The sequence below is a fragment of the Neovison vison genome, chromosome 3, assembly GCF_020171115.1.
Source record: "Neovison vison isolate M4711 chromosome 3, ASM_NN_V1, whole genome shotgun sequence".
NCBI classification, from domain to species: domain Eukaryota; kingdom Metazoa; phylum Chordata; class Mammalia; order Carnivora; family Mustelidae; genus Neogale; species Neogale vison.
Genome location: NC_058093.1, coordinates 71,136,666 through 71,280,844, shown reverse-complemented (window position 1 = coordinate 71,280,844; position 144,179 = coordinate 71,136,666). Strand labels below are relative to the sequence as shown.

The 144,179-nt window shown below is 37.7% G+C and overlaps 3 protein-coding genes, 1 long non-coding RNA gene and 1 pseudogene across 8 annotated transcripts; 4 read left to right on the top strand and 1 right to left on the bottom strand.

Moving 5' to 3' along the window:
- Nucleotides 1-13,310: 13,310 nt before the first annotated feature.
- On the bottom strand, nt 13,311-20,516 carry LOC122902616. Its single transcript, XR_006383834.1, has 3 exons — nt 19,943-20,516; nt 15,784-15,833; nt 13,311-13,749 (listed from the first exon to the last, which is right to left on the bottom strand). It is a non-coding gene; the product is annotated as an uncharacterized LOC122902616 (long non-coding RNA).
- Nucleotides 20,517-20,566: 50 nt separating this feature from the next.
- Nucleotides 20,567-23,814, top strand: ATP5MC3 (ATP synthase membrane subunit c locus 3). Its single transcript, XM_044242384.1, has 5 exons — nt 20,567-20,630; nt 20,817-20,928; nt 22,131-22,208; nt 22,701-22,894; nt 23,557-23,814. Exons 2-5 carry the CDS (start codon nt 20,890-20,892, stop codon nt 23,669-23,671), a joined length of 426 nt encoding a protein of 141 aa, XP_044098319.1. The 5' UTR covers nt 20,567-20,630; nt 20,817-20,889; the 3' UTR covers nt 23,672-23,814.
- A 10,741-nt stretch (nt 23,815-34,555) lies between these two features.
- ATF2 (activating transcription factor 2) lies at nt 34,556-119,388 on the top strand. 5 transcript variants are annotated; one of them, XM_044242380.1, is made up of 15 exons: nt 34,556-34,708; nt 49,554-49,671; nt 50,658-50,756; nt 65,123-65,197; nt 67,512-67,581; nt 73,860-73,956; nt 76,929-77,047; nt 77,187-77,315; nt 80,443-80,621; nt 81,556-81,670; nt 83,596-83,682; nt 98,381-98,530; nt 102,127-102,333; nt 111,940-112,045; nt 116,833-119,388. In XM_044242380.1, the coding sequence occupies exons 4-15, from the start codon at nt 65,166-65,168 to the stop codon at nt 117,057-117,059; spliced, it is 1,518 nt and encodes a 505-aa protein (XP_044098315.1). In that variant the 5' UTR covers nt 34,556-34,708; nt 49,554-49,671; nt 50,658-50,756; nt 65,123-65,165; the 3' UTR covers nt 117,060-119,388. The 5 variants fall into 5 exon arrangements, with proteins under 5 accessions (XP_044098315.1, XP_044098313.1, XP_044098314.1 ...); XM_044242378.1 differs by having other exon boundaries at nt 49,554-49,696; XM_044242379.1 differs by lacking the exon at nt 49,554-49,671.
- A 4,744-nt stretch (nt 119,389-124,132) lies between these two features.
- Nucleotides 124,133-124,981, top strand: LOC122901841 (annotated as a pseudogene).
- A 13,622-nt stretch (nt 124,982-138,603) lies between these two features.
- On the top strand, nt 138,604-142,012 carry LOC122903520. Its single transcript, XM_044244368.1, has 4 exons — nt 138,604-138,718; nt 139,718-139,790; nt 140,996-141,252; nt 141,651-142,012. The coding sequence occupies exons 1-4, from the start codon at nt 138,604-138,606 to the stop codon at nt 141,947-141,949; spliced, it is 744 nt and encodes a 247-aa protein (XP_044100303.1). The 3' UTR covers nt 141,950-142,012.
- The last annotated feature ends 2,167 nt before the right edge of the window (nt 142,013-144,179 follow it).

Sequence of the window (144,179 nt, the reverse complement as noted above, 5' to 3'; positions counted from 1 at the left end):
TTCCTAATTTTGGCATAGCAATAATCCAAAAACTTTTTAGACAAATATTTTTTTAAAAATTATAAAAACAAATAAGCTTTTTTTAAAAACTTTTTCAGACAAAAAATTTTTTTAAAGATTTTATTTGGGGCGCCTGGGTGGCTCAGTGGGTTAAAGCCTCTGCCTTCGGCTCAGGTCATGATTCCAGGTCCAGGGAGCCTGCTTCCTCCTTTCTGCCTGCCTCTCTGCCTACTTGTAATCTCTGTCAAATAAATAAATAAAATCTTAAAAAAAAAAAAAGATTCTATTTATTTGACAGACAGAGATCACAAGTAGCCAGAGAGGCAGACTAAGTGGGGCGGGGCAAGGTGGGGGGTAGTAGGCTCTCTGCTGAGCAGAGAGCCCAATGCAGGGCTCAATTCCAGGACACTGAGATCATGACCTGAGCCCAAGACAGAGGCTAACCCGCTGAGCCACCCAGGTGCCCCAAATATATCATTTTCAATCAGCAAATTATTTTTAGTTCTTGGTTATTAAATCTTCTTATAACCTATCTGGCACATTTGGCCTATAGCAAGTGCCCTAATTATTAATGTTTTCAATAGCACATAATCGTTTACTGTGCAGGCAACATGGTAAGTAAGATATCTCCAAACTTGGAGATAAAGAAGGCTATTTCTTGAGACATCAGATCTGGCTGGCTGAGTCCTGGAGAGCAGACAAAATTCATCAGCTGGCTCAACTCCAAGCTCTGCAGGGCTTGAAGCTTCTGGGCAGGAAAACAGGCAGAAACGCTGCATTGTGGGTGCCCCCAAGTGGGTACACTTTGATGTGCACGCTGAGGATTTTCTGGTCAGCTCCTTCCACATTAGTTTGTGACTGTGAAATATTTTTAAAGGTGAAGAAAGCTACTATTGTAGGTATGGTTTTCAGCATCCATCTCTTATTACATATTTCAACTGCAGCAATACTTAATGATTCAGATTATCACAAATCGTTTATTTTTGAGCAAATATCTTATAGAAAAGTTTTCAAGTTATGCTGCCATTTAAAAGTGTGGAACAGAAAAAGGGTGGACTTTAGTGTCAGACAAAACTTCACTTCAAACTCTTAGCCCCTAATGAATTGTGTATCATGGGCAACCCACTTAACATTTATAATCCACAATTGTCTCATTATTAAAATGGGAATTAGGAGTATTTGAGAGAGTACTTTCCTAATAAAGCTGTGTTTTGGATAAGACAATACATGTAATGTGATAAGGACAGTGTTTGACACATTAAGTCCTTAATAAAGTATCATTTATCATTTTTTTCTTATAAACAATATTGTTTGATTTACATATGAAAAGTAAAATATTTTTATTGAGATTATTTGAAATTCTAGGAGCTCCCCAATACCTTTTTGATTAAATTTATCTCTTGCTTAAAACAGTAATTTGTGACTTACGGTTGAGAACTGAACAATGTGTATGATTATGGCAGTGAAAAAGGGTGAGGTTTACCTGTATTTCTCAAAACTGTCAATGTTGTAACAGACAAAAAAGGGCTAAGGAGATGTTCTAGATTATAACAGGCTATGAGACACAACAACTAAATTCAATGTGCAATTTTGGACTGGATCCTGTATTAGAGGGAGAAAATTCTATAAAGATCTTACTAGGACAACTGATGAAATTGATTTGAGACTGTAGATTGAATAGAAACACTTTATAAGAGTTAAATTTCCTGAAATTGGTAAATAAACTCTGATTATATAAGAGAATCTATTTTCATGGTTGTATAATTGACATATAACATTATATTAGCTTCAGGTGTATACCATTATTCAGTATTTGTATATAGAGCATCCATCATCTTGCTCTTAAGAAATACACATAGAAAAATTAAGGGGCATGATGAATGTAACGTGTAACCTACTCTCAAATGGTTTAGAAAAAATGTGTAATACGTCTGTGTGTATGTGTGTAAGATGATAGATGTCCATGAATATAGGTAGCTCTATACATAACACTCTGTGTGTGTATGTGTATCTACAGACAGAATAAGAAAGAGAATATTAAAAAGTATAGAAAATGGTAAAAATCAATGAATCAGGACAAAAAGTCAAGAGTAGTTCCCTGCACTCTAAATTTAGCTTAAAATTTTCTATATAAAATTTTGAGAAGAAGGGCATGTTGGTTAAGCATCTGCTTTTGGTTCAGGTCATGATCCCAGGGTCCTGGGATCGAGCCCCGCATCAGGTTTTCTGCTCAGTGGGGAGTCTGCTTCTCCTCCTCCCCTTATCCCCGCAACCCTCTGCTCATGTTCTCTCTCCCTCTCTCTCTCAAATAAATAAATAAAATCTTTTTTAAAATATTGAGAAGATAGTGAAGTAGTCCTCTCAAAAAATAACTGGTAGGGGCACCTGGGTGGTTCAGTTAAGCATCTGACTCTTGATTTCACCTCAGGTCATGGTCTCAGGGTCATGATCTCAGGGTCATGACATTGAGCCCCAGTCAGGCTTGGTGCTGAGCATGGAGCTTGCTTAAGATTCTCTCTTTCTCCCTCTCCCCCTTCTGTCCCTCCTCTCACCCCTCTCTCTCTCTCCCTCTTGGAAAAAAAAAAATCTGGTAACTATCTAGTACTGTGATACAAATCCACAAAATTATTGCAAATTATTTGGCAAATTATGCTACATGTTAAAGGAATATCTACTCTCTAAAGATCACTGGACTATATGTTCTTTTTGAAATTGAGAATTAAGGTATAAATGTTTTACATGAGGAAGAAAAACTATGGGCTATAAGAGTTCAAAAGGACCTTAAAAATCACCTAGTCCAGACTTCTTTCAAAGACAGAAAATCATTCAGATTTCCTTAAAGACACATCACTCACTCTTAATTTACAGGATAAATCACTTGGTATTCATTTCCTGATCGTTTAAATTATATATAATTCATTATTCTGAAACGTGTAAATAAAGAGAATCAACTATTTATTCTGTCTTTTCTGTCCTAACCATGATATAAGGTGACAAAAATAGATATGGGAAAGTTCTTCTTTGTAGAATAATTCCAGCTACTAAATGAATAAGAAATGATAGAAAAAGATTATTGCTGTACTTCAACCCTAATGAATAACAGAGCTCATAAATCATCATCAATGACTGCTAAAATCATCAAGTAAAAAGCTGAGGGGGGGCGCCTGGGTGGCTCAGTGGGTTAAAGCCTCTGCCTTTGGCTCAGGTCATGATCCCAGGGTCCTGGGATCAAGCTCTGCATTGGGCTCCCTGCCCAGTGGGGAGCCTGCTTCCTCCTCTCTCTCTCTCTCTCTCTCTCTCTGTTTCTATCTCCCTCTCTGCCTCCTTGTGATCTCTGTCAAATAAATAAATAAAATCTTTAAAAAAAAAAAAGCTGATGAGGAACTTTATAATAGATAAATCAAGCTGACCTCACTGATCAATTTTAATATCAGAAAAAAGACAGCCAATGTTTATTCTTCTGATCCAAGAGCATGGAATGTTTTTTCCATCTTTTTGTGTCTTCTTTGATTTTTTTTTTAAAGATTTTATTTATTTATTTGTCAGAGAGAGAGGGAGAAAGAGTGAGCACAGGCAGACAGAGAGGCAGGCAGAGGCAGAGGGAGAAGCAGGCTCCCTGCCGAGCAAGGAGCTCGATGTGGGACTCGATCCCAGGACGCTGGAATCATGACCTGAGCCGAAGGCAGCTGCTTAACCAACTGAGCCACCCAGGCGTCCCTTCTTTGATTTTTTTGATGAGTGCTTTGTAGTTCCTAGAGTATAGATCCTTTACCTCTTTGGGTAGGTTTATTCCAAGTTATCTTGTGGTTTTTTGGTGCTATTATAAATGGAATTGATTCTCTAATTTCTCTTTCTACAGTTTCATTGTTAGTGTATAAGCAAGCAACTGATTTCTGTGCATTGATTTTGTATCCTGCCACATTACTGAATTGCTGTATGGGTTCTAATAATTGCACTACTGGGTGTTTACCCCAAAGATACAGATGCAGTGAAAAGAAGGGCCATATGCACCGCAATGTTTATAGCAGCAATGTCCACAAATAGCCAAACTGTGGAAAGAGCTGAGATGCCCTTCAACACAAGAATGAGTAAAGAAGATGTGGTCTATATATACAATGGAATATTTCTCAGCCATCAGAAAGGATGAATACCCAACTTTTGCATCAACCTGGACAGGACTGGAGGAGATTATACTAAGTGAAATAAGCCAAGCAGAGAAAGTCAATTATCATAGAGTTTCACTTATTTGTGGAACATAAAGAATAGCACAGAGGACATTGGAGAATGAAGGGGAAAATGAAGCGGGGGAAACAAAAGAGGAGATGAACCATGAGAGACTATGGAGTCTGGGAAACAGACTGAGGGTTTTGGGGGTGGATATGGGTTAGCCTAGTGATGGGTATTAAGGAGGGCATGCGTTGCATGGAGCACTAGGTGTTATATGCAAACAATGAATCATGAAGCACTACATCAAAAACTAATGATGTAATGTAGGGTGACTAAAATAACATAATAAAAAAATAATTAATTAATTAAAAAAGAAAAAAGACAGCCAGACCTTATGTATCTCCTAAATGGTGCACATAGGAAGTACCTGACACCACCTGTAAAGGCTATTTTAAGAAGAAAAAGAGCTGACCAAGCCTCTAGATACATCTACCAATTTACAAGAAACATGCTAAATGACACTATGAGGATAAAATTAGCAAAATCCATAATGTGGAAAATTCCATGTAATAAACAACCAAGTTTCTTCAACTAATAAATTTAAAAGAAGAGTGAAGGAGAATCCACAAGTTAAAATAGACTTAGAAGACATAGTATAACTAATTACAATGCATACAACTTGTATAGATTCTTCATTTAAGCCAACCAAATGTTAATATTATGAGACAATCAGGGATATCTGAACACTGCGTATTTGGTGATATTAAGATATTATTGTTCAATACTTTAGGTATGATAATGGCATTGTGCCTCTATTTTTCAGGAAAGAATCCTTATAGAAACTCATCCTTAAACATTCATAATTTAAATGTTATGACTTCTGAAATTTGTTTCAAAATAACATGGAGCAGATGGGGAAAGAAGTGGTTGAGAGGAAGAACAGAAGAAATGAAACTGACCATGTGCTGATAACTGCTGAAGCTGGGTGATGGGTAGGAATCAACATACCATTTTCTTTACTTAAGAATGTGTTTAAAATTTCTATTACAAAACTTTAAACATGACTTTTAAGATTGAAGTAGCTATGTGTTTACTGAAATCAAAATACTACTGATACATACATTCACTGAAAAATCAAAGTACAACCTGTTTGTTTTTTATTATGGAAAGATATAAATGTAATTTACCATTTTAATCATTTTATAAGGATTTTATTTATTTATTTGAGAGAGAGAAAGAGCACGAGTGGGGGGAGGAGGGATAGAAGAAGAGGGAGGAGCAGGCTCCCTGCTCTATCCCAGGATCCCAGGATCATGACCTGTGCCAAAGGCAGATACTTAACCGACTGAGCCACCCCTGTGCTCCTATTTTAATCATTTTTAAGTAGCTGTAAGTAGATTCACATGTGCAGCCATCATCACTATCCATTTCCAGAACTTTTTCAGCATCCCAAACAGAAACTCTGTACCCATTAAATGATAATTCCCCATTTCCCCTCCCCTCAGCTTCTGGTAGTCTCTATTCTATTTTCTATTTCTACAAATATGCCTATACTAAAGACAGCATATGGTTGCCTGGGTGGCTCAGTTGGCTAAACATCTGCCTTCAGTGCAGGTCATGATCCCAGGCTCCTGGGATTGAGCCCTGAGTCAGGCTCTCGCTCAGCAGAGAGTCTGCTTCTCCCTCTCCCTCTGTGATCTCTCTCATTCTTGCTCTCTCTCAAATAAACAGATAAAATGTTTAAAAAAAATAAGCATATAAGTAGAATCATATAATATTTATCCTTTTGCATTATTTCACTTAGCATGTTTCCAAGATTCATCCATGTTATAGCATGTATCAGAATTCCATTCGGTCTTAAGGCTGAAAAATATTCCATTGAGTGTATGTACTGCATTTTGCTTAACCACTCATTTATTGGTGGACATTTGCACTGTTTCCTCCTTTGGCTATAGTGAGTGATGCTGCTGTGAACACTAGTGTACAAGTCTCTGCCTGTGTCTGTACAAGTGTCTGCTGTGAACACTAGTGTACAGGTGTCTGCCTAAGTACCTTCTTTCAATTCTTTCAAGCATATACCTAGAAGTGGAATTGCTGATCATATGGTAATTCTATGTTTAACTTTTTGAGGATCCATTACACTGTCTTCAATAGTAGCTACACCAGGTCACTTTCCTACCAACAATGCACAAGGAGTCTGGTTTTTCTACATCTTCACCAACAGTTGTTATTTTCCCTTTTTAAAATAATAGCTGTTCTAATGGGTATAAAATAGTATCTCATTTGTTTGCATTTCCCTCATGACTGGTGATGTTGCGTGTCTTTTCATGTGCTTATTGCCCATTTGTATATCTTGTTTGGAGAAATGTCAATTTCTTTGTCCATTTTTTAATTGGGTTGTTTGGGTTTTTCATTGTGTAGTTGTAGGAGTTCTTTACATATTCTGGATATTAATTCCTCACCGAATGCGTGATTTGTAAATATTTTCTTCCATTCTGTGGGATATCTTTTCACTCTCTTGACATTGTCCTTTAACACACAAAATTTTTAATTTTGATGAAGTCCAATTTATCTATTTTTTCTTTTATTGCCTGTGCTTTTGGTGTCATATCCAAGAAATCGTTGCCAAATCCAGTGTCATAAAGATTTACCCTTATGTTTTCTCCTAAAAGTTTCTCCTAAAAGTTTAGGTCTTCAATCCACTTTGAGTTAATTTTTATATATGATATAAGGTTTAAGAGTCCAGCTATTTTGCATGTAGTTATTCAATTTTCCTAGCACTATTTGTTAAAAAAGAAGATACAAGTTTTTATTAAAGAAGATTTTAAACTATATTCATACACTTCCATGTAGAAACTTAGTGAAAGATCTGGCAAGACATACACTATACTCCTTTTTTTTTTTTTCTTGAAGTAGGCTCCACACCCAATGTGGGGCTCAAACTCATGACTCTCAGATCAAGAATCACATGTTCTACCAGCTGAGCCAGCCAGGCACCCCTATACTATATTGTTAGTTATGATTCCTTCTGGGAAAGAAAATAATGGGGGGGGGGAGACAATATACAAGAGCTACAGTTTTTGCTCTATATAATTTTATATTATTTAGATTATTTATAAGCCTATGTTCATATATTACTTATATAACTTTTAAAATGTAGTTCTAGTATGGTATTTTTCCTGTGTGTCTTTAAGAGAAAGTTGATTGGGGGCTCCTGAGTGGCTCAGTGGGTTAAGCCTCTGCCTTCGGCTCAGGTCATGATCTCGGGGTCCTGGGATCGAGTCCCGCATCGGGCTCTCTGCTCAGCAGGGAGCCTGTTACCCTTCCTCTCTCTCTGCCTGCCTCTCTGCCTACTTGTGATCTCCCTCTCTCTGTCAAATAAATTTAAAAAATTAAAAATAGGGACGCCTGGGTGGCGCAGTTGGTTGGACGACTGCCTTCGGCTCAGGGCGTGATCCTGGAGTCCCAGGATCGAGTCCCACATCGGGCTCCCAGCTCCATGGGGAGTCTGCTTCGCTCTCTGACCTTCTCCTCGCTCATGCTCTCTCTCACTGTCTCTCTCTCTCAAATAAATAAATAAAATCTTTAAAAAAAAAATTAAAAATAAAAAATAAAATAAAGATTAAAAAATTAATTAAAAAAAAGAGAAAGTTGATTGGATGTTGAAGCATGGGATGAGTAGGCCAAGGGTTGGTATTCTGGCAAGCTAAAGGTCCAAATTAAATAAAAGAACGCTGAAGCAGAATTGCATCATGGGAAGGAATTAGCATATCTCAAGAGGAATGCTGTTTTGTCTGGATAATCTGGCAGTAGCAATAGCATACAGAGACAGTTAAGAAGGCTTGGTCTTAATCTTAACCTTCCACATATCCCACAACCTCTCACCTGGATTTATTTTGTTTTTAAGCTCCAGCTGTATTTGGATAGCATATATTTTGCTGATATACATAGGATGTAACTGAAGACTTCAGAGGTCTCTGTGAGCTTTGCCAGAGCAAAGCAACCAGAGGTACAAAGAGGATTTTATGTGACGGTTTTTGAAGGCTGGGAAGTAGACAATTTGAGCCAGACCAAAGGGTTTTAGTAGCGGACTGGCAAGAAGACCGGGGGATGGGGGGTGGCGGTGGGAGACAGGTTTTTAATTTTACATTAATTAGTAAGTATTTTATTCTAGGGTTTTCACCAAAGAAATATCGCTGGAAAACAGTCTCACAATTGTGTTTAATGAATGAATAAAATATTTGTTGAATGAATAACACATGAATCTGAAGAAGAGATGAAGACAAGTAGACTTGATAAGAGTAGACTCATACTAGCAAGACAGTGGGGGAAGGAAAGAGAGGACTACACATAGACTTGCTGCTCATTAAGTCCCTGGACAAGACCCCTAAATGGTGAAGAGGTGTAAATACAGAAGTTTGTGACTTTTTCCCTCTAGTAAGCTATCAGTGAAACTAACATACAATTGGACTGACACTGCCTCCTCACATTTCCTGGCCCTCCTTCTTTTCCCGTTCTGGCCAACACCCTATCATTGATGACTCTCTTCTATCTGTCCTCTTCCTACAGGGTTTTATATACCCTAAGAGCAACGTGGAAGCCAATCTAGAGAGAAATTCCTGGCTCTTCTAAAAGTCAGTGTGGTTTCAAAAGTGTTCTGTTTCTTTATGCTCCATAGCATCTCAGCAACATTATGTACCAACTTCCTTGCCTGCCTAGAGATACCAGTCTTCCATCTGATACACTTCTGTCCATTTCTTGGGTACCTGGCTCTTTTCTTATCCTCCCAAATTTTGGGTGCTCAGGATGGGCCTGGTCCTATGACCTAGCCAGCTAGCTGGTATACCTTCTGTGCTCTCAGAGATCATGCCATCATCTGTCAGAGCACCCCCCTTATGCTCATCTCCCTGGCCTTGTTCTAAACTAAGATCTATAATGAATGATCCTTCCCATACAATCCCAGGCAGTTCAGCTGCCTGAATTCCAAAATTAAGTCCCCACCCCATCTTTGATTTGTCTCTCCAGAATTGATAACCTGTGCCTGGAATCAGACAAGAATCTGACTATATTAGTTTCCTATGGTTGCTGTAACAAACTACCTCTAACACAAATTAATTATCTTATCTTTTGGAGGACAGAACTCTGAAGTGGGTCTTACCATACTCCACAGAGTCATGATAATCCAAAAGTAAAAAGAAAATAAAGTATTACTTAGCATGGTGCACTTCTACCATGTAAGACACTGTATATATCACATGGCACTAAGGCTGGGAATATGGCCCTTAAAGACCTCACTAGGTCTAGAATAGCAGAAAAGTTTGATAAGCAAGAGTCCTCCCATTTTGTTAGTGTTGTGAAACTTCTTATCTCTTACCCATAAGCTGAATATCTAGGTCTGTTGAATATAGATGGATTTAACTTCTTGAAGGACATATAATTATAATTGATTGTCTTTAAAAATAGGGGCACCTAGGTGGCTAAGTGGGTTAAAGCCTCTGCCTTCGGCTCAGGTCATGATCCCAGGGTTCTGGGATCAAGCCCCGCATCAGGCTCTCTGCTCAGCAGGGAGCCTGCTTCCCCCTCTCTCTCTGCCTGCCTCTCTGCCTACTTGTGATCTCTGTCAAATAAATAAAATATTTTTTAAAATGCCTGAAAGTGACAAAATGCCTTACAATCACATATAATAGACTCCACCCAAGATATAAATAAGGTATACATACATGCACACACACACAGTGCTTTAAAGCAAGGATAGCTTGGGGCATCTGGGCACCTCAGTTGGTTAGCGCCCAACTGGTGATTTTGGCTCTGATCATGATCTCATGGGTTGGGATATTGAGCCCCGGGCTCAGCAGAAAGTCTGCTTGAGATTCTCTTCCTCTACTCCTCCCCCCACTCACACTTGCACTCTCTCTCTAAAATATATAAGTAAATTCTTTTTAAAAATAAAAAATAAAACATGGATAGCTTTCCACAGACAGATTAAAGTTCAAGTATAATTTTAAAAAGCATTGTGTAAGGCTACATCCAAGCCCATCACTGAGAACTGAAATTCAGCATTTAATAATGCTTCCTTGGGGCACCTGGCTGGCTCAGTCAGTAGAGCATACAACTCTTGATCTTTGGACTGTAAGTTCATTCCATGTTAAGTGTAGAGAACATAAAAATAAAATCTTTTAAAAATAGTAATTATGTTGGGACACCTGGATGGCTCCATTGGTTGAGCATCCGCCTTTGGTTCAGGACATAATCCCAAGGTACTGGGATCCAGTACCACATCGGGCTCCTTGCTCGGCAAGGAACCTGCTTCTGCCTCTGCCTGCTGCTTCCCCTGCTGGTGTGCTCTCTCTCTCTCTCTAACAAATGAATAAATAAAATCTTTAAAAAATATTAATAATAATGCTTCCCTTCAGTTTAATTAATTCAAGTACCACAGAGGGGATAATGTATAAATTTTATCAATGATTGTGAATTATTAAAACTTTCCTAATGTACTGGTTTTAAAATATTAAAGTAATTCACACTAATGGTAACCTATCAAATAATACAGTGGTATATGTTAACAGTCTCTCCCTTCTCCAACCACTCTGCTCAAAATTTACTGAGTGCCTATTAATGGGCCAAGCATATTCTAGACTCTGTGTGTGCAGCAATAAACAAAACAAAGTCCTTGCCACCATGAACTTACAGTCTAATGAGAGAGTCTAATTATTTACCAAACAAATAATGGCAGATACCTATAAGTGTTAGGGAGATATAAAAAGATATGTAAGGGATTCAGGAAGGTCTCTTTTTTTTTTAAGATTTTATTTTATTTGACAAACAGAGATCACAAGTAGGCAGAGAGGCAGGCAGAGAGAGAGGAAGGGAAGCAGGCTCCCTGCTGAGAGCCTGATACAGGGCTTGATCCCAGGACCCTGAGATCATGACCTGAGCCAAAGGCAGAGGCTTTAACCCACTGAGCCACCCAGGCACCCCAGGAAGGCCTCTCTTAAGAAGAGACTTGAGCAAAGATTTGAACAAAGTGGAGTTGTAACCCAAGTGACTACCCAGCAGAAAGGTGGTCCAAGCTGAAGGAACAAATGTGCAGCTCTGTGAGGTGCAATATGGTTGGCATGTTGGAGGAATAACAAAGAGACCAGTGCACATGAAGCAGGGTGATGAAGGAGATATCTTTTTCTCCACCTATAGAAACTCTCTGAATCTACTCAGTGTAGTTATGATACCAGTAGATGCAGTTAAAATCATTTGTTTCATTTACTTTCCCTTTTTAGGGATTTTTAAAAAAATTTTTTTAAAAATTGCTTTCATAAACGGTTTCATAAGTGAAGTATATTCAAAGAAGTCTAGCTTCTATTTTTATTCCCTCCAACCTGTTTTTTTTTCCCATGGGTAACCATCTATGAACCCTCTAGTTTTTAAATACAGGAAATACATTTGTAATTCCTTCCATTTCTTTTTTTTTTAAGATTTTATTTATTTATTTGACAGAGATCACAAGTAGGCAGAGAGGCAGGCAGAGAGAGAGCGGGCGGGGGGGAGCAGGATCCACTGCTGAACAGAAAGCTCAACACAGGGCTCAATTCCAGGACCCTGAGATCATGACCTGAGCTGAAAGCAGAGGCTTAACCCACTGAGACACTCAGGTGCCCCATCATTTCTTTTCTTTTCTTTTTTTAAGATTTTATTTATTTATTTACTTGAGAGAGAGAGAGCTCAAGCAGGGGGAGGGGCAGACAGTGGGAGAAGCAGGTTCCCACTGAGAAAGGAGCCTGATGTGGGACTCGATTCCAAGACCCTGGGATCATGACCTGAGCCAAAGGCAGAGGCTTTAACCTGCTGAGCCACCCAGGCGCCCCCCTCCTTCCATTTCTTAGATACATTAACATCCACCACCCCCACCCACCTTTGGAGGTAAATGGTAGCATAGTATAAAACTACCGAATGTCTGAGTCTGTGTGTTGTCCTTGCACAGGGACCATGTTAGTCTTCTCTGTTATTATAATGCTGTTATAGAGATGTGCTGTGGAAGCAACACTAAGAGATGAATATCTTACATGGGTAAGAGTTCAGAAGCTGGACTCTGCTGGGAGAGAGATGGCTTCAGTAGGTGCACCATGGGGAAACGTGCAGGGTCAGTAGTCACCATGAAGATACCAGGTACCTACAGAAAGAGCAAGTGGCTCAGGATGGACCAAAGGCCTTGAAAAAAGAAGTGAAAGGAGAACGGCAGACATTGCCCCCTCACAGCTCCAACTTGGGGCTGCTCCAGTTGATGAACCATTCCTGCAATTACATTGTCTCAGAGAAGGGATCAAAAGAGGGATCTAATGTTTTGGTTTTTCAATGAATTCGTTAAGCACATGAGGGTATAAACCCAGGATCCTTCATAAGCACACAAATGTGTTTGAACAAACTCATGTCAAAACCAAAAAATGTTCCTCATTTTCTCTTAGTTTGAATTGTGCAATACTCGAAAGAAAATGGCATTCTCGATGTCATTCTAATTTGTCCAAAGAGCCAAAGAGATTATATCTTAGTCAAAAGAAGAGAACAAAAAAATTATTGCAAATTATTTGGTATATACTGAGCCCCTCATATATTATTGAGCAAAAATGTATTGAATGACTACTATGTTTAACACTGTTAGGTGCTGCAGAAGACCTAAATGTGAATTAGACCTAATCCTTGCCCTTGAGAATCTTACCATCTGCGCCATTTATTAACTTATGACTTCTCAGCTATAAATCTATCCTTTTGCTTTGTTATTTCTAGAGCTAGACTCTGCAAGCATTTCTGCTTTGACAACTGGCAAAATGTTAGGCTTTGCCAGAAGAGGGCGATGGAAAGACCCTGTGAGGTCAGAGCTGGAGGAAATGACTTTTCTTTCTTCCTGTGTGGAGCCCATGGACTGGTTCCCAAGAGGGGCCTGGTTTTGTGGACCTCAGCAGTTTTCCTGGTTCACTTGTGGCTGGTGCCTCCAGCAAGTTCCTTTACCACAGAGGGACTATACATTCCTGTGACAGCCATGCCCTCTTCTTTAAATTTCTAAGTTCTTCCTTTCTGTTCACTCATCCTTAGCCAAGGGTAGGTAGTAGCTCTTCTGACAGTTGCTACTTCTGCACCTCTTAGAAACCACTCTATTCTTCTTAGTAGATACCTTTTATTGGTTAACAATCTTTACATTACATTTTCTTTGTTCAAATTGCTAAAATGGCTCTATCTCCTTGTTGGTCCCATGGAACATGGAAAAAAACATCTAAATTAACATAAATTCTGTGAGAAGAGGGTTATTTCTGCTGTAATCACAGACTAAAGATCAAAAAGGGTCAAAGATGTAGACCCTCAGTTTGTGTTGTGTTCAGCTGCATCTAAAAGAAGGTTGACCTCAGTGGCTTCAGCAAATAGAAGTTTCTTTCTTGTATAACCTGAAGTCCATAAATAGATAATAGCAGCTCTAGCTACTTAAAAAAAAAAATAAAAAGTTAAGAACTCAATCTCCTTTTCACTTCCAACTTCTCCATCCTTAATGTTCAGTTTCTGTACTCAGTGGTTGCGAGATTGTTGCTTCACCTCCAGACACTGGATCCATATTCCAAGCAGGGAAAAAAAAACAAAAACAAAAAATGGTGGGGGAAAGGAAAAAAGAGAAATAAGATGGTTGAATCTATATCCTTTGTATGCATTCTTAGAGCCAATACCAAGTAACTAACTCACATATCACTGACCATTCTTAACTATAAGGAAACCTGGGAAGTTCAGTATCTTTTAACTCTGAACAGAGTTCTATAACCGAGAAAGAAAGGGAAAACATATGTTGGATAGATAACCAACCATATACAAATTAAGTGAAATTAAGTGAAAAATGGGTAACTTATTTACTTTTTTATCTATTATTGAAGTATGGTTGACAATGTTATATTAGCTTCAGATGTACAACATAGTGATTCAACAAGTCCATACATTCCTCAGGGTTCACCATGATAAGTATATGTCATGATATGTTATTAAGATATTATTGACTATATTCCCTATGCTGTGCCTGACGGATAAGAGGCAAAAGATAGACCTGATCTCATATCCACATACTTTCTCATTTTCCTCCAATGTAACTAGTCTTTCTATATTAATTATTAACTGTGCATAAAATTGTTTTCTTCCTCAATAACTAGCATATCTTACCAGGAAAAAAGGATGGAATAATATTTATTACATTAGTATATAGTTTTCATGTAACTTTTCAATATAAATTTTAGCCTGGACCATCTGGACCTCTGAAAGGCCATAAAATGATACATTTATTTTTAATTCCTTACTAAATCTTTGGAGTTATTTATTTATTATTCATTTTTTAAAAGATTATTTATTTATTTGACAGAGAAAGAAATCACAAGGAGGCAGAAGTAGGCAGACAGAGAGGGAGAAGCAGGGTCCCTACTGAGCAGTGAGCCCAATGTGGGGCTCGATCTCAGGACCCTGGGATCATGACCCGAGCCGAAGGCAGAGGCTTAACCCTCTGAGCCACCCAGACGCCCCTATTATTCATTTATTTTATTCCACTATACTAGATGGCATGAATAATAGCTAAATAATTTGTAAAGGATTCAAAAATGGAGATTAATGCCAAAAATTTCTGCACTAGAAAGTGATTCGTATCCTAGACAGACAGTGTTAGGTTTTATATAAAGGATACCAAGAGGGGCACCTGGGTGGCTCAGTGGGTTAAAGCCTCTGCCTTTGGCTCGGGTCATGATCTCGGGGTCCTGGGATCGAGCCCCGCATTGGGCTCTCTGATCAGTAGGGAGCCTGCTTCCCTCTCTCTCTCTGCCTGCCTCTCTGCCTGCTTGTGACCTCTGTCTGTCAAATAAATAAAATCTAAAAAAGAAAAAAAAAGGATACCAAGAAATGCTTTCTTCCTTTTTTTTTAATTAAAAGAAGTTATTTATTTGAGAAAGAGAGCGATAGAGCATGAGTGCAGAGGGTTGAGGGGGGTATAGAGGAAGAGGGTGAGGGAGAAGCAGGCTCCTCCATGTTGGGCTCAATCCCAGGAGCCTGGGATTATGACCTGAGGCGAAGGCAGATGCTCAACCAACTGAACCACCCAGGTGCCCCGCAAGAAACATTTTCTAAATGAATCAGCCCATCTCTCTCATCTGAGCTCAAGTCTGTCTCAATGAGGCACTTTTTAAACAAGCTAGTCTCAGGACACCTGGGTGGCTCAGTGGGTTAAGCCTCTCCCTTCAGTTCAAGTCATGATATCAGGGTCCCGGGATTGAGCCCCACATAGAGCTCTCTGCTCAGCGGGAAGCCTGCTTCCCCCTCTCTCTCTCTGCCTGATGCTCTACCTACTTGTGATATCACTCTCTGTGTATCAAATAAATAAATAAAAATCTTTTAAATAAATAAAAAATAAACAAGCCAGTCTCTTTTCTGAAGGTATTTCCCTTACCACACACCATAAAACATAGTTCTAAAATTGTTACTAATTTGTGTTTTTCTCCAATTTTTTATATATCAGTTTAATTTTTCATATACCCCAATTATAATGTAAACTCTTACATTTTCCTGTATACTCACTATGTCAAAGAGGGCACACAGTATGTATTTGGAGCTCACCTTGATAGAATGATCCTATAGCATTAGCATAGGTTTAGATGTTCATTTTCCTAAAAAAAGATAAATTGGTAACAAATAAAGCCCAATAATATGAAACAAAAATTTTCATAAGAAAAGCAAAATAGTTTTATAACAAAGCCCAGAATATTTTTAACTTATATTTCTGGTTTTCATTTCCACAAATAATACATATATTTTTTAAATCACACTAATGTGAGAAGGCTGGTGAAAACTTTACAGACTATCAAAATGAAAACTTTCTGGGGTACCTGAGTGGCTCAGTCGTTGAATGTCTGCCTTCAGCTCAGGTCATGAGCCCAGCATACTGGGATTGAACCCCATGTCAGGCTCCCTGCTCAGTGAGAAGCCTGCTTCTTCCTCTCCCACTCCCCCTGCTTGTATTCCCTTTCTCACTGTCTGTCCCTCTCTGTCAAATAAACAAATAAAATCTTTTTTTTTTTAAATGAAAACTTCCAAAAACAGATAATTTAATCATCTTTCCATGTGTCCAGGTGAGGACTACCTTACATAGTTTTGTTTTGTTTTTACCTTGTTTTGTTTTTACATAGTTTTAACAATAACAACCCTACTTCATCCCAGAATTTCAAGGAAAGGGGAGTCAGTGTACCAGACATGCGGTTCTGTCTGATTTGCTCTGAGTTATGCATGGAATTCTGAACTTAAATTGCCCACAGTAAGATGCTGCTTCCTGGGGAACCTGGGTGGTTCAGTGGGTTAAGCCTCTAACTTCAGCTCAGGTCATGATCTCAGGGTCCTGGGATCAAGCCCCACATCGGGCTGTCTGCTCAGCGGGGAGCCTGCTTCCTCTCTCTCTCTGCCTGCCTGCCTACTTGATCTCTCTCTCTCTCTCTCTCTCTGTGTCAAATAAATACATAACATCTTTTAAAAAAAAAAAAAAGATGCTGCTTCCTCATGATTACTTAAAAAAAAAAAAATCCTTTTTTTTTTTTTTTTAATTTAAAAAGGGATACCTGGCTGGCATAGTGGGTATGTAGTTCTGAATCTCAGGGTCCTGGGTTCGAGCCCCAGTTGGGTGTAGAGATTACTTTAAAAAAAAGAAAAGAAAAGAAAAGAAAAAGATGCTGCTGCCCCCACATGGATTTCAAAGGAGTGCATATTTTGAAAACAGTATCTTCTGTTTCAGTTATCTCTTGCAATGTAACAAACCACCCTAAAACTTCATAGCTTCTAACCATAACCTTTTCACTGCTCTTGATTCTGTGGATCAGGAATTTAGGCAAGGCTCATTTCTCTTCCATGTGGCTGGGAAGGCTTGATTAAAGCTAGAGAACCCAACATAGCCTCAGTCACATGTCTGGGGCACCTCAGCTCTCTTTTATGAGACTTTTTTTCTGTCAAGAAGGTTTCTTATCACTCAGTAGTCTAACCCATGTTTTCTGGATGGATGGTTGGCTTCCAGAGAAAATGAAAGCTATGAGACCTCTTTCTAATCCAGGAGTCACACAGTGTTACTCTCTGGGTCAAAGCAAGTCATAAGATTAGCCCAGATTTAAGGAGAAGGAAAACAGACTCTTGTTTGATGAGTGGCAAAGTCACATTGCAAAGGGGCACGAAGTAAAGGAGGGATTATCGCACTTACATTGGGAAAGGGTTTTCTCTACTTCTCTTTACCACCCCATTCCTTTCTTTCCCATGCTGTCTTCACTCAGGCATTCACATAATACCAAACTGTGATTCATTACTTAATACGATCATCTCTAGGGTGCCTGGGTGGCTGAGTTGGTTGAGCACCCAACTCCTGATTTTTGGCTCAGGTTCTGACCTCAGCTCAACTTGTGATCTCAGGGTGGTGAGATCCAGCCCCATAGTAGGCTCCCAGCTCAGTGCAGAGTCTGCTTTCCCCTCTCCTTCTGCCCTTCCCCTCACTCACCCTCCTGCTGGCATGTGCGCACATCCACTCTCTCTTTCTTTCTCGCTCTCAAATAAATTAATAAATAAAATCTTGGAAAAACAAAGAACAAAAGACGATCGTCTCCACTATTTAAGAAAAAAATACAGAGAAACTTGAATACTTCAAAGGAAGTCCCCCATGCATCTTTACAGTCTCACTTTACTCCTCTCAGAAGGCACCATTTTTCTTCAAACTTTCTCAGTGCAAATATTCATCCTCTGTCAACATGGGCTGGTATCATGCAAGACCCACTTTGTTAGACACACACACAAACACAGATAGCACTATCTGTTCTTTGAACACCTAATATTCTTCATAAATATTTAAACTCTAACTGGTTGAACCCACCAAGGACATACTGTCTCCTCTTCTAGGCCAGTTCATCTGCTTATTGACATATTGACAGTCAGAGCCTAGACTTAGACTGAACCTCTCCCTGTCATGGGCACCTAGCCCATGTGCACCCTGGAAGTGATCCCATTAGGGATCCCAGCTTCTCTCCTGCCTCCTCCTCCTCTCCAACAGTTACTGCTACTGATTTATGGCTGAAGAGACAGAACTTCCCTTAAACCATCTCTGTACACAATTCCATTTACAATAGCTATTCCTTTATAAAGATCTACTATTAAAGTATAGGATATGTGATGATTAATTTTGGGTCAACTTGATGGCCATGGGGTGCCTAAATTAAGTATTATCTCTGGGTGTGTCTGCGAAGGTTTTCTGGATAAGATTAGCCTTTGAATTAGCGGGCTGGTTAAAGTAGACTGTCCCCCCCAATGTGGGTGGGCATCGTCCAAACCAGTGAGAGTCTGAATAGAACAAAAAGCAAAGGAAGAAAGAATTTGCCCTTTTCTCCCCATCTCACTATTGAGCTGGGACATCCCATCTCATTCAGACTGCAAATTACACTTTGGTCTCCCTGGTTCTCAGCCCTTCAGAATCAAATTGAATTAATCCACTGGCTTTCCTGGGTCTCCAGCTTGGAGACGGCAGATCATGGGACTTCTGAGCTTCCATAACCACATGCACTAATTCTTCATAATAAATAAATAGATAACTCAATAATTAATTTCCTACTGGTTCTGGTTCTCTGGAGAACTCTGATGAATGAAGAGCACTGTTTATTCTACTTTACACATCACAGGATACTACATACTTCAGGTAAGAACTGAGTACTTGAGAAAATAAATAAGCTCTCTTTGAACTGCACGTGTGAATTCAAATGAATTGTCTCTATTTTATGGGCTAAAGATTGAGCCTAAACTGACTAGCTTCACATGATTTTGAACTATTTGCATTTGAAGTTGGATCAGTGACAAATTCTTCTTTTTTTTTTTAAGATTTTATTTATTTGCAAGAGAGAGAATGAGAGAGAGCAAGCGAGTGCGTTCACGCAAGAGTTGGGGAGGGTCAGAGAGAGAAGCAGACTTCCTACTGAACAGGGAGCCTGATGCAAAACTCAATCCTAGGACTCCAGGATCAACCTGAACTGAAAGCCATTGTTTAACCAACTGAGCCACCCAGGTGCCCCGGATCCCTGACAGATTCTTATTCATTCTTCATGTTTCAATTCTGAGGCCTTCTCCCTAGGGTTGCCCCTAGATGATACCACACACCTTGTGCTAACTAGAAAAAGGGTGATCTTCTAGGTGGACATCATCCCATGCCAAGACTCTAGGCTAAGTGGGTGAGGTTTCAGCACCACCCCCCATCCCATCAACTGGGCATACTCGATGTTTAATCTTTTATGTTGACTTGTGTCACTTTCACTACCATGAACTACTAAGTAAAATTTACAGAGTTTGAGGATCTATCAAAAGTTAAGTAAAACTTAACTTTTTCTGAGACATTTCTATATCCATCAAAGAAAATGATTTGTCCAAAGTTACCAAAAGCAGGTGTTAAAAGTTGGGTCGGGGGGCACCTGGGTGGCTCAGTGGGTTAAGCCGCTGCCTTAGGCTCAGGTCATGGTCTCAGGGTCCTGGGATGGAGTCCTGCATCCAGCTCTCTGCTCAGCGGGGAGCCTGCTTCCCTCTCTCTCTCTGCCTGCCTCTCTGTCTGCTGTGATCTTTCTCTGTCAAATAAATAAATAAAATCTTTAAAAAAAATAAAATAAAATAAATAAAAGTCGGGTCGGTTTTTAAAATACTCAGACTTTCTTTAGTCCCATGAATTAATTACATCCTTTAATCTTTACAAGTGTAGAGCTGGAAGAAAAATTACCTTCCTCACTTCATTACCAAGACGCAACTTTGTGCCCAAAGTCACAAAACTCTTTGATCTCTTCATATGCTCTTTCCTTTGTCCCTGTACTTCAGATCAGGTCCTCAGCCAGTCGAAGGATTAGCCATACTTCTGGAATACTTTTCCAGAGTGAATACTTTACCAGATTCCATTAAAGAAATGTGTTCCCTTTGCTGGGGACCCTCATTTCTTCTGTCAAGCAGTGCATGAACTCCTTCCCCACGCGCACACACAGTTCTATTTCACGGAGGAGGAGAATGAACAGGAAGGGGAGTCCCTCTAGGAAGGAGACAGTAACAACGGGTTAAAAGGCCAAATCTCACAAGATATCGATTGGAAGAAAAAGTCGCACTATCCTCTGACCAGCTCAGATCAAGAGAGAAGCAATCTGTTCCGCTCTCTCTGCCAGAGAGAATTTCTTCTTCTTGCATCTCCCTTACCAGCCGCTGCCCGCCCGCCCACCTCGGTGTGGTTGTCGTTGTCCTTCCTAACTAGTTGCCAATAAAGTTGTTACAAAGTGACCTTGAGCGTCTTCCCTACTGCCCCCTTTTCCCCGCCTTCTCCATCCGGGTGCCGCCGCGCGAATAAGAGGCGGAACGCGCCTGCGCGTCCAGCGCCACTCCTTCGACCTCTGCCGCCGTCGTTGCCGCCGCCACCTCCCGGGAAGGTAAGCGGACGGCGCGAGAGCCGGGCCTGGCCGAGGCGGAGCGGCGTCCCGCCAGGACCCATTCATTCTGCTGGCGCCTAGTTGGACGAGGGCCCAGGCCGACGGCGTGCACGGGAGCCCGAGGGACCTGGGTGGGAAGGATAGGCCCGGGAGGGCACTTGACCTTAAGCCCCTTTACCTCCGCAGAAGGGAAGCGGGAGAGGAGCCCACGTCGGCCGTCACCCAGGTCCTCCAGCCGCGCCGCCCCGAAGAGTGTAAGATGTTCACCTGCGCCAAGCTCGCCTGCACCCCTGCTCTGGTGCGTAGCCCAGGCTAGGCCGGGACGCTGAGGGCGGACCTCTGGGCCTGGAGCGTCCACGTTGTTGAATGGGGCACCTCTGGGCGGGGCACACCAACCTGTGGGGACCGCTCATCCCTCACCCTCTGTGTCCTCTTCTTCCATTTCTACTAATCCTGGGACACCTCACTCGGCCCCTCCTGTCCACGAGTGCCGTGGAGAGCAGCCGAGGCCTAGTTGTCAGGCCCCACTCGCTGTAGGTCAAACCCTCCTTCCTGCTAGTGCCGGAGCGGCCCCCTTCCCCACCTCCTCGCGTACTGTGGGGTTGGGGTCGGCGCGAAGTTTGGGGTACTCTTAAGGATGTAGGGGGCCTCTGAGGCCTAGTTCGCCGCCGCAGCGTTCTCCCTTGCCTATCTGTAGGTCAAACTCGCTGCTGCAAAAGGAGGGACTTTGCCTCACCCTGTGTGGGCGGAGGAAGGTGGTGGAGTCGTGGAAAGTCTTTCATCCAGCCTCTGGCTGTTATTTCCATAACCATTTCGGAAGCTTTAGGTGAAGTCAGGATGTGGGGGATTTGTCTTAAAGAATCAGGTCTTGGTTCTGAAGGGATTTTCTGTGACCTTAGTGTAGTGGACACTCCAAGGGCAGAGACGCTGGACTGCAATATGTCCGTAGGGTCGAATATTTCACCGGTTATCCTGACACTGATACAGAAATGTTTAAACTGCTTTTTTTATTTTATAATTAATAGACATACAGGAATATTTTGGAAGTTGTGGGCCTCATATTAACTTATGGGCTAATTTAAATGACAAGCGTTATATAGTAACTCTTCATTAACTTGTTGGTCCACTTCAACTTAGCAAAGAATGTGGGATGTTTATTGGTGTTGTTTTTTTTTTAATCTAAATCGTGGCACTACAGTAATTGAAATTTTAAAAATAAGTGCTTTTTTTTCCAAGCATGTAGAAGTTTTATTCAGATTATTACAAATAGATTATGTAGCACACTTCATACTTCACACTTTAAAGTTAGCAACTTTAAAATAAAATTCCTTCATGGATTAAAAATAACCAAACAGCAAGATAAGAGACAACACAGAACAGTCATATGCTTTCTGATAAATTTTTGCTGATGGCTTTTTTTAAACTTAGGGTACAAGAAGGGTCATTGAAGTCTTAACCTACTCTTAACTTAATATTTGGAATGTTTTTTTTCCTTAATAGATCCGAGCTGGATCCAGAGTTGCATACAGACCAATTTCTGCATCAGTGTTATCTCGACCAGAGGCTAGGACTGGAGAGGTAATAGCAGTAATAATAGAAATTAAGTAACCCCACCAAGTAAGTCTTACGGTTTTAATTAAAGGGGGGTTAAAAAAAACCTCATTAGCAAATGGTTTGAGGGCAGTCTTTTTCCACCCTTGTATCCAAAAAATAGTGCTGAGGATAAGCCAATGAAAGAAACTTGGCTGAGTTGGCTAAGAAATAGTATGTATGTGTGTGTCTTGAGTTACCTGTATTTAAGATTATACTAGCCAGTTCCTGAAAAGCCTACTCTATTAAAAAGCATATTCAAATACACTGTTTCATAATTTTCAACAATCTTACGAAGTATACTGTTATCCCTATCCCACAGCATTGGAATTACTCTAAGCTCTTGATTTTCCACTGTGCCACACACAATCTCCTATTCAAAAAATCACGAAGAAGTAGTTATCATTTGACAGTGTAGTAATGAAAATAGCTAACTGTGATTACTGATTTAACCCTTGCTTTTTATTTCCTTTTCTCTAGGGCTCTACGGTATTTAATGGAGCCCAGAATGGTGTGTCTCAACTAATCCAGAGGGAGTTTCAGACCAGTGCAATAAGCAGAGACATTGATACTGCTGCCAAATTTATTGGTGCAGGTGCTGCAACAGTGGGAGTGGCTGGTTCTGGTGCTGGTATTGGAACAGTCTTTGGCAGCCTTATCATTGGTTATGCCAGGTAATTTCTATCACCAAATGAGCTACTTTAAGAGCAGGCTTGACATAGTTGGAAACTTAGAAAAATAGTGAAATAGTAACAGGTACTTTGTATTAAGTGCCAACTCTGTGTTTGCCTTATATTTTGAGGGCTTTGCATGCATGATCTCACTTAACCCTCATAGTACTGCTTGGAGATACTCCAGCTTACTTAACGAAGGATGAGCATTGCAGAAATACACTGATTGCCCAAGTAGCTAGTGTCAGAAATAAATTCTCATTCTGACTTCAGAGTCTGCACTCTTGATTGTTAAGCTATATTGGGACTACAGTTAAAGCACAGTCTCTTTTATATAATAAAAGTATCAATTTCCATTTTAAGATTTTGTTTCTAAACTATCAGATCTTAAGACATAGAATATACTTTCATGGGAGTAGCAAGTATGTCTGAACCCCTCAAAATGGATGAAGACAAACCATTTATAGTAACATAGAGATCACTTCCTACTTTTTCTGTAAATGATTGGGATTGAGAAGAAAGAATATTGAACAAAGGCAGGGGCAAAAGAGATCTAGGCAAATACTTTTCTAGGACTTGCCAGTTTGATTCTTTGAGTTTACCAGACATACTGGAATTCAGAAAATATTTCAAAGTAACAATTATATGTGTTGTGTCTCTTTTAGAAACCCTTCGCTGAAGCAGCAGCTGTTCTCATATGCTATCCTGGGATTTGCCTTGTCTGAAGCTATGGGTCTCTTTTGTTTGATGGTTGCTTTCTTGATTTTGTTTGCCATGTAACAAATTACTGCTTGAAATGTTGGCATTCATATTAATTACGGATATAATTCTGTGTATCTTACTGTGACTCCGAAAACTGTAGTATTGGTGTCATGGAAATGTACGTTATTTCCAAGGTCATTTCATTAAAGATGAAAACTTTAGTTTTTGCCGTGATTTGTACTGAACCTAAATTTTAATAATCACAAAGAAGAATATACATTCAAGTAGATGCTATGCAAGTCAGGGGAAACTAAGCAGTTGCACCTTGATGAAAACGAGTCAATTTTATGGGAATTCTTTTATATGGTATTCTGCACATTGTAATTTGTAGGGCTTTTGGTTACTTGTATAAAGGAGAAATATGTGAGTGTTTTCAGCTTCTATGAGATACAATTAATTAAGCTAAGATAGTAACAGGAATTACAATGCCTGGGAGCAGAATTACCTTCCAAGACTAACTTGGCTAGTCTTACACAGCTGGATCTAAAAATCAATCATGTAGGCTTTTTAGGAATTGAAGCCTTGTTAGACTAGGGTTGGGGGTGGGTTTTGCTTTTCAGTAAGTCTCATGTTAAGCAAATAAGTGTCCATAACAAAGTAGAATTTCTAAGAAGAAAATCTCGTTAGGAGCTGGTTTCTTGCTTGAATGAGGCTCTCTCTAGGAACCAAGTATCAAGTGGAAAAATTTTAAAGGTGGGGCACTTGGGTGGCTTGGTTGGTTGAGTGTCTGCATTCTGCTCAGGTTATGATCCCAGAGTCCTGGGATTGAACTCTGCATTGGGCTCCCCACTCACCTGAGAGCCTGCTTCTCCCTTTCCCTCTGCCATTCCCCTCGTTTATGCTCTATGGCTCTCTGTCAAATAAATAAAAATACTTTCAAAAAATTTAAAAAGGTAATGAAAACCAAACATCAAAAAGTAAGCTTAATTGGCTTTTTTTTTTTTTTTTTTAAGATTTTATTTGTTTGACAGCACAAGTAAGCAGAGTGACAGGCAGAGGGAGAGCAAGAAGTAGGCTCTGCTGAGCAGGGACCCCGATGCGGGGCTTGATCCCAGGACTCTGGAATCAAGCATGGTCTTTGGAATCAAGGAAGGTCTGAATCTGGATCCCATGCCACTTAATGGTTATCTGATTTTGGGAATTAACCCATCTTAAGTCCATTTTTCTGTCCATCTTTTCTTCCCAATTATGCAGGGTCGTCATGAGGACTAAATTACATAAAGCACATAAAATTCCCAGGAAAGGAAGTGGCACTTGTGTGATGCACATACCCTGTCCTTCCCCAACTGTTTCCCAGGATCTAGACATCAAAGCCTATGGATGTAATTTTTACATCTTTTAACATATTCATGTAGTATTAAGCTGCTGTTGAACCAACTAGCATCCCAAGATACTAGTGATGAGCAATGCTTTGGCAGTTTTTGGCTTTATTAAGTATAGCCAATTCAGGGGTGCCTGGGTGGCTCAATTGGTTAAGCAGCTGGGTCTTTAGGCTAGGACATTCAAAAACAACTGTATATACAGGGAAAATCAGAAAGTAACCACTCATGCCCAAGAAAACGCACAGGCTCAGAAAAAAACAGACAAAACATTGTTTACACATTAAGCTAATGCTTGGCACAGAGACCGTATACAACAATCAAAAATAATACTAATTAAAAAAAAAAAACAAAAAACAAAGAACCGGGCGCCTGGGTGGCTCAGTGGGTTAAGCCACTGCCTTCGGTTCAGGTCATGATCTCAGGGTCCTGGGATCGAGTCCCACATCGGGCGCTCTGCTCAGCAGGGAGCCTGCTTCCTCCTCTCTCTCTGCCCACCTCTCCGCCTGTTTGTGATCTCTGTCTGTCAAATAAATAAATAATAATAATAATAAAATAGCAACAATAAATCCTAGGGAAGGAGAATAATCTGATTGCCAGAGATACCACATTATTCAGATGTCCAGTTTGCAACAACAAGAACAAAAAAATCAAGGCATTCAAAAAACAGGAAAGTATGGCCCATTCAAAGGGAAAAAAAAAAATCTTGGAGCAAAAGACCTGATGGCAGATCTAGACAAAGACTAAACCATATTAAAGATGATCAAAGAACTAAGGAGGAGGAGAAAGTTTAAAAAATGATGTATGCATGAACTTACTCCAAAATTACTACCAAGCTGCAGTAATCAAAACAGTGTTAATGGTATAAAGACAGAATAGACTAATGGAATAGAAAGCCCAGAAATCCTTGGATTTATAGTCCAATTATTTTTGACAGGAGTGTCGACCATCCAATGTAATCTCTATACCCAACGTGAAGCCATTTCAACAAATGGTGCCTGGAAAACTGGATATTCACATGCAAAAGAATGAAGTTGGAACCTTACCTAACAACATATACAGAAATTAACTCAAAGTAGATCAAAGACTTAAACATAAGACCAAAAATTACAAAGGTCTTAGAAGAAAACTGCAAAAACTTCAGGACACCGGGTTTGGCAATGATTTCTTAGACAAGACACCAAAGACACAGGCAACAAAAGAAAAAAATTAGATAAACTGAGTATCATGAAAGTTTAAACATTTTGTGCAATAAAAGACATGCTCAAAAAGATAACACACAAAATGGGAGAAAATATTTGCAAATCCTCTTATCAGATAAGGGATTAATATCCACAATATGGAGAGATGTCCTAAAATTCAACAACAAAAACACAATACAATTTAAAAATGGTCAAAGGACTTAACAGACGGGCACCTGGGTGGCTCAGTGGGTTAAGCCTCTGCCTTCAGCTCAGGTCATGATCTCAGGGTCCTGGGATTGAGCCCCACGTCGGACTCCGCTCAGCGGGGAGCCTGCTTCCCTTCCTCTCTCTCTGCCTACGTGTGATCTCTATCTGTCAAATAAATAAATAAAAATCTTATTTAAAAAAAAAAAAGGACTTAATAGACCTTTCTCTGTAGGTACTCAAATGGCTGACTGAGATGAAAAGATGCTCACCATTACTAATCATTAGGGAAATGCAAATCAAAGCTACAATGAGATACCACCACTTCACAGCATGGTATGACAACTATAAAAACAACAAAACAAAAATGTTGTTAAGGATATGGGGGAATTGGAACACTTCTGCACTGCTGGTAGGAATGTAAAATGGCACAGTCGCTATGGAAAATAGTATAGTCGTTCCTCAAAAAGTTAAAAATAGAAGTGCCATATGATCCAACAATTCTACTTATGGGTATATTCCCCCAAAGAACTGAAAGCAAGGTTTTGGAGAGATACTTGCATTATTCACTATTATAACTAAACTATGGAAGCAACTCAAGTGTCCATCGATGGATAAATGGTATAAGCAAAATGTGGTATATACATGCAATGGAATGTTGTTTAGCCTTAAAAAGGAAAGAAGTTCTAATAGATGCTACAATTGGATGAACCCTGAGGACATTATGCTAAGTGAAACAAACCTGTCACGAAAAGACAAACTGCTGTTCAATTCACTTAGGTAGTTAGAGTAATCAAAATCATAGAGACAAAAAAGAATTGTTATTGCTAGGGGCTGGGGTGGGAACAATGCAGGCGTCTAGTTTAAGAGGCATGGAGTTTCAGTTTTACAAAATAGACATGGATGGTAATGATGGTTGCAAAACATTATGAATACATTAAGTTTTTATTTTTAAGTAATCTCTATACCCAACGTGAAGCTCAAACTCACAACCCTGTGATCAAGGTTTGCATGCTCTTCCAACTGAGCCAACCAGGCGCTCCTCATTATAGATGTATTTAATATCACTGAAATATATACTTAAAATGGTTAAGATGGTAGATGTTGTTATGTGTATTTTATGAAAATAGAACAATCAAGGGCCCAGGGAGCACAGTATGGTTCAGATCCATTTCAGTAAGAGCCAGTAAATAGATGAGAACTGTAAAGAACTTGAGAGTTCAAGCTCTAAGAGGTAAGGTACTTCCAAGGAATGATAAAAATTTGCTCAGCAGCTGAAGTTAGGTAGAAATGAATGTCACTAAAGTTAAGTTTAAAGAAGGATTATAGATAAATGGGAAATATCCTTTGAGAACCAAAAAATAAATACTCATTATTTGATAATTTTAGCCAAGTGGTTTGGTTTGGGTGTTAAGTGTTTGAAAGGAGAAAACATCAGGACTATCCTCTGCAAAGCCTTCTAAGTACATGATTTCTATACCTGAAGTTATGAGTTGTTGAAGTCTCTACATGCTAAGCATATACTAATTTGGTAATTTCACAGTATTACTCTATTGAAAATATTATGGACTTTAGACCTAAATACATAGTCCATCAATTACTTGCCAAATTCTTTACATTATTAGGACCAAAAAAATTCTTTTTCAGATCTAATACTATCATCCTCTGCCTCAACAAACATGGCAGTTGGACTTTGTCTCTGCCAAAACCATTATGCCTTAGCTTGTTTTGATGTACAGATAGTTAATAAGTAGTACTCAAAATTTATGATAGTATAGGATTTATAAGTGGTATCACAATTTTTATAGATTTTTTGAAGGTAGGTAGCATGAGTTTATATATACTCTTCTTTTCCCTCCACCCACCCAAATCCTACCCTCTTCTACTACACAAGCTCACCTGTGCATTCTTTCTGGTGATGTGTATATTAAAATATAATACATCATTGCTACTCAAAGTGAGGTCCAGGGATCAGCAATGTTGGCATCACTCTGGACCTTCTCAGAGATAGAGGTTCTAGAGCTTCACACCACACCTTCTGAATCAGAATCTGAATCTTAACAAGGATTCCAAGTGATGTGTATACACATTAAGCTTTCAGAACACTGTACTAGAATACAACAATTCTCCACATGCCTTGACTAGACTCCTTATCTTTCAAAAAGCTATCAACTCATTAATTGGGCAGGTCCCCCCCCCTTTTGGAATGTACTGCTAATCCAGTGATTCTCAAAGTGTGGTCTGAAAATTCTGAGGGCCCTTAGAAACTTTCAGGGGGTTCACAAGTTCTTCCCTTTTCCACTGACATAGCCATGTGAGGCTAGATTGTCATCAGAACTTCAACCAAAACAATTTGATGCAGCAGATCGAATACGGAGATACAAAAATGCAGCTACTATTAAGTGTGATGTAGTTATTTACAAAAGTGAATACAATGCCTTTCTATTTTTGTGTTGGAATATATAGTTATTTTTTTAAATGTTATTTATGTTAACATGTTGTTATGGAGTGCGGGTTCCCAAAATCAAAAATTAGAACCACTGGTATAATCTGTCAGTGAGAGAATAGGCTCCAGTATGACATTTCACTTACAACTTTATAGAAACAGTTTTGTAAATTGAGGGTAACCTTCTATCTCTAGGTCACATCTTTTTAGCTATCTGTTTATAATCTCTAAAAATTGGCCCACATTCCTTGTAAGAATCTGCGTTTCCTTCTCCTGAATGATGCAAGTAATCTATCTCCTCTTAGATGTTTAGTAACTTAAAGTTTCTTTTCCAAGGGAGCTTAAATATTGAAGAGAAGAATGACTTAAGATCAATGGAGACTCATAAATCCAAGGGCTTTTGATTGTTCTACCTATTAGCATGACTAGCATCCTACAACTGATCTTGGCAGAGACTCCTAGGAGGGCCCATGGTTGCTGGCAGTGGCTATTTTTCAACAAATAGCATTTAGTTAGCATTTCCCAGCCATAGAGATTCAGGATCTGCTCATTTTACAGGAGAGTCCCAGGGTTTGCTTTCTCAAATGGTTATATAGTTCGGTTGAGTCTCTCAAATGCTGGACAGCTTGGTATTATTCCTGGGGGAATAATCTATCTAATTCTATCTAAAGCACAGCTCAAAATATTTATCTACCTCTCTAGAGATATTTAAAACATCTTTAGCTCTCAAGACCCCTAAAATTGTAGCAAGGGAGTAAGCTTAGAATACTGTGTGTTATCACATTCCTGCTTTTTCTCCACAGTACTTACTACTGTTTAAAATATCATATTGTTTATAAATGTGTTGTGACTCACCTCCTCTCCCATGAAAGTCTCCTTAAGGGGTTGTGTCTTTTTGATAGTTGTAGCTGCAGGGCCAGGAACAGTGCCTGGCATTTCATGCTCAACAAATACTGATACTCTATTAATAGTAAACTCTATAGAAACAGAGTATTAGGTTGACATTTAACCCAAGAGGCTATGTCCAAGGTGAGAATGTAACTGGAAAGAGCAAGGTATTATTCTGTGGCCTGGGAAGGTCCATATGACCAGGACTTACTTGGTTTCTGGCTTAAGGAATTCATAGCTTTGCTATTATGTGGGCCTCGGGTTGACAGTTATGGGGAGTCATAAAGGGTAGACACTGGAATGCCAGACAAAATTCTTTACCCTAGAAGTGGTTCTATCTACCTGCATTGGTAACTTAATAGTGTGTGGAAAGCTAAGAGTAATGATGATAAGCCCTCTTTTAAGCGAGTGGGATGAGAAAGTGGAAGGAGGAGGCACTGATACGAAAGATGGAAAGAAAGTAGGCTCTTAAATTCCATTCTTTCTTTGGACTGGTCTCACTGAGTCTGGCATAAACTAAAGTATGATTTGAAGATAAATGCAGCCCTCTAATTTCCCCCCCACAATGCCACACACAATTAATTACAGACTCTTTTGAGACCCAAAGACTGGGGGTGGGAAGTGGACAAGGACCCTCCTTGTACTTGAAATGTTCTGAATGAAAATTCACATAGTGAGAAAGAGATTTTTAGAAGGTTAACTATAACGTAGGCCATTTCAGGGATGTGCAAGAAAACCCTGGCTTGCCAGAGGGAAAGAAAAAAGATCTGCCATGAGGTAGAAGCTACAAAAAAATCAACTAAAATGTCTAGGGTCATGCTGTCCTCATTTCATCATTCTGCACTGGGCTGCATCTTTAGGACACCTGTGAAAATGCAGAGGCTTTCTGTGAGTCCAAGGCAGACATAAAGGATATCCTGGATATCCTGTGTTTTGTTTAGCTACAAACAGAAACTTACAAATTAAATCTTCCTTTTCACTCTAATTGTCATATATACCTATCTGTGTATTTATATTTTAGTATATTTAAATACTATATACTTGAGCAGGGTTTTAGTTGAATTCTTAAGAACCATAGCAGATTAATGGATTAACAACCACATAATAACTCTTCTGAACAAGGTAGAAATACCACGCTCTGTGGCATTTAGAAATCTTCGAGAGCAATTGGAGGCCTCCATTGCTTCTTGCAGTATGTAATAATGGGCATTTCTGTGATAGAAATAGTTTTCTTCAGGGGTGCCTGGGTGGCTCAGTGGTTAAGCCACCGCCTTCGGCTCAGGTCATGATCTCAGGGTCCTGGGATCGAGCCCCACATCGGGCTCTCTGTTCAGCAGGGAGCCTGCTTCCTCCTCTCTCTCTGCCTGCCTCTGCCTACTTGTGATCTCTGTCAAATAAATAAATAAAATCTTTAAGAAAAAAAAAAAAGAAATAGTTTTCTTCAAATCGCCTCTTGTATCTAAGGGATACCAATTTTATTCAGAAGTCATGCCGGGTTCTTAGAGGAGGTTCACCAGACCTCACTAATTTTCTTAGGAGTAAATGGGGGTAGATGAATGTTTGGGATGATAAGATAGGCAAAAAGAGGGTCCAGAACAAATTTCCTGCATTTGCAAAAGAGAAGACTATAGAGACTTTTAGAGCTGTTAGGGGATATTGAGGCGTGACAAAGAGAAAAAAATTGAAGAGCAAAGTGTTTTAAGAAGATATGGATACTGAGGCAAGTTCATGAGATCAGAACTGAAAATAATTAACTACATTCATTTGTCTAAGCTGAATGTTTTCTCCATCCGTAGAAAAGTTACAGTAAAGGAACTGTTGTGGAATTACAAATATATAAAGTAACACTTTCTAACTACTAGGTTGCCAACATGGTATGGAACAGATTTGCATCCTTTCCACCTTTTTTTCCTCTGTGATCTCCTTTATTTTTTCTTATTTTAAGTTTACTTTTTAAAAAAGAAAAGTAGTTAAAACTGCAATCTCACAACAGAGTACTATTTATATTACTATAATTCTTCTCTCTTCTATGAGGACTCTTGAAAGAATTTCCTTAAAATAACATGTTCCTCTAGTGCGTTATGTAGATATTTAACTACTTGACAAAAGACTAGAGAGAAGTAGGATGAGGAGGAGAAATTTAAAACCAAACCTACTGCCAATTGAAAATGAATCAAAACTGGAGAAAAGAATTTCTAATTTTTTATATAAGTGAGTGGAAAATAATTGCTTCAAGAAAATCTAATTGATGCAAATTTCTTTTGCAATGCCATAACATTTATAGTTCTTTTTCTCACATTAGACATTTTGAAAGTTGGAGAGAAGCAGCACCATTTTAGTGAATACATACTTGTCCTAACAACTTGTGATTGTCAGTTGCACATCTTGTCCATCATCCTATTCAGTATCAATAATTTGAGCTGCTGAGGTTTAACTGATAATTAGTGCTACATGACACAAACACTGCTACAGTGTCACTGATAATAGATAGGGATAGTACTTTTATTTTAACTAAACACTGTTAATATTCTGGTTTCTTTCTGGTCTCTTGAATAATGAAATTAGTTTTAAAAGTGTGAGTTGGGGGGCGCCTGGGTGGCTCAGTGGGTTGGGCCGCTGCCTTCGGCTCAGGTCATGATCGCAGGGTCCTGGGATCGGCCCCGCGACCGGCTCTCTGCTCCGCCGGGAGCCTGCTTCCTTCTCTCTCTCTCTGCCTGCCTCTCTGCCTGCTTGTGATCTCTCTCTGTCAAATAAATAAATAAAATCTTAAAAAAAAAAAAAAGTGTGAGTTGGCTCACATCTATGTACACAGGCCATAAACCTGCTAAAAGGTTCAGTGCCATCAGAATTTCACTTTTATGCCAGATACCATTATTGAACTGCACATTTATTTTTTTTTTAAAGACTTTATTTATTTGTCAGAGAGAGAGGGAGAGAGAGCGAGCATAGGCAGACAGAATGGCTGGCAGAGGCAGAGGGAGAAGCAGGCTCCCTGCCAAGCAAGAAGCCCGATGTGGGACTCGATCCCAGGATGCTGGGATCATGACCTGAGCCAAAGGCAGCTGCTTAACCAACTGAGCCACCCAGGCTTCCCTGACTGCACATTTATTAATTTTCAAACACAACACCCTACAATCTTCCAATAATTTCAGTTTCACTTTGATTTGGATGTTTGAGAGTGCATTTTATATTAATACACAAACTTTATTCACAATTTATAGTTATGTAATAGGTGAAAAAAATAATGCATGTAAATAACTGCCTTTTAAAAAAAAAAAGTTAAATTTTTGCAGGAGCCCCTGATCATGCTTTTCATTGTGCATATTTATTGAACAATCAATATCCCCCACACTTAACACTGAAATATTGAAGTTATACAGAAAATCATAGAGCAACTTTAAAAAGAAGTATTTTTCAGGGCACCTGGGTGGCTCAGTGGGTTAAGCCTCTGCCTTTGGCTCAGGTCATGATCTCAGGGTCCTGGGCTCGAGTCTCACATTGGGCTTTCTGCTTGGCGGGGAGCCTGCTTCCTCCTCTCTCTCTCTCTCTCTGCCTGCCTCTCTGCCTACTTATGATCTCTGTCAAATAAATAAATAAAATCTTTAAAAAAGTAAATAAAAAACATTTTCAGCACTATTCTTCTGTGTTTTCAGGAGTATATCTGTGTCTATTGCAGAAGAGTATATATGGTCTCTCTTGTCCCTCGTGTTAATCAAATGGTCTTGCTCCGTCCTTCCATCCTTTTTTAAACAGCTACTTTCAAAGCTTGACAGACATTTGTCATTGTAGCAATCTAGAGCAGTAGAGTAGTAGTATGGGAAGAGAGCCATCTCTATTCCATATTCTAATTTGGTGTCCTTTGGTCCTTTGTAAATGTTAATAAGGAGTTGCTGATGCTTTAAAAGTTTGAAATTGTCTCTATTAAAGTTAATACATTTAAAATCTGTAACTACTAAGTAAAAGAAAATTGATAAAATAGAAAACACCTTATCATGGAAGATTTTCTTTTATAAATTCGCACTGTTTTAACTTACGGTTACATAGTGGAGGGCACTGCATTTCTTTTGGTAAGTTACTTAGAACATAATTACATGCTAATATCCTACACTGTACAAGGCGTTCAGGAGACGAAAGAATCAGTTTCAGTTATAGCTTAGTTAAATTCGAACAAATGTCATCCAAATCAAAGGCTTTTCCTTTTCCTTTCAAAGTTGACTAATCTTGCTTTCCTGCTTTAAGCGCGTAGAGGCCTTGTGGGTACTTGGCTACAAATTCCACCTCTTCCAAACCTCAGCTTAACGAAAACCCCCGATCTCAGGGTTCAGAGTACCAGTAAAGTGGGTTTAGGCGCGCGCCGGTCTAACGTTTTGTTCTCTTTCCTACCCTGGTCCAGGAAGTGACAGCAACAAGGTCGGAAGACTCATTGCGCTCCTCCTCCCGCCACTTGCAGGCTTTTCCAGAGTTCACTTAACACCGCGTCAAACGCTTCCCGCAACCCCAACATCCACCTGTTACGGCGTCCCACACCCCCGCCAGTCTCCAGGCCTTGCCAATCACAGGCTTCCGCAGGGGTTACGGCGACGCCTCTCTCCTGGCTTTGCGGTCCCGCCCCCTTCCAGAACTATTTCCCGCCCTCCGGGCCCTTTGTCCAATCGTCAGCTACTTAGTGTTCTTTGGTTCCCGCCCCCTCCTTCCCCGCCCTCCTGAGGTACCGCCCCCTCCCCGTTAAGGCTGACGGAATCACCTGACCCGGAGGAGCTCCGTCGGAAAGAAGGCAAGAAGGGGCGTGTGTGGAGGGGAGGGGCGCGAGAAGAAAGGGGGGATGCCGGGAGTGGGGCGGGGAGAAGGGGTGGGGGGGTTGTCAGTCCGATCTCGCGAGAGAGGACGGAAGCCTGTGGGAGCCCGTGGCCTTTAAAGTGCGGTTCAGCCCTTTCCTCCCGGGGTAGTTTGTAAACACGGCTGAGCTCGGGCTTCCTTGGCGACCGAGAGAAGCGTGAACTAGTGTCCTGGAAAGGTGAGTAGTGTTGGGGAGGAAGCCGTAAGACTGGAGACTGTAGGGATATAGAGAAAGAAGGCACTAACATGGCGACGTCGCTCACCGTAGTCCCCACCCCCAGCTTCCCATCACCTCGGGCGCTCCTGCCTCAGTGCCTAGCCCTCGGGGCGACTGAAGCTGTACTGCCACCTCAGCGGCTCGAGCGGCGTCGGCTTCGGGAGCTCGACGGGCCGGGCGGGACCGTTAGGTAACTGGCATTCGTTGTTCCGGCCCCTCCCCGATCGCGCGCTTTCCTAACGAAGAGGAAAAAGGAATAACGGCTCCTCTTAGACCCCTCCCCCCGATTTATCTTCCCCTTCTCTGGTTAGTTCAGAGGTCTCTGGGCCCCACCTCGGATCCGGGAAGGGCGCTGGGAGACCCCCTTCAGTCCTTGGATTAGCAGGAAGAGGGCCGGCTCTGGTCTCCCCACCCAAGACTCAGTGGTTGGGGACTGTATAGGTGATGGTGGACGGGAGGAGGATCGGGAGGCGCAGCAGAAAATAGGGTCAGGGTCTCTGCCTGTGATGGAACATGATGGAACAAATGGTGTGGAGAACCTGTGAGCTGAAAGTCTTGGCCTTTTCTGTCCTTTCTGCCCCCTCACACTCCCGCCACCCCCCACTTTTTTCCCGGTGGGGCGGGGCTGAGGTGTGGGTGCAGATTGATTCTGGTATTTTCCCCCATTTTTTTTTTTTAACCTCCCTGAACGGACTGCAGAGCGTCTGTAGGGAAATAACCTATGCTTTTTATTGATGCCCTGGGGACTAGGGCCGAGAGATAGTGTGTATGTGTGTGTTGTGTGTATTTTCTGTGTTAGCTCGCAGGAAGAGGGAGAAGGCGGAGGAGCTGGGGACTATTTTTGTGTCCTTAGGTAGTGTAAAATTGCCTTTGCTCAATGGGGAGTTTAAAACTGGTTGAAGCCAAGAGCAAAACTCCTGTGAATATAATGGAATAAAAGGGATTACACCTCGTGGACCTTCACCTTATTCACTGATACCTATATTATATGAAAGTCATAATTTCTTAGGCATTTTAAATTATGGAGACTAACAATAATGTGCATACTTGGAAACCAAAACAAAAACTATTCCTCTGAGTAATTTTGGTCGTTTGTGAAGAAACCACTGCCTTACTATGTGTAATTTTTAAATAGCCATGTAACCTTGGTCTGTTGTACCAAAACTATGAAGGTGATAAGCTTGTTTAAAAGTCAGCCCTGCAGAGTTAAGTGACCTGAAAGACAAATACAGTAGCAGTTACATCTTGTAATTAAATTTGTTACACTGACTTGAGGAATCCACTGTTGTCACTTTTCAGAACTGCAGGAACATCTTTATAAAGTGTGTTTTAAAAAACAGATGCCCTTCTGCAGATAAAGAAGAGTTAAGGATGTTCTTGAATCTTTGGTCATCAATAATTGAATAACAAAAATCCTAGTCTTTGTAATTTATAAGAATCTTAAAATTTTATGGTAGTTCGTGTGCTGCTTTCCTAAAACCTGTTTTATCTTGTTTTGAGAGGATTACTGCTGTTAAATTTTTAATTATTTGAAATATATGGCAATTTAGAATATAGGTGTTTGTATTTGTTGAGAATGAGCTTTCAAGAACTCTGTGTTTAAGGTTCACATGCCTTCTGTAGATCTCATTGCATTTCCTGGAAATTTTTAAAACATAACCTTATTTCATCTTTGGGTACTTTACCATAATCTGTTAAACATGTAATACAGGAATTCCTGTATTTACTTTACTTGGAGTATTTGTTTCATATATTTAAACTAAATTAACTGTAAATATTAAGGTTACTGTGTTAGCTCTGTAACAAATAATTTGGAGGAATGCGTTTTCTTGGTATTCAGGATATGAAAGCTTCCAATATCATTTTTAAAGATGTTATGCTATACATCAGATGTCTGCGATAACTAGCATTAAGTCTCAAGAAGTAATCTGCATTTTTCCTACTTAAATATTTGTGTTTTGAAAAAGTTGAGTTTTAGTGATTTAGATGTTCCCTGCTGGTAAATGCTTAGATCATGTTAGATCAAATGTGTAGATCGTATCTGTGTCATCTTGAGCAGATAATACAATCTCTTTTCAAAAACCCATTGAATAGGGGCACCTGGGTGGCTCAGTGGGTTAAAGCTTCTGCCTTCGGCTTGGGTCATGATCCCAGGGTCCTGGGATGGAGCCCCACATCAGGCTCTCTGCTCAGCAGGAAGCCTGCTTCCTCCTCTCTCTTTCTGCTTGCCTCTGCCTACTTGTGATCTCTATCCGTTAAATAAATAAATTTAAAAAACAAACATTGAATAACAAGAATTGGATAGTAAACTGATCTTTATAAAAAATAAATACATTAGTACTTGTTATACTACTCACAGTAATTAAAATGTACTATAGGAAAATAATAAATTTGCATTGTTATAGTCAGTAATTTAACTTAGTATTTCTGTGTTTATCCTTTAACTCCCATCTGTTCTTGAGACTAAGGGTCTTACCTAAAATACTGCATGTTTTCTTAATGAAATTCTTAATGAAGAGGTATTAATGTTAGTATTCACTATTTATGTCCAGGGAAAAACCCACAAAACATTTTACGTTTTTCCTGTTTCTTGAGCTCAAGATTAAAAGGAAAGAGTGAAATATAATTTCATAAAAATTTAAAGAAGTTTGTGGAACTCTCTGGCCAACAATAATTGGAATTATTTTACATATATTACTATAAACTTGTCATGTATTATATTATTATAGATACCCGTATATTCTATATACTATTTTCATTTTAACAATCGTGAAATGTATATTCATTTACATTTTTAAGTATGTTTTAAGTGATGCTTTTATTTTTTTCCCTTCTTGGCATTTTGGCAGTGGTAGTAGAGTGTTAACAAACTTTTTTTGTAACAAGAAGGAATTTAAATAGAGTGCTTTTGGGGCAAGGCTATTCACCCATGTCTGCATTGTCTATCTTAACAAAGATAGTGATTCTCATTTTTTTTCTGTCTTAATACCCAAGGAATAGAAACACCCCCAACAGTAGTAGTAGCTTATTACCACAGAGATTCTCAACAAGATAAGTAGGGAAAACAGGGTGGCAATGATTACAATTGGCAAAAAGCCAGTTGGCAAAATACCAAGTGTGTTTTGGTTCTTTGGCTAGTAGTGCATATCTTTATCTATACTACTACCTTAATTTACAGATTCCCTAGATGTTCTTTAGTTTGCTTACCTGAACCTAAACTTTTGTCATTCCAGCTTCATAGTTTTTCCAATTTTATAGCTTTGTTTTTTTCTAATTCTTGTGCGGGGGTGGGGGGGGAGTGGGGGCGGGCTAGTGTGTTTCTATTTATTTGAATGCTTAAAATAGTGTTACTAGAAATCAACCACAAGTTTGCCCTACTGATAAATAACTTTTCGTTATTTTTGTTGCTTTCTAATTTCTGTATATATATTATAGCTTTGACAGAATTTTATCATTAGTTAGCATTATATTTTATTTTTAGAGCTTTAGCATTTCCCCATATTGCCTAACCTTCGTGATATGTAATGGTTACATGATAGTTTACCAGTTGACCATTAAAATTTCCTCTATTTTAAATGCCCAATGGAAGAATGATTGTTTTCAGTTTCTCTGAAACTGCTCAGTCTGCTCTTGAATTGAGCATCCCTATGCGTCTTTTTACTTACTTTGAATTGTTTCTGTAGGATACTAATCTCAAGTGAAATAACTAGGTCAAAGGATATATATTTAAAAAAAATTTTTTTAAAGATTTTATTTATTTATTTGAGACAGAACGAGAGTGACAGAGTACAAGCAGGGGGAGCAGAAGGCAGGAGAAGCAGGCTCTCACCCGAGGAAGGAGCCCAATGAGGGGTTTGATCCCAGGACTCCAGGATAATGACCTTAACTGACTGAGCCACTCAGGCGCTCCAGGTCAAAGGATATAAATGTTTCTATACTGCCAGATTTTTGCCTCTCCAAAGAGTAGATAGAGCAAGTCTACACTGTCAGGAGAATCTGAGTACACCAACTTTATCATAATTTTACCAACTTCGGAATTGTGCTGATTAATAAAGTAGGATTGCATAATTAGGAATTATTGGTGAGAATAAGTTGCAATATTTAGCAGTTTTGTTTAGTAGACCATATCAGTCTCAAGTTACTTGCTTACCAGTGATCTGTGTGCTGGGACAGATAATGTATATTTTATATTTTCTTCATTTCACTATTTCTCATATAGATTACTTGACATAATGAACTTGACAGTGTAGTAACAATAATCCTTAAATTTGATGTAGTTTTACATGGTTTACATGTTGGGTGTTTTATGCTAGTTTACTTTGATATAAGAGCTACTTTTTCATCTATAGGTTTATGAGTTATTGAAATTCATAATGGCATTTATTTCCAAATAGGTAATCCTTGAAATAAAGAATGTGTATGTTATAGCCTGATTGAGTTGTTTCCTTAGTGTTGTCTTCTGGTGCATAATATGCATATAATCAATGTTTTAGGGTACTTATTAGGAGCCAGACTGTCATGGGTCTACCACTTATTATCTGTATCATCTTACTATCTGTATCATCTTCTCTGTGCTTCAATTTCCTTAATTTTAAAGGTAATACTTAATTCATAGCTTTGTTCAAAGAATTAGTGTGTATAAATGCTTAAAGCAGTGTTAATGAATACTTAGTATTCAATTAACTAATGAATACTTAGTATATGGTGTGGTAATTATTGTTGAAGTACATTCAGAAGTAATAATAATCTACCAAAGCCCTACCAGGTATATGTGATGTAGCTTGAAGGCAGGACATTAATCATCTCTTTAGTAGCTTTGGCCAGAAAGTTGAGTTTTCTGTAGGAACTTATACTTTGTGGTGCAACTTACTATGTTAGAATTTTCATAAATGCATGTGAGAGAGTGTCTCCTATTTTTTGTTCCCTTTGTCCCCAAGTCAGACTTTTCTTATATTAAACTTATATTAAACTTCTGTAGTATAGCATGCTCATATTTTGAGATGATAACATTGTGACAGTATGATTTCCATAAAATCTATCATTTTTTTTCTATTCCACTAGAAACATTTCGGTGAAACCTTTCATTCCTCCCTCTTCATAGTGGAAGAGATGATTAAATAAAATACATTTCTAATATTTGTTCTTTTTTTTAATTCTAAGTTTTTATTTTAATTCTAGTTAGTTAACCTAGTATTAGTTTCAGGTGCACAATATACACTATTTAGAACTTCCATCTAGAACCCTGCACTCATCACTACAAGTGCATTCCTTAATCCCCATCACCTGTTTAGTCCATCCCCTCCACTCCTCGCCTGTTCTCTGGTAACTGTCATTTTTCTGTAATTAAGAGTCTGTTTCTTGGTTTGTCTCTCTCATTTTTTCCCCCCTTGTTTTGTTTCTTAAATTCCACACACAGGTAAATCATAGGGTATTCATCTTTCTCTGACTTATTTCACTTAGCATAATACTCTGTAGTTCCATCCATGTCATTGCAAATGGCAGGATTTCATTGTTTTTTATGGCTGAGTAATATTCCTGTGTGTGTGTGTGTGTGTGTGTGTGTGTGTGTGTGTGTGTATCACATAATCTTTATCCATTTATTTGCCAGTGGACACTTAGGATGCTTCTGCTTTAAATAATGCCACTATAAACATAAGGATGCACGCATCTCTTTGAATTAGTGTTCTTGTATTCTTTAGGTAAATACCCAGTAGTGCAATTGCTGGATCGCAAGGTAGTTCTGTTAGCTTTTTGAGGAACCTGCATACTGGTTTCCACAGTGGCTGAACCAGTTTGCATTCCCACGAGCAATGCACAGGTGTTCTTTTTCTCCACATTCTTGCCAACACCCGTTATTTCTTGTGTTGTTTATTTTAGCCCTTCTAAAATGGGTGTGAGGTGGTACCTTGTTGTAGTTTTGATTAGCATTTGCCTGGTAAGTGATGATGAGCATCTTTTCACATGTCTGTTGGCCGTCTGTATGTCTTCTTCTAATGTTTTTTTTTAATTCTTTACTGATTATTTAACTAATGTAACTCTTCTCAATCACAGTGTTGAGAGTAACGTGTCTTTTTATCATTTGTAAGGAAGGTTTTAGTCATCGACACGATGTTGGATTGAGGGTTATTCCTTTAGTAATATCTCACTTAATTTTGATATTCTTTGAGAGGAAGAGTGAGAGATGAGCTTACTGGTGTTGCAGTAGGAATTATACATAATCTATACCCTATCTTATTTGTGCTCTCTTCATAATGAGAAATTAGTGTCAATACACTTTTTTAGTATATGTGCTGCTGAAGCAAGCACTTAATATCCTCTTAATAGTGATAACTAGGACTTACTGTAATTCTTGGTGAGCTGTGATTTCTATTTTCTTTTTACCTTTACAAAAGTTTTTAGTAAGCATACAATAACAATAAAAGATACAAGAATATAATTATAATAAAAATAATAATAGGTAAGTACATTTTATTTTTACATATACCTTTAGAAAAATAATACTGTGGGCAATATTTTGTATAACAGATGTGATTATCAAATCTAAAAGGATGTTATTAGTAAAAACTTGGATCAGCACTGTTCATATTCATAACCATTAATCTGTAAGGTCTTTTTATTTGTGTGGGGATTTTTTTAGATTATTTCCTTTTTTTAAGATTTTATTTGTCAGAGAGAGAGGGAGCGTGTGCACAAGCAGGGGGAGTGATAGGCAGAGGGAGAAGCAGTTTCACTACTGAGCAAGACCCTGATGCAGGACTCCATCCCAGAACCCTCCTGGGATTGTGACCTGAGCTTAATGCAGACTTAACCGACTGAGCCATTCAGGTATCCCTAGATTTATTTATTTTTAGAGAGGGAGAGAGTGTATGTTTGGTAGGGGAGGCCAGAGGGAGTGGGGAAGAGAGAATCCTCAAGCAGACTCCCTGCTGAGCGCGGAACCTGACACAGTGCTGGATCCCACTACCCATGAAATCATGACCTGAGCCGAAACCAAGAATCGGACACCTAACCAACTGAGCCACCCATGTGCCCTTGTACTTGTGTATTTCTAATGTTTTGTTGTGATTTTAGGCTATAAGACTAGAACTTGCTTACCTTATATCACCTAGGGATTAGAGGTCTGGGAATAATTAAGACTCACTTTAAAAATGAAGTTTAACTTAAAGACTGGTATTTTTATTAACGGATTTTTGATATATTGGGTTGGCCTCAATATTTATACTTTCATGAATACAATATTGGGAAAAGTCTGAGGTGTTCCTTATGTGTGCCATCAAAATTCCTTTGAGGAATTTCGTCAAAACGCTTATATACTCTTGGGAATTAGGGATATGTGTGAAGAACATCTGTCATGTCTGCTGCAAGTGGGACAAAATTAAAAGCTGCTTTTCTCATTAAAGCTGGGCTTCTTCTGTTTTTCACACTTCTGAGGTGTTTGATTTCCTTACATAGAACTAAACCTTATATATCAAATAACCTTATGGGATAACATCAGATTCATGGGTTAAAGACTTAAAGCCTTTTGTTCAAAAGTTAAACTAAACATGTAGTTCTCAGTTTGGGGCTTTTAAGAAGGTAGTAATTAGGATTGATTAAGCATTAGGAAAATGTACATTTAATGTCAAAGTAAAATACAGAACGTGTAATAAACTTAATAGATACCATGTAAGCACAATGCGTTATACTATGTATTTTGCATATATTGTTATCTTTTTTTTTTTTTTTTTTTAAGATATTTGACAGAGACAGACAGACCGAGAGAGGGAACACAACAAGCAGGGGGAGTGGAGAGGGAGAAGCAGGCTGCCTGCTGAGCGGGTAGCCTGATGTGGGGCTCAGTCCCAGGATGCTGGGATCATGACCTGACCTGAAGGCAGACACTTAACGACTTCACCACCCAGTTGCCCCATCCTTTATTCTTTTCGACAACACTGAAAGTGGTGTATTATTTCTTACTGTTGAGGATCATAGTGAACTCATACCATTTAAAATTTTTCTAATATAGAAAGTCAGAGTTACCTTAACCTTGAAAGGGAGTAAAGTCCTACTAGCTCATAGTTAACAGGTTTTCAAACTCTTAGGTTCCAAGTTTTGTTATTATGACCATAGTGATGTTCCCAGGACCCCAGGATTGCTCTAGGATCGCTTTTTGCATTTTGTGGCTCTTGACCAAGATACAGGAAGAAAATTAAAGTGCAGAGTTACGTGTGTATATAAGGTATTGCTGCCCCTGAAGCCTTGTGACACAAGCCTACCCTCCTGGGTGCCTTACTTATTAACATTTTTACTCACTCTTAATTTCCTCTTCCTGCATCACAAATTACCACATATTTTGCATCTTAAAACAACACAGATTTATCGCACAGTTTTTGTAGGTCAGAAGTCCAGGTGGGCTCAGCTGGGTCTTCTGCTTAGGGTCTTACAAATCCAGAATTAATTAGTTGGCTGAGCTGTATTCCATGCTAAGAGTGTCTGGGGGGAAAATCCACTTCCAGGCTCATTCAGATTCTTGGCTAAATGCAAACTCCTTGTGGACTGAAAACCAGAGTTGGTATTTGCTCTTAGAAGCTGAAAAACTGGGAGTCCTGGGTGGCTCAGTGGGTTAAGCATCAGTGTTGGGCTCAGGTGGCTCAGTTACTGATCCCAGGCTCCTGGGACTGAGTCCCTCATCAGGCTCCCTGCTCAGTGGGGAGCCTGCTTCTCCCTCTGCCTGCTGCTCTGCCTACTGGTGCTCCCCATCTTTCTTTCAAATAAATAGAATCTTAAAAAAAAAAAAGCTGAAAGGCTTTCAGTCCTGTCCCCTCCAGTAATGGCAAGACAAGTCTCCTTTATACTTCTAGTTTTTGTGACTTATGCTACTACTAAATCTCTCAGAATTCAGAGAAAGTTTTCTGTTCTTAAGGGCTCCTGGATTGGGCCACCTGAATAACCCAGAATAATCTTCCTGTTTTAGGAGTTGTTATCTTTTTGTGTCTTCAGAGTCCATTTTGTAATGTAATATAACTATTCATAGTTTCCTGGGATTTGGGTGTGGACTACTTTGTGGGACCATTCTACCTATTAGACTCATATGCTCCTGAAAAGAAATTTGATAAACTTTGTGCCCTTGCACATTTCTAAGTTAAATCTTAAAAGTTTTCATCTTAGGTTTAAAAAGTTGAAAGAGGGGTGCCTGGGTGGCTCAGTGGGTTAAGCCACTGCCTTCGGCTCAGGTCATGATCTCAGGGTCCTGGGATCGAGCCCCACGTCAGGCTGCCCAGCAGGGAGTCTGCGTCCCCCCCTCTCTCTGCCTGCCTCTCTGCCTGCTTGTCATTTCTCTCTCTCTCTCTGTCAAATAAATAAATAAAACCTTTAAAAAAAAATAGAAAGTTGAAAGAAAGTACAATTTCTGGCTTTTCTAGATACTGACACTATTTTTTGTAAATACCTAATGTCAGTAGCGATTTGATGTTGTCATTTTAAAAAACAGTAGAATTAATCTTTAAAAGTTGGAAATTTTCATGATTCCTCTTATTGGCCATCTATTTAACTTCACTTCTCCAACATAATTTTATTTGAATCCAGTGGATTTTAATGTTTTAAAGTATTGATACCTTTTCATACCTCTCTGCAATAAATATAATAAATTGAACTTAGATTTTAAGTTTATTAATTTCATGGAGCTCTCTTGGGACAGTGTATTTTTGAACAATATTTTGAGAATGGAAGAAGCAGTCATTAAATGAAAAGTTTTTATTTTCCTGCCATCACACTAAACAATATATATGAATTCAGAACATTCCTAAACACAGGGCAAAATGCCATTCTTAAGAACAGTGCTTTAGCAGAAATATAAGACAGGCAAAGACACAAACCTGAGGTTTAATGGTGCCTGAATTAAGGTAGGCTTTAAGACACTTTTTAAATAATACCCTGTGGGGATTTTTCTGTGGAGGTTTTACAACCTGGGGCAATGCATGGTAATGAAATTTGGTATGGATGGGAAGTAGGAGTTTCTTTTGAACTGTGGAAGGATGAGGATTTAGGGAAAGTAGATTATTTTTAGGAAAGAAAACATAGGGAAATACAGATAGGAAATTTTCTTACAATTTATCCTTCTCGGGTGTCCCTTGGAATGCATTAGTGTACCTTCAGTATTACATAAACCTGTTTGAATACTACCTTGAAAAGACTATCCTCTTCCTGCTTAGACCTTATCCTCCCACAAGGCCAGAAGCCCATAGAGTCTTCTGAGTCCATGTCAAGAGAGATTTCATTCCTTTCTCACATGAATATCTACTTTCTGAGCCTTGTTTTTTGACACAAGATCTGCTTCCCAGAATATTTACCATTAGCAGTGTTTGCCTCCTTCAGCAGAGCCCATTCCCCTTAACCATAGGTTAATTATATCCAAATATAGGCATACCTGAGATATGGTGGGTTAGGTTCCAGACGACCACAGTAAAGCAAGTCAGATTTTTTGGTTTCCTAGTGCATATAAAATTTTTGTTTTCACTATGCTGTAGTCTATTAAGTGTGTGCTATTATTATTATTTTTTTTTAATTTACATGCCTTAATTTAAAAATACTTTTTTGCTAAAAGAAAAGCCAGAGATCATCTGAGCTTTCAGCCAGTTGTAATCTTTTAGCTGGTGTAGGGTTTTGCCCATGGTGGCTGTTCACTGATGAGGTGGTGGTTGCTGAAAGTGGGGTGGCTATGGCCATTTCTTTCTTTTTTTTTTTTTTTAAGGTTTTATTTATTTATTTGACAGAAATCACAAGTAGGCAGAGAGGCAGGCAGAGAGAGAGGGGGAGGCAGGCTCCCCGCTAAGCAGAGAGCCCGATGAGGGGCTCGATCCCAGGACCCTGAGATCATGACCCGAACCGAAGGCAGCGGCTTTAACCCACTGAGCCACCCAGGCACCCCTATGGCCATTTCTTTAAGTAAAACATCAATGAAGTTTACCCACGGAGGAACTTTCAAAGTTGGAGTCAGTCCTCTCAAACCCAGTCACTGCTTTTTCAACTAATTTTATGTAATATTCCAAATTCTTTGTGATCATTTCAATAATCTTCATAACGTCTTTACTAGGAGTAGATTCCAGCTCAAGAAAATCACTTTCTTTGCTCATGCATAAAGAGCAGCTCCTCATTTGTTCAAGTTTTATCATGAGATTAAAACAGTTCAGTCACATCTTTAGGCTCACTTGTAGTTCTCTTGCTGTTTCCACCACATGTGTAGTTAATTCCTTCCCTGAAGTCTTGAACCCCTCAAAATCATCATGAGAGTTGGAGTCAGCTTCTTCCAAACTCCTCTGTTAATGTTGATATTTTGACTGCTTCCCATGAATCACAAATGCTGTTAATGGAATCTAGAATGTCGGTCTTTTCTAGAAGGTTTTCAATTTTCTTTGTCTAGATCCATCAGAAGAATCACTATCTCTAGTAGCTACATTTTTATAAAAAATGTATTTCTTAAATAAGACTCGAAAGAATTACTCCTTGATTCATGTGCAGCAGAACAGATGTGTTTAGCAGGCAAGAAAACATTAATCTTGTTACACATCTCTTAAGCGTTTTGCGTGTCAGGTGCATTGTCAACTAACAGTAACATTTTGAAAGGAATTTTTTTTTCGGAGCAGCAGTTCTCAACAGAGGGCTTAAAATATTCAGTAAACTATGTTGAAAACATGTGCTGTCATCCAGAATTTGTTCCATTTATAGAGCACAGGCAGAGTAGATTGAGTGTAATTGTTAAGGGCCCTAAGATTTTCAGAATGATCAGGAGCATTGGCTGCAGCTTAAAGTTACCAGCTGTATTAGCCCCCAACAAGAGAGCCTGTTCTTTGAAGCTTTGAAACCAGACGTGAACTTTTTACTAGCTCTAAAAGCCCTGGATGGCATTTTCTTCCAATCTAAGGCTGTTTCATCTACATTAAAAATCTTTTGTTTAGTGTAGTCACCTTCACTGATGATCTTAGCTAGATATTCTACATAACTTGTTGCAGTTTCTGTATTTTTTTTAAAGATTTTTTTTTTAATTATTATTTATTCAACAGAGAGATAAAGAGCACAGGTAGGTAGAGCCGCAGGGAGAGGGAGAAGCAGACTCCCTGCTGAGCAGGGAGCCTGATGTGAGGTTTGATCCCAGGACCCTGGGATCATGACCCGAGCCAAAGGCAGCCGCTTAACTGACTGAGCCACCCAGGTGCCCCTGCAGTTTCTGTATTAGCACTTGCTCCTTCACCTTCTACTTTTTAAAGATTTTATTTATTTGTTTGTCAGAGAGAGAGAGAGAGACAGAGAGAACAAGCAGCAGGAGCAGCAGGCAGAGGGAGAAACAGGCTCTCTGCTGAGCAAGGAACCTGATGCAGGACTCTATCCCAGGACCCTGGGATCAGGACCTGAGCCAAGGCAGACACTTTAACCAGCTGAGCTACCCAGGCATCCCCACCTTCTACTTTTTATTTATTTTATTTTATTTTTTTTTAAGATTTTATTTATTTGGCAGAGATCACAGAGATCACAAGTAGATGGAGAGGCAGGCAGAGAGAGAGAGGGGGAAGCAGGCTCCCAGCTGAGCAGAGAACCTGATGTGGGGCTCACAACCTGAGCTGAAGGCAGAGGCTTTAACCTACTGAGTCACCCAGGCATCCCCACCTTCTACTTTTTTTTAAAATTTTTTTAAATATTTTATTTATTTATTTGAGAGAGAGACAGTGAGAGAGAGCATGAGTGAGGAGAAGGTCAGAGAGAGAAGCAGACTCCCCGTGGAGCTGGGAGCCCGATGTGGGACTCGATCTCGGGACCCTGGGATCATGACCTGAGCCGAAGGCAGTTGTCCAACCAACTGAGCCGCCCAAGCATCCCCCCACCTTCTACTTTTTAAAAAAAATTTTTTTAAGTAATCTCTACACCTAGTGTGGGGCTCGAGCTCAAGACCCCAAGATCAAGAGTTGCATGCTCTACTGATGGAGCTAGCCAGGTGCCCCCTTATCTTACTTACACTTTTATGTTATGTAGGTGGCTTCTTTACTTATACCTCATGAACCAACTCTGCCAGCTTCCAACTTTTCTTCTGCAGCTTCCTCCTTCTCTCAGCCTTCTTAAAATTAAGGAGAGTTAGGGCCTTAGTCTGGATTAGGTTTTAGTTCAGAGGAATGTTGTAGCTAGTTTGATCTATTCAGACCACTAAAAGTTTCAGTTGTAAGGCAGTTTCATTTATCTTTTGCATGTTCGCTAAAATAGCACTTTTGATTTCCATCAAGAAGTTTACCTTTTGCATTCATAGCTTGGCTACCTGTTTGGTCCAAGAGGCCTAGATTTTGGCCTGTCTCGGCTTTCAACATGCCTTCCTCACTAAACATAATCATTTTCAGTTTTTGGTTTAATGTGAGAGATGTGCCCCTCTTCCTTTCCCTTGAACATTTAGAGGCCATTATAGGGTCATTAATTGGTCTAGTTTCAATACTGTTGTGTCTCAAGACAACACAGGGAAGCAGAAAGAGGGAGAGAGATGGAGGAACTGATAAGTGGAACAGTTAGAATTTACAGAACACTTAGCAGTTAAGTTTGCTGTCTTATGTGGGTGTAGTCCCTGGCACCCTGAAGCAATTGTAATAGTAACATCAAAGATCATTGATCACAAGTCACCATAACAAATATAGTAAGAGTGAAGAAGCTTGAAATGTGCAAGAATTACCAAAAGGAGAGACAAAGGCATGAAGTGAGCAAATGCTGCTGGAAAAAAATGGCACCAATAGAATTGTTCCATGCAGTGAAGATTGCCAAAAACCTTCAGTTTATAAAAAATGAACTGTCTGTGAGGCATAGTAAAGTGAAGCTCAGTAAAATAAGATACACCTGTATAAGAAATACATATACAGTAACTAGGATAGGGTTGCAGTGGTAAAAGAGAGAGGTCTTTACATCTGTGTGTTTCAAGTTACCAAAAAAAAGTACTGTTTAATGTGTTTCAGAGTCATTAATCTTAACACTGCATGCATATAAGCTGTATAGGCCAGGCCACTTATAGCTTGCTAGCTTAATCTTCTTGCCTTTCTCTTGAAGTGAAGACCAGAAGTCCATCTTGCTGTTTTCTAGGGTGTTAGTTCCTGGTCTTTTGTGAGCAACTGCTAAAATAAGAACACAACACTCTGTAGGAAAATCTGAAGCCCTACTTAAAAATACACATTTCCCTGAAAAACAATTGCAGAAATTTATCTCTGCCTAGAAAATATGAACCTTTACACAGAGACATTTGTCCTTTGAACTGCTGCTCCATTTATAGTCCTTATTTTACATTTGTATAGCTAAAAATCCCCTTCAGGTCCCTTTCCCTTAAAGGAACAGTCTGTAAAACAGAATTTTGATGCCAGCTTTGAAATGAGAGTCTTTCCAGCTTCTAGTATTCTCATCAGAGTTTTAAACATGAAGACTGTTTCAGCAGCCTTATTCAAGGTAAAGTGCATTCCTTCTTTTCAACAGTCTGCAATAGGGACATCTCCCAAGTTCATACACAGCCTAATAATGAGAGTTCAGTCCTTAAATAATGGTAGAGGAGAGTCTGCTTTCGCTTTTAATCTTGTTCCAGGATGACTGCCTTTTCCTAATGGAATTGGTAACTTGGTTTTCTGCCAGGTTTTTACCCAGACCCGCTTGGGCACTCCATTACTTACATAATGGTCCTGTGTTAATCGTTTCTGAGTTTTGTGGACTGCATATGTGAATTTATCCTCTAAAACTACAACTTACTTAGGTTGTTTCTTTGCTCTTGCATTGTTATTCTGGTCTTCAGATTTCTCTCTCTTTTCTTTGTCACCTACAGATTGGCCTTTTATATTTAGAGAAGTTCTTTATGAACACTGGTCTTGCTCCTTGGCCACTGGCAGGACTTTCTGCTTTTGAAAGCTCCCTTCAGTGGACTGCTAAGACATTTCTACAAGGTATCCAACCATCTTACATTTTAAGGTGAGGTGTATGATGACAGAAATGTTGACTGGTATTCATTTTCTTCTTTTTCTTTATTATAGATGCTCCAATTTTTAACTAAGCATATGATGAAATTAAGAATTTATTTCTCAGCCTGGTATAGTTGTTACATTCTGGTGTATGGAATATAAATAAAAGTTTCCTGTGAGTTGTTGGAAATAGCAGACTATTGCTCATCTCATTCTCTTTCCTGCTCTCTGATCAGCAGATGTTATGGTTAGACCTTAAGCACTTATTTTAAACCATGAAGGGGACACCGCATATTGAGGATGGGAAAACAACAAAATAGAAGGAGCCTAATGATCATGATTTGGGATTACCTGTGCTTTTATGTGAGAGAAATTAACTTCTGAATCATTTAAGCCATTGTTTTGAGTTTTCTGTCACTCATAGCTGAACCCAATCCAGCTGATAGAGGTATTAAAAAATCAAGCTGTTAACAAATGAAAGGCATATGAACTGGGTCCCCTGGATGGGATGCTACAGCCCTGACACAAGAAGAAATTTTTATCTCTAAATAAAAAGTGGAAGAAAAGAAAACAAATATTATCATCTCCACTCAGAATTTTGATGATCAGATTCAGCACTGCCATTTCACCTATTATGTATGACTACCCCCTGCACCCCCATTAAAAAGCTTCATTTTTCTCCTTTCACCAAGATTTCATTGCTCTACTTCCATCTTTGAAACTGTTACACCTCTGGGTAGCATTTTGCTATACAGGTGACCACAGGATAAACTTCTTCCTGGAGCATTGAAACTTTTAGAGGGAACCTTAATTTTTATATCAGAAGATAATGGCATGAAAGACAAACTTGACATACATTTTTAAAGTAAATACTTAAACATTTTTGTGTCAGAGTTAACTGCATGAGCCTATTTCCTCAGATCTCACAGAGTAAGGTGTTCAGTCTTTTTTCTGCCTCTCCTTTGTCCTAGGGATACTCAGATGGAAGCTTGAGAAGCACTGCTTACTTGATTAGAGCTAAGCGATTCCTGGCAGCGGTGAATAAAGCTCATGGCCCACCAGTTAGAAAGGTAAGATGCAAAATGCAAAAATGTTTTTTAAATTTTTTTAATTTTCCAGTTGTCTCTCAAATATTACTGAATTCAGCAGGTGCTTCCAGATTGTATCCTCAGGGTGCTAGTGTCCTACCACATTGATAGTGTTTAGTAGGAAAAAAAAAATTGGAGGTTTAGTAAATTTGGAAATGATCTTTTGGAGCTACAGTGCATATCCACAAAGAAAAGCACACGAAGACTTAACATTAAATTGTTTAATTTTTTTTTGAAAGATTTTAGCATAGTAGGGAGAAAGGCAGACAGAGGGAAAAGCAGGCTCCCTACTAAGCAAGGAGCCTGATGAGAGACTCGATCCTAGGAGCTTGGGATTGTGATCTGAGCTGAAGGCAGACACTTAACTGACCGAGCTAACCAGGTGTCCCAAATTGTTTAATTTTAATTCAGAGCCTTCTAAACTTAACCTGACTAGGGAATTCTCTATAGCAAAGGGATCCCCATATGAAGGTCCCAATTCTTCTAGGATTTTATACATGATAGTAACAAGAATTACTCCTTGAGGGGCACCTGGGTGGCTCAGTGGGTTAAAGCCTCTGTCTTAGGCTCAGGTCATGATCCCAGAGTTGTGGGATCAAGCCCCAAATCAGGCTCTCTGCTCAGCAGGGAGCCTGCTTCCTCCTCTCTCTCTCTGCCTGCCTCTCTGCCTACTTGTGATCTCTGTCTGTCAAATAAATAAATAAAATCTTTAAAAAAAAAAAAAGGATTACTCGTTGAAGTATATTCTTTCTTTCTTTTTTTTAAGTGCCCAATATGGGGCTTAAACTCAGGACCCCAAGATCTAGAGTCACGTGCTCTACCTACTGAGCCAGCCCAACACTCTGAAGTATTTTCTGTAGTCCAAAAATATTTTGGATAAGAAGTATTGCCCATTTGAAGGCTGTACATGGTAACTGAAATATCAACATTTATTTGCTTTTGTATTGAGTTAAATCAACAAAATTTAGTTCCATGATTATTCACACTGATCAGAAATATTAATAGGAAGTTATACAGTCCTCAAATACACCTTTATTGAAAATCTTCACAGTGTGGTGATGTTAAAGTTATAAAATACAGTGGTTTCTCGTTCTAAGCCATTTATAGTTTGGGGATATAGCTTCTAAAAATGGAAGTCATTTATAGTTTGGGGATTTAGCTTCTAAAAATGGAAGGAAAATTTTGGTAAATTAAATGTGATCTGGCATACAAAATCTTTCAAAACATGGTTATCTAGTGATAGACTTTGTCAGATATATCAAGCTATACAAGCAGATTGATTGGCCTGTGCTGTTACATCTGAATCTGAAGGTTCAGATCAAAAGAGAAACCATGTGTAAATGTACAGCTACTCTAATTTGCACAAAATTTAGAAAATAAATATATATGTATAATGTATTTGAAAAATAATTTTTTTAATAATTTTTTTTAAAGATTTATTTATTTGACAGAGGGAGATTACAAGTAGGCAGAGAAGCAGGCAGAGAGAGAGGAGGAAGCAGGCTCCCTGCTGAGCAGAGAGCCTGATTCGGGGCTTGATCCCAGGACTCTGGGATCATGACCTGAGCTGAAGGCAGAGGCTTTAATCCACTGAGCCACCCAGGTGCCCCTTGAAAAGGTAATTTTTAAGCAGGAAACTTTTTAAGGAGGAAAGTAAGGCAAACTTTTTCTTGCACACTGATATATATATAATATATATATGTTAAATAATTTTTGAGCTACTTGACCAACTTAAATGTTCAAATCCTCATTTGGTTAGAATTGTTTTCCATAAAATGTAATTCCAGGGGCACCTGGGTGGCTCAGTCAGTTAAGTGTTCAACTTTTTTTTTTTTTTTAAAGATTTTATTTATTTATTTGACAGACAGAGATCACAAGTAGGCAGAGAGGCAGGCAGAGAGAGAGGAGGAAGCAGGCTCCCCGCTGAGCAGAGAGCCCGATGTTAGGCTCGATCCCAGGATCCTGGGATCGTGACCTGAGCCGAAGGCAGAGGCTTTAAACCCACTGAGCCACCCAGGCGCCCCAAGTGTTCAATTTTTGATTTCAGCTCAGGTCATGCTGTCAGGGTTACGAGATCGAGCCCTGTGTCAGGTTCTGCACTCAGTGGGGAGTCTGCTTCTTCCTCTCCCCCCAGCCCCCCGAGACTTTTTCTTCCTCCCTCTCTCTCTGTGCCCTTCCCCTACATGTGTGTGTGTTCCCACCCCCTCAAAAGTAAATAAATCTTTTTTGAAAAAATGTAAATTCCATGAGGGCAGGGACTGTGTCTGTATCATTAAGTGCAGCACAATTTCTGTCTTCCTACATGTACTCAATAAATATTTATTGACTAAATGACTAAGTAAATGAGTGATCTGAATTTCAGGGTAGAGAGAGTAGATGGAGGGTTAGCAGTTACTAAGATGGGTAGGTGGGAAATGAGCACATTCTAGACTGAGATAGAGCAGATTAAAAGCCTGTATGAAACTAGAGCCAAGGGATTAAGGAGTAGCATAAGACTGGGCTAGAAGGCAGGCTTCAGTCCATATGCACTGGTCTGGAGGCAGTATTATGGATTTGAGCCCTTATCCTAAACATTTCTTTTTATAACTGATCCTTTCCTCTCATTTTGATGGGTACTGCTGGTGTGCAAGTCATCATTCTCTTTTCTGAATTTAGCAGTAGTTTGTACTGACTTTCTTATGCATAATGTTGCCCTTTAATCCATCCTCCATACTTCTGTTAGATCTTGCAGAAATTCCCCTTTGATTATCTAGTTCATCATCATAAAATCTTTACATTTTTTTACAGCAGAATAAAGCACACTTATTCTTTAAAGGGCCAGATAATGGATATTTTAGACTTACTAGGGGTCACATATGGTCTCTGTTGCTTATTCTCCTGCCACCCCCGCCCATTTAAAAATGTGAAAAACTTGCTTAGCTCAACATTTTGGCACAGGCCTATATTTATAACCTCCGAGTGGCAGTGGGATGGGGGTGGTGAGGGTGGAATCCAAACTCCTTGCCAGGATTTGCTTCTCTTTCTGGCCTTATCTCTCTTCCCTTCAACCTTATATACACATGCTTCAGCCATCAGAAATTCCTAAAGATTCCTCAGTGTACTCTGCTTCATTGTGATTCTACACTTTTGCTGTCTTCTCTGCTGAAAACATCATTCCTCGCCACCTGATTCCTCTACCGTTGAGACTGTACTCAGGCACTACTTCTTCAGTAGTAGCCTTCCCAGACATTTGGCCATGTACTTTTCTTAGTTAGGGGTTAGAAACTTAACCAAATGAATTCAGGTTTTTTTTTTTTTTTTTAAAGAGCTCATACTCAGAATACAGAAGACTTGCATGATTCAGTCACAGAAAGCATAGTTAGGCATTACAGAAACTACTTTCCTTCTTGGCTGCATGGTTTCTCATCTTCGTTTTTCTGTGCCTACCCTCTTCTGGGTTTCATTAATTTCCTAACAGTATGAATATGAAAGTAAATGTCTACCAGTCTGGAGTATGATTTGGAATCCCTGCTGCCCACCTCTGTTTGGCTGATTTTTTTTTCTTTTTACAAATTTTCTGAAGAGGTAATCTGATTGGCTTCGCTTAGGTGTCTTCCCTGGTTCACCTGAGGCAAGTATGTTAGGGTCTGGGATATTACAGGATTGCCCTTCACTGGTAATCTGGGTCTCCCAAGGAGAGTGTTGCTGAGGAGAGATGACCAGCTCCATAATCTTAATCTCCCATGTTCACATAGTATCTGTGTATATCTTTATTATTATATGTATATCACTGAATTATACTTGTTTGTCCTTACTAATCTGATTTTGAGGGCAACACCATATCTCTTATTCTTAATATGGCATAAGGTACAAAATAGGCAGATATTTTCCAAATGCGTTTTATAAAGTAGTTGTATTAGAAATTTTGGGGAATGCTATGCACTGTACCTATCATCTAGTATTATCCATATTTTAGAAACCTTTGAAACTTGAGTAAATGCTTTTACAATAAGAAATTACAACATTTATAGTCCTGCGGCTAACTAGAGGATCAGTAAAATTAATATTTTAGAATCCACAGATTTTTGGGTGCCTGACTGCCCCAGTCAGAAGAGCATTCAGCTTTTGATCGCAGACTTGTGAATTTGAGCCCACATAGGGTGTAGAGATCACTTAAATTAAAAAAATTTAAAATATTTTTTTAATTAAAAAAAGACGCTAGAAATTTTTGAAGTTAATCACCAGAAACTGACTTGCTCCCTACCATTTTTTTGAAGATTTTGTTTTTAAGTAATCTCCACCTGACATGGGGCTCAGACTCACAACCCTGAGGCCAAGAGTCACATGTTCATTGACGGAGCCAGTCAAGCATCCTTCTCCTTCCCATTTTTAAAGCTTCATTTACCCACCCTATTTTCTATGAAGTAAGTTGGTTTCTTTCTTTCTTGTTTTTGATGGAGATTAAAGAAAAGCCAGGTATTTTTATCAGCTGAATCATTTGAATGATACTATTCCCATGCCATTTTGAATTCTGTTATTAATGACCTAAAGGATCATCTTGCTTTGACACATTCCATATTAAAAAAAGGAACTAATACGACCGATAATTGTCTGATATCATCTGAGTTTTTATTCAGGTATGGTAATTGTGCCATCGTGGTTCTCTTTGCTCTTAACCTTGCAGTATAAAAGTGATTTTTCTACTCTTTCACATCCCATAATATGAAAGTTATAAACCAGAAACAAGCAGAGAATCATTAGAGAATCATGTTTTGTAGTATTTTTCTCATAACTACTCCTAAACACTACATGACACTAATTATATAGTGGGTATATAGTACATTATTATAGTGCAAATAACTATAATTTAAACCCCTTCTGTAAGTTTTTCCATTTTTAATTTTTTAGTTCAGGAGCTTTTAAGAGTGAGTTGCCAGCAAGATGTCCCATTATACCAAATACTTTATTTTCTACAATAAGACATTTTCCTACACAATATAGCCCTGAAAATCAATAAGTTAACATTGATATATTGCTATCATCTAATCTGCAAATCACATTTAAATTTTGCCAGTTGTTCCAATAATGTCCTTTTATAGCAAAAAAAAAATTCTGTCTAGAATTCACATTGGAGTTAGTTGTCATGTCACTCATCTTTTTTAATCTGAAATAGTTCTTCAGTCTTTTCATGGGTTTGATGACTTGAGCACCTTAGAAGATGAAAGACTAGTTTATTTTGAAGCGTTTACCTCAATTTGGGGTCGTGTAATATTTTACATGATTAGATTCAGGTTTTTTATGTTTTTGACATTACTTTATAGAAGTGATGCTGAGCATCCTGTTGGAGGACATGATACTGGTTTTCCTTATTTCTGATTTTGTTAACTTGAATCATTTGAGTAAGTTGATACTTGCCAGAGTTTTGTAATTAAAATATATTTTATCAGGAGATATTTTGGAGGATATAAATGTTCTGTCTTATCGAATGTTGAATTTATTCTTTTATATTGATGTGGATTAATAGAATCCTATTTTATTCATGATATGATCCATTACTGTCATTATTTATTTTGATTCTGCAGTTGTTTCAGATTTGACTACGTTATAGCCAAATTCATAACCAAGTCCTTCTTTATTTTCTTGCAAAAGATATTCAAAGTCCATCCTGTATTTGCCCTACCCTATCCCTGGAACCAGACAATTCTTAAAGGAGCCCAGGTTCCTTTTGGTTAAGGATGGTATTTAGACATTAAGATCTGGGTGCCTCGTAGATGTATTGCTTTGAGGGTATCCATGTTCTCAGGCCCTCAGTAGACAAAGCTAGGGAAATATATGAACATATATGCAGATATATATGTACATATTATCATCTATATCTTCATATCTCTGTTGCTGTACCTTTATATCTCTTTTGAAAGTTAGGAATTCACACCAATATCTCCAATTTTCATCTGATTACCAAGATTCATTCTGTATAATTACCTTCACCTCTAGTGTGAATTTACCTTTACCCATTACATCCTTGATATATTTGTGTATTCTGTCAATCTCTATGTGTGTGTATAATGAATCACCTGTTGCTACTGTGCCCACTCCTCCTCATTATGTAGATGTTCTCCATCTTGGGCCCTGTTATACTATGCTGGACTTGTACCACTTCTGTCACTCACCTCGTGGTTGCCTCCTCCTACTTCCCCAGCTACTCTCCGTATCCACAGACAGTTTTCTCTCTCTGCCTCAGCTATGACACTCTGGACTGTCTGCTTCCCAATAGCCTGTCTAAGCTGCTTTTCATTAGGATGTCCTTATATATGTTTTTTATGGAGGCTTGATTTTTGTATTTTAAGTTATAAGAAATGGCTTGCTAGTTAATTTCTCCCATTTTCTTCTATTCATTTTTCCTTGAAATGTTCTTCTTTACTATTTTCTTATAGGCATCTCATATTATGTATGATTTTATTTGATAGTAGATCTGTTGAATAGTTCTAAAAGTCCTAAAGGGTCTTTCTACACTACTTTTATTTATTTATTTATATATTTTTAAAGGTTTTTTATTTTTATTTTTATTTGGCAGAGATCACAAGTAGGCAGAGAGGCAGGTGGAGAGAGAGGAAGGGAAGCAGGCTTCCTGCTGAGCAGAGAGCCTGATGTGGGGCTCTATCCCAGGACCCTGGTATCATGACCTGAGCCAAAAGCAGAGGCTTTAACCCAATGAGCCACCCAGGTGCCCCTATTTATTTTATTTTATTTATTTATTTTAACGCTACTTTTCTTTTAGATGTGGTTTACATAAAGTTTCTATATGGTTGGTAGTCATAGAATAGCAAGGCATAAGAATTGATATACATAGTGTATAGCAAGGCATACCAGCTGGCAGGCACAGTATAACATTAAAAATGTTCTTTTTTTTTTTTTTTTTAAGATTTTATTTATTTATTTGACAGACAGAGATCACAAATAGGCAGAGAAGCAGGCAGAGAGGGAGGGAGAGGAAGCAAGCTCCCTACTGAGCAGAGAGCCCGATGCGGGGCTTGATCCCAGGACCCTGGGATCATGACCCGAGCCGAAGGCAGAGGCTTTAACCCACTGAGCCACCCAGACGCCCCAACATTAAAAATGTTCATGACCCATTTTTTTAACCTTGAGTAAGTTGCCCTTTGGAACCTCATTTGTGAAGGTTAGGTAGAAATTTTACTTCTAAGCTTATCAAAGATTATTACAAGCACAGAATATTCTTTTAAAAGTGTACCAGATTAAAGCCACATCATCAAAGTAAAATGGTTGTGACATTAGAATTTATTTAGGTTGGGGTACCTGGGTGGCACAGTTGGTTAAGCGTCCAAGTCTTAATTTCTGTTCAGGTCATGATCACAGGGGTGGTGGAATCTGTGCTCAGCATAGAGTCTGCCTGAGATTCTCCCTCCCTTTTCTGCCCTTCCCACTTTTGGGTTCTTTCTCTCTCTCAAATAAATAAATAACTTTTTTTAAAGTTCATTTAGGTTGTAGTATTTTCACATTTAATTTTTAATCATTTGCAATGTTCTGAAAATCACATTTAAACATTTTTTTAAAGATATGAAATAATGTAGTATATTTATTTTTTTAAAGTACAATCACAGCTATAAAGTAGAGAAATTTAAAGAAGACAAAGACCAAATCTGTTCATACACAGGATTGGGCATTCTAATACACAATATGACATGAATCTTTCCAAACAAGTTGCTAAGAAACAGCTCCCATGTTTAGTGTTAAAAATAAAGCAGTCTTAATTGTACTACTGGGTATTTACCCCAAAGATACAGATGTAGTGAAAAGAAGGGCCATCTGTACCCCAATGCTTATAGCAGTAATGGCCACGGTCACCAGACTGTGGAAAGAACCAAGATGCCCTTCAGCGGACGAATGGATAAGGAAGATGTGGTCCATATACACTATGGAGTATTATGCCTCCATCAGAAAGGATGAATACCCAACTTTTGTAGCAACATGGACAGGACTGGAAGAGATTATGCTGAGTGAAATAAGTCAAGCAGAGACAGTCAATTATCATATGGTTTCACTTATTTGTGTAGCATAACAAATAACATGGAGGACATAGGGAGATGGAGAGGAGAAGGGAGTTGAGGGAAATTGGAAGGGGAGGTGAACCATGAGAGACTATGGATTCTTGAAAAACAATCTTAGGGTTTTGAAGAGGCAGGGGGTAGGAGGTTGGGGGAGCCAGGTGGTGGCTATTATGGAGGGCATATACTGCATGGAGCACTGGGTGTGGTGCATAAACAATGAATTCTGTTACGCTGAAAAGAAATTTTTAAAAAAATCTAATTATAATCTGGACTGTAAGTCAAAGAATGGAGAGCAAAGAATGAAATTTAAAATATAAAACAGAAAAATAAAAAAATAAAGCAGTCTTCTCATTTAGAAAAATCAAGACAGCATTTGATTAATAAAGTCTATTTTTTTTTAAGATTTTATTATTTGAGGAAGAGAGAGTGGAGTGAGTGAGAACAAAATTGGGGAGTGGGGGAGCAGTAGAGGGAGAGGGAGAAGTAGACTGTCTGCTGAAGAGAGAGCCTGGGACTCAGTCTTAGGCCCCCAGGATCATGAGCTGAAGGCAGATGCTTAACTGACTGAGCCACCCAGGTGCCCCAATAAAGCCTGTTCTTCCCTCGGTTTTAAAATGCTTGTTGCTTGTCTTCCAGTTATCATAAGATCTCTCTGATAGGAGAAATTTGAGAGGGAGGGTGGGGGGTTGTGGGAGGTTGTGGGGAGCAGGGAAGGGAAAAATGAAACAGGATGGGATCGGGAGGGACACAAACCATAAGAGACTCAATTTCACAAAACAAACTGAGCCTTGCTGTGGGTGGGGGGGCATGGGGATCGGGTGTTTTGGTTGTGGACACTGGGGTGGGTTTGTGTTGTGGTGAGTGCTTTGCAATGTGTAAGTCTGATGATTCATAGATCTGACCCCTGGAGGAAATAATACATTATATGTTAATAATAAAAAATTAAAAAAAAAATGCTTGTCTTCATTCAGAAACTGTAAATTCATGAGAAAAATTATTTTTCTGTGGTATAGAAATACCTGGAACTACAAATTACAAAATATTCCATTTTTTAATGAACAAAAGTGTTTTCCCTTCCAAAATGTAAACATCTAGCAAATAAAACAAACATTATGTTTCAGATAGAGAAACACTAGTAATTTGCTTATGGAAGATTTGGTGGTAACATTTTGTTATTTTGGTGATTTGGTATTTGGTGGTAGCATTTTTGTCTGTTCTAAATATAAAAGCACTTTAACAAAAGAACCAGGCCATTATTATTTAAGGTCTATTCCTCCACCCAGTTTCCTTATCTGAATAGAAACTCTCAGTTTCTGTAGAATTTTGGCTGTAGGAATAGACCATAGGAAAAGTCTGAAATATCTAAAAGTTATTTGGCTGGAGAAAAGTGTTTTCTTAAGATTTGAAAGTAGTCATTCATCACTTTGTACTTAAATGCATTCCTCAGCAAGCATCTTCCCCTACAAGACTTTAGAATATAGCACGGGGTGGGGCACCTGGGTGGCTCAGTGGGTTAAAGCCTCTGCCTTCGGCTCAGGTCATGATTCCAGGGTCCTGGGGTCGAGCCCCACATTGGGCTCTCTGCTCAGCGGGGAGCCTGCTTCCTTCTCTCTCTGCCTGCCTCTCTGCCTACTTGTGATCTCTGTCAAATAAATAAAATATTAAAAAAAAATAAAGCACAGGATCGGGCTTCTGGAAAGGGCTGCTTCTAGCTGGAGCACCTACAAGCAGGATATTCTTGCAGGCATTCTGCATGCAGTACTGCTGAAGCTCTGCAGACACCTGGGATACCTTGGTCCTCTCCATGCCTGCCTCCAGCTTGACCTGTTCCATCGAGCCACTGCTGCAGGCATTTACACTGGCTGTAGAAAACATGGCAGAGGTGCTGGGCTCCTTGACCTAATAATTTCATTTCATTTCTAGAAATTCCTTTTATGAATTTTTTTTTTTTTTTTAAGATTTTATTTATTCAGGGGCACCTGGGCGGCTTAGTGGGTTAAAGCCTCTGCCTTCAGCTCAGGTCATGATCCCAGGGTCCTAGGATCAAGCCCCACATCTGGCTCTCTGCTCAGTGGGGAACCTGCTTCCCCCCGCCCCCCCGCCTGCTACTCTGCATACTTGTGATCTCTCTCTGTCAAATAAATAACTAAAAATAAAAGAGAAAAAAATTTTATTCATTTAATAGGGAGAGATCACAAATAAGCAGAAAGGCAGGTAGAGAGGGGGAAGCAGGCTCCCTGCTGAGCAGAGAGCCTGATAGGGGGCTCTGTCCCAGGACCCTGAGGTCATGACCTGAGCTGAAGGGAGGGGCTTAACCCACTGAGCCACCCAGGTGCTCTGCCTCCTGTGAAAATTATTATAGGTATTGCGCATAGATTCATTATCAAGAATATTAGCTGATGATAAAAATCTAATAATAGTGGTTTAAGCAAAAAACAGAATCCATTAATAAAGAATTAGTGAAAATATGCCATAACCTATATGATGGAATACTATATAGCCATTAAAAATTACATCTAATGTTTAATAATATTACTATTTAATAATGTGGCAGAATTTAGGTAATTGTATTTTAAAGAAGGCTGTAACTCTGCCTTTACAGTTTGTAAAGCTGTGTATCCCTGTACATTAGTAAGACTGGAATATGTACTCTGTGGATTGCTGAACAGTAAGTGGTGATATTTCAGGTGAATTTTATTTTTTCTTTTTGCTTTTCTGTATTTTTATGGGAGCAAATTTAAAGTTCCTTACTATGTCTTAGTTCAGTAGATAAAGTTCAGTTCATATTATCAAATAACGGTGACCTTCTGAACTCCAGGCTTCTACCTTAAAGGTTTTTTAGAATTATGTAAGACTCATAATTTATGTGGGATACCTAATAGTGGAAATTGCTGTGACTATGTTGTAACAGAATTCAAAGTATACCAACTTTCAAAGTATACCTTAAGTTTGGGGTTCTAAAGTAAAATTCGTAAGAGCAGTGAAATAGAGAAACATTTTGGCGGGACCATGTACATGTTTATTCATGCAGTTGTCTTAGGAACCTGGAAAGAAGTCTGCACTGCATGTTTGATTAGCTTATGTGAACTCCCTCACAATCCTGAAAGCTTCTTGAAAGCAGGTACCTATCTTAGTTCACCACTACATCCCTGGCATCTGGCAGAGTGCCAGACCCAAAGTATACACTCAAGTATTTGTTGGTTGAAAGAAGAAAAGAGGTAACTCTGATGGCACTGTATCATGGGGTCTAGAAAGATAAAGGACTATTAGAAGAAGAGTTAAAACTGAGATTAGAGAAACGAAAGGATGTTTAAATTTTGTCTAGAATCCTGGTGTGTATTCTTTATGACAGTGATTCTCCTACCAGTGTAGGTTTGGATGTTTGCTAGAGAATGGTGTGGTATATTAACAGTTCTCTATAGTCATCAAATTCTCCAATAACATAGAGTTTAACAAAGCCTCCTTAACCCTATGAGCATATTTCCAGCTTTGCTGTAAAAGGGAGATGATCCTCCAGGCACCTGGGTGGTTCATTCGGTTAAGCATCTGCCTTTAGTTCAGGTCATGATTCCAGGAGACTGGGATCAAGCCCTGCATCAGGCTGCCTGCTCAGCAGGGAGTCTGCTTCTCCTCCCTCCGCCCTCCCCGACTTGTGCTCTCTCTCAAATAAATAAAATCTATATTTAAAAAAGAGATAAGCCTAGCTGTAGAAGCTTGAGATTCAGTTTAAGGAAGAGATAGTATTTAGGCCTCCTAAAACACCATCATTTATGTCTCAGGGTCCTTCAACTGTTGTATTTATAACTACTTCAGCTAGGTTTTAGAAAATAATAAGGAATGGGAATTTTTGTTGGTTGACTAGGAAATAGGCTGATATGTAGGTAAGGAACTTTTGTAGTGAAAGGGGGCAGTTGTAATGGTGAGGAGTAGAAAAGATGAGAGAGAAAAGGGTACCACGGGCTCATTCCCTTAGAAAGCGCATTTCTGGAACTCTCAGTTTAGTTCCTGCACTACCTGTGTATTCTCATAGTGTGTTAACTTTTATTCTTACCAAAGGAATTGAAACTATATTTTCGTAGTCCTCTTTTCTTCTGCTAGATTAAAAGTCTCTCAAGTACAGAAACTCTTTCTTCATCTTTGTATCTTAGGATATATTTGGTGTTTAAATGTTTCTTCAACTTAACTGAATTTAAATTTTGCTTTGAATTTTCATAGCAATGTAAACTGTATTTTATTAGTTTTAGAAGAGTTTTTTGAGGTAGAACTTATTTGAGTTCATATCATATGGCTGTTTATTCATTCCCTAATATTTAATGAGTAAATGGTGCTGTGAGGGTAGGCACTGTTTTAGGTAATTAACCCAAAGATAAATTCCTTGCCCTCATTAAGCTCACATTCTATAGGTAGTGACAGAAACATAACTTTTATAGATTCCCTTTGGATTATTTTAGTGTTCTTTTCCCTCTTCTCACAGACAGCATGCTAAAGTTGGATGTGAATGGAGGAATAGAACCCTACCAGATACAAGTTTTGCCTGGAAACCAAGGAAAAAACTTCCTTCTTCTATCTGCTATACCAAATCACCCATAACTCAAATACTCAGAACTGTGGCTATTTATACATTCTTCCACAGGAATTGTCCAGTTTTTCTGAGCAATACATTCTTGATAACCACATTTACAAGCAAAATTATGAAAAATAATTTTTTTCTCTATTCATCAGTGTCTTATTTGAATAAGCATATAGTTACTCTTCACCACTGGATGGAGTTTCAGTGAATGTAAGATGAGGTATTTGCAGAATTATTTATTATTACTATTTTTTCAGCAATCTCCATACCCAGCGTAGGTTTAGAAGTTGTAACCCTGAGATCAAGAATCGCATGCTCTTCCAGCTGATCCAACCAGGCCCCCCAAGCAGAGTTGGTTTTTTTTTTTTTTTTTTAAAGATTTTGTTTATTTATTTGACAGAGAGAAATCACAAGTAGACGGAGAGGCAGGCAGAGAGAGAGAGAGAGGGAAGCAGGCTCCCTGCTGAGCAGAGAGCCCGATGAGGGACTCGATCCCAGGACCCTGAGATCACGACCCGAGCCGAAGGCAGCTGCTCAACCACTGAGCCACCCAGGCGCCCCCCAAGCAGAGTTTTTAAAGTGGGCCACTGACCTGGATAGTTTCAACATGTTGTACTTGTTCTTAAACTAATACCAGAGATGCACGGGTAGTGAAAGTCAGTTAAGCATCCGACTTGGTTTTGGCTCAGCTCCTGATCTCATCGGTCATGAGATCAGGCCCCATGTCGACCCTGCATTCAGAGGGCGTCTGCTTGGATATTGTCTCCCTCTGCACCTTCTCTCTCTTTCTCTCAAGTCTTTTGTAAAAACCTTAATATCAAGTAAATAAGTTATAATATTGTGGAAGAGGGAGATGCTTACATAGATGACCTATATTATGGGACGATAGAATTTTGATGAATTAGGCTGAGAACTTGATCATCACTAAGACTGTATTTTAAGAAGTTAAAAACCTTCCAAATAGATATTCTAAAATGCTACATCTCCTCTTTCTCATCAGATTTCCAAAGTCAGGAGTTTTACTCTTTCAATATCTGCCTTTCAACCACTGCCCTAAGGACTGAATTAAATGTTTTTTCTCCTTTTACCCTCTGTGGTGGAGTTGGATATATGCATACCTATGTTTAAGGCATTAATATGGATATTCATATTGTAGGAGCAGTATTCTTTACCTCTTATAAAGATTCTTAAGAGTGACAGGATTTGGGACGCCTGAGTGGCTCAGTTGGCTAAGTGGCTGCCTTCGGCTCAGGTTATGATCCCAGCGTCCTGGGATCAAGTCCCACACTGTGCTCCTTGCTCGGCGGGGAGCCTGCTTCTCCCTCTGCTCGCTCTCTCTCCCTCTCTCTGACAAACAAATAAATAAAATCTTTAACAACAACAAAAAAAAGAGTGACAGGATTTCGGGGCACCTGGGTGGCTCAGTCGGTTAAGCATCTGCCTTCAGCTCAGGTCATGATCCCAGAGTCCTGGGATCAAGCCCTGCATTGGGCTCCCTGTTTGTCGGGAAGCCTGCTTTTCCCTCTCCCACCGCTTGTGTTTCCTCTCTTGCTGTGTGTCTCTCTCTGTCAAATAAATAATTTTTTTTTTTTTTTTAAGTGACAGGGTTTGGGGTTGACAGTAGTCCAAAGAATAAAATTATTCAGGTGTTTTTATTTCCTGTGTTTCAAGCAGTGTTTAGAAAACTATTCTTAACAGTGTGAAACCACTTTGTTTTTGTTTTGTTTTTTCAGTATCTTTGCCATGAAAAAGAGGACGTGATAAGTTGTTCAACTTATGAAATTCAAGTTACATGTGAATTCTGCCAGGTATGTATGCAGTATTTGGTATTTTTACCAATTTTTCATATTTTAGATCATAAAAATTTTTATAGTCATTTCTTGATAAATATTTCAGTATTTCTTTTGATAATTAAAAAGAACCCCACTTATCCAGAATATTAGTTTAGCAGCTAGTCCTATTGTGTCTTTTTTTTTTTTAAGATTTTATTTATTCATTTGAGAGAGCACAAACAGGGGAAGGGGCAAAGGGAGAGGGAGAAGCAGACCCCCTGCTGAGCAAGGAGGCCTATGTGGGGCTCAATCTCAGGACCCCAAGATGATGACCTAAAGGCGACACTTAACTGACTGATCTACCCAGGCGCCCACTATTTTGTCTTTAAATTATCAAACAGAACATCGAGATGTGCCTAACTATGACAAACATAAACATATTTTAGGGTTTGATTTCTAGAGTTCCAAATAATACTAGTCCCATGGGATGTTCTATGAAAACGCATTTTGAATTGCATATGGATGTGGCTAAAATGCCATATTCTAGGTGCTTCTCTAGTCATTTCACTTGAATATACTAAAGTCTCTGAAAATTCCTATGAAAGAAAAAGTCCTCCAGCATTTCCCAAATCTGTTGGTTACATATGTTTTTTCTATAATAGCTGTTGTCATCCCTGTTGAAAATGCTTTGGGAAACATTGCTTTGAATGGTTAACAAGCTAATGTTGAAAAAGGAATAATGTTTCCAGATTTTTAATTGAGTCAAATACAAGACAAAATTTAAAACCTACAAGTTGTTGGAAAAAATAATTGGGAACTTTAAGTCTAAATCAGATATAGGAAAATAATCTTTACTCAAAAATTTCTTTTTACAGTTATTTTTGTCCAAATCAGGATTCAAAAAGGATTTACATTTGATTAGTATATTTATTTTATTCTATTTTATTTTATTTATTTATTTTTTAAAAAGATTTTTATTTATTTATTTAACAGAGAGAGAGAGAGAGAGAGAGATCACAAGTAGGCAGAGAGGCAGGCGGGGGTGGGGGGATGGGTGGGGTGGGAAGCAGGCTCCCTGCTGAGCAGAGAGCCCGATGTGGGGCTCAATCCCAGGACCCTGAGACCATGACCTGAGCCAAAGGCAGAGGCTCAACCCACTGAACCACCCAGGCGCCCCAGTATATTTCTTTTTTTTTTTTTTTAAAGATTTTGTTTATTTATTTGAGAGAGAGTGAGCACATGAGCGGCAGGGATAGGCAAAGGGGAGGGAGAGCAGACGTCCCTGCTGAGCAGGGAGCCAGTGTAAGGCTCAATCCTGGGACCCTAGAATCATGACCTGAGCCCAAGGTCGCCCTTTAACCAACTGAGCCACACAAGCACCCCTTGCTAGCATATTTATTAAATCTCCTTTAATCTATAGCGGTTTCCCCCTGCCTCCTCTCTTTTGTTCTCCATCACATTTATTTGTTGAAGTGACCAGTTCTTTGTCCTATAGAATTTGGCTGACTGCATCCAGATAGTGTTGACAGGTTTCACCTGTATTCCCTGTATTTCCTGTGGCAAATCTAGAGATGCTTGATTAAATTCAGGTTTGACTCCCCATACTGTACACACACACACACACCACCCCCCACCCCTGCCCAAGAACACTTTCATGCTCTCTATTGTATCATGTCAGGAGGCACATAATTTCTAATAGTCCCACTCTTAGTGATGTTAATTTAAGAATGACCTATGAGTTCATTATCAAGTTCCTGTCACCTTTTTTCCTAATGGTTATATGATGTGGCCTAGATCCATTATTTCATTGGGTATTAAAGTGGTGATTTTCTATAATTATTTCATTTTTTCTTCACTTAAACTGTCGAACAGGAAAGAATTAGCCTGATAGACCAAAGTTCCAAACCTTTTTTTTTCTATAATGTAAAATGCATGTTATATGTGTTTGCCTACTCGTTATAAAAAGATGGAAGGGAACTAGGGCTAAAAGATCAGTAAAAATATTTTATTTCACACGAAAATAGAAAAGGTAGTAAGCTTAGTGAAAAGCATATAATATTACATTTAAAATTATTATTTATTTAAAAATATGTACTGTATGGGCGCCTGAGTAGCTCAGTTGGTTAATCATCTGCTTTTGCCTTAGGTCATGATCCCAGGGTCCTGGGATCAATTCCACATCTGGCTTCCTGCTCATCGGGGAATCTGCTTCTCTTTCTGCCCTTCCCCCTGCTTGTGCAAGGCTCGAGTGCCCTCTCTCAAAAATAAATAAATAAAATTTTAAAAACAAATAAATAAAATAAAAATCTATACTGTAAAACACTAAGCCATTTCTTAATGTTTATTATAGGCAATACAAGGACCTGTGGAATATGAGTGATGACAAACCCTTTCTATGCACTGCCCCTGGATGTGGCCAGGTAATATATAAATTACTTTAAAGCATTTTGTATGTTCATATTTACTAAAACACTGATGAAAGTTTATGTTATCATTAAAGGGATTCTCCTACAATTTTTGTAAAATTCTGGAGTTAGAATGTAAATTACCCAGAAAAGTTTTGGTAAGAAATTTTTTCTTTAATAGTACAGTTTTTAAAAACAATCTAATATGGAAAGAAAAAGTTAGAAATCTTAAATGGAAAGGTAGATACCTATCCACCTTTCACCTACTATTAATCCAGGGCTTAATAGTGTCTTTTACTATTTGTTGACAATTTGACCCTTTACCATTTGACCATTACTGGTTGAAAATAATTGTAAATTGCTTAATTGGAAATAAAGTATACATTATCTTATTTGAAAATTATTTTACTTGCCGAACTCTTAACAATATTAACTAATATTTACCTCTGACAGTGTCACTAATGCATTAATATTCTTAATCTAAGTCTCACATCTTCACCTAAGTCTCACATCTTCAGAGCATGTATGAAAGCATTTTCAGAAAATAATCTTTCCATATTCTATCAAAAAGTAGTATTTCAGTGCTCGCTTCGGCAGCACATATACTAAAAAAAAAGTAGTATTTCAGTGTTTTTAACAGACCATTAATTATTAATCTATTGCTGTTATAATAATTCTAACTTTAAAATAACATAGGCACGAAGAAATGAAAGAATAAATTTAATGTGTAGCCAGATTACCGAGTACTTAAATATTCAAACCGTAAATCATAAAAAAGCATTAGTGTTTCATTGGTTCTTACTTGTTTTCTTTAGTTGATGTTTTAAATTGACATATAATTGATGTACAATAAACTGCACGTACTCACAAAGTCAGTTTCATGTTTTAATGTATATATGCTCATGAAATCATCACCATAATTAAGATAGAGAACATACCCATCACCCCAAAAGTTTTGTCATTCCCAGTTCTTACTGTTTCTGCCTTTGTAAAACATTACTCTGCCATATGTCCCTATTGATTAGTTTGCGTTTTCTAGAATTTTATGTAAATAGTCATATAGTATGTACTTTTTGTCTGGCATCTTTTATTCCTTATAATTAATTTGCAATTTCCCCATGTTATGTGAGCAATAGTTAATTCCTTTTTGTTGAGGAGTAATATTTCATTATTACACAATTGTGGACATTGGACTTATTTCCAGTTTTTACTTATTACAAATAAAGGCAGTATAATCATTTGTGTGTAAGTCTTTGGTCTGAATGCAAGCTTTCTTTTCTCTTGGGTAAATGTGTAGAAATGAAATGTGGGACCATATGTTAGATATTTACTTAAAAAATTGCCAAACTGTTTTCCAAAATGAACGCACCACTTCACATTTCCACCAAGAGTGTATGAGTCTTGTGCCATTTCTTTGCCTACATTTGGTGTTGTCAGTCTTCTGATTTTAGCCATTTTTCACTGTGTGTATACTGATATATCATGTGGTTTTAATTTGCATTTCTTTGATGAGAAGATGAGCACTTGTTCATGTGCTTATTGGTCATTTGCATTATTTTTTGTGATATATCTTTTCAAATCTTTTGCTGTTTTAAAAAGTCTGGTTGTCTTTTAATTGCTAACTTGTGGTTCTTATATATCCTGGATACCAGTCCATCGTCAAGTTTCTCCAAGTCTTTTGTTTGCATCTGAATTTTCATGACAAAAGCTTTTGCTCAACTGGTCTTTCTAATTTTAATGAAGTCTAATGTGTTAATTTTTTCTCTTTTTATGGCTGTTGCTTTCTGTGACTTATCTAAGAAATCTTTGCCTACCTTTAAGTCACAAAGGCATTCTCCTTTGTTCTTTCTGAAAGCTTGTTTTTTCATATAGGCCTGTGTTTCCATCTTGAATTACTTCTTGCATATGTATATACTGGTATGAAGTAGGATTTGAAGCTCACTTTTTTTTTCCCATGTGGTTTTTCAGATATTCCAGCACATTTGTTGAAAAGACTTTTCTTTCTCCATTAATTTGCTTCAGCTCCTTTATTGAAAATCAAAGTGTGGTATAAATGCAGGTCTCTTTCTGAGCTTTCTACTCTGTTCCTTCCATCAGTCTGTCAGCTTTTATGCTAGTACCACAATGTCTTGTTTACTCTAGCTTTACAATAATGCTTCCAGTCAGGTAAGGTAAGTCCACCAATTTAGTTCTTTTTGAGATTTTTCTGGATAGTCTTTTAATTTTAGTCATTATTTGTGAGGGTATAGTGGTATCTCATTATGATCTTAATTTTCATGATACATCTAAAGATGTTGAACCAGGGTAAAGATAGGAAGTTAACCAGGGTTAATGCTGCTTAGATAGGTTTATCAGGGAATGCCCTCTGATAAGATGACATTTGAATTAAGACATGAAAATGTAGGAGCGGACCTCTGGAGGAAGTTTTTTAAAACTGAAGAACAGCAAATAGAAAGTTTCGAAGGAGGGGATTGGTTTGGGTGTGTTGAGAAGGACGACTGTTGTGGCTGGAGTGTGTAGTGACCCACAAGGATAAGAGTAAAAGAGTTTGTCAGGTAGAATAAGAGTCCATATCCAAGAGGGCTTTGTAGACTGTGATAAAGTGTTTGGGCTTTATTCACAGAGCAATGAAAAGCCATTACTGAGCTAAGAGTGGATACAGGGAGTAGAGACTGAGATCTGTCAGGTGAGAGATAATGGTGGCTTTGTCTAGGTGCTAATAGTGGGCAGTACAGAGAAATAGACTGATTTGACATGTATTTTGGAGCTATAGTAGATATTCATTTTTTTCTATAAATTTAAGAAAGCTAAAAAAACTGTATTTCCCAGAATTTTTTGTGTATAGTATTTCCTAGGAAATCGACAGTTCAAAAAAAAATTGATTTTAGAGGGGCACCTGGGTGGCTCAGTGGTTTAAGCCTCTGCCTTTGGCTCAGGTCATAGTCTCAGGGTCCTGGGATCAAGCCCTGCACCAGGCTCTCTGCTCAGCTGAAGCCTGCTTCCCCCTCTCCCTCTGCCTGCCTCTCTGCTTACTTGTAATCTCTCTCTCTCTCTGTCAAATAAATAAAATCTTAAAAAAAAAAAAAAGAAAAAGAAAAAGAATTGATTTTAGAAGCACCAATTTGGTGGCGGTATTTTTTTGTCATAAGTATTGCTATTATTCCAAATTTGAACTTTACCTTTAATGCACTTAAATTTAAATTTTCTAATTTTAAATTTAAATTCCAAACTTTAAATTTTAATTTCCAAATTTAAAATTTTTTTTAAAACATGTTTTGTTAGTGTTATTTTGGAGAGAGACCTATAAAATTAGTGCAAAGAATTTAAACTGTTTTTTTCTTGCTATTAAAAGTGTTTTTAGGGCGCCTGGGTGGCTCAGTGGGTTAAAGTCTCTGCCTTTGGCTCAGGTCATAATCCCAGAGTCCTGGGATTGAGCCCTGCATCGGGCTTTCTGCTCCGCAGGGAGTCTGCTTCCTCCTCTATCTCTCTGCCTACCTGTGATCTCTGTCTGTCAAATAAAATAAATAAAATCTTTTAAAAAAATGTTTTTATATGCCTCAGTCGCTATTAGGTATTTCACAGAAAGAGTTCTATTGCATTGTTTTAAAGTAATGTTCCATTGAATTTGATAAAAGAGACAAAGTGAGATAATTTAGTGAAAGATTAATTTGACATTGTAATGCTTCTATTTTATTAGTATCTTTGCTTTTGGTGATGCCTTTCTTTGAAAATTATTTCTTAGGTAGAATGTTTATGCATTATAAGCTGTTTCACAAAGGAGTTAAAGATTCATTTTATTTAGGCAAAGTTTCACCAAAGGTGTGTAAATTGTGTGTGTGTGTGTGTGTGTGTATCTGTGTAGCTTCCTGATGTTGAACAGATTCCTTTAAACTAGTAAAAGAAGCAGTAAAATGAGCTGCTGGCCTTACAGCTTTACAACTTCGTTGTACCTATTCTGTTAAATAGGAAAAAAATTTATATCATGGATGTGAATGCATCTATTAAATGCAGAATGACTGACTTCTTAGGAAGTTAGTTCTGGTGAGTGTTCAAGCCCTAAAAACAGGTTTCTCAGATATCAGAGCTTAAATTCATTATAAAATTTAAGCTCCCTTCCATCTGTCAGGTTACCCTTCCTTTTTAACTTTATAAGAGGGATGGTTATCCATCCTACTTTACTGCCTTTCCCATTGTTTATTCAGCTGTATGCTCAAAGTCTTGTTGTTTAACAAAATACTGTGTATTTTGCATTGGAGTTGTGCTGTAAATTGCCTGGAAGAAAGAAATTATGAAATATTTAATATATTATTACTAGTAGCAGCATTATAATTTTTCTACAAAAACTATTTTTAAAAGAGACCTTTTAATTTGACTCAGAAAGCAATTCACATAGATTCTGCAAAAATTTTATCCTAACATGTAGTAGTAGCTATTTTATAAACATTTGTTGAAAAATTTATTTCATTCATATATATATGTATATATATATATATATTTATATGTGACTCTTTTCCTCATGACAGCCTTTGGACATGATGGCCTTTGACTTTTTTTTTTTAAGTTCCTTGTTAGAGGTAAATCAGTTATTTCAGGTGATAGCTAAGGTTAAACTCCTCTTATCAAGTTCCAGTTTCAGTGTATTTTATCCATGTACATCAATAATATCATATGATCCTGAATTTTTTTTAGGGCCCTTTTAGCTGTACCTTTTCACTCAGGATCAATCTTAGTACCATTTTCATATTTTGTACAATTCTATATGTGATTGCTCTTTGATTTGGATATTTGTGGTCAAACCGATGCCATGCGGGGCTCCATCCCAGGACCCTGGGATCATGACCTGAGCCAAAGGCAGAGGCTTTAACCCACTGAGCCCCCCAGGCACCCCCATTATTAGGTTCTTTGGACATAAAGTGAATCTTGATTTAAGATACTTTCAGTGTAGAATGTAATACATGTGTATTTAAAACTCTAATGGAAAATAATGAAATGCCTACATTATTCTGTAAACTCTACACATATGTTCATTTTCTAAGAGTTGTTATTTAACACTCTATTTTTAAAAGACAACTACTTCTTCCTACCAATTGGGGAAGGATTCTTATAATGATAAAACAAAGGAAGATAGTACTTGGGAGGGAAAGAGCTGGATTATTTTAAGATAAACTGCTTTGTTATCATATTGGTTGTTCTTTCTTTGTTGGATTATAAGCAGCATTTTTTTTTAATTTGGTAACTAAAGAACCCGATTTACTTAATCTGTCCAGGAGTAATATTTCCATAAGATAAGGAATCTGTTGGGTGTTTTTTTAAACATTATATATTTTAAAGTGCACACACAAGCTGGGAGAGGGGTGGGGGAGAGGAAGGGGAGAGAGAGAATCTCAAGTGGACTCCTCGCTGAGCATGAGCCCCCCGCCAACCTGACAATGACACTGGGCTCAATCTCACGACCCTGAAATGATGACCTGAGCTCAAATCAAGATTCAGGTGCTTAACTGACTGACTGAGCCACCCAGGCACCTTAGGAATCCCATTTGATAGTTTAGGGGAACCAGGTTCAAATATATGTAATTTTAACATCCCCATTTATAAGGATGTAGGGTAGAGAATTTATGTTTCTTAATTTGGCATTTTATAATTATTGCTCTGAAGTAACAAAATTTAAGTGCTCCTTATTTTCAGTTACAATTGTTGCTTGATAAGGAGCATCTTCATAAAGGCTGATATCAGACATTTAAAAATGAACTGCTTTGTTATTGGTTGCTATTTCTTTACTGGATTATAAAAAACATTTTTTTATAATCCATACATTACATTTTTTAATGTAACATAAAAAACCTGATTTACTACTTAATTTGTTAAGAGTAATATTTTTATAAGAGAATTCTTGTTTTAAAAGTGGTAAGTAATCTGAAGTCTGTGTAAAACAGTACTTCCTTCAAAAGTCACTGAACCGTAGAATACATATTTCTACTATAATATGGCAAAAAAAATCAATAGTTGTCTATTTTTAGTGTCCAAATGAAATTTATATTAAGTTTCTTTTTAAACGCTCTCAAATGATTTATGTGACTTAATACATCAGTATTGCTTATTCTTGGGTAATGGGTTTTCTATGAGTATTTGAAGTCTTGTATGTTTATCTATACTAACAATAGATTCTTTTATAGTTAACAAACTATTTCATTGTTAATGGTGGTTTTACATGTTGTGGAAATGAATTTCCTTATCATTTTACTTATTTGATCAAATTGAAAATCTTAACTATATTTTAAAACTTTTTGCCACAGCGTTTTACCAACGAGGATCATTTGGCTGTCCATAAACATAAACATGAGATGACACTGAAATTTGGTCCAGCACGTAATGACAGTGTCATTGTGGCTGGTTAGTATATGCTTTTATTAATAGCTTATATACATATTTCACCTGGAATGTGCACAACTTTTGTGTATTCTCTGTAAATAATATAGTCTGGTGATACTCCAATTACTTCATTTACAGTAAATGTTGGCAACATGTATTTTACCCATTACATTTCCATGTTTCCTTCTGACCATTCATTTCACTTTTCCGTGTGGTTTTCCAATGTAGATTTCAATGTATTGTGGAAATTAATTAGAACCCTAGGAGCATTTATCGCATCTCCAAAGTTTACATTTAATTGATAATTGAACTAATGTGATGTTTAGTCAATGTTTCTTTTAGCTTTGTACAAGCTGGTTTGAAATGCTGTGGGAAGGTGGGAAATGATCAAGCTCCTCCTATTGGAGAAAGATCACTTAGCAGACTTGTTCACTAGAATTTTGTTTATACTTCTTTTGGGACTAAAACATCTGTGTTAGTAAAAATACTCTCAAGGGACCTAAATTCGGTCAGTGTCTCTTTTGTGTGTTTTGATCCTGTGAAGATACAGTATCATATAAGCAGATGATTATCTTTCACAATATGTGAAAAGAGAAAATCCATGCATTGTTTTAATTATCCTTTCATGCTGTGTTAGCTGCACCTTTTTTGGTATTTAAATATATATGTACACACATTTATGTATATGGACTCACACATAATATGCATAGTTCTACTGCATTTTGTATATTTTAAAACAAAGTTTTATATAAAATGTAATATCTTTATATAAATTTCAGACCCTTTTGTATCATAACCACAGAGTCACATAAGTATTCAGAAATCAACCGTAAATTATTCTTTTGTCTTTTGAAGTTTGGGTTATACTATTTATCTGGAGTTAATCCTGAAATCTGAATATTCTTAGTATTTTGAAATTACCCAACATAAAGGTTGAATTATCATATGCAAGGTTTTGCAGAGATAATGAGGCAGATGGTTTTTCCTGTACTTTCAGTATCCTGATTTTTATAATGAAAAAGTTTGAGTTAACAAAGTTGGTAATTTTTCAAAAACTATTTAGTAAAAATGAAAGAGCATGTTGAGCATTTCTTTAGTTCCATAAGTAAAAGGAAGCAGAGAAGAGTGAGTTAGGCACTTCTTTAGAATATTGTACATCAAATATTAGGAGCTGGAACCCAAAAAAGTAGTCAAACAAAATAGCAACAGTCTAGGCAGTTCACCCTCCTTAGGCATGAAAGGTCTTTGCTTGTCTGAAATTTATTGCACTAGACCAGTATCTGTAACTTTTCAACTCAAAAATGTTTTGAGATTGGTTTCTAGAAATTTCCTATTGGTTTACCTTTATTACAATAGAAGAATAGAACACATTTAAACACAGCACTTGACCATTTTTTTTTTTTACTAACATGTTGAAATTAGTAGATTAGCATTACTGTGTAAGTGTAATGCATGATGTGTGTGGTATATATTTGATGATCAATATCCATAAGCCACTGCATGTTTAAACAGTTGTGCCTGTGTTGACTTTTCTTTTCTCACACCTAATCATTCTAGTAGTCACTGATAACAGTGGTTTATGCATATATTTTATTTGTACGACTTTTCGCTTCCTTTACCACACATTAGGAGCCTTTTGTTGAGCTGAGATAGATGAACCCTTTGTGAACAGAGGAGACAAATTTCTATTCAGTTTACTAATTCACCTGTAAAGGACTTAAGCTGATATGTGTACTGTGAGCCCTTGCTGTAATACAATTTCAGAAGTCTTTTTAGGGTTAGTGGGTATGTACGTTGTAAACTAATAGGTAAAATGATGCCTTTAGTAATTTAGATAATACTAGTAGTGTTTGAGGTAGGCTTACATTATATCTAATATGTATGACATTATAGTGTTAAATATATTTGTATGTAGTAAGCATCTTATATTCTAGATACATGTGGGGCAAAGATGAAATAATACTAATTACTGCCAATTCTGGGGATATAATATTTAACAAATATGAATTTAATTTTATATAAAATCTTAAGTTAGGAGTCATCCTTATACTTTTATTTAGCTTAGACTAGATTCCTGATAAAACCTGTAACTTGATGCCCTGTGCCACCAGCTTTTATCAGTATGAATAAATAGCCTGGAAAATAATAAGACAAATAGACAAAATCCATATAAAAATACTATTTTTTGTTCAACATGGACCCTAACTAGTATTTATTCCATAACCAGTACATGTGTTAATGTATATAACATGAGTACATATTCAAGTATAGTTAAAATATTTTACATTGTGAGACAGTAGAGTTGACTATTCCTCTATTGCCTAGAAATTAAAGTAGAACATACCATAAATAAGTAACTCTTATATAGCCCATAGTTCAAAGCTTGAAAAATTCATTAAAATAGAAAACTGGCTTCTGTGGATAGTGATAAAAGAGGTTTTGTTTTGGTTTGTTTTTGTTTTAGGGTTCTTGCTTTAACCTTCTTTTTCTTCCTTGTAGTATTTTGGTCTACCTCCTAAAATTCTGTTTTATCTTAAGCTTGCTTTCCTAATAGATTATGAACACTAGTGGAGGATCCAAGCTAGAGTGAATGAATATACATGCTCTTGCCCTAGTTTTCCCCAAACTGCATGTATTTTAAACAATCATAATTTTTAATAATATAAATTTTAAAAAATTCTTACTGCCTTAAATAATGATAGTAGTTGATTTCTGAGTAGAAGATGCTTATGTCATTCTACTAAAAGAGAAGGTCTGGACTAAGGAACGAGAAGGACTTTTTTCATACTTTTATGGTTCATAAAGTTGGAGGAAATATCTTGAACTGCAATAAAAACTTAACCAAATTTTGTTTGCTTTAAAGGAAGAGGTCTTTCCAAAGAGAATTAACAGCTGACTGAACCAGTCCTGCTAATTTGTTAAGTTACTAGTTATATTTTAAGGTCCTGTATGATATTTAAATCTATGTGGTTGCTTCTTGACATTTATTTCAGATCAGACCCCAACACCAACAAGATTTTTGAAAAACTGTGAAGAAGTGGGTTTGTTTAATGAACTGGCAAGTCCATTTGAGAATGAATTCAAGAAAGCCTCTGAAGACGACATTAAAAAAGTATGTTGTTAATCATGAAATTAGAAGAGTACTTCTAACAAAACAATTGTCCTAGCTTACACTTCTTGCTTTCTTATTTTACATACACTGATTGGCATTTATTGAACTTCTGACATTTTCTTTAATGTTTATATTTTAGATGCCTCTAGATTTATCCCCTCTTGCAACACCCATCATAAGAAGCAAAATTGAGGAGCCCTCAGTTGTAGAAACAACTCACCAGGATAGTCCTTTACCTCACCCAGAGTCTACTACCAGTGATGAAAAGGTTAGAAATTTCTATTTTTGGTAGAAACACGAACGTGGTGTATAAAAACTACCCCGAGTAAAGTTAAATATTTTATTTACCTAAAATGTTAATATAATAAGTTGTACATAATTAAGTATCAGGTTATAATAGTCTTATATGTGAAAGCCTGTGAATACTCATAGAAACTTCAGGGAAAGAAAATGACACCTTTATAGATAATTGGCATTTTATTACACACAGAAAAATTATAGGGGAGAACAGCAGTTATTTTAGATAAAAGTTATTTTTTTAAGGCTACAAGAATTTATAAAGTGAATTTAGTTTTTGGGTTTTGCTATTTTATTCTTCATCACTTTTATATAGTGACAGCTTTTTCTTTATAACTAAAAATTGCTTGAACCAGGGTTGTTTAGGATTTTTAAGGGCTAAACAAATAGTTACTCATTATCAGCAATGGATCTTTGGTATTACCAACTAAGATGATGATGATACTGTCTCAGTATAAGCCTTTTGTAGGTGGTTTAGGGCCTCGTTCCTGGATCTTGAATACCTTGGTAACTTGGGACCCCTGGGCTATAGTATGTGTTGAGTAATCATTATTGTGGTTCGTTCTTTTTTTTTTTTTTTTTTTTTTTTAAAGAGATGGGAAGAGGGAGAGGAGTGGGGAGGGGCTGAAGGAGAAGGAGAGAATCTTCAGCAGGCTCCATGCCCAGCGCAGAGCCTGACAACAGGCTCCGTTTCAAAACCCTGAGGATCATGACCTGAGCTGAAATCTAAGAGTTGGACACTTAACCAACTGAGTCACCCAGGTGTCCCATGGGTATTTCTTGATCACTTTTTATTCATAAACACTTTCAGTGAACTCATGGGGCACTGTGTGTGGCACAATGAAGAGGCAGTGACAGTGTCTTTTTCTAGATGATGATATTCTAAAACTGTAAATGAATTAACGGACTTCTGTCATGGTAAGGAATCTAGAAGTAAGGCAGAAAAAGCATTTAACAATCTACTTAGGAATAAATGCTTTGACCGTAGATGTTTTGTGGGTTTTTTTGCCTCATTTCCTAATTATAGAAGTGAGTCTCATTATAAAAACTTTAAGAATACAGAAAAAATATGAGGAAGAAAAGCAAAATCACCTGTTAGCCCATAATTGAGTGATACAAATTACTAATATTTTGAAACATTTTTCCATAGATATATGCATGCATTTTCATTAGAAGGATAGATGGATACAAAGAAAAACTCAAAGATCTTAGTTTACTTTTTAATTTTTTTAAAGATTTTATTTATTTATTTTTTGGAGAGCGAGAAAGCTAGAGACAGAGCACAAGTGGAGGGCAAGGGAGAAGCAGACTCTCTGGTGGAGCAGGGAGTCGATGTGGGGCTCGATCCTAGAACCTCAAGATCATGACCTGAACCAAAGGCAGACCCTTAACAACTGAGCCACCCAGGCACCCCTATTTTTTAATTTAAAACAAAAATAAAAAAAATTTTTTTTTTAAGTAAGCGGTATACCCAATGTGGGGCTTGAACTTATGACCCCAAGATCAAGAGTCACATACTCTACAAACTGAACCAGCCAGGCAGGCCAATCCTAGTTTACTTTTATATTGTGCTTTAGACATTAGCATTAATGAACACTTTCCCATGTCCTTAGAAAATTTCCAAAGTACTAAGTTTTAATTGTTTTTTTTAATTGTTTTAATTGATACATTATCTTAATGTATCAAATTATCCTGTTCTTTTTGGACATAAAGATTGTTTCTATGTTATCACAGTTACAGAAAATGCTGTTAACTCTGTGATAGAAGTATCGTTTTTTCTAAAGAGCTTTCTAGTCCCTTCACACTCAACAGTTTTTCCCTCTTCGTTGTTGCTTTAGCATATTTCAAGGATAATTCTTCTTTCTGCATTCCTGTCTCTCTAGCCTCCCCCTGGGCAAGGCATAGTCTGTTTGGGCCTCCTTCACTACTCTTTCTCACTTTTCTTCTTAGGTGGTCTCATCTACATTCATAACTTATAAAAACAACTACATGCTGATGGTTCTCAAACTTATATCAAACAAGGTATCTCCTGGATTTCCATATTCATCTCTGACTCCCATTGTGACATTTCCCTTTCTATGTCTAATAACCATCTTAATATTTCTAAGTCAGAGCTCTTGATTCTTTCTCTGTCTTAGTAAATTTTCTCTCCATCCCATCTAGTTGCTCAAGCCAAGAATCCTTAATTCCTTTCCTCTTTCTTTTTTTAAAGATTTTATTTCCTTGAGAGAGAGAGATCACAACTGGGGGTAGCAGAGGGAGAGGAACATCAGACTCCCCACTGAATGGGGAGCTTGATGTAGGGCTTGATGTCGGGACCCTGAGATCATGACCTAAGCCAAAGTCAGACGCTTAACCCACTGAGCCACCCAGGTGCCCCTCTTTTTCTTCACATCAAAGCAACAGCAAATCTTATCAGACATACCCCCTGAATTATCCTTAATTTATCTTCTTCAATCTTCAGTGTCACCACTTTACTCCATACCATCATCATCTTTTATGTGGATTATTAACAGTTATCTTCTAACTGGAGTTTCTACTTCCATCTCTGATTTTCTATAGACGGCTTTATTTATTTTCATTTATTTATTTGACAGAGAGACAGTGAGTAGTGAGAGATGGTAGCTACCTGAGATTAGTAAACATTTGTACTGTGTTAAAACTTTTTTAACCATTTCTGTTACTGAATTTGTATCAACCATAAACCCAGTCTCTCTGGACCTGTTTCCTTTTTTTACAGTATAATGATGGAGTAGGCCTAGGTAATCTCTCCTAAATTTTGAGCTCTATAATTCTCTGAGACTGAATTATATTTTTACTTTTTACAGAAGTTCTCATGGAATCAGAGCCAAGTCGCCCAGCCTATTTCTGGATTGATAGGAAAACAAGTTGTACTGGGGAGGGTGGGGTACTCTGATGTTTTAAAATTAAAATATTGAACATTGCGTTTGAAACTTTAGAGCCACTTCCAAAATTTACTTTGGGGGAGGATATTCTGTCGATGCTTTTAGAAGTGTGTTGCATTCTGTTCACTCTAAGTTACATGGATTGTCTTATATTTTTAAATACCACCCTTTCTCTGTCTTATTATTAAATAGGAGATCCCATTGGCACAAACTGCACAGCCCACATCAGCTATTGTTCGTCCAGCATCATTACAGGTTCCCAATGTGCTGCTTACAAGTTCTGACTCAAGTGTAATTATTCAGCAAGCAGTACCTTCACCAACCTCAAGTACTGTAATCACCCAGGCACCATCCTCTAACAGGCCAATCGTGTAAGTGATGATTTGGGCCAGTCATTGAACTATTTATGAATTAAGTTTTTCTTGTCAGAATTTTTCTTCAGGCATTTAATTATTCAAATGTGGCCTTAGTTGTGTTTGTGTGTGTGTGTGTGTGTGTGTGTGTGTGAATCTGCATGCTTTGAAAAAGTACTGGGTTGTTTGTTTTTTTTTCCTAATATTGTAGATTAGAAAATAAATATCTGAAATTTAATTTGGGGGGGAGGGGCAGAGGGAGAGGAAGAGAGAATCTTAAGCAGGGTTCGTGTTTAGCATGAGGTTTGATCTTACAACCCTGAAGTCATGACCTGAACCAAAATCTAAGAGTCATACACTTAACCAACTGAACCACCTAGGCACCCCAACTAAAATTTAATTTTAAAAACAAATCAACATTGAATGTGATTTTAAGGTGGTCTCTTATTTTCCTGCTGCTTCACACAAAATACAAAAATTACTCCATCAGGTGACATTTCTTTCTGTTCTTAAACATATCTCTCAAGCTTTTTTTTTCTTATGATTTTACTTTTAAATAATTTCTGCACCCAGTGTGGGACTCATACTCATAACCCCATGATCAAGTGTCGCATGCTCCACAGACTGAGCCAGTCAGATGGTCCTCAGGAGCTTCTGATAAAAATTTTTCTCATTAAAAAAAAATAAAAATTTCTCATTTAACATTAGAGATAATGTCCCAAGTAAATCCATAACTTTTCCTGTTTTTTTCCCTATTGTTTTTTTCCTACTGCTTTATACATTATACATTTAAGATGCAATTAAAAGTAGTAAAATTTTACAGTTTGCTTTGCAGTGGCTAGGAAATGTATTTTAAACTGATATGATAATATGAGTAAAAATACTCTTGTATTTTTATAGATGACTGATAAGGATTTCTTTTCTTTAATTTTCCTTCTCCTGTTTTTCTTAGTCCTGTACCAGGCCCATTTCCTCTTCTGTTGCATCTTCCTAATGGACAGACCATGCCTGTTGCTATTCCTGCATCAATTACAAGTTCTAATGTGCATGTTCCAGCTGCAGTCCCAGTAAGTTTGAGATTCAGACTCTTTAAATCTTTTCTTCATACCAAAACTGACATTTGTAATCACAAAATACACCTACGGCTGCTTGATTGGTTTATGAAACTGAATCCAACAAAAAACTTATTAATGGTTAGTAGTATTTACTCGTTTTTATAGTAGAATTTACTTACCTCTTTATTAAAGACAAACATAATTGGTTAGAAAATGTTTTTCCATCCTCCAAAAATTTTGTTTTCCTTGTATTATTAATATTAAGAAATTTAGTTCTTATTTAATACATTTTAATTTGACTAGATTTGTAGAATTCAAATATTAATACAAATTTTTGTCCTTTAGGAAAGTATTTATTCTAGAATACATGTCCAGTATCTCCATATTTTGATTATTGTAGCAATTGTTTATAAGAACTCTCTTGTGAGCTTTTATGGTCAGGTTGGGTTTACAGCATTCCTCTGCTAGCCCAGGCGTGTGAAAATCTAAACACTCTAAAACAGTAGATAGTCCTTCACTTTGCTAATACAAATGTTTCTGAGAAATTGACCATTTTGAAATATAAATCAAGATGTAAGATCCAAAAGAAAAGTTTCTTGAGGAACATGTTAAATATATAAATTTTGAAAGTCACAGACAAGTTAAACATCTACTTGTAATACTTAATAATTCAGTGAATATTTAAAAGCACATTCTTTTGATTAAGTTAGAAATAATACTTTTTTTACTTATTTTTCATAAAACAGTTTTATTCACTCTTCAAACGTGTCTTCATTGTTCAGATTTTTATCATTAGGATCACTTATTAAAACATCTAGCACAATTTTCCAAAACACGTTATTTTTATTTTCACCTGAGTAATTTCAACGTAACACTTCCTGAGTCTGTCTTCCTAGAATATTCACCCAAGCCTTGATACTCATTCATCTAATAAAAAAAAGTTTCTTTATTTACCTTATACATTGATATTTCTTTTTTTTATACATAGATATTTCTGATCCATACAATATAATCATTTATTGTATCACTCTTAAAAATTGTTTTTAAAAGTCTGCCTGTAATAACTTCTAAGAATTTGAGGTTATATCCCCATACAAATTATTAAAATTAATGTGAAATATTTACTTTCTTATTAACACATTCTTCCAAGTAACCTAAGGTTTGAAAATTAGATTGACTGAAGTAATTATAAAATAATGTATCATCTTCAGACAGAACTTTGCTGTTTAAAATGCCTTGAGTGTCTTTATAAGGACTCAGGTATTAGGTGGCCACTTCCTCTTTTTTAGGATATTTTTGAAGAGGGAAGCATTCTTGCCCTTGTATTTGAGATTATATGATTATCCTGTTAAATGTAAGTGTGATGAAAAAAACTCAAAGTGGAGAGATAATTTAGCTATATAATAATTAATTACTCAATGTTAATATTAGTTTTTTTAAAAAATGAAGAAGTCTGTTCCAGACTATTATTTTTAGAGAAATTATTAAAGGTAACCGGGTTCTTTCTTTATCATTATATAGTATATTAATACATCAATTAACCATGATTTATATATTTTAGAAATTACATATATACTTTTTAGAAGAGCAAAATTCATGGTGATGTTATTTGTAAGCCTCATTGTCACAAGTTTCGATGTTTTTTCCTTTCACATCCAAATGGCAGTGTGACAGATCTTTGGGAGATTTTGCATCAATTACTTTAATATTATGAGTCCTATGTAAGAAGAAACCATTTAAAAAATTGTGAAAATTAAAGACTAGAGAAGTGTCTCAGAAATTGACAAGTTTTAAAGGATAAATCAGGACAGAAGATCAATAGGGATTTAAGGTTTTCTTGTTCTGAACTCTCAGGTTTTTATAGCCATTTTGCAGATACACAGCACATCATTTTGAATATATTCTCTAGCAATTATTTTTTAATATGTTTTGTATAGCTTGTTCGACCAGTCACCATGGTGCCTAGTGTCCCAGGAATTCCAGGTCCTTCCTCCCCTCAACCAGTACAGTCAGAAGCAAAAATGGTAAGCAAGATTTTACTTGTTCTGCGCATTTCTTGAGCCCTTTTTGAACTGGTTTGTCCATTAAAGCCTGCTTCAGATGTACAATATAGACCACATTTTATAAAATTTTAGAAAGTATCACACTATAGAAGAACTAGAAAATTTGGAGAAGTTTCCATTAGCTAGTGACTAGTTAGTGGTACTTTAAAATAATGGATGGATTTGGAAGTTAAGTTCTAATTCTTGTCATTGGTTTGTCTGTAGCTTTTTTTTTTTTTGGCTGTAGCTTTTGAAACAAAATCTCCTCCTGGTGGTGGCTAGGAATATTACAGCTGAAACTAGATGTAATCATCTGAAGGCAGTACAGAGGATTTTACAAACAGTGATACAAATTAGTTTAACAGTGTTAATAAGAATTCTGAAATCATATACAAGTTAGCAATTGTTACACATAATGTATAAAGAAAAACTACATTTTTGAGTTGTGTTTTGACACTAAGAAATTAGTGTTGATGGGCACCTGGGTGGTTCAGTGGGTTAAAGCCTCTGCGTTTGGCTCAAGTCGTAATCCCAGAGTACTAGGATCGAGCCTCACATCAGGCTATCTTCTCAGCAAGGAGCCTGCCTCCTCCGCTCTCTACCTGCTGCTCTACTTGTGATTTCTGTCAAATGAATAAATAAAATCTTTTAAAAAGAAAAGAAATTAGTGTTTTTTAAGGGATGAGCTATAGATAAGGAGACAGGAGACATGTGTTTTAATTTTAATCCTAACTCTGCTATTCACTACTCTTAATCAAACCACTTTAACTTTGAGGAGATTCAGTTTCCTTATTTGTAAAATAAAAAGATTAAACTTTTATTTCTAGAGTTTCTCTTAGCCCAGATTCCATGAACCTGCCAAATTCCTTAGTAAAAACCTAAAACTGCTGCTGCTTTTTTCTTTTTCTTTTTTTTTTTTCCTCCTTAATCCATGTAATTCTCCCTTCTATAGCCTCACACACTTCAGGGCTTCTTAACATCAGCTGATGACTGCATCCTTAGAAAAATCAATAGTTATTATACAGCTGTTATTCAAGTTCAGTCCTAGGTGCTTTATTACCAATGTAAATTTGTATAAAAACTATTATATATTGCAAAGCTTTAAGTTTTTTTACCTCTGTTCTCCATTATAGCAAATAATCAATCTAAAATTGGCATGTGATGACTTTAACAATAAAATTTAATACACCATCTGAATGAACAATGGTTGAGGAGTATAAAAATTAGCTGGTTATTGATTGTGGGGAGAGAACTGTTTGAAAACCCAAGAAGGAATTTTTTTCACATAACAACATGTTTAGCTCAAAGCTTTGGAAATACTAAGATGAATCCTCTTCAGTTAATAGCAGAAAAGCTTCATTGGGAATGTTTTTTATACTTACTACTTTAAACATACTGTACTAGTGAAAAATTAGTTGTACACTGCATCTAAAAATACATCTACATATTCAGTGGATTTTTTTTCCTAACAAATCTGATTTGTTCCTTTTGAATTAAAGAAATACTTTGGGCTGTAAGAAGAGTAGGCCATATTTGTAGAAACTATTAAACTTAATACTTAGTTCAGTAATTTTTCCTTTTAGGTCACCAGGAAATTAACAAGAATAAAAGTGTTTTGTGTGCTTTTATATTAGAAAAAAATCAAAGCTATAACTTGAAAAATAAATTTATATATAGAGAACCATCATTGGTTGGAGGCATGGGGAGTCATAGATTGCCCCACTTAAATTTAACAGTCCAATTAAATTTATTATTAGAATTTTGCTAATGTAAAATAACCATATTTAGGTGATTGCCTATTTTAATTGGGGTAGTAAATAAGATTGTCCTGTTTTAATTAAATAAAAAGACTCAGAAATTAGTCTATTTCCTTTTTTTCTTTAACTTTTCATTATGGGAAATCTCAAACATATACAGAGTAAACAGTTATGGTATAATGAACCCCCATGTACCCATCATCAGCTTCAATTATTAGCAGTATAACTGCCATTCTTGTTTTATCTATCCCTCAGACCATTCCCTACCCAATTCAATTATTTTTTAATAGGCCCTTCTTAATGTAAAATTTATATACATTGAAATGAACCAATCTTAACTTGAATATATAAGTGTTATTAATGTAACTCACACTGTTCTCATGGTATAGAATGTTAGTATCTACCCAGAAAATTTATTTCCCTCTCCAGTCAGTACACCTTCCCAGCTCTTCTGATCTTTGTCACCAGCAATTGGTTCTAGAATTTCATACAAATGGAATCAATATATATTCTTGAGTCCAGTCAACCATATGTCTGTGAGATTTATCCATGTTGTTGAGTATATCATAATTTACCTCTTTTTATTGCTGAGTAATACTCCATTGTACAAATTACCACAGTTTCTTTATCCATTCTCTTGTTCGTGGATATCTGAATGGTTTTTCAGCGTTGAGCTTTGTGAATAAAGATGCTGTGCACATTTTTATATAACTCTTTTTATGAATGTTTACTTTCAGTTGGTCTGTCTACTGAAGAGTAGAATTGCTGAGTAAGAAAGTGGTTATACATTTAACTTTGTAAACTGCCAGACCCTTTGTCAGAGATATGCAGTCTCACAGGCAGAGTATGGGAATTCTAGTTGTTTCCACATTTTTGCCAGCCTTTAGTGTTGTCTGTATTTTCATTGTAGATATTTCTAGGAGTTTGTAGGAATATCTCATGGTTTCAATTGCATTTCTGATTTTGCCCGATGCTTTTTGTGGTATCTTCTGCTGATTTTTTAAATTGGGTTGTCTCTTATTATTATGTTATAGGAATTCTTTAGATACAATAAATACAAAATTTTTGTTACATGTATCTTACAAATATTTTCTCTTAGTCTGTAGCTTGCCTTTATTTTTTTTATGGTGTATTTGTACTATCATTGATTGCTACTTTTATCTTCAGTACTTACTTCCTTCTGGTTAATTAGGTTTAATTTGCCTGTGTTTTTTTGGCAAAAGTGGAAGCTTAGATTATTGATTAAGTCATTTTACCTTTCCCATATAGGCATTTAAAACTATAAATTTCTTTTTGTTCACAAGTTTTGATGTGCTAGATTTTCATTATCATTTATCTTCTAATTTCCTTTGTGATTTCTTCTTTCAGCTGTGGGTTATTTAAAAGTATATAATTTCCTAAATATCTGGAGGCTTTCTTTTTATCTTACTGATTTCTACTTTAATGACATTGTGGTTTGGGAACCTTTGGTATATTGATTGTCCTGTGTTTCCATTTTCTAATATATCATACTTATTGGACTCTTTTGTGAAAATAGACATTGCCATTCTATCCAGGTAACATGAACTGGTAACAGAATAACAATTGCCTGGAATGCTGAGGGAGTTCTGATTAATTGGTTTTTTTTGTTGTTGTGGTACAGAAATTATTTCACATCTCACCATTGGTATCGTGTTTGTGTGGGTATGTATTGTTAAATATTTCACACAGGGAGAGCAGGAGGGAGAGGGAGAAACAGGCCCCTTGCTGAGCAGGGAGCCCAGACTTCCCTGGGATAATGACTGAGCCTAAGGCAGATGCTTAGCCAGCCGAGCCAGCCAGGCACCCTGGTTTTATATTTTTATCAAATATTACTAGTCTGTTTCTCCTATCTTAATAACATGAAATGAACATGTTGACTATCTGTTAGAATTTTCAGTGTTTACATGTCATCATCAACTGTACTTACATATTGCTCTAAGTACAAAACCGATCTACCAACATTAGGAAATAACCTGAAAATAGTTCAGTTTTTGTAGTTTGATTCATCTTCATATATTTTGCCTTAGCCTCATTTAACAATTATTTCTTTCAATTGTTACTTATTTAATGAACATTTCTTAGGTACTAAGAAATTAAGCAGATATGGTCTTAAATCTTGAGATTTTTCTTGCACATGGTTCTGGTGATTATCAAAATTCTTTTTACCTTTTTAAGGCCATTAGTCATGTTTTTCAGCAGTTAGAATTATATCAGTGATTTTTAGTTTTTCTGGTTTTTGGAGCCCTTGATAACTTTTGTGCACAAAAACAATTATTCAGGGACTATTTTTAAAAAATACTAGATTTATTAAAGCTACCAATTCAAAAACTTAATTCTTCCTTGAATTCTCAAGGCCAATTTACAAATCCAGTTATATAATGATTATTTTTAAAGGTCTTCAAATATAATTAATCTTAAACATGCTAAACTTAATTTTAAACTTAATATATTTCATTTTCTTTATAGGCCCCTCACTATCTAACAAACTTCCCTAAAAAGTTTAATAACTTTAAACTTCGAGTGGGGTTTGGTTTCTTAACAGTCTAGTATTAAGAGGATTGGTTAGACTATCTTTGCTCTTCCAACTGAAGTCATAGACTAAATTGATCTCTTAAACATTTTAAATTGAAATTCAACGGTAATCTGTTCTTCTGTAGCAAGTTATTCTAATTACTTCTAGGACATAAAATACAATTTAGCCACATATTTTTTCTAAGTCTGAATTAAAATGTCAGTGTCCTTAATTTACCTTAATAAGCTCCAGGGAGCTTAAAAAAAAAAAAGCTTAGCCAATGAGGAAGTAATTATAGCATCCCAACTAAAGAAATTGAGACTGGGCTCATATCCCAGTGTGTGTGTGTAGGTTTCTTTTTCTTTTTTTTTTTTTTTAAAGATTTTTATTTATTTATTTGACAGACAGATTACAAGTAGGCAGAGGAGATACGCAGAGAGAGAGGAGGAAGCAGGCTCCCCGTCGAGCAGAGAGCCTGATGTGGGGCTCGATCCCAGAACCCTGGGACCATGACCCGAGCCAAAGGCAGAGGCTTTAACCCACTGAGCCACCCAGGCGCCCCTGTATGTAGGTTTCTTAATGACCAGAAAAATGATCACAGGACTTGACTCTTCTCCATCAGTGATAGGACTCCAAATCCATGCGCTCCAAATGAGTGATTCCCAGATCTTCTCCCTTAGATTCATGTTACACATTAAATAATTTTTCTGTTTGCCAGTCTGCTATCCCTACCAGTAAAACTTATAATTTCTTCTTTCATGCTTGAGTTGGATTTTGCTTTGTTTTTGTTTTCAACTCTTTAAAAATATTTAAACGTCCTCCCCATTTGATTCTTCATCTCTCCTAAGGATTTATTTGACCAATATCATCATAATCTCTTAATGACATACATACCTAAATAGTGTAGTAGTGATTCTGCTAAAATGACATGCGGTTCAGAAGATGTTATATACAAACCTAATGGTAACCACAAATCAAAAACCAATAGTAGATATGCAAAAAGAGAAAGAAATCCAAGTATAACATAAAGAAAGCCAACTTACAGTGAGAGAAGAGAACAAGGGAAGAAAGAAACAAAAGATCTACAAAAACAAAACAAATGACAGAATGCCAGGAAATACATATCTATCAGTTAATATTCTGAATGTAAATGGACTAAATGCTCCAATCAAAGAAATAGGGTGACAGAATGGATTAAAAAACAAGACCAATCTATATGCTGCCTACAAGAGACTCACTTCAGACCTAAAGACATGCAGTTTGGAAGGGAGAAGATGCAGAAACATTTATCATGCAAATGGATGTGAAAAGAATGCTGGGGTAGCAATACTTATATCAGACAAAATAGACTTAAAAAAAAAGACTATAGCAAGAGATATGGATGTTATATAATCATTAAAGGAACGATTCAACAAGAAGACATAACAATTATAAATACTTATGCACCCAGCATAGGAGCGCTCGAATACATAAAATGATTAATAACAAATATAAAGGAACTAATTGATAGTAATACAGTGATAGTAGGGAACTCTAACACCCCACTTACATCGATGGACAGATCATCTAAACTAAAAATCAGGAAACTGGCTTTGAATGATACATTGGACCAGATGTTTTAATAGGCATATTCAAAATATTTCATCATAAAATAGAATACACATTTTTTTCAAGTGCACTGGAACAGAATAGATCATATATTAGGCTACAAAATATGTCTCAAATTCAAAAATATCAGAGTTACACCATTAGTCTTTTCCAACAATGTAATGAAACTGGGAATCAACCACAAGAAAAAATCAGAAAAGAACACAAATATAACGTGTTTCTAAACAACAAATGGGTCAACCAACAAATCAAAGAGGAAGTTAAAAAAAAAAAAAAAAAGGACATGGAGACAAATGAAAATGCAGTGGTCCAAAATCTTTGGGAAGCAGCAAAAGCAGTTCTAAGAGGAAAGTTTATAGCAATATTGACCTATTTAGAAGCAAAAAAAATCTCAGATAACATAACCTTACTCCTATAGGAGCTAGAAAACAAAGAACAAACAAAACCCAAACCCAGCAGAAAAAAGGAAAATAAAAAGATTAGAGCTGAAATAAGTGATATAGAAACTATTTAAAAAAAAAAAAAAAAGATGAATGAAATCAGGAACTGGTTCTTTGAGAAGATCAACAAAGTTAATAAATCTGTAGCCAGACTCATCAAAAAGGGAAAGGGGAGACTCAAAATCAGGAACAAAAGAGAAATAACAACTGACACACAGAAATACAAAGGATTGTAAGAACATTATGAAAAATTGTATGTCAACAAACTGGGCAACCTAGAAGAAATGGATAAGTTCCTAGAAATATAACCTCCCCCAAATCAGAAAGCGACAGAAAATTTGAACAGACTGATTACGAGCAATAAAATTGAATCAGTAATCAAATAACTCCCAAAAAACAAAAGTCCAGGACCACACAGCTTCACAGATGAGTTCTACCAAACATTTAAAGAAGAGTTAAAACCTTTTCTTCTCAAACTTCTCCAAAAAATAAAAGAGGAAGGAAAATTTCCAGATTCATTCTAGGAGGCCAGTATCACACAGCTACCAAAACCAGGTAAAGACACCACACACACACACACACACACACAAAAGAGAACTACAGGCTGATATCTCTGATAAACATAAACATAAAAATCTTCAACAAAATGTTAGCAAATCAAATTCAGTAATACATTAAAAAAAAAATCAGTCACTGTGATCAAGTGGGATTTATTCCAGGGATGCAAGGGTGGTGTAACGTTTGCAGATCATTCAGTATGATACATCACATCAATAAAGGATAAAAGCCTTATGATCATTTCAACAGATGCAGAAAAAGCATATACAAAGGACCACATCGATTTGTGATAAAAACCCTCAACAAAGTAGGTTTAGAGGGAACATACCTTAACATTATACAGTTCTTATATGAAAAATCCACAGCTGACATCATAATGTTGAAAAACAGGGAGGTTTTCCTGTGAGGTCAGGAACAGGACAAGTTTTATTCAACACAGTACTAGAAGTCCTAGTCACAGCAAACAAGAGGAAGGAATAAAAGGCATCCAAATTAGTAAGAAAGTACAACTTTTCACTCTTCGTAGATGACATGATGCTATATATAAAAAACCCTAAAGACCACCAAAAAACTACTGTTAACAGTGAATGAGTTCAGTGGGTTCACAGGATACAAAATCAATGTACAGAAATCCATTGCATTTCTATACACTAATAATGAAGCAGCAGAAAGAGAAAATAAGAAAACAATCCCATTTACAGTTACTCCAAAAATAATAAAATACCAAGGAATAAATTTAGCCAAAGTGGTGGAAGACCTGTACTCTGAAAACTATAAAGCACTGAAGAAATTGAAGATGATGTAAACAAACAGAAAGACATTCCATGCTCATGCAATAATTGGAAAAACAATTACAGTTAAAATGTCTATACTGCCCGGGACGCCTGGGTGGCGCAGTTGGTTGGACGACTGCCTTCGGCTCAGGGCGTGATCCTGGAGTCCGGGGATCGAGTCCCACATCGGACTCCCAGCTCCATGGGGAGTCTGCTTCGCTCTCTGACCTTCTCCTCGCTCATGCTCTCTCTCACTGTCTCTCTCTCTCAAATAAATAAATAAAATCTTAAAAAAAAAAAAAATGTCTATACTGCCCAAAGCAATATGCAGATTTAATTCAATCCCTGTCAAAATACCAGCAACATTTTTCATGGAACTACAACAAAACAATCCTAAAATTTGTATGGAGTCACAAAAGACCCCAATAGCCAAAGCAGTTTGTTTGTTTGTTTGCTTTAAAGATTGTATTTATTTACTTGAGAGAGAGAGAGCATGAGAGGGGAGAGGGTCAGGGGGAGAAACAGACTCCATGCTGAGCAGCAAGCCTGATGTGGGACTCAATCCCAGGACTCCAGGATCATGACGTGAACTGCAGGCAGTCGCAAAACCAACTGAGCCACCCAGGCGCCCCAAAGCCCATATATATATATATTTTAAATATATATGTGTGTGTGTGTGTATGTATTTATTTGTCAGAGAAAGAGAGTACACAAGCAGGGGGAGCAACAGGCAGAGGGAAAAGCATGCTTCCCACTGAGCAGGGAGCCCAACTGAGCCACCCAGGCATTCTGCCAAAGCAGCTTTTAAAAAGAACAAAACTGAAGGTGGCACAATTCCAGACTTGGAGTTATATAACGAAGCTATAGTAATCAGAAAGTATGGTACTGGCACAGAAATAGGTAAACAGATCAATGGAACAGAATGGAGAGCCCAGGAATAAACCCACAGTTATATGGTCAATTAATCTTCAACAAAGGAGGCAAGAATATGTTTTGGGGAGATGTCTCTTCAACAAATGATACTGGCAAAACTGGACCAGTTTCTTTCATCATACATAAAAATAATCTCAAAATGGATTAAGGACCTCAGTGTGAGAATTGAAGCCATAAAAATCCTAGAAGAGAGCACAGGCAGTGATTTCTAGGACATTAACTGTAAGGACATCTTTCTAAAGTTTCCTGAGGCTAGAGAAAACAAAAGCAAAAGTAAATTATTAGAACTACATCAAAATTAAACCTTCTGCACACCAAAGAAAACCAACAAAACAAAAAGCCTACTGATTGGGAGAAAATATTTGCAAGTGACAAATCTGATAAAGGCTTGGCATCCAAAATATATCAAGAACCTACACAACACCAAAAAAAGACAAATAATCAATAATCCAGCTTAAAAATGGGCAGAAGATGTGAACAGACATTTCGCTGAAGAAGACATACAGCTGGCCAAGAGACACATGAAAAGATACTCAATGTCATTCATCATCAGGGAAATGCAAATCAAAACCAAAACGAGATACCACCTTACACCTGTCAGGAGGTCTAAAATCCAAAACTCAAGAAACAAGTTGGCAAGAATGTAGGGAAAAGGGCAACCTCATGCATTGTTGGCAGGAATGCAAGCTGGGGCAGCTACTGTAGAAGCCAGTATGAAGGTTCCTCAAAAAATTAAAAATAGTACTACCCTTTGATCAAGTAGTCTCACTACTAAGCATTTACCCCAAAAAATACAGAAACCCTAATTGAAAGGGATATATGCACCCCTTTGTTTATTGCAGCATTATTGTTACAAGAGCCAAATTATGGAAGCAGCCTAAGTACCCATCAGTAGATGAATGGATAAAGAAATGGTATGTATATACAATGGAATATTACTCAGCCATATAAAGAATGAAATCTTACCTTTTCCAACAGTATGAAAGATCTAGAGGGTATAATGCTAAGCAATATAAGATGATCAGAGAAAGACAAACACCGTATGATTTCACTCATATGTGGAATTTAAGAAACAAAAAAATGAATAAAGAAAAAGGACAAACCCAAAAACAGATTCTTAACTACAAAGAACAAACTAATGGTTACCAGTGAGAAGAGGCAGAGGGTGAAATAGGTGAAGGCTATTGAGAGTACACTTATCTAGATGAACACGGAGCAAAAATGGAATTGTTGAATCACTGTGTTGTACTGTTGTACTGTGTTCAGTATTCACTGAAATGAATATATTACTGTCTGTTAACTACACTGGAAATAAAATTAAATACAGTGAAAGATACATTAAAAAATAAGTCATGTAGGAGAAATGGCATTAGAACGCAGGAATGACTAGCACACTATAGCTGAAGAGAAACTTACTTGTATCCTAAGATAACCAGGGATGCTTTTATGGGACCCTGATTTTCAGATGTCTAGTGCTTATAGGTAGACAAATATGCATTGTTTGTGTCTACTATAGATATTGAAATGGGTCCTTTTATTGCTAAAGAAATTTCTTCAGAGCAGGTTTTTTTGGTTAGAACTTTTAAGTCTTTGGGAAAGTGAGAATGTGGTAAGAAAAAGAAGTGTAGGTGAGGATCCATGAATACAAGATTATGTAGTATTTGTTAATACTACAGAAAAATTCCTAGCATCTACTGTCTTCCAAAGAATTGCTGTGGACCTCACCAAATTTAGGTTTAGGGGTTTTGTCATTAAGCATGTAAACAATAGATAGTTTCCATCTGTGTTACTCTTGTAATGTAACAACTTTCTTATGTAATATTTGTAATCAAAAAGCAACTTGTCTGAATAAGAAAATATTAACCATCTAGGAGTTTTGTTAAGATTTAATAAAGTATTTTGGTAGCATTCTGCACAGTCGTTCCTTTAAGTCTTGTGTGACAAACAGAGAAATACCTTTGCACACAGTGGGTAGCCAGTAGGTTTTCTGCAGGGGGTTTCTACTGAGAGCTGACAGAGGGCATCTTGGCAACTGTTCAGAAACCTACATTAACTTAGTTGGGCCCTGCATGGAACCTCATGTTCAGCAGAATTCTTCTGACCTGCCTCTGCATGCCAGGCTAATCAGCAAACACCTAATGAGCCCACTCCAAAGAAACAGACTCTCTCACAACCCACTTCATTTTCATATGTTCTCTGGGGGTGGGGAGACAAGGCTTCATGAGGACTGATGATGCTGCAAAGACCACAATAATGATAATTAACTTGCTGAATTTAGAAGATTATGCTGTTAATTAGTTGCAAAATAAAGATAAGTAATAGAGCAGCAGATGGTAGGATAACACCCAGGAGAAGGAGGGTTATTACTCTGATGAGCTTTTGTGGCACATATGAAATATGGATCTGACTTTTTCATAAATTGTTTCTAGAGAACATTATGTTTTTTCTTTGAACTATGATGGAGTAGTTTGTTCCTACTAAGTTTTGACAGATGTGATAAAATTTGTTTTCAGGAGTGTGAAATATAACCTAGAGTTTGAATAGCAAATTATTTTTAGCAGATTACTTCTTAAAATGAGGAAGTAGTATCGGTCAGCACAATGAACTATTCATTCTCTGACACAGTTTATATCTAAGAAAAAAGTTTTCAATGTAGTAGTTGAATTTTACGTTGCTAAAAGTTAATTCCAAACATTAAAACACTAGTCTGCTTAGAAATATAGTAATAATGATTTTTAGTTTTCTTTCCAATAATGTCTGTAGTTTAAAATTAAAATTATGCTTAAGCTTTAATTATGCATATTGGGAATACAGACATTGTGGATCTCAATCTTTTTATTATATTAAATTTCTGTATGGAGAGAAGTATCTTATTGACTGCTGATCTACTTAGAATACTTCATATAGGCAAAAACTCTAGTTTGGCAAAACTTCGAAGATGTGTTCAATGAATTAGGAGTTAGCAGAATATCTGTCCTTGCTCTGCTTCTAACTTACTCTTTGATTCTGGGAAGTAACTTCATTCACTCTTTGGACCTTAGTTTGTCTGTCTGTAAGCTGCTGATTGGACTAATTGATCATCAGTATATCTTCTAGTTCCAAAATTCTGCTGGAAAAAAATATCCATGGTATTTATATATGTTTTCATTGATATTTTTGAACCACACTATTTGTCGTTCTTTAAACTGTCTTTGACAAATATATATGGGTGGATTGTAGATACCCTTTTATTATAAAATTTTCATGAATCCTCATATTTAGTGACATCTTTTTTTCACCTAACCCATTCTTAATTTTTTAGTGTATGTCTGTTTTTTTTACTGATTTTTAAAATACATATATATGTGCAGTTCAGAACAGGGTAAATTAACCCTTGAAAATCTTTTTCTTAAATTTTGTACCCAGTGGCACACTTTCTAAGTCAGACCCATTGTAATCAATGTAACAGCATGGAGCAAACATTAGAGCTTCCTCACTGGGTGAGTACTGTATACACTAGGGCAGTCAAGAGAGGATAATGAATGAATACTGATGCTGCTTTTTAAGTGCTCTATAAGGTAGTAACTTGCCCTACTAAAGATTATTCAAGAGAGTGATGTTTATGTACTTCAGACTCCCCTATGTGCAGTTACTGTATTTCATTAATTCTAAGAGTTAAGCTCTTCACTATAAAACTTTAAATGCTCTTCAGTTCTATGTTTTCTACCTAAGGACTTAAAAATGTTTTATCAACACATAATTTACCAAGCTTCACATCTCAACTGCTACTTATATTTATACACATTTTATATCCAGAAGTGAAAGCCCTGTAACCTAACACTATAGACTGGATGCTGTTTACTGTATTTTGATGTGTAACATGCTGTTTTTAAAAGATTTAATTATGCAGACTGACCACCTCCCCTGATTTTCCTCCTTTGTTCTATTTATAATGATCTGCACTTTCAAACTCTATTTTGAGTTCTTTGACCACTTTGCCTAAGTAGTAGTTCTGGTTGCAGCCAACTACTCCTTTAATCCATTATTTAACTTTAGTTTAATCCACACATGTCCATATTATCCAATCAGTTATAAGTGTCTCAGTTTTCTTCATCTTAGCTATTTCTGTGACCTTGGGCAAATGATCTCTGGTTTCTTAATCTCTAAAGTAGGGGCACTGTCCTAGTAGAAACTCATTGAAAAAATACTGATAACAAGGATGAATTTCAAGTGCATTATGCTGAAAGGAAGAAGCCAAATTCAAAAGGCTGTTAACATTGTATAATTCCATTTATATGACATTTTAGAAAAGGCAAAACTTTGGGGATCAGAAAACAGATTAGTGGTTTCTAGGGGCTGGGGCGGGGCTGAGAGGAAAGAAGTGTAAGGGAATTCGGGGGAATAGTAGTACTGTTCTGTATCCTGATTGTAGGGTGGTTACACAACACAATGCACTTGTTAAAACTCTAGAGCTATGCACAAAAAAGATTTCTTACTTATATGTAACTTACACCTCAGTAAATTTTTTTTTTTAAGATTTTATTATTTGAGAGAGCGGGAACACGGGGTGGGGAGGGCAGGCTCCCCACTGAGCAGGGAGCCCAGTATAGGTCCTCTGTATCAGGATCCTGGAATCATGACCTGGGCTGAAAGCAGATACTTAACTGACTGAGCCACCCAGGCACCCCAATAAACTTGTTTTTTAAACTACTGACTGACTTGTTTTTAAAATGATACCCAGAATCTACAATGAGTAGCAGTATGCTTTAGTTTTTCAGAGGTCTGGATCACTTAAAAATGGTAAGGAGATATACATAAATAAAATCAAAGAAATTATAAATTTGGGGATAGTTGTACAATTTTCTTAGTTGTTTTTAGTTGAAGTAAGTGAAAGCAGTTGTACTAATGTCATCTGGGGGCCTCTTTCAGAAGCTCTTCTCTCTTTCCTACCTGTATCAAATTTTGTGACAAAACTTTATTTTGGGCTTAAGGACTACATCTCATTTATTAAGAACAATATCAGCAATAATAGTCCCAGGTCTTTCAGTTCCCTTTCATTTCTAAGATATTACAGTATGATTATCTTATGCTAATTATTACATGTTTATATATTTTTTAACAATAAAACTACCCCAAATATCACTTGTGCCATTTTCGCCAAAGAATCCAATTTCTGTCAGTTAACAAATACATGTGTTGCTCAGTTATGTAGCAGATCAGTTTATCAGTTGCTTAAAAGTGGTGCAGAGAAAGATAAGGCAATCTCTGTTCTTGAAAGAGCTTACTAACTCAAAATCTTACCTCCCCTCGCCCCAAAAAAGAAAGAGCTTAGTGTCTGGTTGAGGAGATAAGTTATTCACATATAATGCCTTTTTGCTAGTAGAATAAATAAGCTTTATGCAAATTGCATCTTTATTAAGAGATAGCCCATAAATGTTTAGGGTCTCCTAACACTAGGTTATTCATACTCTGACAGTGGATCAGGAACAATTAAGTTAACTGGCAAATGGAACATAGTAGAGGGGGTAGACTAAATCATCTTACTGGAGACAGGGAAGACATAATGGAGGCAAACCTAACTGTACGTTCTAGGAGGAGGTTCAGTCTGACAGTTAATATAGGGGCCTAAAAAAAATGCAACATCAGTTGTTGACCAAACAGGCACTGACATCAGACTATCAGGCAGAGATCAGTTAGGCGCAAATTTGGAAGAGGTTTAGGTTTAAGATGTAGACGGAGCCTGGGAAGATGGAGATAAAAGAATGAAGTAGGAGAAAATAGGTGAAAGTGTACGTAATTAACTTGTGTGCTTATTTTAGTTAAGCAGAGCTAAATATTTTCAGTCAACAGTGTTTTTATTTTTCACTCTTTTCTCGAAATTTGTTAGGGAACAACAAAGTGTAAAATCCTCTAGTAGTGCTAGACAGACTCAGGAAAGCTTCTCAAAGTGTTTATCTTACTATTTGTAATGATAAAACTAATTTTAAAGCCAAATATATTCTTGCATTCCGTAACAAATATTTTGTTGTTGTTAACCAAAGAATATGTTGGGAGTTGGAAAGCAGCAAACTTTTCTTTTAATTGGTGTTTGCATTTCAGAGATTAAAAGCTGCTTTGACCCAGCAACATCCTCCAGTTACCAATGGTGATACTGTCAAAGGTCATGGTAGCGGATTGGTTAGAACTCAGTCAGAGGAATCAAGACCACAGTCATTACAACAGCCAGCTACATCCACTACAGAAACTCCGGTATGTGTGTTGTTTTTATCATTAGTACTTTATCATCCTTTAAGAAACAAATACAGTATAATTTAAATGACCATTATATATACTTCGAAAAAAATTATTTCTGGTCATAATTCCAAAATATACCAGAAACCTTGGGAAAAGGTAGTTCAGTATAAATGTATTGATAACCCCAAATAAATAAGTAAATAAATAAGATAGGCAGTTGTTACTGATCAAGATACCGTGTAAATGCTTCTGTGAGTGTCTGTGTTTCTTGGCCTGACATGGCATAAATATCCATTGATACTTTTTAAATCATTTTTTTTGTTGATTGTATTCAGCAAATAATGTATGCATGTGTGTGTGTTTATTACATTACTAACATAAATCAAATGATTCTTAGATTAAAATCTGAGAAACATTGCTGAAGGAGTGGATTATATATACCTTATGGAAACTGTTTATGTTGGAGGTCCTTTTCATTTATTTCCAGTTTGTGACTGCATATTAGATGGCTGATGTCTATAGTCCATGTCTGTTATGTCTATAATGCATTTCTACATGGAATGATTACTGTATTTCTGCTAAATGTTTTAGAACTCTAGAACTTTTAAGATAAAAGGTACTTAAAGATACATAATACTAGCATTGGCATTAAAAAGCAAAACTTTGCAATTAAAGAAACAGGTAAATGGCAAGTTTTAGGTTGCCTCATAATTGTAACTTTTTAGATAATTGTATTTTATCTTCACAAAACTTAGAATAAAGTGGAATGTAGGCACGCCTGGGTGACTTAGTTGTTAGGTGTCTGCCTTTGGCCCAGGTCATGATCCCAGGAGTCCCACATCGGGCTCCCTGCTCAGCAGGAAGCCTGCTTCTCCCTCTCCCACTCTCCTGCTTATGTTCCCTCTCTCACTATGTCTCTCTGTCAAATAAATAAATAAAATCTTTAAAGTAATAAATAATAAAGTGGAATGTAGTTGTGGTAGTCATCCATTAAACAACTTGGAGAAAGAGAGAAGGAAAATAAGTGTGTATGTTTTAATGTCATAATTCAGAGATTAGCAATCTGACTCAGGGCCCAAATCCAGGCCATGGGTGTTTTTTTCCTATGGTCTGTGAGCTATGTGTGGTTTTTATATCTTTAAAATTTATTTAAAATGAATATATTATTTATTTATAGTAACTAAATTTCACCTGGATCTAATTTTTATTTATATCTTTGTATTGGATGGGAGCTTCTTGAAGGCGGGACTTTATGTTTGTTTACTGTTGTATCACTCCTTTCTGGGTACTCCCTCTGTTCTTTTTAATAATGAGAAATGAATGAATCAATGGAAAGAGGGAGAGGAGGAAGAATACATGTTTTTTAAGTGGCCCTAAATTCTTGTTAGGTGTAAAAATATACAAACATAACTGTATTAGTTTCGCTTGTAATACTTGTGATTAGTATTTGTGTAATAACTGAGTTGTCAATTAAAAAAAACAAATCTGTTCTTTCCTATTCAGCCAAATGAGTAATAGACAAAATAAAAACTGCTATTATCAATAAGTTAAGAGGATGAAGAAAAGAGAATATTTCAAGGTTGCCATTCTTAAAGCAAGCCATAGAAACTTTTCTAAAAGATTAACTTACAATTATGTATGTAAAAGAAATGATCTAATTTAATACTTAATCTTTATTACAATTAAAATACAGTATAAATCAAATTGCCCTGATAATTTTTAATCCTAGTTATTTGGAAAAGGAATTAAATGATAATGTATGTTTTTTGGAGTTTGTAGAGTGAGAAGTAGTTTGGTGATTTCCCTGCGGAACTTGCATTGAGCTTATATATAAGATTTTTGTGTATTATGTAGATAAGGAGAAGTTAGAAGTTTTGTTTATTCACCCCATTTTGGAATATACTTATAGGTAAAAGATTGTTTTCAGGCTTCCTTGGGTCATGTGCCTTTGGTCACAAAGTGCCATTTCCTTTGCAGTATTTCCAAGGGTTTATTTCCTGTCTCCCAAGTTCAAGTGTTCTGTGGCACAATTTTGGGATTTGAGAGAGGCTTCGACATACTGTTCTATAATCCCAGATGCTAGACAGTATCACTAGTGACTGGAAACTGACTTTGGCTGATCTGAAATAACTAGGCTGATGTGTTGAGGAGCAAGGGGAACCAATAAAAATTAAAATCTGGACTCCTGTGGAATTCTGCCAACCAGGAGAATGAACATCAATAAACACATGAAGCTGACCCTAAATCTCAAAAACGGAAGAAAAGCTGAGTATACCAAAATATGTACATGTGGTAATTCCCTCTTACCTGCAGTTTAGCTCCCAAGGTTTCAGTTTTTCATGGTCAGCCGTAGTCCAGAAGTAGATGATCCTCCTTCTGACAGATTGTTAGAAGGGTAATTAGTAGCCTAGCACTACCGTAATGCCTTTATCATTCACCTCACTTCACATCATAACATAGGCATTTTTTTAAATTAACATATAATGTATTATTTGCTCCAGGGGTACAAGTCTGTGAATCCTCAAGCTTACACACTTCACAGCACTCATCATGACATAGGCATTTTATCTCATATCACAAGAAGAAGGGTGTGAGTATAGTACAATATTTTAAAAGTGAGAAAGACCAGGTCATTCACATAACTTTTATTACAGTATATTGTTATAATTGTTCTATTTTATTATTAGTTAGTGTTGATCTCTTACTATACTTAATTTATAAATTAAGCTTTGTAATAGGTATCTATGCATAGGAAAAAACATATTGGGTTCAGTACTGTCCATGGTTTCAGGCATCCACAGGAGTCCTAGAACATATCCCCTGCTGATAAGGGGGCACTACTGTACTTTTACTCTTCAACTTTTTACTCAATTTTAAAGAAACCAATTTTTAAGAGAAAATTTTACTATTTTTTATTTTTAAAATTGTATTTAAAAAATAGCAAGTAAATGATTTTTCATAGTGAATTAAGTAAATTATTAAATTTTTTTACTTTAGTACTTTATAATTTTTCAAAGGACTGAATTATACCATAATGTTAAAAAGTACACTTGGAAAAATATAAGATCTATACATGTTCATTTGTATTGCATTTTCAACTTCTTCATTTTATTTCTTTTTTTTTTTTTCTTTTTTAAGATTTTATTTATTTATTTATTTCACAGAGAGAGAGAGAGAGAGAGTTCACAAGCAGGCATAGAGGCGAGCAGAGAGAGGTGGGGAAGAGGCTCCCCACTGAGCAGAGAGCCCGATGCCGGGCTCGATCCCCAGACCCTGAAATCATGACCCGAGCCGAAGGCAGAGGCTTAACCCACTGAGCCACCCAGGAGCCCCTTCATTTTATTTCTGTATAAATGAAATGCTACACAAACTTGAAATATATTCACTGTGATAATGAATTAATGAGAATCTTATTTTAGCAGTACTTATTTATTTCAAAGAATTTGTTAAAGCACAGGGTGATATTTCATGTCATCTCAAAATATTGATCTATACAGTGAGACTTAGTAAACAAAATTAGTAGATCTTCCTCTTCTGCCACTCTTTACTACTACCCATGTTCTCACTCATTATATACAAACATAAAAAGCTTCCATTTATGTTTATTACAGGCTTCTCCAGCTCACACAACTCCACAGACCCAGAATACGAGTGGTCGTCGAAGAAGAGCAGCTAATGAAGATCCTGATGAAAAAAGGAGGAAATTTCTAGAGCGAAATAGAGCAGCTGCTTCACGATGCCGACAGAAAAGGAAAGTCTGGGTTCAGTCTTTAGAGAAGAAAGCAGAAGACTTGAGTTCATTAAATGGTCAACTGCAGGTATGGTGCATATATGTAAATTTGGTCTTATTTTTAATAATTGTGAACTTCCTGTTTTTTCCAGTTAGCCATCCAGACATTTTAACACACAGTATTGGGTGTCTATGGAATCTACAGTAAAGCATAGTTCTATAAACCTATTTGAATAATGAGATGAAGTCATTCAAAACTTGCAACACTGACACAATAAGGAAATGTTAGATGTAAGTTTTTAAGCCAGTTATCTGGCTTAAACCTTATAAAGTTGTGGTATATAAAATTCAAAGAATCTTAAAATTTAAACTGTCACTGGTATTTCACTTTTCTAGTTTTTTTGGTTTGTATCACAACTGTGAAGTTGCTTTAGTAATATTTTTAAGTTCTTTGGTTCTTTGAATTATAAATTTTGTTTATTTAGAGTGAATGTAGTGCTTAGAAAAAATGTCAGATTGACAGCTTTGGAAACTGAAGGGCTCTAATTATCCACAGAACAGATACAGTATGGCCAGTGGCAGTAAAAAATCACTTCATACTCCCTGCCATTGTGCCCCAGATGGGTTTCTTAAGAGCCTCATGGGATAAAAAGGTTTTAAGACTCCTTTTTCAGTCTTATGCTAAGATTTCTGTTAATGGTGTCAGAGAGCACTAAGATTATTTCCTTCATTCTGCTTTTTCTTTCTTCCTTTCTTCCTTTTATTTTTGTTTTGTTTAAAGATTTATTTATTTATTCATTCATTCGTTTTAGCAAGGAGGGGTGGAAAGAAAGAGAACTAGGGGAGGAGCAGCAAGAGAGGGAGGAGACAAGAACCTGAGTGACTCTCCACTAAGCACGGTGAGATAGGGCTGGATCTCAGGACTCTGAGATCATGACCTGAGCCGAAATCAAGAGTGAAAGGCTTAACTTAATGGGCCACCCAGGTGCTCCCCGCTTTTGTTTTGTTTTAATGTTGTGAATATTCTCCAGGAAAATCCTGGAAACTACCAGTTGATGAGCATCAGCTAGAAAAAGGATGTTAATGAGTTGTAGTCATTACTGGTCAGTCTTCTGAATTAGCCATTCCCAGTGAAAAATGAATCTTTCCATATAATCATAATTGATGTTGAGACTTGCTGATTTGTTAAATCTATCTTTAAGGATGTCACCAATATAAACGTCTGTTTAAATGCATAGGAAAAAGTTTTTAATATCAGACATAGCACTTACTAAGGTAAATTTTATAAAAATTGTTTTATATGTGAGGCAGTCATCTTTTAAAATTCTATATTGTGCTTTAGATCTTGATGCATAAGCTCTAGAACAAGTAAATTGTCTTGCAAAAATTTATTTTTAGCCATTTTATTTTAACCATTTAGAAAAAATTTAAACATAATTTATCACATCACAGATAGACACACACACACACACTCTAGGGTATTTTTTAAAAATATTGTCTTACCATCATCTGATAAATTCTTATTCAAGAACTATTTTCATAACTACTTAGGAAAAAAACTTCTGATATTTTCCCTCTTAAATAAAATGAAACAGATTATAGCTACTACTTTATTTATGCTCAAAAAACGGCTATTCTTTGCCAGGTATCTCTTAGATTATGAATTACTAGTGTAAATTTTCAAATACTCATGTTACATTAACAAAATGATTTAGGTGCATCTATTTTTTTTTCTTTTGTGTTCTTAACAAAATTACTATTCTGAATGACTTGGCTATTTTTTAGTTGTCATTCTTAGCCTCAATAGCTTTACCCATAGAATAGAGATAAGTACCTGTTGATTCTACTTCCCTGAGGATTTTTTGCATAATTCAGTTGAGTTAAAATGAATGCAAGTATTTTTAAATACATAAATTTTGAATCTCAAATTTATCAATATTTTCCTTTGTAATTTGGCTTATTGTCCTTTTTAAGAAGTAAAAATATTTGAAAACTACTGTACAGGGGTATAGAAATATATAGTATCATTTACAGGATATTCTTTAACTTTAGGTGGGCCAGTTTTCTGCTTTGACCCAAGTCATGGCAATATTAACAGCTTTCATGAGATAACTGCTATTTCCGTAATTGTATTACAACCCTGGTCATCATTACTAATAGCAGCAGTGCTTTGTTATTTCAGAAAACCTTGAAAATTTCAGTATTCAGGATAAATATAATCTTTGTTTCATTCATCTCCTGTTTTTTCCACCATACAAACTATGATTAAATGTTACTATTGTAAAATATATTTTTGTATTTAATCTTGGTAGACATTTCTTGATTGGAGGAATAAAGGCAGGATTTATCATCTAGATAAAAGTTACCAACACACCATTTCCAACATGAAACTTTTATTTATTTATTTATTTATTTATTTATTAAATATTTTTATTTATTTGACACACAAAGAGAGAAATCACAGGTAGGCAGAGAGGCAGGCAGAGAGAGAGGAGGAAGCAGGCTCCCCGCTGAGCAGAGAGCCCGATGCGGGACTCGATCCCAGGACCTTGAGATCATGACCTGAGCCGAAGGCAGAGGATTAACCCACTGAGCCACCCAGGCACCCTCCAACATGAAACTTTTAAATAGAAGTCAAATTCGGGACGCCTGGGTGGCTCAGTTGGTTAAGCAGCTGCCTTCGGCTCAGGTCATAATCCCAGCGTCCTGGAATCGAGTCCCGCATCGGGCTCCTTGCTCGGCAGGGAGCCTGCTTCTCCCTCTGCCTCTGCCTCTGCCTGCCTCTCTGTCTGCCTGTGCTCGCTCGCTCTCCCTCTCTCTGACAAATAAATAAATAAAATATTTTTTAAATAAATAAATAAATAAATAGAAGTCAAATTCAAGAAATTCCTAAATTAAGCTCTATAGTTGAATATAACATTAGTTAATACCTCAAATTACAAACAGAAAAGTAAAATCTGTATCTTTAATCATTGAAAACTAAGTGATGATGGAATCATGGTAAGATAAAGCGTTTTTAATTTTAGAAATGCATATCAGAATTTCAGTATATGAAATGATGTTATTTTTTTTTTAAGATTTTATTTATTTATTTGAGAGAGAGAGCATGGAGGTAGGTGCAGAGGGAGAGAGACAAGGAAACTCCACAGTGAGCACAGATCCTGATGGAGAGCTCAATCCCATGACTCTGAGATCATGACCTGAGCAGAAATCAAGGGTCGGATGCTTAACTGAGCCCACCCAGCATCCCCTAAGAGATGCTCTTTAAAATACTTTTGTGAAAGAAGAAAATGAAGTTCATATGTAGGTGTTAACCTGGAAAATTAGAATATATTGTTAGGGATAAAAAGAAAGTTGTTGAAAACAACCCAAATGTCCATCAGTAGATGAATAGATAAATTATGGTATGTATATACAATAGAATATTATTTAGCCATAAAAAGGAGTGAATGTGGATGAACATGCTAGAATGTGGATGAACTCAGAACATTTTTCCTTAAATGAAAGAAGCCAGAAACAAAGCCACCTATGACTCTGTTTATATGAAATATCTAGAAGGGGGTGCCTGGGTGGCTCAGTTAAGTGCAGACTCTTGATTTGGGCTCAGATCATGATCTGAGGGTAGTGAGATCGAGCCCCACATCATTTTCCATGTGGGTGTCGTGTCTGCTTGAGATTCTCTCTCTTTCTGTGAGAAAAAAAAAGGAAAATATCAAGAGAGAAGTTCATAGAGATAAATGTAGATTGATGGTTGCCAGGAATGAGGGCAGGAGGAAGGGTGGTAGAAAATAGAAACTGGTTAATGGGTAAGAAGTTTTACTCTGGACTGACAGAAGTATTTTATAATCATTTTGAGGGAGGTGGCTGCACAACACTGTAAATGTACTGAATACCACTAAATTGTTCACTTTAAAATAGTTAATTTTAGGGGCGCCTGAGTGGCTTATTTGGTTGCGTGTCTGCTTCTGCTTGGGTCATGCTTGGGTCATGGTCTCAGGGTCTAGGGATCAAATCCCGCACCGGGCTCCTTGCTCAGTGGCAAATCTGCTTCTTTCTCTGCCTGACGCTACCCCTGCTTGTGCTTGCTCTCTCTCTGACAAATAAATAACAAATCTTTTTAAAAAACAAAATGGTTAATTCTAGCTCATGGGAATGTCAGCTCAGTACTCAAAAAAATAGTGTACACTAAAATAGCACAACTCTGTTTCATTAATAAAAGGTTTATAGTTAGGTGGACAAATGTGTAGATAAGGAAATTGGTCTAGGAACGAATCTCTAAATTTTAAGTAGAATTTTAGGAATGACATGTACCAGGAATAAGTTGTGAAGAGGCTATTGAGAACATGAATGATTTGGTAAGAAAGGTCCTTCAATTATGACTTTCTCTGTTGTTTCAAGTGGATAAGTGATTTTTATTTTTTGTTGCTTTTTAGTTATCAAATAAAAACAATTTTAAAAAGTGACAGATTCTGATTTTCAGAATATTAAGAGTTAATAACATGCTTATGACAGATTCAGGCAGAAAAAATTTTAGTCTGCCAACAACAAAACCATTAACTGTGAAGAACAGAATGACTTGTAAAGAAAATTGAATGTCAGAGAAATAATTAAACTCTACTTTATGTGAAAACATTTATCAGTTCTACATTTCCTTAATAATCCTTACGTGATATACAGGCTTAGCTGATCAGTATAGTGGGCAACAATGACCATGGTTCTTATATATTACAAATACATTTTAACGAGTGTTGAGGTGTGACTGTACATATTTTTACCAAATACATATTAGGTTTTAAAGAACATTAATTATTCAACTTTCTTGCCCCCCTCACTGAATTTAATTCTATTTTAGCTTTCTTTTTTTTTTTTTTTTTTAAAGATTTTATTTATTTATGTATTTGTCATAAAGAGAGAGAGCACACAAGTAGTCAGAGAGGCAGGCAGAGGCGGAGAGAGAAGCAGTCTCTCTTCTGAGCAAGGAGCCCGATGCGGGACTTGATCCTAGGACCCTGGGATCGTGACCTGAGCCGAAGGCAGCAGCCTAACCCACTGAGCCACCCAGGCGTCCCTATATTTTAGCTTTCTAAAATTGTTGCTAAAAAGACAATTTCATCAAATTGTATTAGAGACATGGCAATCTAGACCAAAACTTGGATACTGTTGATTATCAAGCATTAGGTTTTTAAAGATAATATATGACTGGTGCGCCTGGGTGGCTCAGTGGGTTAAAGCCTCTGCCTTCAGCTCAGGTCATGGTCCTGGGATCAAGTCCCTCATCGGGCTCTCTGCTCCACAGGGAGCCTGCTTCCTCCTCTCTCTCTGCCTGCCTTTCTGCCTACTTGTGGTCTCTGTCTGTCAAATAAATAAATAAAATAAATACATTTTTTAAATCTTTAAAAAAAAAGATAATATATGATTTTATTATCTTGAAAGAGTTTTCACCTCTTTGTGGTTTTTTCAGTTACACTGATTTTTGAATTGTGTTTTCAGCTTACAAATTCAGCATGTTTCCTTTGTGAACAAAGGCAGATTCTTTATTAATAGTAGCTCCTTAACAGTTACTCTTTGTATAAAACTTGGGAGTTTTCGTTGTGGATTTTGCTTTTAAAACAGGTATTGCACAATGTGTGTGGAGTAGAAGCTCAATAAATTGGGGGGAAAAAAAAAGCATTCTTCCATAGCCGGATATGTGAGGAGTTTTCACTGATAAGTTAATGATAACAGAAGAGGTTTTGTTATTGCTCTATTGACTTAAAAGGGATCCAAAAAAAAAAAGGATAACTCTTTTATTGCTGATACCCACCCAAATAGTATTTTATTTATCGCTTGAAATATAAAGGAATGGTGACAATTGGAAGATGCTAAACCTGTTTGTTTTAATTCCTGAAAAAAAAAATGTTCTATGTTATCACTGCCTTTCTTCTTTTCCCCTGAGTTTTAACCAGGTTCTAGAGAGGGAGAAGGTAACAGTGATGCCACTACTACTTCATGCATTTTATTTTGAGCCTGAGACCTAGTACTTCTTTTTACTAGGCCTTACTAAAAATCCTTGAGCCTTTACTTCCCTATCTGTCATATTCAAAGAATAAGTACTATTATGAAGATCAAATGAGAGAGAGGGTATAGCAAAATCTGTTACAACTACAGTATGCAAATGCTAGTTATTGATTATTCATTCTGTCATTAAACATCTATTGTGTGTAGGGCATGTTATTAGACATAGGAGATAAAACAGTGAAAAAGACATTGTTCTTACGCTTACAGAATTTGTGGTCTAGCAGAGGAGACAGGCACGAAACAAAGTATGAGAGTACTCTGAAGGAAAATAAGAGAAGGGTCATTCCCATTCATTTTGCAAGGTATTTCCAAAGTATTAAGAAACCTGTCATTTTTTTTTTTCTGTTGTTACAGACCTATGTTTTCCATTGTAAGGTTTTACATCCATGACGGTCCTTGGAACTGTGTGATGGGAATCTTGATACTTAATCTTTGATTTTTGTGAAGACTAAACATGAAGAAAATCGTATCTTTAGCAATGAGAAACTCTCCAAAGACGAAACTGTCCAATATTATTTCTTTAATTTTGGGGATGGTGACTGAACTAGAAAGTCAAAGATCATAAATTAATGGAATACTAGGTCCTCAGTCTATGGCCAGGTATCAGTGAAAAGCTGTGATAGATTAATCAGTTGGCTGATTTGGTCTGTCATGATTTCATCAGTCTAATCTGCTTCATTCATATAAACTGTTAAAAAAATTTTTTTTGTTCATAGTATATAATTAACCTTTGAGTAGCTATAGATGCAATGGAGCAGTGATACAGACAATGCCAAAGTAATTTACATTTTATTTTAGATCAGAATAACAATTTTTCCCAGCATCTGCTTTATCTTAAAAAAATGTTTACCTTGACCAAAAAAATAACAATATGGTTTATGCTGAGTGTCTCTGTAGGATATTTAGAAGAGAGGGCATTTGTGATTTTTTAAAAATTCTGTAATTGAGATGACACTGTAAAATATGCCAATTATCATTTTATGTCTGAGAAAATTAACAGTGTGGATACATTGGTGAAGTTGTTGGTATAAATAATGAAATTAGGACCTCTGACCATTTTTGTATTATTTAAGCAACTTCATATCACCTTTCTTTGGAAATTTTTTTCCTCCCCCTGAACATAGATTTACTCATAGTTCTAAAATACAACTATGTACTTAGTCTTTAGTAGGCTGTGTGCTGTACTCTGGGGATACAAAAAGCCAAGATAATCCCTACCCTTGAGAAATTCCCAATCCAACAGAGGTGGCAAACAAGTAAACCAAAAATCAACAATCCTGTGTAGTAAATACTATGTAAATGTACACATGTATGTGCATACGTGTCTGCGAGCACAGAAATGGACTTCTTTTCCTATCTGAACTTATACTGTACTTATTTCACTCCTAAAGATGAATGAAAAAATTAGCAAGGCAAGAAAAAGGAGAGGAAAGCTTTTGTAGGTAGAGACAACATTGTGTATTTTCAAAACTTCTATTTGTATAGGTCAAAACGGTTAAATATTTATTTTTTCCCCATAGGTTCAAACTAATGTGAAAGGGGGGGTCACAGGCACCAGATTATAAGAGATTATATGTTGTGAATTAAAAATACATATCCAGGGATACCTAGGCGGCTCAGTCGTTTAAGCATCTGCCTTTAGCTGAGGTCATGATCCCTGGGTCATGGGATTGAGTCCCACATCGGGCTCCTTGCTCAGCAGGGAGCTTGCTTCTCTCTCTGTCTGCCACTCCCCCTGCTTGTGCTCTCTCTCTCTGTCTCGGCCAAATAAATAAAATCTTAAAAATAAATAAATAAAATAATAAAAATACAAATCAGCCCTCTTTCATATTACAGAAGTTAAAAGGAGAAACCTGTTAGGAGTCTCAAGATCAAGCTGACACAGCAGAGAGAGAAAGATTTGGAGTATTATGTATTAGATTATTCATAACCTGGTTTCTCATTTTTGGTGTCATTAATAAAGAGGTATAAAATTAGTATATTGACATTGACTACAGTAATCCATAGAAATGAGTTTTCTAAACAACTTATTTTTTTAAAAGCAAAATTCTAAACTCTAAAAATTCCTCTTTTGTATTTTTGATCATTGCACACCCATTCTTATCTCAGATACAATTTTGTAAACACGATTTAGCCTTTATTTAATATTTAGCTTTACTGTAAGCATCAGTTTTTGTTTTGTGCTTTAATGTATCGTTGCAGTTTGTTGTTATAAGGGTGTGAGAAACTAACCAACACACTTGCTTAACTTTTATTCTTTGAATTTTTATGTTTCTGTCATTGATCACTTGAGGAAAGCTAATGAGTCTAATCTGCTAAATTATTTTACATTCCTCTTTCTGGTTAGGAGACCAAGGGATGGAAAACAAAGTGCCTGAGCTTTTAGGAAAGTACACATGCTTGTTTTATTTTTTTAATTTGGGGTTCATAGATGAAATCTGAATACTTAAGGTTAATAGAAGTTCAAATAAGTAGTTTAGTGGTGTTTCTAAATTAAGAATTCCTAACCATTTTATTAAATCCACATTATTCTAACTCCTGATTATTGGTAATTATCACTAATTTCTGCATCTTTAATATCTGAGGGTGACCAAAAGGAATTAAATGGAACCTCTTAATTTGGAAGTTTTATATAGAATTTACCAGATTAATGCATCCAAAACAATGGCTGAAGTGCTCATTTATTTTAATTAACATATAATGTATTATATGGCCCAGGGGTACAGGTCTGTGAATCATCAGGCTTACACATTTCATTGAAGTGCTCATTTTTTAATGAGGACTACACCAGGGGTGCTTGGGTGGCTCAGTCAGTTAGACATCGAAATCTCAGGTCATGATCTTGGGCATCATGGATCAAGCCCCACATCAGGCTCAGCTTAGAGTCTGCTTGGGATTCCTTCCCTCTCCTTCCTCTGCTCCTACCCTCACTTGTGCCCTCCTTCTCTCTAAAATAAATGAATAAATAAAATCGATAAAAAAAAAAAATAAGGACTAGGACAATCCACCATTAATTTGTCAGATTTAAATTTAGATGTATACACATTATCTGGATTGAGGGGAAGCTAATCTGTTTAGATAATTTTATCTGCTTTCATTGTTTCCATGTCCAGCACAGTGCCTTGCTCCATTTTAAGTATCCATGATTCTTTGGTTATTGTGGTTTCCCCTATGGAGCTCTTCATAGTTTCTGGAAAACTAGAAACTTAACTAATTGAGTTTCCAGGATAAATTTTTCATTTTCAAGTGCAGAGTCAGTGAAATTCAATCTGACTCCCTTGATGTTTCTAATTTTTCAAATAATCAAAAGAATATGCAACATAAGTAAAAAATAACCTTCTATGAGTAACCTGTAATACATAAGCAGTCCCAAGGCAAATGATAATATAAGAACTTTGAAATATGTTCTCCAGTCATGTCATTATCTTGTTTAAATTTTTATACAAGTTGCAGTCTTTGTACAAATGCTAAAATATGCAAACTGATGTGTACTGATTAAACCGATTTTAGCAGTATATTTTGTATATTCCTTGATACTCTGTTAAAGATAACTGATATTCTTGATTTTCACTTGTTATAAATAGTAAGAAATGTTTAGTCTGATGCTGTTAAGGTACATAAGTTGTTTCTTCTCCAGAGTGAAGTCACCCTGCTGAGAAATGAAGTGGCACAGCTGAAACAGCTTCTTCTGGCTCATAAAGATTGCCCTGTAACCGCCATGCAGAAGAAATCTGGCTATCATAGTGAGTAATGTTCCATTACCTATAGCCTTAGGCAACATCAGTGAAATACTGCAAGAGCGAACCGAGCTACCATTAAAAAAAAAAAAGAGAGAGAGACTGCAGTTCTAATATTTAATATTAAATATCAGAACTTCTGCAAGATTATTATGGAATGGGGAATATACTTTATAGAATTGAGAATTTTTGAATTTTCCTATTTCTAGCTTTTTTCCTAGGGATTATTATACACCAACAAAACAAGTTAATAATTTAAAATATACTGTAAGTACTGATGATATTTTGGCTTCCTAGATTAGCATTTTGTCTTAGAATGACAGTAAAACACTACTTCTTTTCCAGCCCTCCATTCAGTAATTTTTTTTTAAATGAACTGTCTTCACTTAACAATATAGAGTACCCGTTTACAGTTTCGGGTCCTTTTGTTCTTTATTAAATATCAGCACTGTGCAATTTTTATATTGTTTCAGATCCTTATATTGAGTCTTTTAGTCATAAAAATGCTAAAACAGAACACTACTTAAATTATCTGCTTTTAAGTTTTCTCGTACATGTTTTCCTCAAAATGAGATTCTTCTTTTTTCAGCATTTTAAAGGTTAATTGTGCTTTTTCCTTCTTGTAATGTCCTTCTTTTTTGATAAGATGCACAATATTGGAGCCAGCTGTTACTCTTGAATAAATGGCCAATTTTGTCCATCGTACACAAATTTGTAACAAATAACAGAGCTGGGGATGCATTAGGCAACTTCATAATATATAACCCACAGCTTTCCCTTTCATGATTTAGTGATATTTCAGGATATTTGTAAATGTGAAGATTGTTTCAACCATATGTATCCACTTCATTTTAATTTGCCAGTGTCAGTAATTCAAAAGAAAGAAACATTTTGTATTGGATGCAAACAGTTCCTCAGGTGCTCACGATAAAACTTAATGGCCACCATCTTTACTTGTAGTCATTGTAAGCAGTTTCATCAGAATAGGCAATATTTTTTAATTTAAAAGATTCAGTAGATTTAGCAACTCTCTACTGCCATATATATTGAGAACATTGATTTTTGTCAGTTTTGAGCAAATAAATCTCAGTCCTTTGATATCTAGTCATTTTCACAGAATGGTGAAACACATTGTGGAGTAAATTGGACCCATATAGAAATATGTTTGGGGTTTGTATTAACAATGATTGCTGCAGGGATGAGACCTTATGGCTCCCATATGACTTAACAACATAATTTCCTATAGAAGCTACTGAGTTCAGCATTATGCATATATGATTTTCTTAACAAGAGAGCTCTCTTGAATTTTGATAGTTCAAAAAGAAGTATACAAATTATTCTACAAAATTAGAAGGAAAATGAATTTTTCAGTTACAGCCAATTAAAAATTTATCTCATTTGCTATTTTTAAATCTTAGATAATCTCTTGGATAATCCCAACAGTTTTATCTCTATAATCAAGGCATCAAATGCTGAGTAAAGGCAAGCCATTTTTCATGTTAAGCAATAACTTATAAAGATGTTTTTATAAAGATTATAGATGTATGAGTTTATATGCCATACATACCCTTAAGTAAACTGGAAGTCTGTATTAAGTTTTGGGTTTGTTTGTTTGTTTTTAAGATTTTATTTATTTATTTGGCAGAAATCACAAGTAGGCAGAGAGGCAGGTGGAGGGAGAGGGGAAGCAGGCTCCCCGCTGGGCAGAGAGCCCAATGTGGGGCTCAATTCCAGGACCCTGACACCATGATCCGAGCCAAAGTCAGAGGCTTAACCCACTGACACCCAGGCACCCCTAGATTAATAACTTTTTAGGGAATATGCATTATGCTAGGTTGTATAGACTGTAAGAAATGAATAAGACATTTTTGATGTTTGGAGTTATTCCTACCTCTTTTTCTGTCTAGTCATCTAGATAATCAGACCAAAGTAAAACTTTAGTTTTAGCATAGAATTAGTTCCCTTCAGCTCTTGGGAGGTAACTGAGTTTTATAGAAATTTTAAAGTAATTTCTCTTTTCAAACTTGAAGTCTTAGGAAAAAAAATGATTTCTCTGTTGTTTAGTAGTCAAGGTATTTAGATTCACTACTTAAATCTTAGAGAAAATGTGGGGAAATTCAGATACCTAACACTGTTCATGTTGTACACACAGCTCTTTCGAATGGTGGTGAATTGTAATAGTTAACACTTTCAAAACATTTGTGAAACTAAAGTTTAACAGAAACTAAAGAACATTACAAAATCTTTCAGGTAAAGGTCACAATATAAATGCACACACCATAGAGTTTCTCATTTCTGAGGCTCTCCACTCAGTTCTCAGGACTGAGTTCTAAGTTCTAACGACTCAGTTCTAAGTCCCCACCTTGTAGGATGAAATCCCTCAGTCATGGGAAAGCCCTGACAATTGGGGTCACATTAACAATCAAATGGTATAAAACGTGAATGAATATATGAGTACATTTTTAATGTTTGGATTCTATGAAGAATAAAACATGAGTGGATCTTACTACCATTAATTCATATTTTCTAGATCTCTAGGCATAATTTAAATGGTATTTTACTTGTTTCCATAATCTTAAGTGGGAAAGAAAGCTTCTTGGGCCCTAAGTATAATTGAGAGCTTATATTTTCATTGATGAAAATATGTATGAACATAGGTGGAAAACTTCATAGTGTGAATTGTCAAACAGCTGGGGGTTTTGTAGCTTTCAAGCTGAAAATGGCTCTTGGAGTGCATAAGATTTCAGTCTTTCTAGTGCTTGTGATTATACTAATGATTTTTCTCTCCTCACCTTCTAGAATTGGACAGGTTTTTACATTATAAAGATATTTTATATATGTAAAATTTATAATTATGTCCTTTATAAAGGGATACCTGATGCTTTGTGCAGCCTAAGGATTTGCTTTACCTAATTCTGAAAGTCTGGAGATAGGCACTTGTCCTTACAGTTTACTAGTTAATTTTGAGTCCTTCCACTGCATATTTATATTTCCTTATACTGTTCATCACAGATCAGCCTCTTTATGTTTGAAAGAAGGCATATCCATAGAATTTAACATTGAGAGAAAGGTCAGTTTGTTTTCCTGTTGAAGAAGAGAGGTGAAATAAAGAGAACTTTTTAGTGTTCTTTTCAGTTAAAGTGTCATTGCCAGGGTTTGGGTTTTTCTGAACACATATATAACTGTTGTATTGGCTCTTTAACTGAATTATAAATATTTCATAACATTTGTTATTGCTTCACCAGAAAAGTGTCCTTTCTGCTTTATGTAATTTTAAAAGGATTATGGATAGATTTTTTTTTTAATTGTATCTGGAGGTCAAATTTTTATCTTGAGGTGTGATTTTGCATTTCTAGCAGATTTATAGAGAAGATGGCATTCTGTCTAATTAATACATTTTAAAATCTGCTTTATAAAATTGTGTGGATTTGAGGTAAACTTGCCAAAATTCTGAAAGTACTGTATTTAGAAAATTCTCAAAATGATGAATTTTATTTGAACTGACGTCTAGCTGGCCAGGTTCCTTTTCTTCTGTCTTCTGTATCACAAATGATGCGATAAGTCCAGTTTTAAGGGTCCAGAGGCTTTTAATAACTGACTTTCAGAATAGGCACCTGGCCATTATCAAGCAGGCCAGTTTGCATTGTCAGATTTGAGGGAAAGCCTTCTTGTTACTTTTAAGCACTAAAGAAAAAATTATTTTAATGCCAAGTGAAAAGTACAAAAGAATACATCCAGTATGATACTGTTTTCAGGATGTTCAAAGATAAACAAAGCTAAATAATATTGTAGATAGATACCTATTTGGTAAAGCTTCAAACAAAAAACAAGGGAATGGTTAAAGAACCATCCGAATGGTGATTACCTTTAATGAGGAGTCTCCAGGAAGCATCACTGTTACTGGCAGTGTTCTCTTAAGTTTGGCATGAGGATCACAGTTTCTGGTTCACGTTATCATTGTATCTTCTAAGTTACATACACTATAATTGCTTGTGTGTTGTGCATATCAAATTTTTCACTAACTGAAATTATTAGAATCTATACTCTTAAAATGAGAAAGGTGTAGGAGATTCATTGTTCAGGCCTAAAAGTTGGTAGCTTTTCATAAAAACTTAGAAAGACCCTTTCTGAATATCTTTTCCATTGCAGTGTCTAGAGTTTTATATAATGTTTTATTTGAACCCCAATTAATTCATGCAGCTATAACAGCTGGTGGCATTTAGAGTCTAAATACTGCTTATTCTCAGGTGGATGCATCATTAGAATCAGGTGTTGTAATCACACATCGCTGCAGTAGATGGAAAGTCAGCCAGAATAAATATAGTTCTGGAGCGTGCGGAGGGAATAATTTGAAAATGTAATTTGTGTGTAAGAATTCATTTTGTTTATGCATGTGGTTATAATTTTTTTTTTTTTAAATAAGAATGGCAGGTAGGCAAACAGACTGGTTTTGTTAAATGTGTTACTTGGTGTTTGGTTATATCTGTAAGTACAAGGCACTCTCCCAAATTCCTGCCTGATTGCTTAACACTGTTTAGCAAATACCTTAACTCTGTTCTGTGAGGCACACAGAGGCTTCCCCGTGCCTGATTGTACCTTCATCTGACCTTCTGTGGTAAAATGGCCTGCTTCGAGTTTAGAGCCACGTTTCATTTACTCAGGCCCAGTCATACCAACTTAGCTCAGTAACCAACTTTGTAAAAGCCTGACTTTTCACGCTGTATATTGACAAATGACTGACACATTCTTCCAGATGTCTTTAAGAAACAGTAACTTTTGTTTTTTCCACCCAGCCGCTGATAAAGATGATAGTTCAGAAGACCTGTCAGTGCCAAGTAGTCCACATACGGAAGCTATACAGCATAGTTCTGTCAGCACATCCAATGGAGTCAGTTCAACCTCCAAGGCCGAAGCAGTGGCCACCTCAGTCCTCACGCAGATGGCGGACCAGAGTACAGAGCCTGCGCTTTCGCAGATTGTTATGGCTCCTGCCTCCCAGTCACAGCCCTCAGGAAGTTGATTAAAAACCTGCAGTGCAGCAGTTTTAGATACTCATTAGTGACTTCAAAGGGAAATCAAGGAAAGACCAGTTTCCATTTATGCGAAATCTGTGGTTGTAAATTTTTTTTTTTACTTGAAATTAAATTTGGCTCTAAAGTTGGTGTAGCAGCAGTTGATGATCAGACTGAACAACAGATTTTAGTCTCTGGAAAAAGACTGATTTTGCTTTTTTTATAAATATTGTTAGATTTATTAATTTTCTGTGCTCAATGTGTAAATTGTATTATAATTCATTGTGGTTTATTTCATTTTTAATTTGGTGGTGTTTTAATAAATGGGGGTGTTACTGAATCTCTTCCCACTTCCATTTCGTTTGACCACCTCTTAATCCTCAACTGTGATGGTAGTATTGTTTATCATTTATACCAAAGTTCTGCATAGTCCCTGTTGACTTTGTAATATTAACAAGGTCATAAAGCACTAGCAAGAGAGAGATAGAGATTTGCTTTTAATCTTTTTGCCTTTTATTTTGCACATTATGCAAAAGGAAAAACATTAGAGAACACTTTTTAAGTGAGTGAAACATGGTAAGAGACATACGATGCTTTTATCCACACTCTGAAACTAAATCAAGATCATTAATCGTGTGTTTTCTTTAAGATTTTAAGTAGACATGAATTTTGGAATCCTTTATCATTTCAAAATGACTATTTTTTGAGTCTTAAATTCAGTATTTTAAACCCTATGTTTTGAGGCTGTTAAAAATATGAAATTATATAATCTATGATACAGGGTTATCCAATATCTTAACAACTTTTTGAAATTAGGTTTTGGTTTTGGTTTTTTGCAGATTTCAGGTTACAAACTGAGAAGTTTATGCATAATCAAGTATGGTATGGTTGCCAGAAAAAGCCTAAAAATTACTTAGAAATTTTAAGACTGTTTACCCCCATTGTCTTGTACTTGCAAGCTAAGTTGTACTTATTCTTGTGAAAGCACTGTCATCTTTTAGTAGCAAATTTTGATAACGTTTCTCGTGGGAAAAAAAATCAGTATCTATCTTTAGAACAATGTAATTATAATGTGGGAAGCAAGAGTGGATGAGAGAGAGTGTGTGTATGTGTATGTATGTGTGTATGTTTCTTTCAATAGTTTATGCCAGCAGTCTTTGCTTGAATGTTTAACGATGCCTTCAGTGTGATGCTGGCCAATAGATGATTGCAATTTAAAATGTCATTACTGTGCAGGCTTGGATAACTAACATTCCATGATGTAGTTTGTTTCTGATGAGATGATTGTAGGTACACTTTTCTCATTATCCAATCATCTGTGGGATACTGAGTTTTCTAATGTGCCATTATCTATTTTTATTCTGCAGTTATGTTCAAAATACAGTACAATATTTTAAAATAGACTAAATTGTTAAAAATAAAGTAGTAGATGTGTGTAAGACAACTTTGTAAAATAGTTATGAGTCCTACCCAGTAGCAACTTCTGGCATTCAAGCAGGATTCCATTATGTAAATATCTGTAATGCATTTATAATAAGTTGTGTAGTTTGTTCTGCATCTATACTACACTATTTACAAACGTCTCAGTGCCATCTCCTAATGAGACTGACATTTAAAAAACCTATATCAAATATCCTTGATAATTCAAGGAAATATCCCACCTGCCTAAGTTCCAAACTGGGAAACATTCAAATCATACAAATGACATTTCAGGACTTTTAGGTATGAAGATAATAAGATTTTTATTGTTTGGCTTATTAAAAGTAAGCATTTTTAGTTGATAATCCTACTTCTAAATTTTTTTTTTATTTTTAACTGATTTTATAATTTTAAAGTAATGAATTTCTAATCGTGACTTTGCCATAGTTATGCTAAGGAGTTGATCTCAAAGGCACAAAATATGAATTCTGCAAGAACGCTATTTTTTATTGTAGTTTGGATGGGTTAGGAAAAGCCTCAATTTTTTCACTCTCCTAAGTCCTTCAGTATATTTTTCTTTTATTATTTATGCAAGTTAAAGTTTTTTGGTAACAGGAATTCTTGCAACTGTAAAATAAAACTACATAGATGTAAGAAGTCATGTAAACGGTTAATGAACTTACCAAGGTTAGCAAAACTTTCATTGTAAATCAGTCTGTACTCAGCAAATAAAAAATCATTATTAGTTGTATAAACACAAATTCCATTTTGACTTTCAGGATGTCACACTACTTCTGTACCTAGCATTTTGAGTCCTTATATTTGCAATGTTACACAAACTGTACTACTTTCTTTTATGTGCAGTTTGCATGAGTAAACCATCAGAGAATAAATTCTATCTTTAAATTATGTTCATAATTTGCTTGTCCTTATCTATCTTTCATAAAGTAAGATCACCTGATAATGATACGGGGTTTTGTTTTGTTTTGTTTAGTTTTTCCTGCAGGACGTTTATTACCTGAAAAGAACCAGGTAGTCTTTCTATTTATATGATAAAAATTTATTCCTTCTGAAAGACTTTTTTCAGCTGCAGGGTGCTCAGGCCTTGTTCTTCTCTGCATTCATTAAACCCCATTTGTATACAGTGAACCTTTAATCTTCCCCAACCTGGAACATTCCCCCAACTACAGCCACACACAGATCTACCAGCCTTTGGCATTTCTTGGCGACTGCCTAACAAAACACCTTGAACATGACGTGTCCAACATTGCGTCTCAACTGTAGTTCAGTGTTACATGTCCAGCACTGGCTCTTCATCATCTCCCACCTTCCCTGCAAGTGTGCTTCTCCAGCAGTCTTTCATAAGGCACTGATGACACCTCCATCCTTCCAGTTGCTTAAGCTGGGACAACTCTGTTGTTACCCTCGATTCCTCTTTTCTCACAGCCTACCTCCAAACTATTAGGAAACACTGTTGGCTTTTCTTTCAGAACAATCGAGAATTCAGCCACTTCTCACCCTGTTCATTGCTATCGTCCTGATCCCTGCCCTCATTTTTTCTCACCCAGGTTACTGTATTTGCCTTGTAACTGTCTCCTTGCTTCCATTCTGCCTTCTGTAGCCCATCCTCAGTATAACAGCTGGAGTCATCCTTTCCAAATGTGAATCTGCTTCTAGCATTTCCCTACTCCAAATTCTGGCACCCACTCCTCACTGCACTCAGAGCTAGAGTCCTTAAAGTGGCCTGCAAGATGATTTTTCTCCCCCACCCCCATGTTGTTACATCACTGAACACATGTACAACTTCATTTTATTTGGTGAATGACTGCTTAACTAGGTGTGTCGGTCATTGTTCTGGGCACTTGGAATCCACCAGTAGCCCAAACAAAAATCCCTGACTTTGTGGAGCAACATTCTAAAGAGGAGGGTGGGCAGGAAGGTGTTGGGGAAAAAGGGTTAACATACTAAATACATTATATATTGTATTAGAAGTGGCCAGGGCTAAGTGGAGAGCATGTAAAGTGGTATTTCAGTCTTCTCTTTCAGTTGGAGCCAATCTGAAGAGATGCAAAAAATCACATGGCCAATTTTTACATTAAGGTACACATTCTAACAAATGTACTTAATCTGAATTACATGATTTTAGATGAAAGATTTCATGAAGACAAGGTGATGTTCTCTAACAAAATCTGATGAAGTACTAAAAGGTCAAATTCATGTTGGCATTGATTTGTCTCAGAGGACAGGAAAATAATCTTGTCTCTGGCATGTATTTAATGTTAAATATAGTTTATTAAATCTACATCTCAGACTGTGTAGCAATTAATGCTTGACACTTAAGAATTTACTTGTAAGAGTGGAACTATGAGGGAATCCTATTTACTTCTAGGTTTTCATTTATACACAGGCACAGACAGAAAAAAAATTCCTAGAAGAAAAACATTTTAAATATGACATTTCTAGAGTATCTTTTTTTTTTTAAAGATTATTTATTTATTTGACAGACAGAAATCACAAGTAGGCAGAGAGGCAGGCAGAGAGAGAGGAGGAAGCAGGCTCCCTGCTGAGCAGAGAGCCCAATGGGTACTCGATCCCATGACCCTGAGATCATGACCTGAGCTGAAGGCAGAGGCTTAACCCACTGAGCCACCCAGGCACCCCATTTCTAGAGTATCTTATCATAGGATAATGGTTACTCTCGAAGGAAAGTTACACCATTTTGTGTCTGATATAGTTATGAAAAATAATTTCTTTAAACTATTAATAAATACAGATTTATTCCCTAATTCTCACATGGTTAAAAAATATATATATATCTTTTCCAGAGAGTAGACTGAGACATGGTCATTCATTGAGGCAATTTAGGATCTTAATAGATCCTTAAAAGTTAATATCCTTCTGTGTGGAGAAAAATGCACATAAAATTTAGAACAAAGACCTTTCTGGATAAAGCTTCCTACCATTTTTTTTTTAATTGTATTAATCCATTTGACAGAGATCACAAGTAGGCAGAGAGGCAGGCAGAGAGAGAGAGGGGGAAGCAGGCTCCCTGGCGAGCAGAGAGCCCGATGCGGGGCTCGATCCCAGGATCCTGGGACCATGACCCGAGCTGAAGGCAGAGGCTTTAACCCACTGAGCCACCCAGGCGCCCCAGCTTCCTACCATTTAAATTAATGGTGAGCTCCCATAGGAAAAGCACAATCATGAAAATGTTTCAAAACTAAAGAATTAGTTCTGAAATAACAAAGGCCTTGCAGAAATGGAAGCTACAATAAAAGAAAAAAGATAACATAGTTTTGTTCTATTGTAGCAGTCCAAAGCACCAAATCAGATGTTATAAAATTACCAAATCTGTCATGGCATTCTAAAAGGGTTTTGTTATTCAACAGTGGGCCAGTGAGTTCCATCTTTCTTCCTCAAATATACATGAAAATTTTTCCAATGGCTTTCAGAGAAGAGGAAAACATTGATACAACCTGGTCATGGTCACAATGCCTTCCCTTGCTTCTTTATTTTGCATTAAGTTTTACATTCCTTGAGCTAGAATTCCTTGACCATTCCTTGAGCTAGAATTTGTTTAACAAAATAGTTGTCGTGGCTCTATCATGCATTACCTCAGTTATTTGGGAAAGTATTTGAGTCTGAATCTCATTTTTAACTGTCAGTTAAAATGAGGTTAGTTTACTATGAAGTTTACAAATGAAGATTAGTTTACTTATATTAGATTTCGTTTTCTGTGAAAGTAGACCCCCCACCACCACCAAAAAAAGAATATTCTCCCAAAAGAGGACATTTTAAAATTATTTTTTGCTAATTGTTTAAAAGCATGCACATTATGAGGAGATGTCGTTTTCTATAGCCTGACAGAAAAATTAAGCAATAATTATTTAATGGGGTTTACCTAGCAGAATTTAAGATAATAGTCTATTGTAAGTTTCTCAGAATTGGGAACAAATGCATTGTTTATGAAGGAATAAAATTTGCCAATACATTTGCCTTCAAAAGTAAACCCTTTTGCATTATCCATGATTACTGTTTGATATTTTTCTACCAATTTTTTTTTTTAAATTTAAACATGTAGTTTAAATATGTAGCTATTGTTTTTCTGTCCATTTTGGGAATTGTGCTTGTTAAAATTGTCAGAGGGTCTAATTAAATAACACCAGTGAAAAATAAAAGGTAATATAACTATCCTAGCATTAATTAATTTGGACATTTAAGAAATCAATCAGGTAATTATTGACTTTCCCCAACCGCCAAATTTTTAGGAAAGTACTTCTTTTACATCTCAATTTATTCAGCTCAACTAATGGTTTCTGAGGTGACTTCCATCACCATGAGGCAGTCTGCGAAAGCATAAACATCCTTGTCAATAGCTGAAGTTATATTGCAAACAGAGCTCTAAAGTTCTTTCCCGTGATAGTAAAGGTAAGTAAAACTGGCTGTAATTCTTTTTTATGGACTAGAGTGTATTTGTGACAAAGTAACATTAGATAGCAATTTTGAAGATAAGTTTCCAGTATCACTTTCATTAATATGTTTTTTGGTTTTTTTTTTTAAGATTTTATTTATTTATTTGACAGATCACAAGTAGAGAGGCAGGCAGAGAGAGGGGGAAGCAGACTCTGCTGAGCAGAGAGCCCGGTGCGGGGCTCGATCCCAGGACCCTGAGATCATGACCTGAGCTGAAGGCAAAGGCTTAACCCACTGAGCCACCCAGGCGCCCCTCATTAATGTGTTTTATTTGTAGATCCTTTATGAGTACCTCAAAAGTAGTGTGCTATTGTTGAAATGACATTGTTCTATGAGAACTTGCATAAAAGACATCTGTATGCCTGCTATAACTAGTAGTCTAGATTATAGAAGGCCTTTAAGGTTGACTGGGGCTACTAAACCTAGCAAACCATTGACTTTCAGAAAAGGGACATTAGGAAAGTGTTTTAAGGAACAGACAATAGTAGGAAGGCTGGCCCACGTGGAAACCGGCTACCAAGTTGCAGTAATTCAGGCATGAGGGAAGAAGGGAAGAAGGGCCAATAAGTAGCAAAAGGAATAGGTGTAAGAAATATTTTGCCCCAAGTACCTACAGAATTAACTAAAAGGGAGATGATGAAAAGCAAAGGAAGAAGACTCCATTTTTCAGGCTTGAAAAGACTAGTGGTGTCACTTACAAGAATAAGTAAGTTGGGAAAGGGAGCTAATGGGTGTTTAGTATTTTGGAGATTAAATGTCCAGACTATACCAAACTTCACTGCTAGAAGCTATGAATGAATTCAGTAAGGTCACAGGATACAAAACCAACATACAGAAATCTGTTGCATTTCTATACACTAACGAAGTAGCTGAAAGAGAAATTAAGGAAACAGTTCCATTTCTTATTGCATCAAAAAGAGTAAAGTACCTAGGAGTAAACTTAACCGAGGAGGTGGAAGATCTGTACTCTGGAAACTATAAAACATCAGTGAGAGTAACTGAAGATGACACAAACAACTGGAAAGATATTCCATGCTTATGGATTGGGAAAACAAATATTGTTAACATACTACCCAAAACAATCTATAGATCTAATGCAATCCCTATCAAAATACCATCAACATTGTTCATGGAACTAGAACAAATATGAAAATTTGTATGGAACACAAAAGACCCGAAATAGCTTTTTTTTGTGGTGCCTCGGAGGCAGTAGGCTGCTTCAGGATGAAGCTGAACATCTCTTTCCCAGCTACTGGCTGCCAGAAACTCATTGAAGTGGACGATGAACGCAAACTTCGTACCTTTTATGAGAAGGGTATGGCCACAGAAGTTGCTGCTGACGCCCTCGGTGAAGAATGGAAGGGTTATGTGGTCCGAATTGGTGGTGGCAATGATAAACAAGGCTTTCCCATGAAGCAGGTTGTCTTGACCTATGGCCGTGTCCGCCTGATGCTGAGTAAGGGGCATTCCTGTTACAGACCAAGGAGGACGGGAGAGAGAAAGCGCAAATCTGTTCGGGGTTGCTTCGTGGATGCCAATCTCAGTGTTCTCAACTTGGTCATTGTAAAGAAAGGGGAGAAGGATATTCCTGGACTCACTGATACTACTGTGCCTTCACGCCTGGGGCCCAAAAGAGCCAACAGAATCCACAGACTCTTCAATCTCTCTAAAGAAGATGATGTCCACCAGTATGTTGTGAGAAAGCTCTTAAACAAAGAAGGTAAGAAACCGAGAACCAAAGCGCCCAAGATACAGCATCTTGTTACTCCACGTGTCCTCCAACAGAAACATCGGCGTATTGCTTTGAAGAAATAGCGCACTAAGAAAAACAAGGAAGAGGCTGCAGAATATGCTAAACTTTTGGCCAAGAGAATGAAGGAGGCCAAAGAAAAACCCCAGGAACAGATTGCCAAGAGACGGAGGCTGTCCTCTCTCAGAGCTTCTACCTCTAAGTCTGAGTCCATTCAAAAATGAGATTTTCTAAGAGTGACAAATAAATAAGATCACACATTAAGTCCCCCCTCCCCCCCAAAAAAGACCCGAAATAGCCAAAGCAATCTTGAAAACACAAAACTGGAAGTATCACAATCCCAAGATTTCAAGAAATACTACAAGGCTATAGTAATCAAAACAATATGGAATGGTACAAAAATAGACATAGATCAAAAGGACAGAATAGGGGCGCCTGGGTGGCTCAGTGGTTTAGGCCTCTGCCTTCAGCTCAGGTCATGATCTCAGGGTCCTGGGATCGAGCCCCACGTCGGGCTCTCTGCTCAGCAGGGAGCCTGCTTCCCCCTCTCTCTCTGCCTGCCTCTCTGCCTACTTGGATCTCTCTCTATCAAAATAAATAAATAGAAATCTAAAAAAAAAAAAAAAAAAAAAAAAGGACAGAATAGAGAGCCCAGAAATAAGCCCACAATTACATGGTTAATCAATAACCAAAAAAGGCAGGCATATACAATGGGGCAGAAAACAGTTTCTTCAAATGATATTTGGAAAATTGGATAGCTGCATGCAAAAAAAGGAAACTGGACCACTTTCTTATACTTATACACAAAAATAAACTCAAAATGAATTAAAGCTCTAAATGAGTGACCTTAAACCATAAAAAGCCTGGAAGAGAGCATAGGCAGTATTTCTCTGACATGAGCCATACTGACATTTTTCTAGATACATCTTCTAAGGCAAGGGAATCAAAAGCAAAAGTAAACTATTGGAACTACATCAAAATAAGAAAGCTTCTGCACAGCAAACTATCAACAAAACAAAAAGACAACCTGCAGAATGGGAGAAGGTATTTGCAAATGATATATCTGATAAGGGAACAATATCAAAAATATATAAAGAATTTACACAATACCCAAAAGCAAATAATCCATTTTAAAAATGGGCAGAAGATGGGGCCCCTGGATGGTTCAGTGGGTTGAGTGTCTGCCTTCAGCTCAGGTCATGATCTCAGAGTCCTGGGATCAAGCCCCACATCGGGCTTGCTGCTTGGCAGGGAGCCTCTGCCTGCTTCTCTGCCTACTTGTGAGCTCCTCAATCTGTCAAAAAAAAATAAATAAAATCTTAAAAAAAAAAAAATGGGCAGAAGACATGAACAGACATTTCTCCAGAGAAGACATACAGATGGCCAGTAGACACATAAGAAGACTCTCAGCATCACTCATCATCAGGGAAATGCAAATCAAAACCACAAGAATCAAAACAAGTATTGGCAAGGATGTGGAAGAAAAGGAACCCTGTTGTACTTGGTGGGAATGCAAGCTGGTGCAGCTACTGTGGAAAAGAGTATGGAGTTTCCTCAAAAAGTTAAAAATAGAAATACCATATGATCCAGTAATTCCACTGCTGCGTACTTACCCAAAGAATACAAAAACACGAATTCAAAAAGATACATGCACCCGGATGTTTATTGCAGCATTATTTACAATAGCCAAATCATGGAAGCAAACCAAGTCCATTGATAGGTAAATAGATAAAGAAGTGGTATATGGGGGAGGGGAGGTTCCCCGTGGAATATTACCCTGCCATAAGAAAAAAAAAAAATGAAATCTTGCCATTTGCAACAACTTGGATGGATCTAGAGGGCATAATGCTAACTGAAATTAAAAAAAAATACCATATGATTTCACTTGTGGAATTTGAGAAAACAAATGAACAAGGAAAATAGAACCAAAAAATAAACAAACAAAACACTCAAATATAGAGAACTGGTGGTTACCAGAGAAGAGGTGAGGGGCGGAGGTTGAAAGTATAGAATTGTTGAACAACTATATTGCACAACTGAAACTAATATAACACCGTATATTATGCTGGAATTTTTAAAAATGTAAATATCCGGTAAGCACATAAAAATGTGATAACAGTCGCTACTGAGTATATTGTTTAATAGGGTACCTCCATTTATCTCATTCAGGCATCATCAAAACCCTATGATGGTACTGTTGTTTTAGTAAGAAAAAAGAATTGACAACAGATTTAGAAGTTGATAATTAAAATCCTGAGACTGAATTAATTACCTTGAATTATTTGAAAGACAAGATGTAATGTAAGACAGGAAGAAGATCAAGTCTTGAATATTACCATATAATAGGAGAGAAAAGGCAGAGTGGTCAGAAGAGAACTAAGATAGTATAATTCATTTCTGTGGTGCTCTACAATATATTTAGTACTTTTATAGATATTAATTTATTAGAACCTCTGAATCGTGAAGATAGTATTACCTCATTTTTTTTTTAAGATTGATTTATTCATTTCGGAGAGAAAGAGTATGTGCATGGGAGAGGGGCTGAGGGAGAGAGAGATTCCCAAGCAGACTCCACACTCAGTGGGGAGTCCAACGTAGGGTTCAATCCAACAACCCTGAGATCATGACTTGTGCCAAAGTCAAGAGTCACATGCTCAAGCAACTGAGCCACCCAGGCTCCCCTATCCTCATTTTAAGTAAGAAATCAACCTCAGGGAACACCTGGGTGGCCCAGTCATTAAGTGGCTGCCTTTGGGTCAGGTCATGATCATAGAGTCCTGGGATCAAGCCCCATGTTGAGCTCCATGCTCGGCCGGGATTCTGCTTCTCCTTCTCCCTTTGCCTACCACTCTGCCTGATTGTGCTTGTTCTCTCTCTCTCTCTTTTCCTCTCTCCTTCTGTCAAATAAATCTTTTAAAATCTTTTAAAAAATTAGAAAGGTCAGTGTATGTTAACTGTAGACTAGAAGCAGAGAATAATAAACTCAAATCAGACCTGAAGAAATTATACAGTGTATCAAGAGCTAAGGAAATAGGAGAGGTTGTGAGACAGTAGAATAAGAAGCTGCTACATGAGTCTAATAGGAATTCCAGAAGAAAAGAATTAAAAGAATGGGAGAGATAAAATTCAAAGAGATAATGACAGTATTACCTACAATACATTAAAGACATGAATCTTCAAAGTCAAGAAACAGTTTACATAAATTTAAATCTCTTCTGGTCACATCACGTTAATACTTTAGAACACCAAAGACAAAGAAATCTTAAAAGCAGAGGAAAGATACTGTCCCACAGAGGAATAAGAACCAAAAAATGACAATGGACTTAAAACAGAGATCAGAAGAAAAGGGAATAATATCTTCAAAGTGCTGAAGAATCCTTGCTAATTTCTAATACAATAGTATTATTTCTCTACTTAGTGTTTTTGAATTTTTCCCAGAAAAAGCTTATTTTAAAAATTGAAAAACACTGAGAAACAAATGACAGTCAACCCAGGATTCTGTTATTTAACTGTTACTTAAGAGTGAAGGCAAAGATAAAAGATTGAAAACCCAACATGTCAAAACCTGTGGCTTCCTGCTGAATTAGTACATATAGTGCATAGATGGAAGGAAAAGAAGAAAGGCTAAAAATGGGCTAACAATCTAACTTAATTTATGAAAATAGTAACAAAGAATACTTTAAAAATAATTTTTAAAGGACAATACCAGTGGAAATGTATATTTTAAAAAATGAAAGGAGTAACAACACCCAAAGTTGGCTTTGAGGAAGGAAGGAAGGGAGGAAAAGACAAAACCCTGGGTAAGAAATAGTTTAAAAACTGAAAGAAAGGATTATGGTTGGTATACTTTTCTGTTTATAATGTTCTACTTGAATAAACAGGTAAACCTTGTTAGGGAGGAAAGGGGATTAAATTCAGCAGAGAGATAAAATAGTAGAATAACAACTTCATTGAAATAACTTAAGTACTTGATAAAGAGATAATTTTTTTTAGAAAATGGAATTCTAAAATTCAAAACTATGTGGAGAATAAACAACATGGCACCAAAACCAGACAGGGGTGTCACAAGAAAATACAGGTCCCTATGCCTTATGAACATAGATACAGAAATCTTCAACAAAATATTAGCCAACCAAATTCAATGAGACATTAAAAGAATCATACAGGGGCATCTGGTGACTCAGTCGGTTAAGCATCTGACTCTTGGTTTCAGCTCAGGTCATGATCTCAGGTCCTGAGATCCAGCCCCATGCTGGGCTCCACACTCAGTGTGGATTTTGCTTGTCTCTCTCCCTCTGCACTCACATTCGCTTTATGTTTCTCTCTCTCTCATAAATAAAAATAAAGTCTTAAAAAAAAAAAGAATTATACTTCATGATTAAGTGGGATTTATTCCAGGCATGCAAGTCAGTGTGATAGGCCACATTAAAAAATGAATAGTAAAAATCACATGATCATCCCAAAAGATTCTGGAAAAAGCATTTGACAAAATTCAACATCCATTTATGATAAAACCTCTCAAAGTGAGTATACAAGAAAAACTACCTGAACATAATAAAGGTCATATCTGACAAGCCCACAACTAACATCATACTCAGGAGTGAAAAGCTGAAAGTTTTTTCTGTAAGATTAGGAACAAGGTAAAGATGCCAATCTGCTCTTTTATTCAACATAGTACTGGAATTCCTAACCAGAGCAAGTAGGCAAGACAAAGAAATAAAAGGCATCCAGATTGCAAAGGAAGAAGTGAAATTGCCACGACATACAAATGACATAATATACAAAACCCAACCCTAAGACTCAACCAAAAAAAAACCTTTGAGAATAATTGAAATCAGTAAAGTTGCAGCTTACAAAATGAATACAAAAAGATCTGTTGCATTTCTATACACTAACAATGAAGAAAGAAATTAAGAAAGCCATCACATTTATAGTTGCATCAAAAAGAATAAAATACCTGCGAATAAACTTAACCAAGGAGGCAAAAAATCTATATGCTGAAAACTATACAATGTTGATGAAAGAAATCGAAGAAGACACAAATAAATGGAAAGATATTCTGTGCTCACAAATTGGAGGAATAAAGATTGTTAAAATGTCCATACTACCCAAAGCAATCTATAGACTGAATGCAATCCCTACAAATTTCACAGAAGTAGAAAACACAATTCTAAAATTTGTGTGGAAACACAAAAGACCCCAAATAGCTAAAACAATCTTGAGAAAGAAGAGCAAAGCTGAGGCATCATTCTCCTTGATTTCAAATTACATTACAAAGCTATAATTGAAACAGTATGATATGTCATAAAAACAGACACATCAGTGGAACAGAATTGAGAGCCCAGAAGTATGGTCATGCACATAAGATCAATTAATTTACAGCAAGGAAGCCAAGAATATACAATGGGGAAAGGACAATAATTTCTTCAAGAAATGGTGTTGGGAGAACTGGAGGGTCACAAGCAAGAGAGTGCAATAACCACTATCTTAAACCATACACTAAAATTAACTCATAAAATTCTTAGAAGAAAACATGGGCAGTAAGCTCTCAACATCAGTGTTGATGATGAGTTTTTGAATTTGACATCAAAGGCAAAGACAGCAAAAGAAATAAACAAGTGCTGGGTTGCCTAGGTGGCTCAGTTGGTTGGGCTACAGCCTCTCACTCAGGTCGTGATTGTGGAGTCCTGGGATCGAGTCCTGCATCGGGCTCCCTGCTCAGCAGGGAGTCTGCTTCTCCCTCTGATCCTCTCCCTTCTCATGCTCTCTCTCCTTTAAAGAAATAAAATCTTTAAAAAATAAAATAAAATAATAAACCAGTGGGACTACATCAAACTGAAAGGTTTCTCTCAGCAAAGAAAACCATCAACAAAATGAAAAGTCAATCTGTAGAATGGGAAAAAGATATTTGCAAATCATATGTCTGATCAGGAGAAATATCCAAAATATATCAGGAACTCCTACAAAGCAAGCATAAGAACTCCTACTCAATAGTGAAAACCCAAAATCTGTTAGAAAAATAGCAGAAGAACCAAATAGACATTTTTTCAGAGAAGACATAAAGATGGCCAATATCACAAATCATCAAGGAGATGCAAATTAAAACCACGATGAGATAACACTTTCGAATGGCAATTATCAGAAGGAAATAATGGGGAGAATGTGGAGAAAAAGGGAACCCTTGTGCACTGCTGGGAATGTACATTGGTGTGGCCATTGTGGAGAACTATATCGGGGTTCCTCAAAAAAAAAGAGAGAGAGAGAGAGAGAGAAATACCATATGATCCACAACTCTACTTCTGGGTATTTATCCAAAGAAAATTAAAACACTGACTTGAAAAAAATAGATGTACCCTCATGTTCACTACAGCATTGCTTAAAGTAGCCAGTCTATGGAGATAACCTTGGTGTTCTTAGATGGATGAATGTGTGTATACATTCAGTGTGTATATATACACACAATGGAGTACTATAAAAAGTGAAGAAAATCTTGCTATTTGTGACATGGATGAACCTTGAGGGCATTATGCTAAATGAAATAAGTCAGACCTAGACAAATACTGTACGATCTCTTTTATGTGGAATCTTCATAAAATAAAAACATACCCTGAGCTCATAGATACAGAGAACAGAGTGATAGTTGCCAGACGGAGGGGTGTGGGGAGACGGTCAAAATGGGTACAAGGGGTCAAAATGTACAAACTTGCAATCCAGTGGGGATATAATATACAGCATGGTGACTATTAGTTAATAATATTGCACTGCATATATGAAAGGTGCTAAGGGAATAAATATTAAAAGTTCTTATCCTAAGAAAAAGATGTGATAACTATGTATGATGATGGATATTAACTAGACTTACTGTGGTGATCATTTTGCAGTATGTACAAATATTAAATCGTTATGTTATGTACACCTGAAACTAATTTCATGTTAAATGTCAATGATAACTCAATAAAACAAAAAGCACTGGGTAAAAGATGCATTCATTTTCTTTCTTTTTTTTAAATATTTTATTTATTTATTTGAGAGAGAGACAGTGAGAGAGAGCATGAGTGAGGAGAAGGTCAGAGGGAGAAACAGACTCCCTGTGGAGCTGGGAGCCTGATGCGGGACTCAATCCTGGACCCCAGGATCATGACCTGAGCCGAAGGCAGTCGCCCAACCAACTGAGCCACCCAGGCACCCCAGATGCATTCATTTTCTATTTGTACAATAAATTACCACAAACTTATCACCTCACAACAATACCTATTTATTATCTTGTTTTTTTAGAAGTCTGGGCATGGCAGCACTGGCTTCTGCTTTAAGTCTCACAGGCTAAAATCAAGCTGTTGGCTGGGCCTGTAATCCCACTCGAGGCTTCATATCCTCGTCCCAACTCACTGCTATTTACAGAATTCAGTTACCTAGAGTTGTAGGGCTGAGGTCACTCAAGCAGCATGACCAAATTCCTGTCCCCTTATGTTACTTCTCATGAGGCTATTCATACTCTTAAATAATTGCAAATATTTGTAGCAAGAGCAGATTTAGTTGACTAGTATTTGAAATAAATAGCCAGGGATTTGATGCCCTAAAATGCCATTGTGGACCGGTTTCTCTAACGTTCATCATGCTTCTGAGATCCACTCTTTCATTTGAGTTAAATATTAAAAGTAAAATATAGGGGTGCCTGGGTGACTCAGTGAGTTAAAGCCTCTGCCTTCAGCTCAGGTCATGATTCCAGGGTCCTGGGATCGAGCCCCGCGTCGGGCTCTCTGCTCAGCGGGGAGCCTGCTTCCTCCTCTCTCTCTCTGCCTACTTGTGATCTCTCGCTGTCAAATAAATAAATAAATAATCTTGGGAAAAAAAGTAAAATTTAATTTATTTTTAAAAATTTATTAAAATTTATTAAAAATTTTTTATTAAAAGTTAAAAGTAAAAAAATATATATTCCTTTGGACAGAGGAAAGGTGTCGATCTAGCACTACATTGTACTCCTTCAAGACAAATCAAAATAGACCCAATTTAAGCAACTCCTTTCAAAGTATAGAACTTCTTTCTAAAACTTACAAGAACAACTGTTGTATCTTCCTAAGTGGAAAGTCTACTACAAAAATTGTATTTAGGGCGCCTGGGTGGCTCAGTGGGTTAAGCTGCTGCCTTCGGCTCAGGTCATGATCTCAGGGTCCTGGGATCGAGGCCCGCATTGGGCTCTCTGCTCAGCGGGGAGCCTGCTTCCTCCTCTCTCTCTGCCTGCCTCTCTGTCTGCTTGTGATCTCGCTCTGTCAAATAAATAAATAAAATTTTAAAAAATTGTATTTAGAAGGAGAGTCATAGTTAGGAATTTTTTAATAATTTCAAGATCTTAAGATCAGATCTAACTGTAAATTAGATTATGTTCTACTTGATGAACAACACGCAGAAGCTACTAAGAAATTCACTACAAAAGCATTGCCTGGAAACCGAGTGAATATTAAACAAGAATTAAAATAATTTATGTTCTAATCATAACCATGTAAAAAGAGATGGGTGGGTAAGGAGGTGAAATAAATATATTTTAAAGGAAAATAAAACTAGTGCTTTCCCAATTAACTTATTTTTTTTAAATTTTGCAATTCTATGTTTGTTATTGTTGGGAAGAACTTCAGGATGGCAGGTAGAGCTAACGTAGAACGAAACCCTATCTCTTCCCCATACGTAAAAATAGATATATAATATGTGAATTTTTTTTTTTTTAGAAAGTGTGCAGCAGGGGGAAGGGCCAGAGGGAGAGAGAGAATTTCAAGCAGGTCCACACCCGGCGTGAGCCCAACATGGGGCTCAATCTCACAACCCTGAGATCATGACCTGAGCTGAAATCAAGAGTTGGACACTTAACCCACTGAGCCACCCAAGCACCCCAATATTTGAAATATGTAATACCTAGTGGAGCTATAAAGACCAGTGCCATGAATAAAGAAGACTCCCATTCCCACAGCCGACAGTTGGATTTGAAGTTAGATGTCCTTTGGAGCTCTCCTGACATTATATGGCAGACTTCCAGTATACCTGCCAGTCAGAAGGGCTGGTGTGGGGGATTGCCCAGCCTGAGAACACAGCCCCGCACAGCAGGCTGATGTGGCCAGTGACCATCAGAAAGTTCTTGTGGCCTCTTAGCTCTCGCTTTGTCTTGAGCTCTCTTTGGACTCTGTAACCAGATGCCATTGCCACAGGCAGTCAGCTGGGCCGGTGTGCTCTGGGTCACCTGACATCACCTGCCATCACCCTCACCAAAGAGGCTCCAGGCCTAGGACCTTCTCACCAGCCCGCCTCCTGCTACAAGAGGAAGCGGCCCAGGTACAGTGTGCACAGCCCAGGGCTGCGGCTTCTCCAATAGACAGATTTTGGTTCTTTGCCCATCTGGGCAGCCAGGGGAAGAAGGCGATGTATCTAATCACTGATTTAGAAGAGCTATTTCAACTGTGTAAAAAGTAGGTTTGGGTACACTGGAAGGAAAGCCCCAAGTCCACCAAGCTGGGGCTTGAGGTAGAGTCCTGGGGTAAATGCATGTTTCTCAAAAGTCCTCAAAGTTGGTTTGTTTCTTGTCAATGGCCCCGACCCTGCACACTCCTTCAGCATCTGCTGTGGGGTCCCAGGGGCATCTTTGTCAGTGAGGTTAGGGGAGGAGTTAGCATAAATGTGGAATATATTGGGTGATTTCAGGACTTTGCTGAGCCTGTTTGTTTCCCCAAGGGTCATAAGATCAGATGATTTTGTTTTATGGGAGTCTAGAAGGGACGGGGGAAAGCAGACTGAGCTGTCATGGGTGCTCCAGTCTGAGAAACAGTAGATGCTGGGGAGTTGGATGACATGAGATGACAGAGAATGGGGCTCATTTGAAAGGGGAACAGGCTTTGGGTGGCAGTAAAGATGGCTGGAGTCGGGGGAAGTTATGGGGTCCTTGCCCATGTCACCCCCACTCCTCTGCAAAGTCAAAGAACATCACAAAATGGTGAAAGTGCTGGGAGTTCTTAGGACGATGGAGAAGGGATGGAGCCTCAGCCGGGGGTCTGATCTGCACCTGAACCAAGCAGAAGGGGAAAGCAAATCAGAGAGCCTACACAGCTCCTCTATGTTAGGTAGCATTTTCAGGCAGAATTATCACTGATTCTAAAAGAAAAAATGCGCTTGAACTTAACATCTGCTATTTATCAAGCATTCTGTACCAAAACCTTCCCAACATTAAAAAAAATTTTGTTCACCCTAACGGTCTTGGGAGACGGATATTGGCATTATGGGCAGAAGAGCCTCGGTTTAGAGTGGGAGAGGCTTGTCTAAGGTCATGGAGCTGGTCATCAGCAGACTTCGGGTTGCAACCAGGTTGGACACAGAGGGAAAGGAGGTCTTTGGGTTCTTACATAAAATCCTATTTTGCTATTTTTTTTAAGATTTTATTTATTTATTTGACAGAGAGAGATGACAAGCAGGCAGAGAGGCAGGCAGAGAGAGAGGGAAGCAGGCTCCCCGCTGAGCAGAGAGCCCGATGCGGGACTCGATCCCAGGACCCTGAGATCATGACCTGAGCCGAAGGCAGCGGCTTAACCCACTGAGCCACCAGGTGCCCCCTATTTTGCTATTTCTAATGAGAGAAAATATATTTATTTTACCTAAATAGTTACTCTAGCTGGGAGTACTTTCATAAGAGATCCATAATTTTGGTTTCTAATAAAGTTAGGTTTTGTTTTTTGTTTAAGATTTATTTATTAGAGAGAGAGCTTGCACGGGGGTTTTGTGGAGGGGCAGAAAGAGATGGAGAGAGAGAATCCCAGGCAGACTCCATGCTGTGGGGGAAGCCAATGTGGGGCTCCACCTAAGGGCTCTGAGACCATCACCTGAGCTGAAAGTAGGAGCAGAATGTCTAACTGACTAAGCCACCCAGGTGCCTGGTTTTAATTAAGTAATGAATTTGTTGCAGACTTAGTATGTTTACCTTAGGAGTGGTAGGCACTTTTAAATAAGGAGGTTAAAAAAAAGCACTTTTAAAAAAGGAGGTTAAAAAAAAAAACAGTCAATATTTTTCATTTAAAAGGGAATTTGATTTTTTTTTTAAATTGTATTTATTTAAGTTGGCAGAGCACAAGCAGGGGGAACGGCAGACAGAGGGAGAGGGAGAAGTAGGCTCCCCGCAGATGTAGGACTCGATCCCCGGACTCTGGGACCATGACCTGAGCTGAAGGCAGACGCTTAACCGGGATTTTGATGTTTTATTTATTTTATTTTATTTTATTTTATTTATTTATTTGACAGAGAGAGAGAGAGATCAAGATCACAAGTGGGCAGAGAGGCAAGCAGAGAGAGGGGGAAGCAGGCTCCCTGCTGAGCAGAGAGCCCGATGCGGGGCTCGATCCCATGACTCTCAGATCATGACCTGAGCCAAAGGCAGAGGCTTAACCCACTGAGCACCCAGGTGCCCTGGGATTTTAATGTTTTAAATACAAATTTTTCATTTTATAAGAATCGTATAAGCATTGTAAACACAAAGTGGTCTCTCAGGCAACATTCATGCTTCTCTTCCTCAGAGGGCCTGCCTCCTGCATCATGCCATTTCTTGGGTCCTTTACAGGGGAGAAAAAAAGAGACCTACTCATTTCCACTCTATTTAAAGACAGATGGAACAGTGTGCAACACTTAGGGAAAGCGCAGTTTTCATTTATACCACCACTAGTCTAGAAAATTGGAGTTAGTCGGAAAGTACGTATTAGGATTGAAATGCAGCTGGTATCATGTTTACTTTTCAGTACATTTTCCTTCTGAAAGGAATCAAGTGAAAATTTTACTTTTGAATTAATTGAACAAAACACCACCTAGTGGTAGATGGATATATTTTGAAAGTCGAGGGAACATCAGTTTCTTGTAGAAAATCTGGGATCCATTCACTCAGTTTGTTGTTGCTTTTTTTTTTTTTTTTTTAAACCAGGTAACTTTAGTTTAATATTAAAACGTTAAAGAGCTTACATAATTGGGGTTTGGGGAGGGCTTACGGCTGTAAAAACCTGGGTAGATAAAATCCTATTGCGCCAAATGTCATGGAACACTCCTTTCTTTATAAGAAAGAGTTGAAGGCCATCTCCAAGGCACAGCAGTGTTCATAGGGGGAGCAAAATGAAGAGTAACCTTTGAGATGACCAGAGTGGGGGAAGGCAGGGGAGTGTGACATGAGAGCAGTCAAAGCATGAAATCCCTCCAGGAAGGAAGGAATGACCCCTTGAGCAAACGCTCCAGAGAGGCCTTCCGGGCACTATAAGCACTTCCAATGCAGTGCTTATAGCCAGTGGGATAAATACAGTCTCCACTGTGAAGCCCCCCAAAATATCCTTCCCACATTTCAAGTTTTTCATTTTCAAAGCAGCATGTAATGATAGTTTGCCTTCTTAGATAGATCAGTGAGCGCCGCAGTGCACCTTCTCAGTGGACACCCAACCATCTGCCCCGTGTCACCTCCAGCCCTTAATACACATCCCATCTCTCTGAAGGAGATGGCCCTGCCTGTGACTTCACAGAAGAGAATCCAGCAGCTGGGAATGTACCCAGCTTCCCGCCACCAATTCTACACACTCACGAACAACCACATCCGCTCTGTCTCCTTCCCTCTTGCTGTCCGAGCTCCAGCCTAATGCTCCCATCTGAATCTGGATGTCTCTCCTCAGGCCACCTCAAGATGGTCTCCCCTCTGCCTTCTCCAGTTCCTTCCCCATCGACTCCTCAGACTCTGGCTCTGTGAGGATGGGATGTTTCTCCCACCCTAAGAGCAGACAAACCTCAGACTTACTCAGTGACCACCTCTGTCTTTAGCCTCTTTTCCTTCTTTACAGGCTGTCAGCACTTGTGGCCCCCAATGCTTCACCTGCCTTCACTCCTTAGCCAGGGGGTATGCGGGCCCGGAAGGCCTCTCTGGAGCGTTTGCTCAAGGGGTCATTCCTTCCTTCCTGGAGGGATTTCATGCTTTGACTGCTCTCATGTCACACTCCCCTGCCTTCCCCCACCCTGGTCATCTCAAAGGTTACTCTTCATTTTGCTCCCCCTATGAACACTGCTGTGCCTTGGAGATGGCCTTCAACTCTTCAAGTACATTTCCCTGGGTGTTGAATCCACTCCACTGGCCTAATTGGTGGACTGAAGGAGTCTGCAACCTGTTAGTACTTGTCACGGAGACAAACCCCTCGTCATCATTGCACATCTGTACTATGTTCCCTTCATTGTTCACTGACACTCTGCCTTGTCACAAAATGGAATTGAGGGTTAAGTACGCACACACGTGTGTGTGTGCCACGTATTACACCAAGCACTTTTTTTTAAAGATTTTATTTATTTGACAGAGATCACAAGTAGGCAGAGAGGCAGGCAGAGAGAGAGGAGGAAGCAGGCTCCCCACTGAGCAGAGAGCCTGATGTGGGGCTCAATCCCAGGACCCTGGGATCATGACCTGAGCTGAAGGCAGAGGCTTAACCCACTGAGCCACCCAGGTGCCTCTACACGAGCACTTTAAATGAATGATCTCATTTCATCCTCACCACAAACTCATGAATAAAGTCCTATTCATTTTCTCTATTTTACAAATTATAACTGAGTCTCTAGGCAGATAAATAATTTTCCCAAGGTCACACAATTAGAAAGGAACAGAGCTAGAATTTGGTGATGGGGTAATGTTTAATAATAAATCACATGCTTTTCATCTCTTCCCCTAGCCCTCTCCCCCAACCATCAAGCAGCATAGTTCTCTAAGTGCATGCCCTACAGAGGGATGATGGATCCAGTTTAGAGCAAAGAAGTTCTAGCTCAATTTTGATTTTCAAGAGACATTTTAGAGCCTGATGGAGAAAAGGTAGTAGTGAGAGGCCTGGCTTTCCACTGCAAGAATGAAGCACTTGAATGAGACAGGGATTCTCGCGATGCCTCCAAACACTGAGAATTACACAGAGAAAATTAATTATAGAGCATCTGAAGAGCCGCTGAGAAGAGCAACTGCAGGATGGGACATACAGGACATACAGTCATGCCTTCCAGGTTAGGAAGGGGCTTGGAGAGATTTGGGGGCTGGTGAGTACCCAACACGTGTGAGGGTCTGTTCCTTGACCCCCACTTTGGGGCCAACATTCTGATGTACAGGAGTGACGATGACCAGAAGATAGAAACTCAGAGCACCTGGGCTTGTGTCCTGCTTTCCCGGGCAGGGCAAAGGCAGGTGCAACCCTCCTAGCGTTGGCTGTTGAGGATGGTGCCAGAACAACACCATCTCAGGAAACGGCTCAGCAGCGGATAAGAGGACTGTTTGCATGCATGTGCCCCGGGGCAGCCTCTCAGGGGCCCAGACCCTTTAGAATAGAACAAGGAATGCAGCCAGAAGGTCTTGGACTCCGAAGAAGGGGCACAGAGATGCTGAGAGACTCGAGAGCCTGAAAAAGTGGTTGGGTCAAGACAATGGGAGGCAAGACTCACCAATGTCCGTAGTCTCTGTCACAAGGCCAGGGAGCTCCAGCCCATAAGAGAGACAAGTCCTCGGGATATCAACAAACACAAGATGACAGCTTAAGGACTGGGCCATCCTTCCTCATTGCCATTATGAAATTTGAGGTTCACCCTGAGCCAAAATGTCACTTGGGGAGAGCAAGAGGGAGGAAGGCAAATCCCTTGAAAGATGGAACACTCATGCCAAAGAAAACTAGGAACATAGCAGAGACTGGTGCTTAGGAGAGAGGAATTTAGGCGAGAGTGATACAAGAATTCTAGGCGGGGGGGGCGCCTGAGTGGCTCAGTGGGTTAAAGCCTCTGCCTTCGGCTTGGGTCATAATGCCAGGGTCCTGGGATGGAACCCTGCACCGGGCTCTCTGCTGAGCAGAGGCTTCACTTCCTCTCTCTCTGTCTGCCTCTCTGCCTACTTGTGATCTCTGTCAAATAAATAAAATCTTAAAAAAAAAAAAAAAAGAATTCTAGTCACGGAACTGTCAGGTTATGAAAAACTCCCTCATGTCACATGTGTTCTGGAGCTGTTTTTGTTCCTTGCAGTGGCCATCACAGGAAGGCTGATGGTCAATGGTCCTGTACAGTCGCTGGAGTGGGATTCTCACTACTGCCGCTTGTATTAAATTTGCTTTTTCCTCATTTTATTCTTTGTTTGGAAGATTGGGGGTCAAGAATACTTTTGGGGTATTAAGAAATAAAATTTAAAAGCTAAATTAATTTGGAACATGGGTTGTGAGAGTGTGTCTTTGTTATTTCTGGATATAATCAAACAGCTCATGTGAAGGTCCAAGTAACTAGCTCCTCTTAGTGTTCATTGAGTTCTTTCCTGAAGCCCTAAGTCTCTCTTCTAGCCTATGTTCTGGGGTATCTTTACTCAATTTTTCATCAGTGTAAGTAATCCGTGTGTGTGTGTTTGTGTTCCTCAAGACCCAAAGGAACATGAGTGAATAGACCACTACCAAACCCAGCACACTGAGCAAGTCCTAAGTAATAGCTAGAGTCTCAGGTAAGACAGCAGACATCATGAATGTCTGCCCACCAGCACGCACCCCTCTTCTCTGTCCATTGAGTCCTGCCTTTGCTGGGGAATCAGTCCTCTGTGTGCTTCACAGAACTCTGGCCTCTACCCAAAGCAATCACTGCAACCTCAGGCCCTCTGGCAGTGGTTACTTTAGGGATGGCCTCATTTCTGTTCAATAATATGTAAAGCAATGGCTTCTGGGGGATGTGGGAGTCCTGGGAGAGTTTGGGGGATCTGGGGAAAGGAGCCCAAGTCTCACAGAAGGGAGGAGTGTACAGCAAGCACTAAATTGGCCAGAGGAGACTAGGAAGAGAAACTAGTCCTGACTAGTTAGTTGACAAGTTCACACGCAGGCACAGCGCCCAGTTGTCCCTCATCTCTGCATTTTTGCTGAAGGTTAAGTCGCAGGTGGCAGCATCCGCTTGGCTGAGGCCAGGTCCCCAGCTTCTCATGCCAACTCGCAGGGGACCGGAGGGAGAGGTTCCCTGTCCACTTCAGGTTCTGTAGGGGGAGGGAGCCGTTCCCCACCAACACCTGAGACAACGAAAGAGTCACCGACATAGAAAGAAAGGGTGGACGCTGGGTAGCCAACGGAACCCACAAGCATCCACCACAGTGAAACCAGAGCAATCAGAGCCTCAGAAACAAAACTGCTTGGGCGCTGGAGCCTGTAGGGCCTCGGCGACCTGCTTCCCAGGCTGAAATGCCCCGCGAAATAAAGGGAATTTAGATGCTACTGACTTTACATTTGTATCTATTTCAACCGGGCATGCAAAAAGTTACGTTTGACGCAACTCAAGAAGCTCGGAAACAGATCGCGGGGGCAGATGGCACGCCGGGGGACCGGGGCTGGCGGGGGTGGGGGGGTGCGGGGAGAGGCGCAGGCCGGTGGCCGCGCATGAGCACAGCATCGCCGGGACTCTGGCTCCACCTGCTGGTGCAGTTTTCCTCCGCGGTTGCTCTCGCGGGGTGTTCCCGGCGCGAGGCTCGCGCGGCGCCGTAGTGCGAGGATTAGCCCAGGTGCGCCCCCCTGCAGCGTGGGGCGAGGATTCCCGGAGTAAGAATGGAGGAGGGGTGGCTAATCGAGAAGGCTTTGCTTGGTGGGACGGGATGGGCGGCTGGGAGCAGGGTGTTCTCGTCTCCATTTCAGGACGCACGAGGAACCCAGGGCTGAGGCGGAGGATTTCTGCGTTCTCGGGGTCCCGGGGGAGGGCTGGGGCGGGGTGCTCTGCGCCTCGCTCTCACAGCGTGGACAGAGGGCGGATGCTCCCCTCCTCCTCCTTTCTCAGCCCCTCGATTGCTGTGCCAGCAGCAGAGGTTGCCTCGGCAGGTCCGTTCCCCTTGCGTGTGTGACTCATGGCCATGGCTTCCCTCTTGCCCAAGACTTGTGCGCGCGGCCCACATCACCTGGGGTTTATCGCAGCTTCCTGGGTTTCTCTCCCTTCTCTTCTGCAGCTCGAGACCGCTACTCTTCTCCTACCTGCTGCCAGGTGTCACACGAGGGCTTTCTGTGTTTGTGGTTCACGTCTGGGTGGCGGACCCGCGGTGCCACTGAAGAAGCTGAGGCCACTGCCTGGGGATTAACTCTCCGCTTACATGATGTCAGTGACCCCCTGCGAGCCTGCTGCCCACAGACCTCCTTCGCTCTCAGTGCTGTGGAATGGCCCACCATGGCCAAGTTAGGGTACAGGGCCACTGTAGCCGAGGTTCCTGGGTTTGACGACCTCCATTCACAGGGACAAGCCCAGCCCTAACCAGCTTTCTTAGAAATACAGTTTGTGTTTGTTTGTTTGTTTAATTGAGGTTTGATTAAATCAAGTAAAATGGATAGATCTTCAGTGTAGAGCTTAGAGAGCTTTTATGGATTATGGTCACCACAACCCTGGTCCAGATACACACGTGATTGGAGTTATGTTGAGTCAATTAGAGCAAATTCCTCTCCGCGCTGGGACGGGGTGGGGGATGGGAGTGGGGGACGGTACCTAAGGCCGAGGTTCTCTAATGTTATCAGCATCAGAATCACCTGGAGGGCTTGTTAAAACTCAGATTGCTGGGCTTCACCCCAGAGCTTCTGATTCAGTAGGTGTGGGGTGGGCTGAGAAGTTGCAGTTCTGACAAGTTCCAGGTGATGCCGATGATGCTTTCCTTCGGGGCCATACTTCGAGAACTCCTGGGCTCAGGAATTGCCAGTAAAAGTTAGTTAAGCTGCCTGGTATTTATAACCATACAAAGAAGGAAAGGCCGTTAGCAGAACATCTTTAATTAAAATGTGTCAGTCAGGTATTTGACTGATGATCTTTGGGGACTGACCTTCTCTTGCCTGCCCCAGAGCTCTTTGATGATCCTGTCCGCTTCTAGCAAAGGGGTCCACAAAGTTTCAAGCATGGATTGGGTCAGTACAAACTCTACGAGCTCAAAAGGATCCGTAAGCTTTTAAAAACTAGAAGACCCATTTTACCTTTTTAGAGTCAGAGGACTGGTATTTGTAAATTGTTTCAAGATCCTCAGAAGTAGGTTAATCAGTCCGCACCTATTGCTAGGGCATTTTAAACATTTTTAAAAGGAGGACTAATAAGTATATATTTAGTTTTTGTTCCCGGTTTCTGACACACACCTTCTAAAACCCTTAGAATCTCTAAAGAACGGTAAGTGTCTTGTGTATGCTCATGAGAGGTCTGCTATGGGGGGGGGGCGTTGTGTGTAGCTAGACAGCTTCAGGATGTGTGAAGGTTGAACCAAGACAGAATTCAGGGTTGAGAACTTATAGTTCCAACAGTCCACCCCCATCCCTGCCCTCCTGGAAGAGGAGACGGAGATTGAGTTCAGTCACTAATGGCCCATGATTGCATCAATCATGCCTACCTCCTTAAACCTCCATAAAACCTCCTAAACCATGGGGGTTCAGAGAGCTTCCAGGTTGGTGAACACATCAAGGTGCTGGGACGGTGGCCTTCCAGAGAAGGCATGGAAGCCCCTTTCCACATATATCTCGGACTTTTGGCTGGGCCGTCCTGCCAGGTCTGTGCTAACTCCTGGAAGTCCACGTCAGAGCTCAACTGTAGAACATCTAGATGTTGTCTAGAGAGTCGGAGGATCAACTGATGTGGGGAAAAACCCAACACCTTCAGTGTCAGAAGTGTTATGAGTAAAAACAGCTCAGGCACTTTAATAATTGTAAAATCAACCACCTAAAATGTGCACTTTTAACTTTTATATTCACTTTCTGAATCCAGAAACCTTTTTCATAACTTTCCAAATATTCTAGATTTTTAAAGCAAGGATTGTATATTACTTTAATTAGAAGAATAAAAAAAAACAAGCACCAACACAAAAACAAAATTTCTAGGAAAAGCAACAATAGAGGTCTGAGAAGTTGAAATTGTTACCGCTATTTTGATAAACAGCTGTGTTTAATTAAGAATTTCTGTATTGCAAGATATTTGCTTTTCTCTATTTATCTATATCTATCTATCTATCTATCTCACAGTGTCCGTGGGCTATCTCAAAGGACCCAAGGGTTATAATCTTCTTTAATTGACACTATTGCCAGCAACGCAGTCTAATCTTTGGAAGTGTTACGATAACGCCTTTCTACTCGCTCCACATGAACCAGCAGTCAGCTAACCTGCCACTCCCTGAACTCAGGAGCCTTATTACATGAACTTCTGTTAAACCACCTTATGTTCAATTATTTGAGCCAGAACATGGGTCTTTATATGCGCTTGGCTGTTTCTCATTGCTGTTTGGTCAATAATGTACAAGAAGTAGATTCCTTAAAAAAAATAGACTTTTAAACAAGAGTTTTAGTATACTACCTTCTTTTTTTTTTTTTTTTTTAAAGCAGCATGGAGAGGTTGGACCACTGTTTGGAGAAGGATAGGAAGGAAGGTTCTTTTAAAAGAAAAAGTAAGCCACTTTCACTGTGGAGCAAATGGATTAATTCTGGTCCTCCTCAATTTATTTTAATTCCTTTATGTTTCCTTA

What these genes read in the sequence shown, in the direction of transcription:
- ATP5MC3 (XM_044242384.1), top strand. Translation starts at nt 20,890, where the DNA reads ATGTTCACCTGCGCCAAGCTCGCCTGCACCCCTGCTCTG. An exon ending in TCGCCTGCACCCCTGCTCTG is followed by an intron (nt 20,929 to 22,130) that starts GTGCGTAGCCCA and finishes TTTCCTTAATAG; the next exon opens with ATCCGAGCTGGATCCAGAGT. An exon ending in CAGAGGCTAGGACTGGAGAG is followed by an intron (nt 22,209 to 22,700) that starts GTAATAGCAGTA and finishes CCTTTTCTCTAG; the next exon opens with GGCTCTACGGTATTTAATGG.
- ATF2 (XM_044242379.1), top strand. Translation starts at nt 65,166, where the DNA reads ATGAAATTCAAGTTACATGTGAATTCTGCCAG. An exon ending in CTGCCCCTGGATGTGGCCAG is followed by an intron (nt 67,582 to 73,859) that starts GTAATATATAAA and finishes TTTTTGCCACAG; the next exon opens with CGTTTTACCAACGAGGATCA. An exon ending in CTACTACCAGTGATGAAAAG is followed by an intron (nt 77,316 to 80,442) that starts GTTAGAAATTTC and finishes ATTATTAAATAG; the next exon opens with GAGATCCCATTGGCACAAAC.
- LOC122903520 (XM_044244368.1), top strand. Translation starts at nt 138,604, where the DNA reads ATGCCTCCAAACACTGAGAATTACACAGAGAAAATTAATTATAGAGCA. An exon ending in GATTCTCACTACTGCCGCTT is followed by an intron (nt 139,791 to 140,995) that starts GTATTAAATTTG and finishes ACGCAACTCAAG; the next exon opens with AAGCTCGGAAACAGATCGCG. An exon ending in GTGGGGCGAGGATTCCCGGA is followed by an intron (nt 141,253 to 141,650) that starts GTAAGAATGGAG and finishes TCTCTTCTGCAG; the next exon opens with CTCGAGACCGCTACTCTTCT.